This window comes from Vigna umbellata, chromosome 2 (assembly GCF_029865625.1).
Source record: "Vigna umbellata cultivar VRB3 chromosome 2, Vumbellata_1.0, whole genome shotgun sequence".
Classification (NCBI taxonomy): domain Eukaryota; kingdom Viridiplantae; phylum Streptophyta; class Magnoliopsida; order Fabales; family Fabaceae; genus Vigna; species Vigna umbellata.
The window spans coordinates 9,987,465-10,106,579 of record NC_142166.1 but is presented as its reverse complement, the minus strand read 5'-3'; the positions used below and the strand labels follow the sequence as shown (position 1 = coordinate 10,106,579).

Here is a 119,115-nt window from a genome sequence, read left to right as displayed (position 1 = left end):
ATTAAATCCTAACACCAATACTTTATTTAGGAAATACAGCTATTCATGCAAATGTTATATCTAATTGAAAATGCAATGTTTAATTTTGAATAAAATCTTTGAGGATAAAAGTAAACATATAATTTTGAAATTTCTATGATTTTAGCTTTTCTAGGATTGAATATGAAAAATAAATGGACAAAAATACCCTCTGTAATTTTTCAGAATGCAAAAAAAGACCCATTCCTATATTTATATTTTATTATTATTAGGAATATGAATGACATTGCTGTGAAAATAATATAAAATGACAATTTTCGTGTTAACTATTACTATTACGGGAAACTAAATAATTATATATATATATATATATATATATATATATATATATATATATATATATATATATATATATATATATATATATATATATAACAATATAATTAAATTTTCTAGTTAAATATTTAATTTGATAAAAAAAAATGCCTGCATGCAATTTTTCCAAAAATTATTTTAAATTTTACAACCTAAATATTTAAATCATTTAATTTTATATAAATTTGTAGTAATGTTAACAGTACTAAAGAACCTATTAATATTGTTTTTATTGATCTTCCCGCAGACAAAGGTTCATCGTCAACCCATTCATCAAGTGTTAGTTGGTTGGTTACCAACAAGTTAAAGAGAGTGTATTCAGAGAACTTGAGGTTGTGAATCAATGGCACACTCTCTGAGTTTTGCTCCTTTTTCTTCCTTCAAAGCCTCGTGCAGACCAGGTAACTAGCTCACTCTCTCTGTGCGTTCTCACGCGTCTTTTGGAAGACTTCAATAACTGAATGTGGTTTTTCCTACTTTTGCTATCACTTTAAAAGCAGTTACTGGTAATTTGGTTGCCCCAAAGGCTTTTTGGATAAACGAAGCCTGCCACAATTCTAAAGTTCGGAACTTTCAATCTTTGAAGGTTAAGGTAAGGTTGATTTTTGTGTCCCATTTAAAATAACATGTTTCTTGGTATCCAGTTATTATGTCAAGACTCTATTGTGTTGAAAATTCATGTGTCGTGAGTTGAAATCTTCTCTAGTGCTGATTTAATGCAGGCTACGGATGATAATAAACAAACCAAAGCAAAGAGTATCGTTTGCCCAGACTGTGAAGGAAATGGTTAGTGAAAATGTGGATTGCTATTCGTAAGCACTTCGGTTTGGTGGTTTTTTCTTATTCTTTCTTTCTGTAGGTGGGTTGAGTTTTTTTTTTTTGAACATTAATCCTTCTTTATGCACAATGATAAGAGAACACAAAGAACATCACAATATAGAAATAATATCTTTAAATCTAAGTAGTATCATTAAGATTTGAAATTGAAAATATGAATTTTCCCAAGGTGATTGATAACTCTAGGGCATGTCAAATGACAAATGTTAGTTTGGTACAAGAAGATGAAAATGGACTTTGTAAAAATATAGATTGCTCAGTGCTTTCTTGTCTTGTTGAGAAATTTTAGACCTTTTCCTTGAAAATTGTCGTGCCAGTAGTGAAAAAAAACATGTTTTAAAACTCTGTTAACTTGATCACTTACTAACTTGAGTATATTTTGTACTGATATCACCTTAGGATATAGTGACAAAGTGATGTTTCATTCATTGAAAACTATGTGCATTTGTCTGTTAGTCATCCGTTAATTAGTATTAGTGTCTTATTCCCCGTTATATAAGTCAATAGGACGGGCTAGAGATGCATTCATGCACTTTGGCCCTCAGATGCCAATTAGTGTCTGTTTGGAATACCAATAATTCTTGAGGATGACTATGGCCTGTTGCTTTTTCACATTATTTCAAAAGCTATCGTACATTGCAAGTTTTTCTCCTTCCATTAGAAATCTCGGCATTTAATTCACTGAGCTATCTTTCTACTCAACTGCAAGGTGCAATATCATGCACTCAATGCAAAGGTACTGGAGTTAATTCTGTAGATCACTTCAATGGACAATTTAAAGCTGGTGGATTATGTTGGCTATGCAGGTAAGGGCACTAGATCTTACATTTCAGGTTCTGTTCCTTAATATTAGTGTGAGCATGTGCGTATTCCATGTTATGTGTTGTATGGCAAATCAACTTCACAATATATTACTTTTTCCACACCATGCTTTCAATTAAAGAACAGATAGGGTTAATATTTGAGCCAAAACAGCTCAAGACTGAAATCTGTAATACTAAATGGAAGTAGGATTGTTGTTATCATGCTTCTGGTCAAGTCATCACTGCAAAGTTGTTTCTCCTTTTCAGTCAGCAATAACAATAATTTTCAAGGTAAGATGATCACTACCAACAGTTGAAACGAATAATGACTGGGTAGTAGCCAATTGTTTCCCAGAATTTGGTGTTAATGATACTAGATTCCAATAATCATAATTAGATTTTAGAAAGAGTTGTATAAAAGATGTCTAGTTGTTTCAATTACCCAAGCACATGATCATATCATAGCAATCAGAACTCACCTCAAATTCCAGGAAACAAGTGCATGTACATTAGAGCTAACAGGTACGTTCTGCAACCATCTAACTTGTTATTGTCACTGTTGTTTTCATCAAGTTTAAATTGGCCCTTAGTATTAGTGAACCAGCATAAAGAAACTCTTTTTAAGTTCAGGTATTGTGTGATTTCCAGATTGATCAGACTGCTCTACTATCAATACCATATCATCTTTTCGCCTAGCCCTTAGTTTGGACGAAACATCTTAAGGAAGAATTGGGACTCAAATTTTCGCTCTAATTTAAAACTCCATCTTCCATAGAGAACCATGTCAATACCACTATGTCCTTTGGTTGTGTAGTAAGTAGGGGATTATCAGGACAAAAATATCCTAATATTTTAATACTAATTAGGAAAAATATTCTTAGAATCTTCACATTCATTCCAATAGATTTTATTTCATTTTTTAAGAGAATGTGATTGTTACAAAGGTATTGTTTCACTTGCTAGATGCCATGGTGGTCATTGTCTGTAAGAACAATGTCATCAACATATACTATTAGATAAATACACCTAGCATTCGGGAGACGGTAAAATACTAAATAATCCGCCTTAATGCAAGTCTTACCAAATTGTTGGACAAAAGTGCTAAATTCTCCAAATTAGGCTCCAAGAGACTGCTTGCTCCATATAAATTTCTTTCTACAAATCCTCATTAAGAATAAACCCAAACTTCTCATAACCTCGGTCAATCTATCAAACCATGCTCTTAGGGATTGTTTCGGCCCATATCAAGTCTTTCTTAACTTGTAAACATTTCCAGCAGCAACATGTCCTTCATAGCCTAGGGGGAGTCCATGTATATATCTTCATCAAGGTCTCGATGTAGGAATGCATTCTTCGCATCGAACTACGGCAGATCCCAATCATGATTTTATCGTGACAATATTACTATGACTTTGTTCATCATAAATGTCTCCAAGTAAACCACACCATAGGTTTGAGTGAATCCTTAGGCCATTAATCTTGCCTTATAACTTTCAATGGTCCGATCAGTCCAATATTTCACTATATATACCCACTGGATTTTTCCAGCTGGTAGGGTGACAAGTTCTCAGGTCCTGTTCATGTTTAACACCTTTTAATTTCCACAATCATGGCTTGTTTCTATTTCCTACCATTTGCTTATATACAAAGGAAGGTGTGATTATAGAGTTTATGTTTGTGAGAAAGGTTTTGTGTTTAGGGTAGATTTTTTCAAAGGACGGGAAATTTGGTAGAGGGTAAAGAGGTTGTTGGATCTGTTGGCTGCATGTTTAGGTTCTCTTTCTAAGGGCAATGCTCAAATTTAGAAAGAATAATATATTTCTTCAACATTTCAATAATGAGGCCATTGGTCCTATTAATACATGAGCCTACTGTTTATTTTAGAAAATATGGAGAGCCAATTCTCTGGAAACGAATCACTGTAATTATGGTACTGTATTCAAATACATAATCTGTTAGGTTCCTAGGTTTGAAACCTAACTAAGAACACTAACAATAGGTAAAAACAGTAATGAAAGAATGGCTTTTTCTATTATTCACAGTAAAAGAACTCTCTTTACAAAGAATGGTTGGGAGCATAACCTCCCTGGTTAGGAGCGTAACCTCCCTCTAAAGGCTAAAAATTCTGTCTTTACAACAACTTCGCTCAATAATGCCCCTGTACAGAACCCATTCCCTATTTATAAAGTTCCTCTTCCCCTTCCCACTAACTAACTAACTGTCAAATAACTCTTCCCTCCTAATTGCCCTCTCATTTTCTCTTCCTTCTATCCTAAACCCATTATCACCTATCACCCTATATCCTATCATTACACCCGTCTGCAGAATAACCTTGTCCTCAAGGTTGGAACCGGAAAGCTTGATCTCATGGCTCCTCTTCATCAACCTGTTACCATATGAAGGGAACCCACTAGATGCTGCCCTCCAATTCAGGTCTGGAAGCTTGGTGGTGGCAAATCCTCCTCCAATGACTTCCACTTTTCCTGGATTCTTTTAGTCCAATTTTGTGAAGTCCTCAAAATCTCAACTCTGACTTCATCGGCTCTTGTAACACTTTTGGCAGCTGCTCCATCTACTTGCAAACTCTCATGTAAAATTTCCACCCTCCCCATCTGTGTTACTGCTGTCCAATTCTCATAGAGACTGCTTCTTCTGTTCCCTTCAACTATCCTTAGTAGAGTTGTTGCCAGATTTTTCCAAGAAAGGTTCTTGGATTTTTGTTGCCAGGTCTTGCACCCCTGGACTACATTTTGTTTGTTGTTTGGGTGTGCTTTTGTTGATCCTTTGGTGTTTTGAACTGCAGAAGCATTTGCTGCCCCTATTGTTTGATCTTGGGTGTCAATCCCTTCATAAGTGATCAACTCTTCTCTTTTCACCCACGAAAAAACTGGTGTCTCCTCACCCTTCCTAGCTCCATTATTGTCAATGGCATCCTCTTTTTTTTGCTCCCAATTGCTTGAATGTTCTCCTCCTCCTGAGTGTTTCTTTCCTTTCTTGATATCTTGCAGCAAGTCCTCTCTTGCCCGGTAAACAGACTCAACTGGGTTTCTCTTTGACACCACTGTTTTAACCCCCTAGGCCTCAACAATTCTTCCCCTTTCTTTACTGTTTTGGCATTCCCACCCCAACCTACCACTCTATCTCCACTAAAAACAACAACTTTTGCAACTTTACTTGGAGAAACAAGAGTCACAACCTTCCCATCATGATCTTCACATGATGTATTTTCCCTACCAACATTTGTCACGTTATCCACCCTTGCAACAGAAACTTCTACAACTTTCTTAGAGGCAGCTTTTGTAACTCCTGTAGTTTGGGCTAACTTCTCAAAAAGAGAGCCTCCTATCTCTTCCTCCGAACCCCCATATCAATGCCTCTTTCAGCCCTTTCCAAGAAAGGTTCTTGGTTTTATTTTTCCAGGCCCTAAACCAATAGATGGTGCCTCCCTCCATGTAGCTGTAAGCCAACCTGAGCCTCTCCTTTTCTGTGACATTCTAGATGTCAAAGAACTTCTCTGCCTTAGAGATCCACCCCAACGGGTCCAGCCCCTCAAACCTGGGCAATTCTACCCATTTTCTCCAATTATGTTCACCCCTGTCTTCCTCCAACTCTTCTTCTGAACCCTCTTTTCGTCCTTCCATGACAGATTTCTCACTTCTTTCTAAGCCCTTTATGTGAATCTTAATTTCTTGCAGCATTTCTCTCGTTTCTTGCATATTTCTTCTCCATTCTTGCATATTGCTTCTTGATAATAGCATATTTCACCATGATTTCAGTGTCGAATTGAGAGAAAATATCAACTCTTTCTTAGCTTTTTGCCTTGTAAATCCTAGTTTTCATTTAGTTTCTTAAGTGGTTGCATCTTAAACTTTAATGATTCAATTTCATCACTAATCCCCATTTTTTAGTATGTTTTGGTCATTTACATCCAAGCTTGTATGCCAAACTGAAGAACTGAAGAACTGAAGAACCGAAGAACCATATAAGCAAGAATGAAGGTAAAAGAGGAAGTTTTGAGAGAAAAGATAAATGCTGAAGCTGGGGTGCGGCTGGCGTGCAGCTGAGCGCCACCTGACCAGACTTGCTGTAGCTGAGCGGTACAACTTTGTGCAGCTGAGTGCCAGCTCTCTGGAATGCTGTCGCTGGGGTGCAGCTGGCGTGCAGCTGAGCGCCAGCTCTCTGGAATGCTGCCGCTGGGGTGCAGCTGGGGTGCAGCTGAGCGGTGGCAATGATGATGTGGCAAATTTGGTCTATTTAGGGTTGAAACTCGAAGGGATTTGGATCTTTTGCTGCCCAAACACGATTTCTCTCATTTGGAGCTCTTGGAGGCGAGCTAGGAGCTGTGGGAACAGTCCTTCTTCACCCTTGGGTCTTCTTCCTTCTTCCATTTCCACTATTGTTGTAAGCTTGAGCTTTCCTTTCATGGAGGGCTAGTTTCATTATTATTGGGGGATTGATGTAACCACTGAAATCTTATGTAAACTACTATGTTTTGAATGAATATATGCCTCTTTCATTGATTGTTAGTGTTTAATTCCTTTTCTTAATGCTTGTTGTGAAGTTGTTACCCATTACATGATTTTAGGGTTTGCTTGATATTGGGAAATGTTGAGTAAATCTGGACTTGGATTAAACACCTAAAGGAAATAGTATCTAGGGATAGAATTAGGACCTTTGGTTGTCTTAGATCTCAATTCTTAATGCGGAAATAATTGTTAGGTCTTCCAAGGGATTGGAGCCTAATAAGGAAGTCTAGGCTCTCTCTACCAAGGGATTGGGTTTGAGTAATTTAGTAGATTGGCATTGGCATATTAATGAAGAGGAAGTGAGTTTCTATACATAAGAATGAAGTAGGTGAAATCATACCCCCAACAATACCATTCCATATCATTTCTAATCTTTCCATTTCCAAGTGTTTGAGTATCTAAGATCACTTTCATCAATTATGTTTCATGTTTACTTTACTTGCACAAAAACACAAATTATGAAGCATTCTTTAGTCTAAGTTAGTTGGAAATTATACGATTGTTTGGTGACACGAGTCTCTTGGGAAACGATATCCGGTCTTACCGGTTTTATTACTTGAAACGACTTGGTACACTTGCCAAAGTCTCAACACTTCTCCATTCTGCCATACTCATTTTTAGTTCCCTGGTCCTCCTCTCCAAGGTATTGTCTCTTCCTTCCATCACCCTTCTCTCCCAAACATCCAACACTCCTCTCCTAAGGATATCCGGCAGTTTCTTGATAACGTCTTGATCCCTTCTTGATCCGGCACCCCTCTCCTTAGGATAATCGACAGTTCTCCTGTTAATACGGCAACGCTCTGGATGATTCGGCCACTTCTCGAAACGACAGGTCGGACCAATTTGTTAGGTTCCTGGGTTTGAAACCTAACTAAGAACACTAACAGTAGGTAAAAATAGTAATGAAAGAATGGTTTTTTCTATTATTCACAGTAAAAGGAACCTCTTTACAAAGAATGGTTGGGAGCATAACCTTCCTGGTTAGGAGCATAACCTCCCTCTACAGGCTAAAAATCCTGTCTTTACAACAGATTCACTCAATAATGCCCCCTGTACAGAACCCACTCCCTATTTATAAAGTTTCTCTTCCCCTTCCCACTAATTAACTAACTAACTGTCAAATAACTCTTCCCTCCTAACTGCCCTCTCATTTTCTCTTCCTTCTATCCTAAACCCATTATCACCTATCACCCTATATCCTATCATAATCCTAGTTTTAATAACAAGATACACCCATAAATAAAATTATAGAAAGGATAAAAGAAAAAATTTCTAAAATACATAATGAGCAGCACGATTTGACATCATATAATAGAAACAAGTGACATGAGATGGATAAGATGGTTTTCTAAACTTTCTAAAAACTTTTGGTTCTTTTGGTTGGTCCAAGATTAGTTTCTAATAAGGGACATTAAGGTTTCATGTGCCCAGGCTTACCACACTTATAACATATGATGTTTGAGGGCTGATCAACTCTTTTTTCTTATCCTGTTCGGTTGCTGACCTTTGTTTTTGTTCTTGTTTCTCAACAACTTCGAAAACTTTTTGACAAGCAAACCTAGATTTTTACTATCTAAATGTGCATCCAGTTTCTTGGAGTCATCTTTCAAGGCAATTCTTTTCTTCTTGTTGCCTTCTTCCTCTTCATCATTGAGTCTTCTTAACTCAAGTTCATGTTCTCTCAACTTTCCAAAGAGTGTTGTCATGTGCATGAATTTCAAGTCCCTTGATTCAAAAATTTCAAAAATGTTTGACTGCCAAGACCTGTTCAAACTTTTCAAGATTTTTATATTTAATTCTTGATAATAAAATTTCTTACCTAGAGCAACCAAATAATTGACCACATGATTGAATGTTATATGGACTTCATAGATGCTCTCACCCTACTGCATTGTGAACATTTCATACTCTCCGACCAACATGTTCTTCCTTGCTCATTTCCCATTTTCAATACCTTAATGGGTAACCTCCAAAATTTCCCACATTTATTTGGTCGTCTTTCACACAGAAATTCTGTAGAACTAATCCAAGGTGAGGGTAGAGGCTATGACGTTTCCTTCTTTTCACATCATATTGAGCCTTTTTTGTTTCATCAGCTAGCTATCCAGATGGAAAAATCTTTCTCTTCGTGCACATCATTAGTTACATGCATAGGAATACATGGTTCATTTATTATAATATCTCATATGCCTCTATAAATAAATTCCAAAGAGATTTGCATTCTCACTTTTCAAAAGAGATCATTTTCACCACAAAATGAGGGGAGGTATGTTTATTGCAGCCCTTTAACAAAGGTTTGTTTGGCAAAGCCATTCAGAAAAAAAATGAAAAAAGGATATATGTTGAGTAACTTTCAAAAACCAAATCTAAGGCTAAATGTTGGAAATGAATGAGAGAGTATGCTAAACCAAAACCAGGGGCTGAATTGATTTTGAATTTTTTTGAAAAGATTTACCCTTTTTAAATATTGTCATGAATGCTTAGTTTGTTTCATTAAGCCACCTTATTTTTGGATGTGGAAAAGTTGGTGACCAGAATGCAAGGATTTTCACGTGGTTCTCTCCAGTGGTTGAACTGTAATTGTTTATAGGCTAAGCATGACTTGTTACCATTATTTATATTATTTGTGTGATTTTGAACTCCATTCCTTGACTTCAAATATCAGTAGGATTTGGGAGTTGGATTATACTCATTTGATTGAAGTCTCATTGGTTTGGCTGCAATCTAATTCGTATCCAATGAATGTTTCTAGCAGGGGAAAAAGAGACATATTGTGTGGAAGCTGTAATGGAGCTGGCTTTCTTGGTGGATTCATGAGCACGTTTGATGATTAGAAAGTTGCCCAGATTGAATATTACAAGAAATTTTTATAGTGATGGCCAAAGAAATGAGTGGAGACTACGAAGCAACATGGATGTTCTTCTGTTGGTATAGTTAAGTAATGTTATCCTTTAAATGAGGTTTAAGTCATCGCGGATATGGTCGTGGTTTTAGATTGTACCAAGTTTTATTAGTGTTAGCGTTAAAAATTATAAATACTATTTAAGATAATTAAGCTAATAAGAATGTTTTAATCTTAATACAGGGATACATATGTTGTAATTTTAAAATGTTATTTTAAAGTTCAGGTTACCGTTGTTGTAGTTGATTACTATGAAAGAGTAACTTGATTTCTCAGCAGTTGAATTATGTCAGAGTTTCCAAGTGATTTGGGTAACAGGCACACATCTTTGTTTTCTTAACATCATAAAAATACAATTTGTTAGTTTACAACAAAAGAATTACAATTTAGGACGAGTTTTTCTTCCTAACGAGCGCCCTGTGATAGATAGGCTTTACAATTGTGCCACAACTGCCTTTGAACCTGTCGTCATTACGTTGTACCTCTATTCCCTGCTGCACCTTTGCTTAGGAAGCTACCATGTAGATTTCGAAAAGCTTGTTTCCCAAATTTATTTCATGTGTTTTATAAAACATTTCTATAATGTATTTATATGTTTTATAAAGTGTGTTTTGAAAATCTTATTTCAGAAATATCGAAAAGAGAATATTTTCATAATAAATAATAATTCAGAAGTCACTACTACAAAGGGTATAATGGTTATTCTAAAAATTGTGCGGGTGGAGATAAAAAAGCATACACTTTTTGCTTTATGACTTCATGATGGACCCTCTAGCAATTTTTTCTATCGCAAAATACTTTTATCTGGACCATGGTTTCTTCTTGCATGCTTTTGGAGAGTGAAATAAGAAAAATTAACTCTATTAAAAAAGTATAAATTTTGGTCTACCTTGCTCTTTCATTACATGGGCACAAAAAATTGTCTTCCCATAAGCGTTCACAGAGCAGGCAACTTGACCATGGCTTCATAATCAATCTTAACTTATTCTTGAATAAGTCTCATTTTAGGAAGATCTAAATTAAGGAAGCTAAAACTTTAGGTCAAAGGTTAGAATGGATTGACCAAAATTGAAGGTCTAATATGCCTGAGTTGAAGATTAAGATGAACCAACTCAAATCAAAGATCCGATCTAAGTCAAAGGATAAGATAGATCTAAGATGAAGATGAGTCGTCTTTAATAGAAGATTAAAACCAATCATTTTAAGTTGATGGTTGAGATGAACTGACCAAAATGATCCAAGTCAAAGGACGAGATAGATCTAAGGTGAAGATGAGTCGTCTTTGATAGAAGGTTAAAACCAATCATTTCAAATTGATGGTTGAGATGGACTGACCAAAGCCAAAGGTTGAGATAGCCTGATTCGAGCCGTAAGGCGAGACGAATGAGCCCACAAAAAAGGTCGAGACAAGACAAAGGTCGAGATAGACAAACTTGAACGATAAAATAATAAAAAATATCTGATTAAAGATATTGATAAGTTGTTTATGAGTAACTAACTGAATCTAAAGGTAAGTTTGTTTTTATTTTATTGGATTTGTGCTAGTTTAAGATCCATGAGATGACTCATAAATATAAGGTAAAGGCCAAAAGCCAGGTAGGTTCAACCAAAACTCAAATACTCAATGATGATAAACAATTCACTAGACCAGGCCTAACTTGAGCGTCAAATATGTCAAAAGTTGAGACAAAAGTTCAAATTAAAGGTTGAGACAAGTTTGTTCGCTCTGATGGTAACACGAGTTGATCCAAGCCATAAGTTAACATAGGTCAAATGTTAAGACAAAACTCTTTGAATTGAAGGTCAACACGAGATTTGATGGATGTCTAATAATATTTAGAAAATATTTAGAAAGATTCATATTTTTTCTATGATTAAAAAGAAAATCCTGTTAACTCACACCTATTCCATGTAGGTTAATACCAAATCATCTGGAGTGGACCAAATTATTAACTCAATCGGTACAAATGTCTAAATAATTAAAATCTTAAGTGTCCAAAACCTAACTTGTTTACAGAGTAATATTGTGTTTTTTAACCATCCAGAAGAATAAACTAAATCTTGTATACATTGAAAGATATCACATTTTTTTTAATGAAGCTATAATCTTTTTTAGACCATTTTTTTTAGTAATTGGAAGTGATTAGAGTCTAAAAATTACTTGGTTTCAATCTTGAGTTATTGCTTTCCAAGAATAACCACTTTAGTTAATAGTGAATGTATTCCAAACCATACTTAATTTTAGATAAAAGTGACTACAATCTAAATAATTGGATGTTTCTCTTGCACTCTGATGGGATCCTGACCGTCTCCACCCTGAGGACATGGTGAATCTAGCACATTAGAGAGGAAATAAAGGTGGTGTTGTGGGCAAGGGATATACGATTTAGAGGGAACAAGAATTTAAGGAAAAGATAGATAAAGCAAGTGGAGCCTGAATTGACAGGAAAATCCCAGAAGGAAGTAGATTTAGGATTGAAATTCAACGTAGATACTGACCTATAAATTTATCTTTACATTTCTAAATTTTCTGATCAAGTTCAAGAGTTATCAATAAAAGTCAGCTGCTATCAATATCATGGAACCCTTTTTTTTTGTCTCAGGACCCATCAAAGCCCCCCATTTGACAAAAGCAAGTTAATCAACATCAGTCCTATTATTTCTTTGCATTGGAAATTAAATAATTCACATATAATGTTCTTGGCTTCCGCCATGCACTTTTAATAACCATAATTACACAGATAGCACATACAGCAGGGCACTTTAATATCACGATAGAATCAGTCGGAGAATCTCTCCCGATAACTTGAACGACTTTTCTGTTTCTTCCAGACAGTGGTTCTTTTCTTCCCTAGTCCAACCCTGTTAAAAAAAGGAATATCAAAAAGGTAAATTCAACACCCTAACTAAGAAAATTTGGAAGCTATCACTGTATCCTTTGTTAATTACGTATAAGACCGCAAAAGAAATAAAACTCTTGATGATTCCTTAGACAATTGGAAAGAAATGTATGCAAATAATTAAGAAAGTCAAAAGAAACTTACCTCAGCAACTTTATTCAATTTGTCCCTCACGCTCTGCAACAACTGGGGAAGGTCACCGTCCCATTTGTAGAACTTTAATGCCTTGTTGTCAAGCAACTGTTCAGCAACCTGTAAGATTCAGGAAGAATTTACTGATTATAGAAAGGATAAGTATTAGCATTTATCTCGTCAGGTGCTAATGAAAGCAAAATATTTAGAACATAATGAAGCTTAAAGGATGTCCAGTGTTGTAAGAACAATTTACATTTGGAGATAAACAAATTTCATCCGAAACAAAAGTAGGAACCCCCAGATCTGTAAGAAGCTTGTTGTCATTTCTTTTTCTTTTATGCTTAGTAATAAATTAAAGAAGGCACAATTTTAATCCTTGCTGTTGCATTGCTTTCAGGTTCAGGTGCATTGCGTATTTTACTTTTGAAAAGCTTATCAAAATGCTTCAGAAAGAGCTTTGGGCTGAGATGTCTATAGTTCTTTTAAGTGATAGGCTAATTATACGTGTATCACTCTTTAGTATTATTGATTAATTAACATCGACATACTAATAAAATAGAACATATGGTACATATGTGCAACACTCCGCAAATATCTGTGGAAATAGCCACATGCCAGATCATATATACCTACTACTGGTATCAGACATAAAACATTGCAGACGTAAAGGAAAGATGAGATATTCCCATTTCATTAAAAACTTCATTATGTTCTCACATTCTCAGAGGAGAAATATAGAGTGGTAAACAATCCATAGGGAGAGGACAAATGAGAATATGTCCCCCCCAGATATGAATGCGCCAGCCCATAATAGCAATCAACCAAAGATGTTCTAAAAAAATGTAACAACATAATTGAACCTCTTTAAGCATGTATGTAATTGTTTACCTTTCTCCCGATCATTCGACCACCAGCTGAATGAGCAAAGTAGATGTTGTAAAAGTGGCAAATGAATGCTTGAGGATCCTTCATGGATAATTCCTTAAGATATTGTGCATAAGTAAGTCCTGGAGAAGAAGGTTCGGGAATAGTATAACCTTTCTCCTTGAACCACTCCAAATCTTCTTTCAAACTTTCAGACCTTTCCAATCCAGTCTTTCTGAATTCAGCATCTACACAAGAAAGAGAAGTGCATAGGGCATTTAACAATTGGATTTAAACATATATATATATATACCGACACCAAAATGTCAGTTGTAGATATGGTAGATGTAACAGAATAGTACAACCTATATGGATAACAACAAGAAACACACTGAATTAGAAAAATCATGCTCACAAAAATTGGTTACAATCAATTTATCTTCAGCATCATCAAGTCAAACATGAACGAATCAGGTGATGGATACTCTCGAATGACCTTGTTGTAACCCTGTCTATCCCACTTGTACCCACATATATGATCTCGCCTTCATTCACAAAATACTATGGATGATCGTTTGCACACAATATTAGCAATAAAAAAATGGGAGACCTCATGAAGATCACAATATGAGCACATCAAAGCAAAAATTAAAAATCAAAGAAATGAAATAGCCAAAGACAGGAGCAGAGACTCAAACTCCTTAAGTAGCCTCTTGAATTAAACAACAAAAAGGGCTAAGATTCACCACAGCTCACTTGGTAACCAGTATGGCACTGGTTAAGGACTTGAAAGAAGAAACAAATTTCCTTTCAATTCCTTAAGAAGAGACACTAGTTAGCATTTGTCTATCAAATACAGCAATAACTATTAATTGCAACTCATGATTAGTTGGAGTTAAAACAAGCATCACATAAAACTCGTGCAACTCGTAGAACAGAAAACCACCACGCAAGACACACATCAGCCGCAAGAATGACCTCACCATCAACACCACAATCAACTGCACATCCAAAACAGACAAAAGAAAAAAAAAAACCCGAACCTCAAATATTACATTAAAAAGCACACGAAAAACAAAACCATTTAACTAAAATATCCAGGGAGAAAAGCGACACTCACAAGAAGGATGAGGAGCCTCTTGAACGATGTCTTCTAACGTGTCGTAAACGACCTTACTATCCACAAGAAACTTGAGGTAGCCTTCAACAGTTGGGTCCCACTTGGTAACGGCTTTCTCTTCGGGTTGTTTCACCTCCTTCTCCCCCTCCTTGGCCTGGTCCCTGGTGTGCAGCCTCATCGCCACGAACCTCATCTCCTCCACGAAGCCCTTAGACTCCCCCTTCTTCTTCGGCGTCTCAGCCGTCGCCGCCGACACAATAACCGCCTTTCTCGGCATGGTAGCCCGGACCCCTCGAACTCCCGCTGGTAACCCCGTTGGCAAGAAAAGGGAGCGTGATTGATGAGGCGGCGACACCAAACGGGGCTTAATATACAGCAATTGGGTCTGCGACACAGCTATTAGTGACGCCATTGGAGATAGTTGAGTGCACGAAAACGTTGATGTGAAGGCGCAGCAGAAGAACGGGCACGCTACTTGTGAGTGAGTGTGTGCGATACAGAGATTAAAATAAGAGGAATGGAGGATGCAGTAATCTTCAAGAAAAAGCGATGGATTCCGAATAATAATAAATATAATATAAAGAAAATAATAAAATAATGATGTTGATTGGTGCTTTCAAAGATCGAGCGAAGGACGATTGTCGGAGATGTCTGCAGATTTCTATGTATGTGCCTTCTTCTTAAGTTCGACCCGACCCATGTGTTCGACTCTCTACTTATCTCTTTTATTTTCTTTTAAAAACACAATTACTCTTTCCTTTTTCTTAATTATATTACTTTCAATTTCTCTCCTATCACTCATATATTAATATCTTCTTTTTTTTTTTATAAAGCAAAACAATTACCACACAATAGAAATTAACAAGATTTTAACTCTTTAAAATAAGAAAACTTAATCAACAGAAACCCTTTTTAATTATATTAAATTTAACGTCACTCAATAAATATATATATATATATATATATATATATATATATATATATATATATTTATTGGTGGTCCGTTTGAAATGGACTCTAGTTGTCCAAAGAATTCAGTGAGATTTTTCATATAAACACGCAAAAACACGTATTTGTTTTAATTTTATGCTTAAATTGCTTTTCTTATCTCAATGTTTATTTATATATTTAACTTTTTTCAATGTGGATAAACAGTTTAATTTTGTTTTCATTATGTATAAATATAGGTCAAATTGGTTTGTTCTTTTTTAAAATTGATGTAATTTAGTTCTTTGATTTTTAAAATATAAGATATTAAAAGAACGTGAAGGAAAATAGTCCACCTGGATGTCGTGAAGATGATGAACATCATATAAAAAACCAATATTGGAAGGCTAAAATAGAATCACAGAATGTTTTTCATGTGAAGACTTCACAAAGAAACAAAGTCTGTTCATCTCCTTATAAAATATACTAAGGCGAAGCTTAGAAAGGGTGAATTATCTTTGCAAAACTCTTTTAAAAGATTAATCTTTTATTAAAAGCTCTTTTGGAAACAAGTCTATTTGAGAACCTGAAAGCAATTAATTTCGAAATCAAGATGAATTATGATAGCAATAGAAAATATAATACAATAAGAACAATATATAAAAGATAGAAAAAAGAACGAGAAAGATTACACAATATTTATATTTGTTCATATGAGCATTTAATTTTAATTATTCAATTTTAGAACCAAAATCTATGTTATTCTTATATGTGTTTATTACCAGCACTCAACACATTTGGAACATATACAAGATAAGAAACACGGTCATATCAACTCTTAAAACGCAGTTAAAAAAGATACATCCAACTCTTGGATCAAAACAATAAAATTACAATATATTACTCTTATGCTTTATTCGTTTGAGTAAATAGTTTTCTAAACTGATACTAAGAGACAATTATATTCGGATCAAATTAAATAAATTTACAACATTTTGTTAATTTTATGAAATAAAAATCTTAAAATTACCTTTCTTTTTGCCTACCACATTTATATAGATGACAATATGAGACAAACCTACAATAAAAAATAGGAAAGGAGCTAAGTATTTTAGTTTGTTGAGATCGTAGCTCATGCAGATCAGTAATGGGTTAACTTGCATAGTCAAATTATTTAAACTTCCAAAATCTAACAGCTCTAACAGAATGCATATCTTCTAAGTAACTTATTCATTCACGTTATTTTTATAATTCATCAAAAAATTTATGTATATTACAAAAATGTATAGCGACCAAAGCATAAATTTAGCTTTTCACTTTACAAAAACAAGAATGCTAAAACATGTTTACCATCCCAGTTATATATTGACATCATAAACAACATTCAATCTTCTCCAGTACCTCAACATATCACAATGAAAATACACAATATAGTGGAGACCAAACCTGAAACTAATCTGTTACCCTATAAAAGGATAAATCAAATTTATCCCTGAAACCTCAAGACCAAAGAGTAAATATTGCTGCAAGACCTGTAGCTTTTGCTTCGTAGTAAACATTTCTATTTATCAGCTACGTCGTCTAAAATTTAAGGTCCAGTCAGGGACTTTTGTCGATTTGCCATTCCAAGACGACTTTTAAATTGCATCCATGCTTGAGTACAATAATTCAGAAATAGAACTAAAATCTCAGCATATACACAACAAAAAGTGTGAAGTTGTTTTCTTACAGCTTGAACTGAATTCTGTGAAACTACTTAGAACTTACATAATTTACAGCGCCCAAGCAGTTAATTTAAGGGAAGCAAATTTTTAAAAACATTTAAATCAATTTTTGAATTGCAAGCTCTTTGGCAGAAGTTGCTAGTCTGCGGAATACTTTGAGATTGTGCCCTACTTTATCCTGAAAAGAAAGCATAATAGAATTGGCCAATTAGGCTAAACCAGATTTCAACTAAATAAATACATGACAATCTAGCAGATAAGGTCATATTCAAGAGGTTGACTTTAAACCATCGGAACATTAAGAAGAACTATACCCATACCTCACCCAGCAACTCAAGTCGCTCAAGGGTTGGGACTAACTTTCCACATAACAAAGAAACGTCTTGTTGTGCATCATACTTGGAACCATATGTAATTGCTTTTGTCAAGGTTGAATCAAGCGCAGCAGAACTGCCAGAAGATTACAGAGAAAGATTAGCCTAGAGAATCAAAGATCATTTTAGGGCTTTGTATAATTTTCCCTAAGGTTCGGCCATATAGCATTAAACTTCACGAACCCAATATTTTATCTAATTTCAGTTAACATTAACATTCTTATCACCTTTCCAACTTAAAGCCTCACCTCTCTTGAAGATGGATAAGGATGATATTTAGTATATGTTCGGAGAGTGGGAGCAACAAAATGATTAGCTGATCCCTATTAGCAACAACTCGACACATTTCTACCATTGCAATGTACCTCCTGTAAAAAAAATTAAAAACCATACAAAGAATGTAATGGATAAAGGAGAAAGATATTAGAAAATACGACAACATGAAGATGAACTCAAATTAAAGACCTCAGTCAAATGATTAACCTTTTCTGTATGTTATCTGAAGAAGAAACAGTGTCCTGCCGGACACACATATTGATGATTTCATCCACTTCCTGCCTTGACAGTTCATTTATGTCTCGGATCTGCAGATGTGCGAATAAGGTGTTCTTTATACATCCATATTAAAATGGCAATAATGTAGACAAAATCAATTGTAAAAGATAAAGAGATAAGTTTCTTTGCATTTTCACCTTATTCAGCAATACGGATTTCTCCTCAGCTGCCCTTTCAAGAGCAGTTGTAACAGAAGAAAGAAGGGAATTGAGCAAGCTCAATGTAGGTTGTTGAAGTTCAACAGAAGTAGGGTAACTGGACGAGGCATCTGAAGGCTGAGACAGAAAATTACAAGAGAAAACAAATTTCTGTTTAGAGGGAAAAAAATGCACATACACTAGCTGAATGGGGAAAATAGCTCAAGGTCAATAAAAACTGCCTGTTGAATGTATAATATACCTGCAATCTCAGGGATTTCTTTATGACTAGAAAATATAAGTACGAGCTCAGGCTGTAGCACAAATTAAACATCCGTAGTTCTGCATTCCTCTGATTCTGATAATTCAAGAAGGCAATATCACCATAAGATTAGGACTAATAATACTATGTATACATAATGTCAAATACTCTTTACCATAACATAACATTAATTAAGAAAACTACAAACTCACCTCAGGCGATACTCTTGATTGAGCAAAACTAGGAATCTTTGAATCATGTGAGAAAAGAGCACGCATCATACCAAAAAGCCCTTGAACAAAACCATACCCGTCACTCTCTTCGTAAGGCCAAACCTAATAAAAATAAAAAATGTAAAGTAACAAAAAGAAACGACCACAGCTCCGTAAGTAGAATTCTGAAGCCTCTTGCAGCTAGAACTAGGATGGTGTTACCATTGTGCATGGAATAAAAAATCACGCTTTACCTTATATATAAAAGGTAAAGTTCTCAAAGAATTCAATTAAACAGTAACTTAATATTGTTTGACTTCACCTACACTAAGTCTGGCAAGCTACCATCACACTTGCAGTAAAAGGTTCATAAATATACAGAAATAATTGAACAATACCTTGCTAAGAATACCAACAACTAAATTGATCTGCTCCATTCTTAGCTCATCTGCTTCAGCAATGTCTAAACGGAGAACCTGATCAAAGAGTGATTGATGTCCTTTGACAAAATCAATTACCTCACGAACAATTTTATTCTTCACCTATATCATACATCAATGCAACAAAAATTGGATTTCCATTTAAATAAAATTCATTCACAATTGAAATAATCATAAAACTTCCCTGGCAGGGAATGTGGTAACATGATTGATTCCCGAATTGGGTAGCAAGGAAAATTCATAGAAACCATCATATTAAAAATATTGTAAATGGAGCACAAAAGCCAACCTCCAAAAAGTCAGATGTATCAACCAAGGAAGTTAGTGAAAACACTAATCTCATGACTGGAGTTATAATCATCCGTTGTCTATCAACATCCACAGTCACATCTCTTCTATGTCTTGTCTCAACCCACCTTAAACTTCCCTGCAGATTATTTACTGTTCAGTAACCCGAATTAAAGCAGATGAGGCATTAACAAGAAAAATTTCCCTAACCTGTAAATTGATTGCCTTGCCAGATGAAAGATGCTCCAATATGCCCATGGAAAACAGTACCTGTGCTCCAGACTTCCCATACTTGTGGCTGATTCTTAGTAGTAAAGCAAGTTCAGCCTCAAAAGTGCATGCCCTCTGTAAAGAGTCCAGTGAAAGACTGCCGCCATCCTTGAACCAGACATAAATGAATCAGTATTATTTTTTCCAACGTGATTCAAGAGCACAAGACCTTGTATTAATCCACACAAAAATACCATACTTCTAATGTGGGACTCATTAGCACACCATGCAAATGTTTCATGCTCTTAGTTCCGTTTCTTTAACTTTGTTCTTTAGTTCCTTTTCTTTAACTTTGTTCTTTAGTTCCTTTTCTTTAACTTTGTTCTTTAGTTCCTCTTCTTTAACAATAATCTTTTAGTTCTCGAGGATTTTTCATCCTCTTGCATTTGACTATCTCCTCTTTCTTATAGAAAAAATCTTGGTGGACATTTGTTTCACTCTTGATTTTGCATTTTCGGAAGTATTATACCAAAGAATGTTATTCCCAAAGACACCCTTGTCCGTAGTAATTTTATAAAAAGAATATTTTTGAAAATTTAAAATAAAAATAAAAGGTAAAAGAATGTCATGGGAATAAGCAGTTCTTGTAGATGATAACTTTCATTCCCATAAGAATGAAACACTCGCTCCCTTGTCAAGGGAGCACAAACTGCTTAAAACCTGCGTTTAATTCTTTTGAAAAATATATATTCAAAACTTCCTATAATTTGTTTCTCATCTGTTCATTTGCCGCTAGGATGAGGAAATGGCTTCAAAGCATTACTGACCTAAGACTAGAACCTACTAGCATTAAGACAATTATGCAACTTCATTGAAATCGCAGTAATTAGGTGCTGAGAATGATGCTTTCTGCTATTATTAATAGCAGATTTGGCCTAGTAAGAACAGAATTTAGTTTTAGGGACAACAAACTCAACACCAGCATATCAAAAAAGAATTTTCACCAGAGTCTTTCTGGTTCTTTGGAAACAGGGTAACATGCATTCCATTATTGATGAATTCAAAATTATCAAGGCCCTTTTGTTCTTTTGCAGGCCAAGGAAATCACATATGATTATTCAGGTGGATTGGAGGATGGATCGAATGTGATACGGATGGGGCATACTCAAATCAAGGGCATAGATCAGTTTGCTGTAAAATCTTAGGGAATTCAAAATCTGAAATTTCAGCCTTTGAAACAGTTTATGGAAATTCTACAAAAAGGATGGAGAACTCTTTGGATTGCGACTCATTACTTGCTTAATGTGAAACATTGGGCCTTGGAAGCTAACAAATGGCTTAACGTTTGAGTCCATGACGAGTGTACACTTCAAAATTTCCCATACTTTCAGGGAGAGAAATAGGTGTGGTGATGGTTTGGCAACTTACGGATTGAGATCTGTTTTAGTGTACCTACTTATTGTTTCTGACTTTTGTTGGGATAGGCGTGATTTAAAAAGAGATCTTCAAGATGAGAATAATTGTTCTTATCCTCAGATTCCTGGGAAATAGGGATGACATGAAACAAACAGTTCCATTGTTTATAAAAACAATTGCCAAACATGCCAGCATTCAACAGTGGCCCATGTTACATTAGATACATTTTAAATATGAAATTTCTCTAAAACCTAAATACAATATCAATGAGCAAAAATGACAGCATACATTGTAATAACAAGTTACCAAGCACACCAATGATAACTACAGGACACATACAATGAATTGCTACACCAAGTAGGATAAAGATAAAAAGATATCCTATTTATTATTGAAATTTCAAATCAGAAATTTTCCCTCAATACAAAATGGGTGAAACCACTTAAATAAAACAAAAGTATAACGATATTACAAAAACCAAAATAACCATTAAAAGAATTATGTGTTAGTTCCCTTGTGAAAAAAAAATAAACAGTCTACAACTGCAGAATCAAAAACTGCCAAGTTTCAAAATAGATGCAACAGATTATGGTGGAAAGAACAAGCACCTGATTGCAAACATTGCTTATGGCTGTAAAGCAAGACCTTAAAAATCCCCTGCTCTGAAGTTGGCTCAAAAAATAGCGCTCGTGATCTATACTAATCAGTGCATCAAGAACATAAAGTGATATTGTCTTTCCAGGCTCACTACCATGCGTAGCATCTTTTATGACCTACAATTTTAAATTAACTTAAGCTGTAAATAATTGACATAAGAATAATGAATAGAAACAGACTCTGAAAAAGTAATGCTAAACAGACCAATGATAGCACATGGAAGCAAGAAGCCTATAACACAATATCCTGTTGGGGAAACATATTTTAGCAGTCTAATGTGAGGATGGAATCTCAACTAAAACTAAAACTGACAGTTTCACTAAAGATAATAAAAACACATACCTCTCATTATGTTGAAATGCACCCTTGTTTTATTTTATTTTAAAAAAAATTATAGTTTTCAATAGACATTTTCAAAGAAAAAATGTATATATCAGAGTCAAAAGTAGATTCAATAAAAGTGTATTATATCTCGTTGAATACATTGTACAATTTCTTAAAAAGTGGACTTTAAGTTTAACTCAACCTCACAAAATCAGTTTAACAAGGTGAGACATCCTATAATTTGACCATATCTGTAGTCGATGTTAGATCTTCAACGTACTCCCTTACACCAAGAGCAGGACATTTCAAGCGTGATGTACGCAAAGCCATACACCAAGAGCAGGACATTTCAAGCGTGATGTACGCAAAGCCATGCAAGGCTACTACAATAGGAAATTACCAACATGGGCTATAGGCTATAACACATCCAATTTCATTTAAAAATTAATTGGATTAAGTGAAGTTGCCTAACAGATGTATAAGCCGCATTTTAAGAATAGAAGGTGATGTGGGACTTCCCAACATAATCTCCTACAAGCATAAGCCCGATCCTTTCTCTATCCCATGCTAAAATTGGACATGTGTCCTGAATAATAATGTATATAGAAAGAAAAGCTTAGTAAGAGTAGCAAATAACCAAATTCAAAATGCTCTGAGCTTCTTTCCTCAAAGTTGAAAAGTTTGCATGAGCCAGTTCTGCTTGTTCATTGTCAATCTGGAAAAAATAAAGTAAAAGTTGCAATGAAGTTTTTTAATCTGCCATCAAATTATAGTATTGCTTTTGTAAACAATTCAAGAAATTATACCTTTGGGAGATCAATATATTCATTGTCTTGTTCATTGAGTAGCAAGAATTGAAGAACTGTTGATGGAACATCAGGATCAACCACATTTTGACAATACTGGAAATAGCTAAGAAGGAAAGCATATTGACTGTACAAAACATGCAAGTGTAAGTTTGCAAATAAAAATCGTGTACAGCCACACCACCAGAATTCGTTACTGAACATGAAACATACCGTCTCCTAAGAGCTTCAGAAGATTCATTTCTAAGAATTGCCATAATAAGCTTAAACAATATAGTAAGACAAGCACCGTTGGATAATTGCTTCACCACAATGAGATCAAGGCAGGTAATATTATCAGAACTAAGACTACCAGGGAACAAAAATCTTTCGTCTCGCAGCTTAGCCATGCATGTCAATGCTACCTGAGAAATTTCACATTATATAAATATAAATCAGTCTGTCTGAAAAGATACAAATAACAACAGAATGACTCAAATTGTTGAAGAACACATCAACATTTCCAGATGATAAAATCACATATTGCAATATTTACCTGGGACAGTATGAATGCCATCTTTAATGAACAATCCTGAGAAGCAGAAGCACTAAGAGACGCGTCAAGGACCCTGCCAATACAATTTAGCAGTTACATAAATTGCACAAACAATGAGAAAATCAAGAATGACAAGTTAAAGCTTTTGCTTTTTCACTAATGAAGTGTAGCAACTCACTGGAAAAGAATTTCAGTTCGATCTTCGATCATTATTAATCTTCTAGAAGCAGACACCTTAACAAAATAGCACAATGTTAGAGAATGTACATAATAAGACAAAGACACTACCTAGGTTGGAAATGTGAATCAGGTTTCCCACTGTTTGAAAACAATGTATAGCTATAGATTAACTCATTAAAAATTCAATGGGGAAACATTTTCCTTCATTTCCTCGGCATTTTCTAATTTGTATTAGACAGGTCTCATGCTCCCCCTCCACTGCCTTACTTTGTCATTGTTCTTCACAGTCCTTCACAATGCACACCACCACACCTCCTACCCGCCCCATGAGGGAGAAAAGAAAAAACAAAGACAGAGGAAAGCGGATCGATGTTTTTTTATTGGTTTCACAATAGCTTTCATGTAGGGGGAGGAAAATTTGAAGTGGGTACAGAGTGGTAAAAATGCTAATTCACTTGGGCTCAATGTGATCCAGTTGAAGGTGAGTATGGCATGGATTGCTGTTGTTTAAAACAGTGGAAGTATTTGCAGGCAGGAGCAAGATGGGTTTTATGAAGGATGCAAAAGAAGAAAGAACTTTAGGCCACAGTTTGAGGATGTGGAAGAGGGAAAGAAGAGCACTGAGAAAGAAGGAAGCATGGGCAAATTGGGGCAAAAATGGAGAAATCGAAATAGAAAGATCTGCACCTCAACAATTTGAGACCAGGCTGTCAACATATGAAGTTGTGCAGCTTGTTCCTCAAGATTTTTATTGTATTTCCAACCCCATCTAAGCAACTGTTGAATTGTCTCACGAACATTATTTAGCTCAACTTCATTTCCAATGTTGCTTGCCTGGGAGTAAGCTGAATTGTATTTCTGCAACAAGAAAATAGATTAAATTTCATAAACAATATTAAAGAAAAACTACAATTCAAGGAATAAAGATCAAAGATAATATTTTCAATAACAAATTATTAATATTTAATAATTGGACAATAGACCAACCTGCCAAAGTTTGTCGTGGAAAGCGGCCAGGTCAATTAGCCGATCACCTCTCTCAGAATAATAGTACACACCATCCTTTCCAGAATTTCCAAGTATGTCTTCCGCCTAAAATAATGTTCACCCAAAGGCAGGCAAGAACGAGATGAAAATGTAAAATATCATCTCGATTTTTTCCATACATAAAATATAGATTTACTATGTTTTAAGGACTAGTATCTCACCGACAAGTCATATTTCATTCCACCCACAATCTCTGAGAGCTGAGAAGTGGAATCTGGACATCTAAACTGGATGATTTCAAGCAATTCAAATACCTGAATTTCAAAGAGAATTTAGAAGTAAAGCATAAGATGGGAGTTTAAAATGAAGAATAGTATAATTTACAAAGAATTTCTTATTACGTGGGAACTATCTCCAAGGTTTAAAATGTATAATGCACAATATGTGCACAGACTCTTAGTAGACTGCGTCAGAATTATCTACAAGGTTAGGACTAAATTAGAGCAACTGATAGGGGAATAAAAGTATATGTGAGGAAAAATAAAGGCGGGAAGGAGAGAGTGTCTGTTAAAAATTAGGAGGGAGTTTCTGTTAGAAGTTAGTTAAGAGGGAAAGGGGAGTATAAATAAGGAGTTGGTTGAAAAGGGGGGGATTATGAAATTAGTATTTTGTTGTTAACTGGAACATTAGTCCAGCGAAGGGAGATCGAGCTTCCTTAGGGGGTGATTACTATACAATTGTATTCTTGGTTCATTGAATAAGAGAAGTATATTCAGAGAAGTGCATTCTGTTCGGTGTGATTTATTTGCTTTCTTGACTTCTTGATTTAAGAAGTCCAACAATATTGGTCTGACCTGCCGGATCCAGATTGAAGGAGAGACAAGATGGAGAACAGGGTGAGTGCATTGGAGGGAAGATTCGATGCCATGGAAGCGGCGTTGGAGGAAATTCGAGCGGAGATGAGGGGAATGGCTCGAAACGTGAATCGCGACCGTGGGAGAAGAGCGAACCAAGGGAGGACTTCTGAAGGGAGTCATTCGGTTAATGGAGGTCGGGATACGGAGGAGGATGAATCAGATGAAGAATCTGAGGAAGAACGTGACGTTCAAAAGAGTTGGATGAAGAGAGTGGAATTACCCACTTTCGAAGGGATCGATCCGATGAGATGGATCGCTAGGGCGGAGAAATTCTTCGAATTACAAAATGTGACGGAAAGGGAGAAGATGAAGCTGGAGTACATTTGTATGGAAGGGGGAGCGAATTATTGGTTCCGCTTTTGGCGGAAGAAGGTGAAGAATCCTACCTGGGCGACATTGACGCAGGCGATGGTCAGGAGGTTTGGAGGTAGACACCGGGGAACGATCTTTGAAAAATTGGCGGCGGTGCGACAGAGAGGAGCGATGGAGGAATATGTACAGGAATTCGAGGTCCTCGTGGCTTAGGCGGCGAGCGTGACGCGCAACACAATTTCATTTCGACACGCTTGGTTGAAGAGCTAAGGTTAGAGAAAGAGAAGCGAACACCGTATCGGGTATGTTTGGGTGGTGGCCAGAGAAAGGAGACACAAGGATGTTGCATGGGGTTGTCCTTGACACTGGAGGGAGTGGAGATCAGAGAGAACTTTTATCTTTTTGAGTTGGGAGGAGTGGATGTAGTGTTGGGAGTTGAGTGGCTGGCGAAATTGGGGGAGATTAGGGTGGACTGGAAGAAGATGACGTTGAAGTATGGGCCGACGGAGGCTGAGGTAGTGATAAGGGAGGACAACACATTAATGAGGAAAATGATTACCCCTGAAGTGTTGCAGAAGGAAACCGAGATTGAGACACTGGCGGTGGTGTGGGGTTTGAGTAAATCTGAAATAGCAAAGGAAAATTTAATAGCAGAGGATTTAACGCCCATGCAGGAGGAGAATCTGGATAAGATTTTAGGGGAGTTTGAGAAGGTGTTTGAGGTGCCACAAGGACTTCCTCCTGTCAGAAGAATGGACCACCAGATAACCATTAAAGAAGGCACTGAACAAGTGAACGTGAGACCCTATAAGTATCCCCACTTAATGAAGGTTGAAATAGAGAGGCAGGTCCAGGAGATGTTGGGCTTGGGTATTATTAGGCCCAGTAACAGCCCATTTTCTAGTAAAGCTGCTGTTTTTAGTAAAGATAGAGTGGTAGGTTGTGGTGGGTATGTCAAAACAGTGAAGAAAGGAGAAGAATTGTTGAGGCCTGGGATTAAAGCAGTGTTGTCAGGAAGTGACCCAGTTGTGGTCTGGGTGTCCAGGGGTGCATCCACTAGGGCTGTTACAAGTCCATTTGTTGAAATTACTAAGGTTATAAAACATGCAGACCTAGATTTTAGCATTGGCCACAAAGGAATTTCCAGGTTGCTTGCAGAATCTTTATTAACTAGCCATCTTATATTACTCACAATGGTGAAAGGTAAAGATGGTAGGAAAGAAACTTCAGGACTGGAAGTAATGCAGACAGTTTCAGAAATAAACTATAATACTTGTGCTCCACAAGGTAAGAGGTCACAAGTCAGAAAGCAATATACAACAATCATATGGTCTAGGGGAATCTTGGAAAAGGAGCAGTTCTTATTAATGGAACAGAAGGAGTCAATAATTCTCTCATATAGACCACCACCCAAGCCTCTAGACCTGAATTGGAGGACAGTAGCTAGTGGCTTCTCTTCATATGATAACACGATGATGAAGAGGAATCATGAGATCAAGTTTCACGGTTCCAACAGTGGAATTACAGGTGGAAGGTCCATTATATAGACCTTTAAATGTATTACAGAGGAGAGACAGAAATCAACAAGGAGAGGGGGTATCTCAAGTTCTGATCCAGTGGCAAGAGGGAGGAGTGGAAGGAGCAACCTGGGAAGAAGAGATGTACATCAAGCAGCAGTTTCCGAATTTCAACCTTGAGGACAAGGTTGCTGAGATGAAGGGGGGTATTGATAGGGGAATAAAAGTATATGTGAGGAAAAATAAAGGCGGGAAGGAGAGAGTGTCTGTTAAAAATTAGGAGGGAGTTTCTGTTAGAAGTTAGTTAGAGGGAAAGGAGAGTATAAATAAGGAGTTAGTGGAAAACGGGGGGAATATGAAATTAGTATTTTGTTGTTAACTGGAACATTAGTCCAGTGGAGGGAGATAGGGCTTCCTTAGGGGGTGATTACTATACAATTGTATTCTTGGTTTATTGAATAAGAGAAGTATATTCAGAGAAGTGCATTCTGTTCGGTGTGATTTATTTGCTTTCTTGACTTCTTGATTTAAGAAGTCCAACAGCAACTTCCTAAATACTATGCACGAAAGTGAGATGTCTGGTCAATTTGATTTGGGACAACGAAGAGTGATCAAAAAGTGATTGGGGTCATTATAAAGATATGTCAATTAGAAACGGCAGCATGCATTCACACAAAAGTTTCTATCAGTTAACAATCTTTCCACCATTAGTTTTTCACCCTAGTAACTATCCAATTATAGATGTCTTCTTGTAAAACCTAAATATAAGTTATGCAACCACCCTTCCCTTCCACAACATTTTTCATGGCACTCAGCTATATGTTACTCTAATTGTCAATACTATCTCATTAATATTGTAAAAAATAAAAGACCTTTTCGTTATAGACCCATCGATAAATCAGAATTTACTTCTTTTACCAGACTCCTTCCGTAAATGTTCTCCTCTCTCTAAGTATTCATAATCATAAAATCATGTCTTTTTTAAATCAATAGTATCCTTCCTAATTTAGAATACTTTGAGCAAACCCTCAAAATCTTCCCAAAGCATGCCTTTCAAAAGTGGTTTTTATCCTACTTGTGATGCTTATGTACTGATGAATATTGATAATATCCCTGCACTAATTAACTTTCAAGACACAATTTTGCCCTTGATCATTTTACAATCACCACCCTCTACTTTCAATCCGCATCCACAATAACACTCACGTTGTTCTGTCATCCATCTTTCCCTGTGTACCAAAGTTTAGATCCTAAAGTGTCGAGGACATTAGTTTTCTCTCCAACTCATTTACAACTTTGTCCCCAATCCATTTTAAATACAAAGTACTCCCTTTTCAATCCTTAACCATGATAATAGTCATGCATTCTTTGATGTAACTTTTCCTCTAACCCAAAGTATAAATAGAGTCAAGCATATTAGTTTTTTCTCCAACCCAATTTAGTTTGGCAAAGACAAGTGATGTTAATCCCCCTCTGAATCATCATGTTCACCACCTCTAATGGCTTAACCATAAAAGAACCAGAATTCCATGTATCAAACTTACTCAAGAACATTTGATCTAGCTTATTTACCAAAACTATCTGATAGGTTTAGTGGCAAAGTGTGTGTTAGGAGAAATAAGGGTAACATGCAGTTATAACTGCCTGGGGGTTGGTGTAAACAGACTACTATATATAGTCTGTATGGGGGATTGTTTTTGAAAAGTTTTGTGAGTGTTAGTAAAGGAGAGACAGGTCCTCTCGAAAGACCTGGGCTAGTGATGCAGAGTGTGTTCGTGTTCTTGTTTCTTAGACAGACCAAGCTGTCTGGTTTTCCTAAGAGAACATCCATGAACCTGTCTTGGAGTTCTTACATTTCTAATAAAAGTCTGGATACCAAGCTCATTTAACACTACATTCAAGCATTGGCTTAATGGATCTAGCTTATTTAACAAGTGTTATTTCCATGTAACAACCTACCATGTTCATACATATTATTTGTCCCAAATGATCGATGATTGGGTTGTAGATGAATTTTACATTCGTTATCCAGAATATAATATGACCCTCCCTATTTTCTATATCATTAAATTCATCCATATCGCCATGATGACCCTTTAACTATCACTAGGCCAAGATGTTTCAATTATCCTTTGTTCTGTCCTGCTCATTCACCATTTAACTCTCATAATTCTTCTCTCAAGTTATGCCATAATTGACAACATGATTCCCTAAATCCACCGACAACAAGAAAAATAAGCATATGAGCCTATCGCCCATAACTCAAGAACCCAACAATAAAGTTCACAGATATGTTAGCCCATAATATCAAGGGAAATGTAATAAATAATAAAGAATCCAAGATATGCATGTGATGTGATATGTTAGCCCATAATATCAAGGGAACAATGAAGCATGTAAATATCAGTACCTTACTCTTGCTGACAGTTCCTAGAGCAGCATTTTGAGAAGTATCATGACGCAAAAATGGATACATGGTCTGGCCCCCACCAACGTCGTTGACACCATGTGAAAAAAGATAAGAGAGGATTGTCTGACATGCTTCTCTATGATTGGAGCTACTAACATCACCAGCGTGTAGTTCAACAGCTAAGAGTTTCAAGAGCCATGCTCTCTGGGAAAGCAATGAAACAAAACACCTATATCAAACCCAACAGTATAGGCGAACTGTATAGTTTGACATACTTCATTTCTATTCCTTCCCAGAAATTAATATCATTCAGGCAAAAATATTAAATAGACATCAGAAATGTCAATATGAAACAACACATGGATAACATGTTCAATGAAGATGCATCGGATTTCATTTTTATGTGCTTCTACAGTTGTGAAGATTTGAAAAAAAAAATTAAAACAATAACAATTGGAAAGATGTTTTCTTGTTATTGTCAAATCAAAGTATCGAACTAAAGGATTATATGCCACCATGCTGATTAGGAGTCAAGTGGTTTCAGGTTTTGATGGAATTAATCTTCGTAGACTCAGTATTAACTATTGAACACGGTGTGCTAAGTTGATTTTTTTTTTGTAAGTCAAACATGTCATTCAAAGTTGAGTAAATAAAAGTGTTATTTTCTTAAAAACATCTAATGTCATGCATTAATACATCTTGATTAAGCCTTAAAGATCAACATAAAGTAATATTGGGTTCACTTGTAATTACTGGAATCCATGAAAAATGAGAATAATTCAAAGTCTTAATTCAATAGATTGAAAGTGCTTATCAACGCATGATAATAACAAAGAATCCAAAAGGTGTGTCCAGCAGATATAGTTCTATTCACATGTATTTGTGCTGATCTAGTTTCGAAAAACTCACTTGTTATTCCCACCACACAACAGCCACTTTTGTTTGGAACACCTTGTTTCAAACATTTTACAAAAATTGGCAGCATCCTACAAGTTTTAAATGAATTCTAAATTTACAGATGACTTGAAGGAGAAAGTACAATGAAAAACCTGATGAAGTGAACTGTTACGAAGCGACTGATTATTATTCCTTTTAGGAAGCGGAGCTACCCCAATTGTATCAAGGTGCTGCATTTTAGCAAGGAATTTTGAGCAATAATCATAAAAAACTAGAAGGAAAAAAGGTAATCAAATAAATTAAACAGAATGTCAACCTTAACAAAGAATTGGTACTTTTTATTTGACAACAGATCCATTGTTGGTACACATGTTACTGGATCTACACACAATTCATAAAGGAGCTGCATCAATCAAAAAGTCAGAATCCTTTCAAAAAAAATCACAAATAACTGGGGAAGATGTAAAAATTCCAACTCTCTTCCGTATATTAGATGTAGTGTGCATTAGATAAACAACATCTGACCTGAAAACAAAACTCGTGAAGTAATGCATTAACATCAGGCTTCAAAAGCTCCTCCAGAATATCAAGAATAACCTTCAAGCAACTGCAAATAACATTAGAAGGTAAAAGTTACAATCTCCAGAATCAAATAATTAAGCACCATGAAATAATAGACAAAAACCTGTAATAAAATTTAGGCTGTAAAACTGTTCGTTCAATTGGAGTATCTAGATCAAATTTAAGTAGCAAATGAGTGATATTTGGAGCTGGCCGACTGATATTGTCAATTAGAAGCTGAAACATAGAAGGCAAATGCAAACAAAAACCATTTTAGGAAGATTATACACTAGGAAAGAGGAAACAAAACAAAAAGTTGATAGTAATGAGGGCCAACTTGCATAATAAGAATGCCTGGATCATCACTGCTATTTTCAAGATTTTGAAACTCTTCTGACCGTAACTCAAGGCACGCTGCATAATCTTCTATCAAGCTGTTTGAAGCATTGCATTTTAGCAATAGTTGAACAAGCCCAACCATACGGGAGCTGTCACTCAAAAAATCAAAATACAGATTAAGTAATGATATTCAGAACAGCAGAAGAACACAAAAAATTACAAATTCAAAATAAGAAAATGGAAAGGTATCTAAATGCCTTAAAATACTCATGATTTTGATGGAGGATTGCTGAACTTTTGGCTGAAAATCATATCTGACATACTCCAACAGGGCCACTATTTGATTATGATCATGGGAGAGTATAATGTCCAATGGCTGCATATAGATTATCAATAAAAGACATTAATAAGTAGCTACACAATTCTAAAAAATAAGATATATTTAAACTAAGGAGCTACATACATAACACACCAGTACAAAAGATATTGATTTACTTTTAAACACAGTAAACGGTTAGTATCACTTCAAAATAACAGCATCCAATAGGACCAATATCCCAACCAAACCCTGGAAATCGATTGACACCCTGAATGTTAATAATTCAATATACAAATACAAAATCATGTATAGATAGTGAACCAGATCACCTTGACAATGCCTCCACACACTAATCAGTAATTTCTTTAGAAACTCAAGCAAGAGAAGATGATGAAACATGCAACTTTAGATCTATCTATCAATACATACATACAACTCCCGAAAGAGTGTGTGTGTGGGAAGCATCTTGTTGAGAAGCTGTTTCTATAGCACGTATCTGAGTAAACCAGCTATCGCCAGTGTTATAATTGAGGTGTTACGAGTCCTACGGATGTTCCTTCCACTTTCTATCACAACTTTCTTACAACTAATAATCTCTGGCACCATGGATCTTTCAGTGTGTCTCATTTGTTCTTATCCATAGTAAAAACAGGAAAAAACTTGATCCTAGAGCTTTAAAATTGATGTGTACGCACACACCCGTGAAAACAATTTGATGTGTACTGTATAGAAAATTGAGTTACCTGGTATAGAGGAAGCCAATAATCAGAAAGAAGTAAATCCTTATCAAAGACAAGGATTATAATTTCAAGGGAAAGCTGCACTGCATTCTCTAAAAGCTTCCCATATAATTGACTGCTGCGTTCAGCAATAATAGAATTCACCCCTGGAAGAAGAATACTCATTATGTTCCGAAAGGCAGTTTTTCCACTCATGAAATCCTGAAACATATCAACTGGTAAAATTAAAGCTATGAAATTCCCAACAGCACAATAATTTTCATAATGCTACATTTGCTGAATATTTCATAATGAAAGCTATAAAACTCCCAACAGCCAGTAAATTTGCTCGGTTGATAGTTGCTCGTTAATCATAACTACACAAGTACTGATATATCAATCTCAAAGTTATGAGACTCGTTATAACATATCATACAGCTAACAAATCCAAAATCCAGGATGATAATCATCAGTGTTGAGATATTAATCAGTCAATTTTCAGTTTTAATTTTGTATTCCTTATTTCTTGCCCTTTTAGTAATCTTAGATAGCCAATATGTATGTTAAGTGTTGTATTAGATAGCTCTAACTGCTCTAAATTTGTTAGTATAACAGCACTGAGAAAAATGCCTTTCAGTTAGTTAGATAGTTGGTTAGATATCTCACACAATATAATGGGTATTTTCCATATCACTTATAACTCACTTCTTAACATGGTATCAGAGCCAGATTCGAACCTATCCTAGTTATGTTTGTTGGGCATATTGTTCCACCTGCTATCGAACCACCCATTGATGTTTAGTCTCACGTTCGAGATGAATATACCTCGACGTGAAGAAGTGTGTTGGAAGTCTCACATAGTATATAAGTGGGTGCAAATCTCACCTTACAAGCCGGTTTTGTGGGGTTGAGTTAGGCTTAAAGTCCACTTCTTAACAATAACATGAATTTAAAATAATTTCATCAATCTATTTTCTCTCATTTTTCCCATTTCTATTGGACAGATCATGCAATGCAATATACAATATTCTAATACATACATTGGAATAAAAAAACTAAAGCCATTGCCCATATGTTTAATACACCATATCAAGACAACGACGAGCACATACTTTGAGCAACTCTAGGACTGGGAGCTGCGTCTGAAGTGGTGATGATTCCTTAGTTGCTGTAAGTCGCGACTGATCAACTACACCCTCATAGTCCTCATCCTTGATGCCATACATGCTCAAAACCCTGTCAATTTGTGTTCATCGAATAACACTCTAAGTCTATAATCAACGGTATATACCATAGCTTGTTCATAGTTTTGCATTATAGAGATCAGTTTCAATCAAATTAAAGACAGAAAAGTTATGTTGGTGCCTCAATACAACTCAAATAACTGTGAATAACAAAAACCAATCTATCCAACAATCAATACAACCTATATCAAATAAACAACGGAGATATATTCTAATTATTTCTAGAAACACGAAAACAGAATCACTCACATGTGAAAATGTTTAAGGCAGGCACCAACCAACTGCCACTTTTCGCAAGGATCCGCATAGGCTCTTTGAGGAAATGGCCCAAAAACATGATCATAGATGAACCTAAAGATTCCAATAAATCTGAAAAACGAAAAGTTTTTACACATTAAGAGCCCAAGCAAGAAAACAACATGAATATAAAATTCACTCAGATTTGAAATATACAGTGTACAGTACCTTCGCCCTCTGTCGGACAAATCACTTTCTTCTGCAATAAGAGCATTTATCAAATTAAGGAAAGATATTGTTGAAGGATATTGTTCTCTTCTTGCTTCAATTTCATTCAATTCAAATCGCATGTCATAAACCTGTCATATATTACAAGTTCATTTGTTCATCAGAGAAAGAGAAAGTAAATGATTGTGATGACAAAAAACAGAAGAAATGTAAGGGGAAATGGAAGAAACATATGAATAAAATGATAGCGATAACAAGTCAGATAATTTAAAAGAAAAGGATGAGCCCTAGTATATCAATTAATTTTTTAATATATTTTGTGGTTAGTTTACAGAACTACAGTTCAAACAAAAAGGCAAAGCAAAACAGTAAAAGAACAAGAGTCCAAAAAAATTCTGGCTTTTCAATATACCAATAAACCTCAAGACCCACTAGGTCATTCCAGTTAATAAATATAAGAAAAACCATTCCTTGTTTTACAATACTTTTTAGAGGTACTTAGCATATAAACCCTTATCATTTTAAACTTTGACACTTCTTTGGAAAAGTTTATTTCCTATGAAACAAACTGTTCTCTTTCTCGAGCTCTTTTGATAGAAACTTGGTATCTTTGCCATAAAGAATTTAGAAGAACTCTCAAATGTGCAGCTAGGAAGAACGAACTATAGACCTGGGTACACTAGGGTTACCCTAGGAATAACAACATAGATTTTTTAAAGAGATATAACTTCATCGTTTCGTGTCCTTCAAATGATAGCCTTACCCATGAATAGGGAATCCACTCAGTGAAATCAACGGCTGGCTCATTTAGGGAAACTAACTACAAAGTGCCGAAAAAAGGGTTATGCAAAATACCTCTCATGCATAATAGTCTTTAGTCCAGACCTAATCACAAAAACAAGGTCAACATGCCACCTCTAGTATCAACGCATGTAGCCTACCTGCCTAGCTCTACCAGACCTCACGAGCCCATTTTGAAGGATTGTAACATCCCATTTGGCTCCGATTTGTGTTTCTTGATTCTTTTGCCAAACATGTCTTTGTTTTGTGTTATTTATCGATGCTTGAAACAAAAGACTATAAGAAGGAACTTGATCGTCTAAGAACAATGATGAAATCGATGAATAAGTCATCTAGATCATATACCTGGTACATGAAAGATAAGAGTAAATTCAATAAGGTTGGTCGTATGCCTTAGGGTACTCGGATTATTGATTCAAGGACAACTAATCACATGACCTCATTTCCTATACTCTTTGATTTGTACGTCAAAATGACTAGAGAAATCATTGCAGTTGCAAATGGACATAGTGTATCCATGTGCAAATATGGAAATATATCTATTAAATTAAAGGATTTGTCTATGTCCAAAAACTGCCAACAGCCTTATCTTTGTAGAAAAACCTGCAAAAGATTTGAAGTGTTCAATAACTTTTCCTCTTTCTTATGTCTATTTCAATCAAGACCTCGGCAGGAGGAAGATTAATGTATTTGCTAAGGAGCATAGTAGGTTATATAAGTTGGAGTCTACGGTCCAAAACAAAACAAAAGGTCATAAGTCAACCAGCAACATTAGAAACATGGACAAATTCCCTAATATGGCTTCATCATATAAGATTTGGACATCCCTCGTTCAACCTTATGAAATCCATGTTACCTACTTACCATAGAGTTTGTTGAGTCTTTCCAATGTAATATTTGCTAATTGCCAAAGCATCACCATGCATCCAACCCCATTTACCTTAATTACTATGATGCTTGAGGACCTGGCAGGAACATAATGGAACTACACCCACCAGTGCCCAAGGACCCCAATTTTCTCAGAAATGAAAAATTATCCATCACTCAATTTCCCTAATTATTATTACAGACGATCTGCCTTAATATTTCTATATCTAACACCAACAGAGTATCAAATATCTACAACTAACTTACTAACATAAGAACTAACAGATATCAACAGTCTTAAATATCTATAAGGATGCCAGCAAAAAAAATGTAACATCCAAATATCTTAAAATTGTAAGAATACAGAATAGAACAAGAACATTTTTATCCTAACTAACATTTCAAACAAACCCATAGTTTCTAGAACAGTTGGTTCTCGTAGTTTTGAAGGATAAAAATTCTAAGATGGTGATTAAAGATTACTTCTTCATCAATCAGATATACCAACCTGACTACCCATAGATTGTGGACTATTCTGGATATCAGGCCCAACAACTACTGGCAGATCATATTGCTCAAGGTAGGTCCAGATGCTGTCTTTCAGTATTGGAGAAACCTGAATAAAAGCGGTTATTGCATTCCTCAGAGCACCCTACATCAAAAAGTATTGTCTCGTTAGAAAATAAACCGTTCAAACATTTCCATTAGAAGTACAATCTTTAAACAAAATCAAGAACCTAAATATCTTTTTACTTTCTTGTAAGAACATCATGATACAGCTATTTACCTTAAGATAAGGAGGCACATTTTCGTAACTAAGAAGCTTAAATAGTGGTTCAATATCAGGAAACCAGGTCCTCCTTTCTGTTGGATTCCCGTTTTCTACAACCTGTATATACAACAAATGCATAGTAAATATTGTTGTTCCTCTCAATTGAATAAAAACTACAAAGGGAAAGTCACATGCAACAATGAAATGTTAGACACGCCACATAAAATAAGTTGAACCAAGGACCTTTTATTGAATATTTTTCCCTTCTTACTAGACTAGAGTTTACAGAGGAGCACACTTATATACTGTGCTAGAGTTAGTTAGACGTAACAAATTCAATAGAAAGATACATTTACAGCCGTCTATTAACTAACTTAACACTAACAGAATAACAAACTATCCATTATCATACATAATATTTGCACAAAACAAAATTTATTAACTTCTATTTTGGCTTAGGACAAGTTTGGGCGTCCAAGGGATTCAATATAAGCTGACACAAGAAAATAGATAAACTTGAACCTTCTTCAGAACATTTAAGTATGCCACAAGAGCTTTAGCATCCCCCTCCTGAATTTCAGGCCACATAGCTCCAGCAGTTTGAAGAGATTGTTTGAATTTCTCGTCATAAATTGTTAAGCATTCAAATAAAGTGCTCCATCCAATTGAGCGAAATGCTTTACCTTGCAGCAACTCATAAACCTTTGAAGCACCTTCTTGACTGCAAGCCTAGAAAGCAGTTTCCCAAAATTATGTCGTATAAAAATGGTTGAAAAGAAAACTTAAGACATCATAGAGAGTAAAAAACGTCATCCTCACCAAGGTGCTCAGCATATTCAAGAATGCCACAAGCGTGTGGAAATTTGTATGGTCCTCTCCAGCAAAATTTGCAAATGTCCACAATACATCATTGCCAGACAAGAGTTCTGGTTCTTTCTGATAACTTGACAACATTAAAGGTCATGTTTGAAAGGAAAAGCCTTAAAAATCAGCCAAGCACATTACTTTAATCTGATAAGCCTAAAACAATAATGCATCCAAACCCTATATAAACATACAACCACAGCTTGAACAGACTTTTTTCCTAAACAAATGTATAGTAGTGTCATCAGGGAAAAGGAACATCTACACTGCCATCAATAATTTGAATCACCAGATCTATTTCAAACTTGCACTGATTGCTTACAAGAAAAGAAAATTTTCATGTTTTGTTACTATTTGGTCAAACTGACCTGATAAATATCGCTCACAAAGTCCAAGATTGAATTAAATGGCAAAGGGCCATGAAGAGAACTTGAATTAGTGTCTTGTGCAAAATCATGAGATCCAACAACTCGGTATGTACTAAGCACACTCATAGATCGCTCCTTCGTTTCTTTTATCTGCAAAATGCATAATATTCAAAAAGATAAGTGCAGAACTAAATATTTTGAATAAAAAAGATACACCAGTGTGGATAAAAATATAATTTGAAATAATTATCCAAACAAAATATCTTCTGCCACATGTACTTACAATTGCCAAAATTTAAAACAAATTCAATGCTCAGAAAGAACCAGACATTTAAGAATAGAAGTGAATATTTAATAATAATTTTGTAGAAAATGATTAACATTGCAGTTGAAAAAGGAAATCAATTTAAATTATTGAACAAAAATCAAACAGTTAGTAGTAAATTAAACTATAATTGGAAAGAGAGAAAAAAATATGAAAGAGCTAAAAGCTGCCGGTGCTGTCCAGTAATATTCAGGTACATATACAGTTACCATCCTGATTTCCTAACCATCACATTCAAAACCTGAAAAGAATTGGAAAGTGATCTATGGGATGACCTTACATTGTTATCATTTCGAAACCATGTAAAAATATGAGGAATAATCCAAAGAAAAATGAGAAAAAGAAACACCTTTCAACTGTCAAATTCCACTTATTTTAAATGAAACAAAAATATAGCAAGTATATACACAAGTACAAAAAACAGGGCAAATATAAATAATGAAGTTAGAAATAACAAAAACCTACAATCATGACTTCTCAGACAATAATTCCATGATTCAACTGCTATATAAAAGAAGAGATCAGAGGTCTGAAAAGAGTAGTTAACATCGATCAAGTAGTTTGAGAACTAAAACCAAATCCTAGCAAAAATTGTGCACTCAATCAACCAAATAAGCTTGTTCCATATGTACGTGCAGAAAAATTAATTAACCTTGTCTCTTGCTAGAGGGTTAGACAAAAAGCAGGTAATCAGTTTGTGCAGATAAGCATTGTACATGTAGACCATATCTTCATCCTCCGTCTGTAAGATAACAAGCAGACTTTTCAATAGGATACCAATGAAGTATAGTCATGATCCATGAAAAGTTACAGTAAATACAGAATTCCAATTAAGTGATATTGCACAAATTCAAAAAGCTAGAATAACTTGTATACTCCTTGAGAATCTTAATATTTTGGTGTGTAGAGGACAATACAAAAAAAGAATTCAAGGAAACAATCTCGTACAGGACAAGTTTCCAAAGAGTGATCTACACCCTCACAAAGATCATAATATGAATAATTATAAATATAATCAATATCTTAATTGTATAAACTAACCTGTTTCCTTATATACTAATATTGGCACATAACTATTTGTTAGAATAAGTATTAAAATCTGGGGTAGGAAACAGTTGGGTTGGGAACTACTTCTTGTTGTACCTATGAGTTGTCCCTAGTAGACTAGTGTAGTCTTTTTATTTTCATCTTCCGATTATATCAGATTCCGACCAATATAAATAGTAGATCATAAGAGGGATCTTTCAAACCCTCCAAAAATATATCTCTCTTTAATCTTAAGTTGGTAAGAGAGTGGGTCGATCCCGCTCTGCTGGTCTCAATCTTCTCCTACATTTATTTTCACCTCAGTTCATTGTTTGTCGCCGACCACCTACTTAGTTTTCTTCGACAACCACCAGATTTGAACTGTCTCCTTGAGAAACAACCAACCCCACCAATCTCAAACCCTGATTTCGCTGCATGCACCGTCATGCACCACGTTTCTCTTCGCTACTACTTTGCGTGTGAAGCTCATGTGATGCCTTCCCCTTCATTGGGCGACATCGAACCACCTCGCCAGTGCTCTTTGGACCTCCTTCACGTTGGTTCCAATCCTTGGTTGTTCTTTCCCAATGTGGTTATTATCAAGGGTTCCCTAATTAAACCTAGGGTTTTCCCTTTATTGTTCTTGTTCATTGGTTTCGTTGTCTCTTTTGGTTTCCTCAAAAGTGCCTATTGGAGTTATTTATCATTCTTTGGAAATCCTTCTATTACTTATGAGAAACAAAAATGGAGAAAATTACCTCATTTGGTCTGCATTAGTTGAAATGTGGTTGTTTGGCCAAGGTTATCATGACCACCTAGAACAAGATAGAAGTAATGTGCTTTCTAAGAAAGCTAAATAGTTGAAGCAAATTGACTTTCAGCTATGTGCCTTGTGGCAATTTGTGGAACCAAAATTACTAGGTACCCACACTTAGATCCTTTCAAACTTGCAACTCCTTTTGGAAGAAAGCACAGAATATTTTTAAAAACGATATTTAGCACCTTTATGACTCTACGAATAGGCTTGCCTCTCTCAAACAATCAGATCATGACATGGTGTCCTTCAACAAGAAAGCTCAATTTGCAGTTCAACAATTGAAGATGTTCTTGGAGGTTGAGTCTTTGAGTGAGATCAAGAAAAAACTTCACAAATACTACATGATTGATCACGAATGGTCTTTACATCTTCCCATGTAGCGCCTTCAAGTCCTCCCAAATTCCATTGAATAAGTTGAGGGATGGATATCCCACAGCACCCTGGAATCCAAGACCTTGAAAAGAGTTATGCCAGAAGGTCTTGTTCAACTTGATGGGTACCTATGGCATGTTTAAGTTGAGAGACATGGAAGACAAGATGAATTTGGGTCGTCACTGGCAACTGGAGGCGAAAAGCCACGGGAACCACAAATCGCTGTCGAAGTAAATAAGGTCTCCAATGTTGAATTGCTAGCACCAAGGCCATTAGTTCCTTCTCATAAATAAACTTAGAAAAAGAAGAATCACTTAAAAGCCTTGCTAAAATAAGCAATAGGCCGACGATTTTGAGACAAAACAGCCCAATACCCCTACCTACAGCATCACATTCCACATGAAATGTTTGAGAGAAATCTGGTAAAGCAAGTATTGGAGTTGTTGTTAATGCTATCTTCAAGATGTTCATAGCTTCGGTGCTTTGAACAGACCATACAAACTGCCCTATTTTTGATAAATATGTCAAAGGCCTTGTAATCTTGCCATAATCTTTAATGAAAGATCTATAATACCCTGTAAGGCCTAAGAAACCCCTTAGGGCCTTATTAAACCGTGGATCAGGCATATCTTGAACAACCAAAACCTTCTCTGGGTCCATCTATACCCCCTGACTTGAGATAACATGACCCAAATACCTGATTTGCTTCTTCCCAAATTCACATTTTTTTTTCGTTAGTAAACAATTGTTGTCCTAAAATACTAAGAACCTGGTGGAGATGTTCTGTGTGCTCCTCCCAAGTCTTGTTGTAAACCAATATATCATCAAAGAAAACAAGCGCATTCTTCCTTAAAAACTCCTTCAGAACAGTATTCATGATGCTTTGGAATGTCACAGGGGCATTTGATAGCCCAAATGGCATCACCAAAACTCATAGTGCCCATGATGTGTCCTGAACGCCGTTTTAGGGATATCGTTCTCCTTTGTCTTTATTTGATGATACCCCACCCTCAAATCAATTTTAGAGAAGTAACTAGCACCATACAATTCATCTAACAACTCCTCTATCACTGGGATAGGAAATTTATCTGAAATTGTAGCCTTATTTAAAGCCCGATAATCAATGCAAAAATGTCAACTTCCATCTTTCTTCTTAACCAAAATCGCTAGACTGGAATAAGGACTTTTACTAGGTCTAATAATTCATGTTTGCAACATCTCAGCGACTTGTTTCTCAATTTCTGCCTTTAATAGGTGTGGGTATCTATAAGGTCTCACATTGATTGGATCTATTATGGCTTTAATTGGAATTTGATGGTTCAAATGCCTTCAAAAGTACCTAGAATTTCCTGCAACTCTGTTTTGCTTGGTTGTTAACTGGTTTTGTTCCCCACATCCCTTCTCCAATTCGGCATTACCCATCTCTCAAACTAATGGCACCACTTCAATCTCCTTTTCTTTTAATAAAACTATTGGAGTCACCACTCTCTTGGTTAAAGAAGGATCCCCTTTTTCAAACGAAGGAAGTTCCACTTTTTTTCACCTACCTCCACTGGTATTCTCTTTAGTCTTCCTCCCATTCGTCATCAATCTCCTCTTTTTCCCACTTTGTCCCCGTTTACAGAACCTCCACTTCCTTCAGACCCCTTTTTCAATATTCTTAAGTTTGCACATAACATCCTCTATCTATCACTTAGCCTTTGAAAGTTGGCTCCAGATTCTTCCTTCATTTCCTCAATTGCCCTCTATACTATGCTCACTCTACTCTCCATGACTCTGTTGGTGTTTTTGATCCGACAAGTCGAACCAAATTGTTAGGTTTCTTGAGAACAAGAAACCGGATATTCAGAATCAGTAAAGAAATAAGCACTCAAATCTTGCTACACAACGTAAGATAATACTTTAATTAAAGAAAACATAATATAGAAAACATTCAACAACTTCCAAGGGAAGTAAATCCCTTCTACACACGACAAGTCCTAATCCAAAAAAGAAAATACAACACACCCACTAGGAGGAACTATTTCCTCCTTAAAAGATAACCCTTACTAAACTTAATCACTACCTATAACCACCCCTAAACTGCCCATCCACCATTAACTGTCATGAAACTTCTGATTTTGAACCTTCTTCCTAAGGTACACCGTAAAGGTCTTATCATAAGATGAATATTTCAAGCCCTCCAAAATACATTTTTCTCTCTTTTTAATCTTAAGTCTGTTATTTTCAACAAATCCCTCAAATAACCCATAATATGAACACTGTTTTAAAAATATTTTGGAGCATCTCAAATGAACTCTAAGAATAGGTTTTCGAATTTCCTTGTGTTTTTCTCTTTGATATGTTTCATAAGTTAAATAGAATTAACAATCAAGTAAAAGAATAAGAATTAATGTTGTCTTTTGCAACATATCCTTGACAAAAGAATCAGTAACATTTTGCAGTTCTCATTATTTTCTGCTCCCTCCAACAAAAAATTAGTAGAAAGAAAAAAAATTATAATAACATTGAAATTTGAAAACTCAAAAAAGATATTACTAAGTGCTTGAGAAATATACCAATGTTATCGATATCGAATAACGGAAGATATCAAAATATCGGAGACTCAAAAATCCTTTATAAAATTATAACGGAAACCATAACAGGTTATGGCAGAAACATTGCCTTCAAAAGAAATATAATAGCACCACATGTAATTCTAATGCAAAAGTAATGATATTATAGTTAAAATTGGTATTTTTATTAAAAATAATATAGTAAAACTGGAAAAGAAGAAAAATTTTAAAAACAAAATTGAAAATAAAAAAAAAAAACAGGCTTGGCTGGCGGAGGATGATGGCAGCGGCGAGCGGTGGCGGCAGTGACCGGCGAGCAGTGTCTGCAGTGGTGGCAGTTGGGAGCAGTAAGTTAGGGCAACTGGAAAAGAATAAAAGAAAAAGTGTTTTAAAGTTGTGTATTAGAGTGGGTTTTGAATTTTTATTGGGCCTGGACCAATTTTTAACTGTTCTAAACACAGAAAACAAATAAGGTTTGTGCAATTAGGGTTTCCTATCATGTGTACCACTGCTGCCCCTCCCTTCTCCCACTTTGCTGTTACTTTTTTTCACGCAGATGTCATCTTTCTTCTCCAATCCGCTTCTTACACCATTGTCGTTTTGCCATTGTCGTTCCGCCACCGCCAGTCGCTATGCCAAAAGCGGCCGCCATGGACCACCACAGGAAATCCGTTTCACCACCGCCTTGTTGTAGCAGCAGGTCAAAAAACCGCTACCAGTTTCCACCATGGCCGAAATTTGATAACACTGTAATATACACTTGAGAAAAATTCTTTCCACTTACATAATCGAAGTGCTAGTCTTTTGGAAATTAAAGCAAATTTACTTTTACAGGTATTCCATTAACAGATATACAGAAAGATTGAGAAAAGGCTTTGCTCCATTCTTGTTTTCACTTTTCACGTATTGCTTTATTTTCCCTTTTTACCTCGTGAAGAACCCCTTGTCCTCTCAATGAATATATTTTTTATCAAAAAGTAAAAACAAAAATAAAAAATACCATAGAATTATACCTGGTAAGCAGCAGTACGAAGAACTTTATCAAGTAAAAACTGAAAAACATTATTTGAGAAAATGACTTCCAAGCATTGACTAAGATAACCCAGTTCGTTTGATGACCCACTTGAAATAGTCTCTCTTGTTACAGCACCATCTTGTATTAATATTAAATATACCGCCCAAGCAAGCCTTACGCCACCAACAAATCCCTCAACAATTGGATCATTTCCAGCAGCCATTACCTTAAACATTAAAAAACTTCAACATTATTCCAATTTCATACTAAATATTGTAAACAATTAGTACAGAGAAAAAAGCAATTATATTTTCTCTTACAAGCTCATGAAATTCGTGTTTGAAGGAAGTATTTGAAGAAAGGACAGATGCTTTATCAGGCACTGTACTCAAACCATCAGAAACAAACGCAATCACAAGGGCAAAGAGAAGACAAAAGGTAATCTGCAATACAAAGTGAAAATTATAAGAGTAACACATGAGGAAAAGTTTATGAGCAAAGTGAGCTAAGTCAGACAGAATAAATAACAAGTGCATCTTGATACTCATGCGGAAGCATGTATCTCTCAAAATATTCAAGTTTAACCTTTTCAAAAATCAAACTTATCATTTTCTCATAAAAATAATAAAATAAAAATGCGCAAAAAAAGAAACTATTCATTTTTTACATCACCAATCTAACTGCTGATTCTGAACAAAATACAAAATATTTGAATGGTAAATTAGACACAGCCAAGGACATTTTTTTCTTTTAAATGTAGATGGAAAAAAAGTATGTACCTAGTTAAGGAATCTGCTGGCTCAATTAGTATACTTTGAAATCAATGTTGTCAAAATCAAGATCTTACACAGGATAGGATGAAAGATCATAATTTTAAGGATCATAATAAGACTGAATTAGGAAAGTCATATACAGATATGCATGTGAAAAAGGTGATATAAATAACAAAAGATAAACTGAACTAAAGTAAAACCAAAAAATAATCCAGGGATTTATATGGATAAGTTTCCTTGTACTCATTAATATATATAACTACTGAATTTTCCAACCGTGACATACCCTGATATTATGAGATAAGACACTGCACATCAGGGATTCTTGATAACTACATATTACTTTCATAACCATGAATAAATAATATTAAAATACACAATCCAAGTATTTTAATATATATACTAGGAGAAATGAGGCACCTTGCACCCCCTCCGTATTTTGGATTGAAAAAGATTAATAAACGCGGTTGGTTCTGACAATGCAGTTAGGGTATTGGTTGCTTGACTAGTTTATTCACAGGAATAAAATAAAAATTTATAGAGAAGGGTTTGGGGGCAAAATAGTTCACAAAAATATCTACACTAAACCTCATATATCCCTATATACAAATATGAAGATATATATCATATAATATAATGTAATAAATACAAATAAGTCAAATTAGTGTATGTAATTCTAGGAAAGTAAGCTTGTATTTTACAAATGATGCCGGTATTTCATAACTAGCCTATAGGCAAGCGAAAAATGGATGAATTCAAGTTAGAACAACAATAAATCAAAGCATAAAAAGGAGTTTCTTATCACAAAGAATGAGAGGCAAAATCAGACAAATAACATGCCCATAATCCACAACAAAGATAAAGTGTGACAGCGGAAGACAACAAGAAGAACCCAGCAGTACTACTCATGTCAGAATAAGCAAAAGCTTCAAGAGTGTTAGGCAAAGACGAGAATAAGAATATCCGTGTTATATTATGATAGAGACAAAGCAAGCAAGAGTTAAAGCTGAGATGGAAAACAGGGTCAGGTTCAATGGGTTTTACTTAAAAAGCAGGTCCAGAGGAAGATCAAGTCCGCTAAGATTGTATGACCTTGGATCAGGAAGATCACATTAATAAGAATCTAAAGAAAAACAGTCCCACAACAAATTTTGAACATGATTAGGCAAGAAAATCATAGTATCATATGATTCTGTGATCTTTACAAAAATTTCAATAGCACTGGATTAGATTTTTTCAGTTACATATATCCACTCTTCCCTCTATCCTTTTCCCAACTCTGATTCAAATTTTTTTCAATTATGGTAAAAGCCGACAAATTTCTTCATTTTCAGATCATTAGTTTCACCAAATGATTTAGAGATGAAGATAACAATCATTGAATACATTTATCACCAAAGAAGATGAATGAAATTTATACCCTGAATAACAATTTCTTACCATGGGACATTGGTTGGATAGTTTTAATGCTTAAGAAATTATGATTTTGAAAACATAATTCTAATGCTCAAAAAACAAAAAATATATATATAATTGAGCTCGGCGAGTATAGAAATGCACCTGATGTTTGACAATGGTATTGCTCTCACTAACTTCAGAAGCATTATCTTTCAAAACAGAAAAAATATCTTTAATATCCTTTGGACCTGAAAATGGAGATCGTGGATGAACTTCCATTTGAAATATTAATCAAGTATTCAAGAAGTATAATCTGTCACAAAATACAATAAACCAAGTAGAGCCTCAGCAGACAAGAAATAACACTAAACATACTTGTCCGAACAACTAGAATCGAAAGGACAAGACAATGCCCAAGAATAAGTCTTTCTCTAGAGACCACTGCCTGCCTCTCCACAAGAGAACCTCTTGAATCAATAATAAAGCGCTCACACTGAAGACCACCCAAACCAGAAGGTTCTTCTCTATTGAGTTCCTACATTCAAAAAGCAAATTCTAATAAAAAACTATGTTTACATTCCAGGTTAATCCAAAAGTTACACGTTCACATAATATATTAGATACTCTAGTCAAGATTAAGAAAATAAACCACCACATTGGTTAACTTGCCAATCATATGCTTATAAGATTAGATAGTTTATTGATCATGTTTCTTCAAGAGACAATTAAGCATAGTAATCAACAACAGTGTACCTGACACATACTTGTGCATCAGAAAATGTCTTTAACTATGAAATATGAACTCATATATAATACAAGCAGGACCATTGAGGTTAATTAAAGTAGTTACAATATTAAAAAGCATGTTTAGGTTATTCACCAGCCAATATAGAGCCACAATAATCAATATAAACTGCCAGTTTTTAAACACAGAATTTTTAAAACCAAATCACTACTAATATATAAATATTAATTATTACAACCAATTACGTCAAATTTTAAGTAGTTGAATCGATGTAAGCCAATACTCAGGTAAAATCTGTTACAGTGAATATGAAGAACATCTAGTCAACTCTGACAATAGCTTGGCAATAAACAATACCCACTCTCTAAGAGCCTTTACCCTAAATTGGAATATAATCTTGAAGTTACAGAACAAAACATTAATTAATAACTCATTACAAATCAAACCTTGATAAGAGAAATTAACCGCTGCCTAAGTCCTGAAATGATAAGATCTTCTAGATACTTCTGAATGTCTACCAATATATCATCTTGCAGTCCCTGATCTAGCACCACAGCCTATAAGAAAACAATACAGAGGTATTAACCACAAACTAAATAATTAAATAATGGCCAAATGAACTTCAATGATTCCTTAAATAAAAAGAAATACCCTTAAGAGCAAATGGAGGGATGTTATCAAATCTCTTCTCTCTGTATACCAGAGTCCTGCCGCAAGCCGTAAAATTTCCAGTGGTTCCCTTCCCATTAATCCCCACTACAGATAAAACCAAAGCAAATAATCAAATATAAATGATGCACATGTATTGACAATATCATTCATGGAATCATGGTCTCTCAGTCCAACATAAAAACTGGAAAATTAAATGCATTAAATAACCACAACTAAAACTAACCCATCTGTAAACTAAACCACCTTCAACATTTCCACTCAGTCCTTAATTTTCATAAAATTATATGAAAATTATTTTCTTTACTAAAACTACAATTTAAAATCAAAAGGAAACGATAATGAAGCAGGTAACAATAAAATTAAAAAAATTATGTACCCAAATCATATGGCTATTCATTGTGTGTGCCACAAAGTCTGTTAATGTATATAAAGCAAATTAAAAGCTGAAGTTTACCTCTTGATTAGCTGATACAAGCAAACGAACACAATCTACTTCATTGAGATGGAGATCATCACTCAACTTGAGCGCCTAAGGGTCATATAAGCAGTTGTTAGGAAAAAGGAAGGGCAAATAAAACCGCAATAAGACCCCAAACAAGATGTGCACACATATCACCAAGATAAACAAAGTTATTACTCATTGGTGGCAAGAATCATATTAATAAAATCGTAAGACTTCATCAACAAATCCTGAAAATGAAATAATCGTAGGAAACTAGCAATTTAAAGAGAAAATAAAGTCAAAACTTTAAATAAATAAATATACAAAAAGTGACCTGAAAAAGAAAAAAGGACCACAACACATACCATACAACAAAGATAAAAAAAAAAAAAACCATACGTGTAATTATAAATACATCCAGTGAAGCTAGCCTAACGTACTATGGCAGGACAAGAAAAGGGTCCAGTCCCTTCTTCTGGTTAAGGTGCTGCCCCTTAGGTGAGGCCCACACCTTTCATTCAACGCGCTTGTGCAGTTGTGCCTCATAATAGAAGATGCACTGCCCCCATTGGTACCTTCCTAGTGGATTTGGCAAAGCCTAGCGAACAAAAGTCCTATGATTAAATTTAAAAGACAGTGGCTGCTAGGAGTCATTCAAGCTAAGTAAAACAAAGGAGTAAAACACCTCCGCCATCAGTTGAACTAATAGGCACTTTCTTAGTTTTGATTTGCTCTTCTATTCCGAGGTAAGTGTTTCAGCATTTTTTTTTTAATTTTTCCTTGACACCACTTCCTCCAAGTGTTATTGCCTTTTAAAAAGATTTGTCATGGCACATAATTTCCCATGATATCAACATAAAGAGTAAAATGACTTGGAACCTTCAAGCATAAGATCAGAAAAATTGTAGCATGATGCTGGTAGAAAAGATTAGACTTAAGAACAATGCTTCCCTTAATAATCTATAATTGACCTCATCAATATAGACATTCAAAATCCAATTTGACGTGCCAAAGAAGTAGGGATGTTTCGTTCAACGTATTTATTGAAATAAATGATTTTTTTACCAAAATCCAGCAAACTCCAGAATAAAAACGAGTATTTTGAAGGAAATAACTTCGAATCAAACATGTGCTTCAAGAGGGGATACTTAAGAACAATGAAAAGCTCAAATAGACAAAACCCAAGAAACTCAAAGCACTAAGGGATTTCAATCATTCAACTCCTATTTCATTTGTCATCATTTTTCTAATAATATGTAATTCGATTTCCATTATACAGGCACATAAGCCTGTAAAGATTAACAATCGTTCGATTCCCATTACCACTTATCATATTTTATACATATGTGAGCATGTGCATGTGTGGCTGCGCAAGCCAAGGGTCAAACATAATAGGTATAGATTACAAGTGGACAAAGGGATTTCACTTTGACCCCTAGCTCTAACGTCTTTTATTTGGTCTTCCCAATTTAAGTTTCACCACTAAAGTTACGAAATTGACTATCTTCCTGTTTCAGTCACCTCGCATTTTGGTCAAACCAAAACATTCCGTTCATAGAATAAACTAGATATACATTTTCTTTATAGGAAAACATAAGCAACGAAACTTATCCAATGCCCGGACTTTTACTGAATACAAACCATGTTAAATACTAGCAGCGTAGAAAAGGTGCAGAATGGGAACTTACAATGTGCACATCCTGGTCGTCAAGTGAAATAGGAGGAGAATCAGGCAGCCTGACGGACTTTGACTGAACTTGGCTTCGATCAGAGGGTTTTGGGGGCTAAAGAAAAGACACAACAAAATACAAGTACAACAAAAGAGTTTTCATTTTAGTTTGAAATTGAATAGAAGAAAACAAAAATGGAAGTTAATAGCGTACTGGATAGGAGAGAAGGGACTGGAAGGAGATGACGGAAGTGCGAAGAGCGTGCAAGAGTTCTACGCGTTGCGCCGCCGTCGGAGACGAAGCGCCAAGAAGCGCTGATTCGATGGTGCCTAGGAGCTGCTTCGGAGACACCATTTTTTCGCCAGTCGCCGGTGAAACCCTAAAGCTGGAAGAAGAACGCGGAAAGATAGGTGCGTTCCCTTAGGGCCACTATAGCGGGAAATGAAGCAGTGGGGTTTCAGTGAAGATTGAAGATCCGGGAATGCGCTCTTATGCCAGCTTTAAACCCTATAAACCCCTCCTCTTTGAAAATTTGAGAAAACTAAACTAAAATTCAAACCATCAAAGGAAGGAGACCATTTTTTTTTCTTAATTTGGTTAAAGAAAATAATGGAATGCATACACAACTAATATTTAAAATAGTTTTACTCATTTAATAAAAGATTGAGCGTGATTATGACTTTTAAGATAAATAAAATTTATAGATCTATCATATGTAATTAATAATTTATAAAAAAATACACAAAACATTTTATTTTTGAAATTCAAGATTAACATTATTAAAGAACATTTGGTATTTCATTCTTCATTTGAGATTGAAAGGACTACCGTAAGTCAAAAGTAGTATGAAAAAAGTGTTTAAAATCTCAATGTGTGAAGTGTATAACGAGGGGTAAGTCAAAGTATAGGCCTAACTAGTATTTTATTTTTTATATTTAGATTTATTATTTACTTTGATTTAATATCTTTGTTAAATCAAGTTTTAATATTTATTAAGTAGAGATTATTCAATTTATTATGTTAAATTATGGATAATGTCGTTTGGAATTGTTATTTGTCAAAAATTTATTTCATTCTTTATTTTGGAACTTTTCTAGTTTTCTTTTTTCTTTTTTTTCTTCCCTCATCTCTCCCCACCTCCCACTGAATATTTATTTTGCACAATTTCTAGATAATAAAATACTACGGTATCAAAGGATAACTTTATTTATGAAATTTCAAAAACAACATTCTTACCAAAGCATGGTAGAGTATGGTAGCAAATTTTAAAATCTCATTTTGATTTTCTTAACTACACTCTATGATAATCTAGAATCTTAATTTTATTTTTTTAACTATATTCGGTAAAGGAAAATGGTAGTAGAAGGTGGACAAGGGAGGAATGTGGAAGAAAAAAACATAAGGATTCAATGGTAAAAGATGAAGTGGATTTTTACAAGTGACACTTGTAAATGACATTAATGTTAATTTATCATAAAAGACCAAATTTACTTTAAGTGATATTTGAACTCAATTGAGTAAAAAATATATAGGGACCAAAGTGAATTATAGGCCTAAATTTAGAAACCAAATTACCAATTAAGCCTTAAAGTGTATGATTAATCATTATTGAAGTATTTGTTATTATTGTCAAAATTTGTCATGGATGTTTGCATTTATGTAGCTTGTATAGATGTTGTAATGTTAATCCTTGTGTTTTAATGTTAAACTTTTAAGAGTTGTGTTTGTGTCTTTGCACAATGTTGTTGAAGGGCATCATTGACCATTAGTGGATCGGATCCATGGTGCTCGCAATTGAAGGTGCACCACTTAGATAGGCCACTTGGATGGTTCTCTAAGAATTTGAGAATTTAATGAAAGTGGTCCTAAAAGGGGCTTAATGGTTTGAAGTTGTGTGACCAAATAGGTAGTAACACCTTCCTCAGCAACTTTGGCTTTAAGCTCAGCCTTAGTTTTTCTTTGTTTAGCCTCTTTTATTGTTCATTCCACTTTGTTCTTTCTCTAAAAGCTTCTACTCTCAACTCTTTTATAATTTTCGTGATGGAAGATCAATAAATTCAAATAGGTGTTGAAGAAGAAGTAATCTTCATGGACTTTCATAGGAATGCTTGTGACAATGGAGAAAACAAGGCAAGAAGAAGAATAACTTCCAAAAAACACTACAAAATGGATTAAAGGTAAGAAGATAAATAGACTATGCCACCTTAGGAACACCATTCAAGGAAGCTTTTCAACATAAGAACCAAAAAATTTTAGTACATGTTTGAAATAAAATCTACATAGCATAAGTTTATTATGTGACAGTAGTGGTAATGTTAGGTTTAAGAAAGACTAATGTGTAGTCAGGAACTCTTATGAGACTCCATTATCTTTTGTTAATGTACAAGTTAAAATGTACAATATTGAGATAAACGATTTATCGGCTTAAAAAGTCTTATGCCTTGAGACTATAAAGCAAGATCATTAGGTTTGACATAGAAAGTGTTATCACGCAAGCTTGAGGTTACTTTTAAAATTACAAAATCGCAACCTTATAAGGAGTTTGTGAGAAAGTCTTTAAATGACATCTTTTTGTGTGAAACATGTATAAAAGGAAAGCATGTTAAAGTCAAATCAACGAAGTTAATGCTCAAAAACCACTTAAGTTGATAGACTTATTCATTCCAATCGAACTAGATTTATTGATGGTAAATGATACGATCTAATCGTCTTAGATGAATTCTATGAATAAACTTAGATAAAATTATTGACCCATAATGATGAAACTTTCAAACTCTTTCATAAATTTTACAAACATGCTTAAAATGAAAAGGTCTAGCAATTGTTTCTATCAAAAGTAAGTTTAGCTTTGGGCAACCAAAAACAAGTCGAACGAGGTTGACTCCCAATGTGTAGGTTGACGGGATAGCCTACCATTTTTCAACTTTTCTTTTAAAGAACTTTCTTTTTTTGATAAGTGTTTTTTGATAAGTGTTTTTTTGATAAGTGTTGTTTATGTGTTTGGCCTTATTTATTTACTTATAGACATTGGTATTACTTTTTGGAAAGTCAGAAAGCAATCGACACCAATAAAATCAAATCAAACTTGATTATTATAATCAAACAAAGTCAAAATGAATAATACTCTACAAATCAAATTATATATAAAGAAATTAATGTAAAAAATGTTTGATATAAAATATTGACAACAACCAACTTTTATTCCCAAAGCATCATAAATAAAGTGAATACATAACAAATACAATAAAAGACCAATAAATATCACAAATTATTATCAATGTGAACTCGCTCTTTTCCATAAGTAAAAGAGATTTTCATTGGTAAATGGGATACACTTCTCACTAGACGAGAATAAAACTTGTTGGGCGATCAGAAGAGTTCTATCGCTGGCCAAGAAGGTCATGAAACACTTCCTTCAATTCGCTTGAAACTTACACTTTACAAAAATTTTAGGAAAATTATATCTCCAAAAGAATTTTGTTTTCATGAGTTAAACAAAAATCTACGTCAAAAAGACAAAAAAAATCTAATAAGCATGGGAAACAAGTTATTATCACACTTATCGATGCTAAACTCGAAGAAAATTTAGTTGAAACCTGAACAGACTTGATGTATTTTTCCTAAAGAGATCTTGTATACTTAGATACCGAAAAATAACTTTATGTCCTTATTTGTAAGCTAAAAACAACAATAGTAATACTTATAATTTATCTTCAAATAGGGTAACTCATTGTTGCTTAAATTTGAAGAAATAAAGGTAGAATTGGTTAGATGAACTAATTTAATGCGTATACATTAATTATCCCATTATAAAAGTTTTGGTAAAAACTTTTACAAAACCATCAAATAACCCTCATTTGTGTATGTTAGACACTTGCAAATAGTTTTCGATACTTCTTTTAATATATTTACATTCAATTCTCCCTTTATTTTAAAGCTAACCTATATAACTTCTATGACATTCAATAACATCTCTTTCTACATTGGTTTATAAATTGATAGTGAATTCCTATCAAACGGTAAGTGGAATATTGTTGTTGTAGTATGAATATATACAAACATAATTCACAGTTTGGACCCATTATTTAAAGTAAAAAAGAAAATTGGTATAAATTTTTCCCCACTTTGGATTTCTCATAAACTTATGAGTCAAAGAGTAATTCTATTTATGATATTGTTAATCCATGGGTGAAATTGAACCTAAATTACATGATAATATAAGTTATATATATATATATATATACAACAAATTAACAAACATAATGAAAAAATTATTAATTTTTATATTAATTATATTCAAAGTTTGTGCTTTCTTGTAATTAATGGTTAAGTCAAAATTAAACTTTACATATTATACTAATTTATATGTATATTAAACTTTACATATTATACTAATTTATATGTATATTTAGTTTTCAACTAGGCAAAGTCAGTATTTTTCTTAAAAGAGATATAAAAGAAAGTGAAAAACTTAGGTAAATTAATATTAGGGGTTAGTTTCACTCAAATCTTGCCTTAACCCATTTCACATGAGGTTTTTGGGATTATGGCTTTAAAAATGGCCATATCGAATGGGTAAAAAAAAAATAACGCATAATTTTAGAATGTGTAAAGACCAACTCATAGGTCATGGACCTAAATGACACTGTGTAACAGTGATACAAAAAGAGATATTCTTAGTTCGAAGAGAAATACCAATATAAAGGAACTCACACTAGGGAAAAATATTATTAAGAATTCAAGTGTTAATTTAAGTCGCACGTTGATTTAAAACAAGAAAGTTGAACATCATACAAAAATGAAGATTCATAAATTCATAAAGGTGATATTAATTCTTTATATGTGTGTTTGACTCATATCTGGGTAGTATTATATCTTCCCGTTAATTTGTCGTATATATATATATATATATATATATATATATATATATATATATATATATATATATATATATATATATATATATTTACGACGTGGTATATTATCTATATCAATCTCGTATTTGTGTAGGTATTGGTCCATGAGCTTTATAGATTTTAAAGACGATGAAAAATGATACTTTGAACACATATATATTTTATATTCATTTGACATTATTCTTTCTTATTCGTTAATTTCTTTTTTTTTGAAAAAATACAAAAATTCACTCTTGATTATTTTATCCTTGTATTATATGTCAAGTGAATGTAAAAATATCTCACCCTATCATTGTTCTAATATGATATTGTTTAACAATAAAACTATATTGAAAGGAAAATATAACTTTCTTGTCAAAAACATCTAGGAGTAAACAACAACGAAAGGAAACCCTTTCAAAAGCTTGGCCATCACTCTATAAAAGGACCTTTGTCCATGATTACTCTAGACCTTAATTAGGGAAAACAAGTTTTCATAAGGTGGTTCAAATTTCCCCTCTCAGTCGGCGTCACCTGAAATAGAAGTAATAAACGTGTCATATGGAGCTAAAGCTTTCAAATAATTACAAAGAAAACTTCATTAGAGTTAAACTTATCATCCTCACCAAAATTTCTGGGTGTTTTGCACTTGAAACATTCTGTTCTGCTGGCATAGTTATGGACTCCACAGCCAATTCTGATACACAAGAAATTAGAGGTCAATTTTTTTTTTCCGATTCTTTCATGTTAAATGAGTCATTTTATTTTGAACAATGACCACTATTTGTATTATTCTTTCTCAATTATTGTTACGGGCTTATGGTTCAAATACTCTCCTTTTTCAATGTTTTACCTACTAAAGTGAAAGAAAAAAGCATTCAATTCTTGAAATGTAGCTTTAGTGTGTAAACTTGCATGTTTTAAACTACACTGCTCAGTTTCTCATAGTTAGAACAAAATTACAGGATGATAATGTGAACTAACCTACTGCAAATCCAGTCACCAGTTTTCCACCCAGGAGGACAATCAGAAGCATATCCTCCACAGGGGTCAATGTTTCCCCCAAATCTGCAAGAATAACCATCTTTCAATGCACCACATCTGTAGCAGCTTGATCTACTGGCATAGTTGTGAGCTCCACAGTTCATAGAAGTGCAATACCAGTCCCCTGCCAAGGTTTCAGTCCAGTTGTATCTGTAAGTTGTTGGGTCAGGACCTCCAAATTTAGGGTATCCACAAGTTTGGCATGAATCTCTCTTCTTGAAATTTATGTGCTGGCAAGCACCACACATCCAATCTCCTCCAGACCAGCTCATGTTTCCTGTTAAATTAGTTTTAATGATTTCTTGTTTAAGTCAGAAAAGAGACACACCACAACTTCATGTGCTTGTGTTCAACTACGATCACGTGCTAACAAGAAACACTGATACATACTTTGTAACTTAAAATACTAAATAAGAAGTGAAACTCAACAATATATATTTACTAATAATATAACATATGTTAGAGAGGGTGTACTTGACAATTTAATATTCTTTTTTCTCCTACGTTGTATCATGCAAAGAAATTTGTGAAAGTATTGTTTGGATAGGGATCTGTGATGTTATTGATAGCATACTCTGTCATTGGAGTTCATAGTTGATGTTACGTATGTTGAAACATGCAAGTCTTATTTATATATAGAAGAAATTTGCATATGATCATATGATTGATGAATTATTTGTGGTATGAATTGTAAATGCACATACAAAAAGTTTACCTTGTTGGAGAGTAAACGATTATAGAAATATGACAGAAACAAATGTTTGTTATTTTCAGAGAAGCAGCTTGTGAAAGAGATGGTGAGTTCAATGCTTTGGTGAAGGGCTATATATACTAGCCTACGATAAGAAATTGTGGGTAGGGACATGATTTATCCCTTATCTACTAATCTTGATATCAAAGAACCATCCTTGTCAAAGCTTAATCTTTTGGATATAAAACTTTTTTTACATGTTAATTTATTTTTATAAAGAATTTAAATTTTTATCATAAAATATGTTGTTTCGGTAATTTTTTTAATATTGAAATTCTTGAATTTTATTTTAGTAATATTTTCAGTTATATACATGTTGTGTTTGTATTAATGTAGATCCTAATTGACATGATTATCTTTTTATTTACGTTATGTTCTTTTGCATTAAATGTTCTTTTGCATTAAATTCAAGTTTCATTAAGTTACACGAGCTTAGATAAGGTATAATAATTTTTCAATTATATATTATAACAATTATCATTTTATATTATTTATACTAATAAGAATATTTTGATAATCTTTAATTTCTAATAAATAAATATTTTTTTTACAATTATATATTATAACAATTATCATTTTATATTATTTATACTAATAAGAACATTTTGAAAATCTTTAATTTTTAGTAATTAAATCATTTTTTATTTGTCACATAATTTAAATCCTACATAATTTTCCAAACTTTACTTTCAAATATTTTTTTACTCATCTCTAAATTTCTTAAAGAAAACAATCAAGTCAGCTTCAAATGTATCCACTCTCTCACCAAATAATATTATATTAAGCATTCATAAAGAGAATGTAAGCGGGCTTATGATTGTACGTTAAATATAATATAATTTTTAATAAATCCAAAATATATTTTATTAGAAATACATTAACGTAGTAAGATAGAAATGTTATAGTAATTAAAATTTTGTCTTCAAATATTTGGTAAAATGAAAACTCAAAATTAAGTAAATTGAATAACTACAGCAAGAAACTAGAATGTATATATGTCCACACTTTCCTCTGTATATATGTTTTTCCAACAATACCCTTCTTTACATTATTCGAATGCATTATTGCAGAACATATCCATGGCTGTGAAGGCTTTATGAGGGGAAGCTGTTATGTGAGACTGCTTCGGAATCCAATTGCCTTCACCAAAATAATATTATTAACCAACCGATACACCAAAATTCATTATAGTCAATCAGAATATTTAAGCCACAACTAAAATGATTAATCTTAATTAGTTCAAATAAAATCGGGTTCTATAAAGGTAAAAGTACATTATTAGTAATATAAATAAGTGATTCTGGTAAGGTAGGGTCTTCTTCTTTATGAGAGTATTTATTGCAATTTTGACTAAAATAAATTTAATTTGAGTCACAAAGTGTCATTTACATGTATTATTTGAGAAAATTGATAAGATAACAATATATTCAATAATGGACTTCCTAGAAATAATTACTATTGGGCGTAGTTAAATAAATTACTCATACTTTTTTAAATATTCTTATTATTATATGAAATTGTCATGGGTAACGCAAAATATATTTACCTTATTCAAACTAATAAAAAATTATTGATTTTGGATTAAACATATTTTTAATTCTTAAATTAAAAAAAAGAAATCCGTTTATATATTAAATTTTAAAAATAATAAATATAGTCTTTCTAATATATATGTTTGAAAATTTGTAAGCTTGTTAAATGATATTATTTACCTAATTTTACATATTTAAATTTAAATATCAATTTAAAATATCGTTAAATATATATATAAAAAATTAATATTATTAAGTTAAATTTCTTTTTAAATTTGAAAATTAAAATATAAATAAATTTTAATTTTATAATTAAGTTTGAAGAGTACAAACATGTTTAATGTACTAGTACGATGAAAAAATGTTATAAAGAAAATGTCTCAGTGACATGCAGCTTTCGAATAAAGCTTCACTAGGTAGGCTTATGCACTGCACAGTGTGAGAAGAAGGGTGAAAAAATTATGGAGAATTGATTCGTGTTTGATGCACATCCATTATGAAGGTATTTTTTGGATGGCTGGATTACTTTATGCCAATAATAGAAATGCCATTCGAAGATTCACATCCAACACCTAAGATCAATCCTAATGTCTGTTGGTAATATAAACTGAGATTATAGGCCTCAGGACATGATTCTCCATCACGCACTGCCACATCTTCGCATGCTACCTTTCAAACAATACAACCATGCCTTACTTTTCTTTCCTCTTTTTTATTTCTAAAGCAACATTGCTATTAATATGTTTTAGAATAAGGATCGCGGCGACCAGACGCCGTTCTGAAAGGACAGATCACCCTGTTAATTTGTTTTTCATACTAAATATTAAAATAATTTCTAAACTAAACTTGTTTAGATTTTTTTTAGAGAATAAATTAGGAAGATTCACCACTTCTTCTAGTAACAAATGAGTTACCACTATAAAAGACTATATATCATCTTTCACATGAAATTTGAAGGATCACTGTCTGTGAGTTTTTTTTTTTTTACTTAACTTTCTCTTTACAATTTATGATGATTTTTAACTCTAACTTTCTTTTACACTATAATTTTTTTTTAAACGACGAAATAATATTTAAGTTTGTATCTTTTTATCTTAAATATTTTTCAAATTAGAAGAAAAATATTTTATATTTATATATTTTTTATCCTAAATGTTAAGAGATAGATTTTAGATTAGACATAAATAGTAGTATGATAATAGTCCGACAAAGTGTAACAATATGTTTAACAAATAATAAATATTTGTAGGATATTTTTAAATGACTCTCCTACTATTGTGAACTTTAAATTTAACTTAATCCTACAAAATCGACTTGTAAAATGTGGTTTGTGCTAATTTATATACAACAAATTTGTCTTATTTGTTGTCGATGTGGAATCTCCAACATTAAATGCATAAATATGGATTACACTATCAAATATGAGACTCATGTCATATAATATATATAATTAGTAATTTAATTTTTGTATTTAGGTCTATGATTCACTTTCATCCCTATATTTCTTTATCCACTCAATTGACTCTCAATATTTTTTAAATAAAGTCAAGTTGTTCATTAGTATTAAATTGGTGTTAATGATGTTTGAAAGGTGACATGTGTTTGAATTTGAAATGTGTCATGTCAAACTCTTTGAAAAGTATCACGTGTCAAAATCTAGAAATGTGTCACGTATCAAACTAGAGAAGTCCTAAAGCAAAATATAACCCAAATTTTGACACATAATACTATTCAAACGATGTTAATATCAATTTATAATCTTTCATTACACTAATCAACATTCATGATGCACAATCTTTTTAAAAACTATAAAATTAGTAATACTAGTAAAGGTATAAAAGGTAGAAAAAAACTATACACACAAAAATAACCATTACAAAACACAATCTCTTAATTATTATATATTGGTAATATATAAGGATTTTAATTTAATATATTGTAATCTTTCCTTTTTAGCATAATATATAATATAATAAATTTGGATTAATTCATTTAAGAAATTGTTTTTGAAAGTTATGTTTATTAATATCAATGATAGAATGTTTAACTGTTTAGAAGTATTAGATAAGTAGTGTTTTAAAAGTTTTGATGATAACTAATATAAATATCTAATACATATGTATCTTAATAATTAGAATACCTATATTTCTTGAGTTGAGTTGGGTTTAAATCATACTCAGTTGAATATGATATATGTTGTGTTTACTTGAATCAAATCCATGTTAAGTTGGGTTGAGTTAGATCCACATCAAATTGAGTTATGTTAGGCCACATCAGGTCAAGTCAAGTTGGGTCATGGTAAGTCAAGTCAAGTCAGCCTATGTTGAATTGTGTTGGGTTGGGTCCACATTAAGTTTGGTAGAATTGAGCTCGTGTCACGTATAATAGTTAGACTCATGTTGGGTCGAGCGGACTTAGGTTCACTTCAAACTAAGTCAAGATAGGCTCATGCTTAGTCAAGTCAAATTCGACCCACCTTGGGTTAAGTCGAATGGGGTTGATAATTAGATAAAGTAAAGTCGAGCAAAAATTGAGCTGAATTAAGTCTGGTCTATGTCGGCTTAAGTTGAGTTCGGTCCTTGTTAAGCCGAATTGAGTGCAACTCATATAAATCTATTTGATCATGTATCACATTGATTCAAGTTGTGACGAATCCATATTAGATCGAGTCATGTCAAACTCGTGTTGGATTAAGTAGAACGAAACCTACAACAAGTTGAGTCAAGTCAAACTCGCTTCAAACTAGGTTTGGACCAAGCTAGATCAAGTTGAGACAAGGTTAACCATAAATAAACTTATATCGATAATATGATATCAAACTCACGTAAAATTAAATTGGATTAAGTAAATTGAATCGACCGACAAATTAAATTATATCTTAAACTTTCAATTAAATTGAAATGATAAAAATCAATCAAATATTAATTTAAAGTATACATAAATCAATTTACGATTTTAAATATTTTAAAAACACATGTACTTTAAAAAAATTTAAAAAAAAACACTTATTTTATATTGAGGGTTTGAGAATTAAAGTTCTCCAAACCATGAGTTAATAAAAAAAGGACTACAAGTATATTAAAATACGCAACCACATTGGTTAAATTCACATCTCAACGTCAAATTCATAGTGGCATAAAATATCAATTCGTTCTTGCTTACGTTTTCCTAGCTAGGTTCGATAAGGAAGAATCCCAATCACCATTGTTCAAGAGACAAGATGAATATTCCACCAACAGTATATAAATAACTCGCTTCTTCATTTTTTATTTTCCAACTAAAGCAGAAACACTATATGTTCTCCATCAAACAATCTCATATCTACAATCTTTCTGAATATATAATAAATATTACTCCTAGACATAAATCTTTAAAGAAACATGTATCTCAACTAATATGTCAACTTAATTTATTTAAACATAGTTGATTTATATTTTTATTATAATAATTATCAACATCCAATTTAGTTCGAATAAATAAATTTAATTTAAAAAATATATAATATAAAATATAAAATATACAAAATATTTTATATTAATGGTAGAAAAAAAAGAGAAAGGACGAAATATTCTTTTAAATTTTTGAACTTTAATTTTAGCATAAAGAAAAGAATAAATTTGTTTTTAATCTCAGGAGCCATTAGCTTAAAATTTTATATATATATATATATATTCACCTCACTCTTAATACCATCTTCATGTTTTAAACGTATTAGTCCTAACAACTAAATAATTATTTTTTTTCAATCATTTTAAAAATACCAAAAAAAACTACAAAATTTTCAAAAATTAAAAACACCAACATTTTCAAACAGAAAATCCTTTTAAATAATTACGTAACCACGATTTCTCATTATGTAGAAATAAAGTCGATCCTTGTTGAATGCATAAAAAAAAATGTTTCTTATAGTGTTATTTTTGAGAAAAGTTAAACATTTCGAAAATCACGTCAATTTTGTAAAATTAATTAAAGGTAATGCTCTTAGATGGACGTAGTACGGTGTTAATATCTTTTCTACGCATAATCGATTCCTGAACACAAAATCTAGTTTTCATAGATCATGTCTTATTTTATGGTTTTTCATAGTTTTTCCAAAAATAAATTATGGTGGCGTCTTCAAAACCTTTTTTCTTAACCCATTTTTTTTTCCGGTTCATCGTCCTGTCGCAATCCCGTTGCTATAATAATTTTTATTTATTTAATATAAAGACATATACAAACCTTAATTATTAATGTAACCACGTGTTAATATACACTATTACAAAAACGAGTTTTGACATTCGATATTTTTGACCTTTCACATTGGCCCAAATTCTAATGTCGTAGTAGGAGACGTTAATTTAAGATCGGAAGAAAAAAGAAATGTTGATTAACGTTGTAAATTAGGGATATCCAACATCCACTACCGTTGAGTGTAATTTCTGGGTTTGTGAAAAAGGGTCAAATTTACGTTTGAATTTACCTTCCCTGACGTGAATTAATGTTGGTTAATGCATTAACAAATGTTTATCTTATGGTTTTTTTAATAAATCATTTGTTTTACTGTTTTGCCAACTCTAAAAAAGTAGAAAAACACCAGTTTGACATTTCATATACCGAAAACTCTTTTTCAACTTTGTATGAACTAATATCAAAAGTATAAACTAAAGCTATCTTAAGAAAAACTAAAAATTAAAGCTATCAAAACTTGAGGTATTAAAACTAAACTAATGTATTTCATAACTTCATCGCTCTAAAAGATACACTGCTCACTCCTATCATATCTTTTTCATTGTAGCTTATCTTATTAGTGATAGAATGTTGAAGCGCTGCAAAAATAATACAACTTATATTATGTTTGTATTCTAATGTTTAAAGTTGAATTCCATTTGTAGTATGTGAAAGATACGTCATTACCTTAGTCTAATCATCTCTAATTCTTGCTCGAATGATGATCTTGATCCAAGACATGACATAGTAGTCGCATGCCTATGAATCTGACTACTTGTTACACTAAACATGACAAAGAAAATAGTAAAATATGAAGGTCTAAAGTTCGCATAAGAAAATTAATAACTTCTAACCTTTGAATACAGTATTTAAATTTGTTCTGCTCTGAGCCTACCCACAATTCTAATTAAATTTGAAACATTTGAAACATAAGTTAATATATTAATATCATAATGAAGTGATATGGAATAATGTAACAAGGATTTTAAGTCAGGTTTCATATTTCTATGTAGGGAATAAAATCATACAATTGTGCAAAAATGACGTGGTACAATCACCATCAGTTGCCAATAGACCCAATCACGAATCACAAATAATGAGTTGATTAATTAGGTAAACCTTTATAAAATTATACAATGAGTAACATATACCTATAAATGTATGACATGATGTACATCTTTCTTTTGAACTCACCCATCCATGTTTGCAAATATGATTGCTTGAATTCAATTGTGTTTCAAGAAGGTTGAATGGTTTGAGGTTCAAAAAATTCATACATGGATGCCAGACCTTGGTCCATAATGACGGTGTCCATGACAAGAAAGTTAAGTATATCTATGAAAAAGTAACAATTTGAATATTTAAACAGGAAAGACAATGAAAAATCTTATATGAACCATGATTGTAGGATTGAAATATTTAACATCCTTTCTCCACCAATGACCTCTAGTGCATTATTTAGAGTAATATATAATGGCACATGACACTAAAGGTCAAATACTCTTAAATCTCATTCCAGCTCTACCGGTCCTTTATTCAACCTGTATAATTTTGTCATTACCTTTGGTAAAGGATCATCCTCTGCTTCTGTCATGTCATGATCTTCATGGATCATAGGTTCACGCATGGGTTGTTTCTCAGGATGAGAAAACTAAAATAAACATTTTAAAAGTTATGAATAATTTATTTTTAACTTTGATACAATCATCCTCTTCCATGTCATGGTCTTCATGGATCATAGGTTCACGTATGGGTTGTTTCTCAGACGAGAAAACTAAAATAAACATTTTAAAAGTTATGAATAATTTATTTTTAACTTTGACACAAAAATACTAAGAATAACAATATAATACTTATGGTGGGCCACAATATGGCATAATCAAAGCTTTAGACCAAACTATAAATGTACCTAAGGCCTCCCCTACAAATTGGATTTCAGAAGTTGGCATAGGCACTTGAGCATGGGGGCTCGGGCTACATCAATTGTCATACGTGTGTAGTAGAGTAATAGAGGAGCACCATGAATAGTTTGCCCTCTGGAAGTTGTCATCCTATGACCACTACGTGCGGGGGATCTTCATCTACCAATAACTCGTACTGACAAGTGTAGTTAATTTGATCTACGATAGAGCATGATCATTTTGTGCTCATATGACGTCCTGTTGAATCTTCAGTGGAGAGATTGTCGCTCTGCTGGGTAATGCCCTGAAGTCTTTCTTCAAATGCTCTTTGTATTTCTTGTTATTATTGGAGATGTTCCATGAAGCGCTGCTCCACAACAATCATGCGTTGGTTTCATTTGGAGCTTCAACTTCCTCAACACCTCCTAACTTAAGGATTTTGTACTTCTTTGTGTAAACCTAAAGTAGTCTTTCAATCCAGCAACTCCAAATTAGGGAAATCATTTATGGTGCAAACCAACATTGGACGCAAACGGAAAGTTTCTTAAGAGTATGAATCCAAGACCTTAACGCCCTCTTCCCACAATATTTTCAAATCATTAATTAACGGTTTCAGATACACATTAATGTCATTTCCAGGTTGTTTGGGACCTGATATCATCATAGACAACATCATATATTTTCTCTTCATGCATAACAAAGGAGATAAATTATAAATCAACAACAAAACTAGCCGTGAACTATGTTTTCCACTTAAGTTCCCATAAGGATTCATACTATCGGTAGCAAGTGGAAGTCTTAAGTTTATTGGCTTTGCACCAAATTTTGGAAATGTTTCATCTATCTTCTTCCATTGTGGGGAATAAGTTGGGTGTTGAAGAAGATTAACACACATTTCATCAACATGCTGTTTAAGGTTCTTCACATCTTCTTTAGTGGAAAACAATCGTTTCAACCTATATATTATAGGAAAGTACCGCATCATCTTAGCAAGTGGACCATCACTGTCTTCATCACCATTATTTCCATCAACATTCTTCTTAGACTGTGGTAAACCACATATTCGGCAAACCTTCAATAAACCATATTCATCTTTATACAATACACAATCATTGGGGGCATGCATGTATCTTATAGTATTTCAAGCCCATTGGACATAGATTTTTATTCACCTCTTAATTACAGATAGGTAACATGTTATTTTTTGGTAGCATCTTTTTAAAAACTCCAACAATTATGTGAAACTTTTATCGATCCATCCATTCCTTGCTTTTAAACTAAATAATTTCAAAGTTGTCGATAGGCATGTAAAGTTGAAGCATTTTGAATACAACTCTTCCTTTGAATCGTTCTTAAGATAATCATATAAATGTGCTCTTCCAAAATTTTATTCACCAACATCGCATACCATGTCCTCTAAATGATCAGTCATTCATTTGTCCACATAATTTGTTCCTCTTGACATTGTAGGCCTTTGTAGTACTTTTCCATGCTAAGTCCAAACTGTATAACTTCTCATTATACCATAAATAAATATATGATCACCCATGTTGCCCAAGTTTTGACATATTTGATTAAGACAACAAACACAAAGATAAAAATATGTTTCGTTCACAAAGTTTCTCTGTTCTTAAACATATTGTAAGAACTCGAAAACTCCTTTTTCATACTCTTGATTGATACGATGTTCATTCATCCACTTTCAATACGTATTATTTTTAGAAAGTGAATAAAAAATAATTTGACATATAAACGATAAGTGATTATATTTATTGATATTATTTAATATCATCTTAATATTATTTGTTTGGTTAAAATTCTCGGATGATCCTCGTATTTGTACTTAAATCTCAATTCAGTCATCAAGTTTTAAGTAAATTCAATTTGGTCCTTATTTTTTAAAATATGCAATTTGATTATTTCCGTTAATACAAAACTAACGATGTTAACTCAATGCCACATGTTAGTCTGTGTTCTTTTTTTTAAATTCTCTTCTATTTTTTTTAGAATTGCCATTTGTCAAATGAGAATCATGTCATGTGATAGAGACAATGTGACATGACAGAGACAATGTAATGTGACAATGACAGTAACACATCATGTGAAAAATCTGAATTTAGTCATTTTATTTGTATATGATCTCATTTTAACCCTAATATTTTTTAATTGGACCAATTTCATCCCTCTCCAAATTAAAACCAAATTTATCTTCTATATAGATCTATAATGATATAATAATTTAGAATAAATATATTTAAAATTTAAATAAAATTGATTGTAAAATATTAATTTAAATAAACTTAATCTAATTAAAAATATTTTTAACAGTATTAAATATATTTAAATTTATATTTTACATTGAACTTTATTTATACAGGTTGGGTTAACCTGTTTTGTCACCTCTAATAAATGTTATAATTATTATAATGTTATTTTTAATAAAACTTAAATTTTTATTAATATTTTTAATAAGGTTAAGTTTATTTAAATTAATATTTTACATTGAATTTTATTTAAATTTTGTTTTTAAATTTTAAATATATTTATTTTAGTTTGTTATACAATTTTTTTAAAATTTTATATTTGAATTTATAGTACTATTATTTTTAAACCAACTCTAAGTATAGAAATTATTAATATATAAATATTTGAAACAAAATTTAAATAAACTTCAATGTATAATATAAATTTAATATTATAAAAATTATTTAATAAAAATATCAATTTTTAATGAAGATATCATTATACATCTATATAAAAGTTAAGTTTGGTTTTAATTTGGAAAGGGATACAATTGCTCCAATTTAGAAAAAACATTAGAACTAAAATGAAATCAAATACAAATAAAATTATTAAATTAAGATTTTTCACATGAAAAGTGTCATTGTCTGTCACGTCACACTGTCTCTGTCACATGGTAAATTTTTTTTTAAATAAAAAAATAAAAAAATTTAAAAAATATTAAAAAATAGAAATCACAAACTGACACGTGACATTGAGTTGACATTGTCAGTTTACTAACGAAAATGACCAATTTATATCATTTTTTAAAAAATGAGGACCCAATTGAGACAACTTAAAACTTTGATAACCGAATTGAGATTTTTATACAAATGTGAGGACCATCCGAAAATTTTAACTTTTTTTCTTTACACATAAATCATAGGGTTCAAAAACCTTATAAATACACATAGTATTTCACCAAAATATACACAATTCACTCATACTCTTTGTTTTATTTAAAAGATTCAAATTTTCTTACTAACTTGAGTATTAGAAAGTCTTTTATATGTAAATCTTTTAGTCCGTGCATGTTTATTATGAATCATGATATCATCAAGATTTTGGCATCTATCCAAAAACATATTCTAAACTCCAAATAAGAACAATATATAAATAACTGTGAAACTTATATTATAAATTTGTTTTATTAAATTGAATTAAACTTAAAATTATTAAATTAATAATTAAAATACATAAATAAGTACAAATAAATTTGATCGTATTACAAACTAATTTTATAAAATTGAATTATATTTAAAATTGATTTTTTTACGTATTCAAATACATCAAATTAGATTTAGAATTTAATTCTTTAGCGTATTGGAATAAATTGGAACACTAAACTAACTGAAACGGTATTAAAATTAAGATATGGTTTATAAAAAAGATATACGTAATTATCTCACCAGATTCAGTGATGATGTTCCTTATTATATCATAAAACTGTCACAATTTCCAAAGGGCATCAGTTTCAATTTTATTATTACTTTTTGAGAATCAAAGTGCCGCGACGCTAATTAGAACACAGTATAGCCGTTGCTTTTGTATTTTCAATTTTCCAATTTCTTTAATTGGGGGCTAATAACGTCAGCCAATGCCAAAAGTTTACAACAAACCTAATTGATAATATTTTATGCAAGTAGATGGATACCACGCTTTAATAAGAACATTAGATAATGAGTTAGACATGCATATGATATAAAATGTGTTGGGTCTCTAAAATAATATCATAAATGATTATAAAGACTTGTAGAATTTAACTAGGGAACTTAATTGTGGAACTTTTTACACATTTAAAGACTAAAATAAATATTTTATACTTTTAGAAATTTAATTGGTCATTTACCCCGAAAAATATATAAAACATTTGACTATATATATAAGTGACAGAAAAGAAATAATATAACGAAAGTGTGGTACATATATAAATTCTTAGTGAGGAAAAAGGTATATGAACATTTAAAAGTCTTTATTAGGAGAAATAAGTGCAATTGGGTTCACATTTGGATAATGTTACCAAAATGGAATACATTTCATGGTTGAGAATGGGAGGGTTTGTTGAAGGAGTTCTTTCTTGCCGTTGCTAAAACTGTCTTGTCAGCTACTATGAAATATGCCGCTGCCGTCGCTAAAGAAAAAAATAACGGTTAAAATAATTTTCAGTTTGTAAAATATTGGGATTCGGTTGACAAATTAGAAGATTTGAAAGAAATCAGCAATGAATATTTTTTTGAAAAAAATTAATATATTATTTTTAGTAAGAAAAAACGGTGGTGGTTGTGATTATGATAAACGAAACCTGTGGAGATTATGAGAGCTTGAGCTGTGTGATTGAGATTGGCTTTTGCCCAAGGCAGCATCCTCACACTAGCCAACTGCATAATATCATCATAATTGTTGCATTCCAATTTAAGATGTGAATATATAAATAAAAGAATAAAAAATATTAAAATTTATAAAATAATTAATATTTAATTAAAGCTATATGTGAGTGAAAGGGAATAGTTACAGTTGGAATGGCGGTGGCAACACATGCAACAACTGCTGCCTTTGCTCCGGCTAACACACTCTCTGTTTAGATATTAATAGTAAAGTTTAAATTTGAATTAATAGTAAAGAAGAAGCAAAGACGTGAGAAGTACCATCAGAACATCGCTCGGCGAAGGTAGGTCTGACGAGAGGAGAATTTCCTTTGGCCATATCGAAAGAGTGAAAGAAGAAAGGAATTAGTAAGTTTTGGTGAGGAGAAAGGTTAAATGCTTATATAGGAATTAGTGAGAATTCAATCTTTGTGAGTTCATGGTTTCATAACAATCCAATGTCTTTAGACCATTGTTTTCACACCACTTCATTTTTATCACACATTCATTTTTACACCTCTTTCATTTTATGAGATACCAAAAACAAGCTTTTCTTTTCTCTCTCAAAAGTTACCTTCTTAGTTTTTTTTTTATCCTCTTTATATTATAAATTTTTTGTACATCACACTATGAATAACTCTTTAAGAATCTTAATTTATAATCTTATTTTATAATTTTTGTCAATTTTTTTTACACAAAATGGAAAGTAATGAAAAATTTGGAGGTGTAAAAAAAACAATGAAGTGCAGGAAGAAGCTCCATTCAGGTATAGCCATAATATGTTCGATACAGAGATGAAAGCCCACCTCATAAAAATGTATCTTGGCCCACCTCAAAATCCATGATCAAAATAAATTAACGGGGTAGGCACGTGTTCAATGAAATAATTGTGTCTATTTTCTAAAATTAATTTTTATTTAATTTAAAAAAAGGTATATTTCGTTTTTATATTTATTTGTCTAAGTTTTTATTTCAAAAATAGTTTTTTATTTTTATTTTAACAGGTAGATTTTATATGTATATTAAGTAAATGTGTATTTCAATTTTTTTTATTTTAAAAATACTTATTTTTAAGATTAAACCATTTGGCTGAATGTATCATGTACCTTTGATGATTTTTTTTTTTTTGTGAAAAATAGGTTTAAGCCATGGTTTTGGCTCACTGGGTGTCCTACCCTCTTAATTTAACATCCTAAAAACATTATCATCATCTATTTTTTTTTATTTGGAAAAAAATATATACTGCGGAAAGTTATTTTCTTTCTTGAAAACACATATAAATGTTAATACTCTTAAAATATCTTTTTGGGATCCTGACTCTCAAAAAAGAAAGACACCTTGTACTTTTTATAAATAAAAAGTATTTTTATTACAGTCATGAGAGTTATAATTAATTTTATTATAAAACAGAATATTTAAAACAAAAAAATTAACAATCACTTTTAAAAAACATACATGATCCTTCGTATTCTTTTCAACTATAAAAAACTTCCTCTAGTGAGATCTTCATCACTCTTCTTTCAACAAAAACATGATATTATTAAAAAAAACAAAACATAACACATTTTTACGTCAAATTTAATTAGTAGAACCTTACTGCCAAAAGGATTTTTGTGTGTCAGAGAGTCTGTCAATTCCTTAAATACTAAAATATATTTAAGAATTTTTTTTTTATAAAAATCTGACCACATATTTAGAGATTAAAAACCCTTTCTAGATCATAATTATAACCAATTATTATTTAGAATGAGTATTTTTACTTTTTTTTTTAAATATTTCTTAAATAGTCAACCAAATTTTAAATGACAGAGTTTTTCAAAAGATAATTATCTAAATTGGTTGGTAAAAGATGAGTGTTAATAGTTTCTTAATTAAATGTCATACAAATGAGTGTTTGAAAGATATACTCAGCTTTCATAGAGTATTTTATAAATATTTGACATTTGGTACATTTATACAAACTTTTCTTCATATTTAGTATGAAAGGGACTTTGCATGCAACCAAATAAATTTATGAAGGACTCATTTATGTGAAAAATTGAACCACGAACCTATTAAATAGTTCATTAATAAATAGTGCTTTAGGATCTTAAGAACAGACTTGAGTATTTACCACCTTTCACTTTCACTCTGTCTTCTTTGGATGATATATCATTTTATTATCCCATTTCACTTCTTTTTTATGAATTTTTATAACTTTTGGATTTTTTTTTTCAATATATTATTCTTCTTGTTTCATAATCAAATTATCTATCACATATTGAAAATATAATTTATATATTTTAAAACATTATTTATTATAATTTTCATCACATATAAATTAGTATCTATATCTTAATAAAATACTAATTCATTAATAAAATAATTTTTTTTCACAAATAATAAAAAGTTACATCTAAAAGGAAAAAAGTTTGAGTAAAAATTTAAAAATAAGTTTCAACAATTCTTGCAAACATTTAAACAGTAACTAAGACTATGAAAACTTATGTAATAAACAATAATGAAAACGATAATTTATACTTCATTTGATAGTTTTTGAAATAAGTTTCAACAATATTCACAAATATTTAGATGAGAAAAATTTGTGTAAGGATGAAAATGTTGATTTATACTAGGTCATCCCAAATTTGGACTGTGACTCACTAATTAATCCTTAATTATTGATATTATAATTGTAACTTCTAACTTTGAATAGATCCACTTATTAATACTTAATTTGTCTAAACTATTATTAGCACGAAGTATATAATTTCTTTCTAATACAGTATAAAAAAGTCTCTTCATAATTGTTTATTAAAGAAACTCTCGCATAAAAGATATTACAAATAAATGCTCTTTACTTCTAAATTATTTATTAGAAAAAAAAAGTACAACAAATCCGAAATTTTGTTTCGATTAAGTGCTTACAATAAAGTGTAAAAATCTTTACAAACTATGATGTATAGAAAATGCTCGACAGGGGCAAAGTAACATATATTTGAATAACTTTGTTTAATGAGTGAAAAGTTTGGACAAACGATGTTGAAAGAGAGTTTTAAATATTTTAATATATATATATATATTTCTTCGTTCTTTTAAGAGCTCATACTTTTGATACGTAAACACCAATTACATTTAAATTTGTTTCATGTCAATCTCTTTCCTGGTGACTTAAAGAACATGTTTAAAGTTGAAAAGACTTTTAGCCTGTCCTAATGTATTTACTGCTCACTGATGGAAAAATAGCCAAAAAAATATAACAACTTATCAAACAGTAATAACGCAGCGGAAATTTAATCCCCTTTTTGCGAGAATCTGTGAGGATCACCAAACAAATAGAACAAAAATAGAATCCAAAGCACAAAGAGACACCAACAATTTTTAGCGTGGAAAACCCCTCAATGCAAGGGTAAAAACCACGAGTCATCCGAACAAAAAAAAATTCACTATGATCAATAATAGAGTACAAAAGAGTCTCCAATAATAACACCAAATGATGTGTTCAATAAGCTAATTTAAATAAGCAGAAATGCTTACAAATGAGAACAAAAAAGATGAAAAATTCCACAAAACAGGGCTGTTGGTGCGGGACCGATTTCTCCCAATCTAGACCTCCGATTGACGATCCGAACGGTCCGAATGAAGAGCCATATGTCTGGAACCTACTGTCCAAAAATCAGCTCGATCGAACGGTGAACGAGTTCACAGAGAATAAAACACCAGTGCAGGTTTAGGGTTATGCGGGAATGACTTTCTCTCTTTCTTTTTCTCTTACTTGACTTTTGCCTCTCTTCAAATGACTCTAATGTGCTCTACTAATTTGACCCCCCAATAACCCAACAAATCTCCCCCCCACCACTATGTGGAGATATCCGCCAAACTGGCGATCTCACAACAAACTTCAAACTTTCCTCTTGGCAATGCCTTGGTCATCATATCAACACCATTATCATCTGTATGAACATTAGCTAATTCCAACAACCTAGCATCCAAAACATCACGTATCCAATGATACCTCACATCAATATGTTTGGACTTAGAATGAAAAGTTGGATTCTTACCAAGATGAATAACACTTTGATTGTCACAATACAACAAGTATTTCCCTTGCACAAAACCAAGCTCCTGCAAGAATTTCTTCACCCATAACAACTCCTTACATGCTTCAGTAAGTGCAATGAATTCTGCCTTAGTAGTAGACAACGCTACACACTTTTGCAACTTTGATTGCCAAGCCAAGGCTCCCCTGCAAAATGAATCAAATACCCTAAAGTAGACTTTCTGGAATCAATGTCTCCAGCCATATCTGAATCTGAGTAACCCACCAAAGTAGGCTTATCACCTCCAAAACAAAGCCTCAAACCACTAGTACCACGAAGATACCTCAAAATATATTTCACAGCATTCCAATGCTCTCTACCTGGATTTGATAAAAATCTACTGATTGTACCAACAACATGCGCAATATCAGGCCTTGTACATACCATTGCATACATCAAACTACCCACCACAGAAGCATAAGGAACTTTGCTCATATCCATCTTCTTAGCTTCATTTGAAGGACTTTGTTTAACACTCAACTTAAAATGAGTAGCAAGAGGAGTACTTACAACTTTAGCATTTTCCATTTGGAATCTTTGCAACACCTTCTGAATGTAGTGCTCCTGTGATAATCAAAGTTTCTTATCTTTTCTATCTAGAGTGATACTTATACCAAGAATCTTCTTAGCAGCTCCCATGTCTTTCATGGCAAATGACTCACCCAGTTGCTTCTTGAACCTGTCAATTTTGGATACATCTTTCCCAACAATAAGCATGTCATCAACATATAACAACAGTATAATGAAATCATTCTCAGAAAATTTCCTGACAAAAACACAATGGTCAGAAGTAGTCTTCTTGTAGCCTTGCTCACACATAACAGACTCAAACTTCTTATACCACTGCCTCGGAGCCTGCTTCAAACCATATAGGTTTTTTCGTAGCTTACACACATAGTCTTCCTTGCCTTCAACAAGAAAACCATCTGGTTGCTTCATGTAAATCTCTTCCTCCAAATCACCATGAAGGAAAGTTGTCTTCACATCCATCTACTGAACCTCCAAATCTAGAGTAACACTTAAACTTAACACAATTCTTATGGGTGTCATCCTCACCACAGGTGAGAAAATCTCATTGAAGTCAATACCCTTTCTTTGTCTGAAGCCTTTCACCACTAATCTGGCTTTATATCTGGTAGATGTAGAATTGCTCTCTTGCTTCACCCTGAAAATCCACCTGTTCTCTAAGGCTCTCTTACCCTCAGCTAACTTCACCAAGTCACAAGTGTGATTATCATGCAAAGATTTCATCTCATCCTACATTGCATCCAATCACTTTTGCTTTTCTTCACTTTCAATGGCCTCCTCATAACATTCAGGTTCTCTGTCATCAGTCAACATCACACACTCATTGGTAGAGTACTTCTTAGAAGGTTGTTTTGGCCTATCAGATCTTCTGGGTTGAGCTTCGGATAACTCAGGTACATCACCAAAACTCTCATCTAGTGACATATCATGTTCCTCTTCATCAACATTATCAATAGGAACATCCAAGTCATCTCTAATTTGCTGATTAGTATCACCATGTTGTTCATCATCATGAACATCAATATCCAAATCATTAATAGACAACCGAATTGGATCAAAATCAGCCACATTACCGTCTTCCTTAGGTGTAGACTTTTCCACCTTATCAATATCTTCAATGGTTTGATCTTCCATGAATTACACATCACGACTTCTAACAACTTTCTTTTCAACGGGATCATACAACTTGTAGCCAAATTCATCCTGACCAAAGCCAATGAAGATGCATTGCCTTGTCTTCACATCCAACTTGGATCTTTCATCCTTTGGAACATGAACAAATGCTTTACAACCGAAGACACGCAAATGATCATAAGTAACATTCTTGCCAAATCAAATCTTGTCTGGCACCTCAGAGTTCAAAGCGTCTGCAGGACTTAGATTAATAACATGCACTGCTGTAAACAATGCCTCACCCCAAAAATACTTAGGCAATTTTGCTTCAGAAAGCATACACCTAACTCTTTCAATCAATGTCCTGTTCATCCTCTCTGCTAAACCACTCAACTGAGGAGTTTTGGGAGGAGTCTTCTCATGTGCAATACCATACTATCTTCAATAAGCATCAAATGGTCCACAATATTCACCACCATTGTCAGTACAAATGCGCTTCAGCTTCTTGCCTGACTGTCTCTCAACCAAAACATGAAATTATTTAAACTTGTCCAACATCTCCTATACCAGAGGACACAATTAGGCAAATAAGACAGGAGTGGACAACTTATCTTTTGCAAAGATGAAGCTAGGAACACTTCTATTTGCTGTTGAACATTACTTAGGTTTAGTTTAATTTTATATTTTGATAGTTTTGGTATTGGATTGTTTTTTAGATTAATTAGAACTTTCTTTAGTTGAAACGCATATATATATATATATATATATATATATATATATATATATATATATATATATATATATATATATATATATATATATATATATATATATATATATATATATATATATATATTATAGTATACTGTTCTGGGACAATTTTCTGTTTTTCAGGTGTGGTTTTATTGTAAAAATAAATTAATTTAAAAAAAAATAGTAAACGTCTGTTAATGTCATGTCCGACGTCTATAGACGTCTGTCAGTACACAAACAGACGTCCAATGAGTTACAATGGACAAAACGTTCCAGGTCTATAGACGTCGGACACAAATACATCCAACGTCTATATAGACGTATGGTGTATACAGTCCGACGTCCCATTAACGTCACCTACAAAGACGTGGGTCGGGATCTGACGTTAAAAGGCCAAAATAACATACGTTAAAAAGTCCTTTCTGCACTAGTGAATGTTGCACCTTCTTTTAGTTATATTATAAACAAGAAAACACTACTCAAATATAAGCACAATAATGTGCAATCAAAATAATTGAGAAAAAAAAATTGTGTTTGCTTAGCATAATTTGTTTTAGAATGTTGTTGAGATGATTAATTTTCTTATGTGTATAACAATACATTAGATATTTAATATATTTACATGATTAAATATAAAATTTATTTTTATTTTCAGTTTTGTGTAAAAAAAATAATTTGTGATTACAACTTAATGCAAATATTAGTCATTGATTTTTATTAAATAATTTTAGAGAGTCTTAGTCAAATGACTTAGAATGTCTAATATTCCTACAACTTCATATAAATTAGAACAAACATGAACATAACAATAGCTTGCAATGACAAGTTCATATTTAGTTTTACCAAAGTTGAACAAATTGAGACAATCTAGTATTTTTAAACTAAGTATAGATATGGTGTTCAACCTCATAAGAAGTATAGAGACAAGAAAAGATGAATTATTAGTAATGTGAAGGGCCTTATACAAAGTCATTGTTGTAACTCATAAAAAATTGTTCTTTATATCACTCTGATTTTTCTTTTTTTTAGTTTCATTAATTACTCTTAAAAAAAACTATTATTTTAGATTATGTAAAAAACTGTTATTTTAAGACATACCAATCACTATGATTTTCCTTACAATATTTTCTAAATGATAAAAGTTATTTTCAAATACAAATGCTACCATGATTTTAAAATCATTCTCAAATACAAAGAGAATAAAGTTTTTATAATAAATAAATTTTTACTACATTAATAAGAATTCAATGTTTTATTGTTATCATACAATGAAAGAAATAAATATAATTGATTATATTTAACAATTTAATTAATTATATTATAAATATTAATAAAATATTTATGATAATTAATTATATTTTTAACGTGATAAATTACTTCGTAAATATTATATTTATATGTATAAGTGTGTTAAAAGGGATAATTCATTATATTTATGTAAATACAATAAAATATTTATATTTTATTAATATAATGTAAATAAATAATTAACATAAAAATATTACAATAATAAATACAAAAAATAAAATAAAATAAATTATTTACTTTTATGAAGTTAATTATTTTAATATTTAGTAAATAATTTTATATGTATTTTTAAATTTAATTACTTAAATTGTGAATTAAATTTATTATAATTTAATTCTTTTAAAGCAATATGTGAAAAAAAACTATACATAATATGCAATTAATTGATTAAATAAATTAAATTTTAATTTTAAAATAATTTTAACTATTATTTTAATTTAATAAAATAATTATTTTATAATTAATTTTCTTTCAATTTTAGTTCTATAATTATTATTAAATTATAGTAAAAGATATTTTGGTAATTTCTCATAACCCTAAATAAATTTAAATATATTAGATTAGATCAAATCAATTATAAACTATTGAATTATTTTGTTTCAGATTGTATTTTCTTTATCTGTGTGCAAGCAATTTCAATCTTTAGTTTTTTTTTCTCTTTCCAATACCAGCAAAAACATAAATAATTTTTTTCATGTATCTAATATCTAATTAATACTAGCTCATGGTTGAAGACAGGTTGCATTAAAAATTTTGCATAGCGCATGTTGTAATATCCTGAATATGAACTGTTATTTATATGGTGCGGTTTGTCGAGGCAGGAGGTATCAATGTCGGATGTGTTAAATTCCAACTACCAGCTAATGTTGTTAGTGTTTGGTCTCTTTCAACTCTGTTCTAAGAATCTCTTACATATTCCTATTCGGTAGTTTAATCACACTCGAATATCCCAAGGAAGGGAATTATGACTCAAGATGTATTAATTTTTAACTTCACATCACTCCTTAAATTATGATATGCATATATTATTTATTTATTTATTTATTATTTTCTTTTTTTTAATAAATTATATAGTTTATAAATTTATAATTCTTATTTTCTTTTTAAATATATATTAAAAGTATTAATATTGTATCTTATTTTAATAACATACCACTGCTTAAAAAAATATCACATTCTAATACTTAAAAAATAGATTACTCAAAAAAAAAAATATATATATATATATATAACATTAATATAATTATCCAAAATATAATTATAATATTAAAAATATATATTGCTCATATACAAGATAACGTTATACTAATAAAAAACATAAAAAGATTTTTTAAAGAAAAAATTTATATATTCAGATAAATTTAATTTTATACTATTGTAATATTCTCGTCTTGTACTCGATTAACTACTACATCATATTCATACTATTAAATAATCATTACAAATAAAAAAATACATAAATAAAAATAAACAGAAAAAAAAACGTTAATGCAAAAAAGATATGATAAGATATTGTCACACTTACATGTTTATAAGTATTAATTATTTTAAAACATTATCATTAAAATATAGCTAAGGATATATTAATAATTAGATATGTAATACAATTAATTTTTATAATTTTTACTTATATCAATTATATTTATTATAAATTTATTTATTTATTTCAATTCACTTTCTCAAAATAAGTTCATCTTTTTTATTATCTTTACTTGTTCTTCTTTTCTTCTTCCTCAACTATTCAAGAGAGAGAACTCTTTATTTTTTATTTCTTTTCTTCTTACCTCAGACTACACAAAGAGAGAGAAAACTCTTTAATTAGGTGTAAAAAGGTAAAAGCCTTTTTTAATAAGAGTGTATTCATTGTTTTAAAAAATTACTTATAAAATAATCTACAAGCGCTATTTTTAAAATAAAAAAAATCATAATGTATCTTATTTTATTTCCTAAAATAAATTACTAACTCATTTTGGCCCTATCGTATTCTTCCTTGTTTTCTCTTTATTATTATATGACATTATATACAAAATGTATACAAGTTTTATTGTTTTCAAGAGCTTGTTTAACAACCATGATTCAATCAACAATTGGAAAGTACTTTTACCCTTTTTCTTTTCATATATAAAAGTTAATATCAATCATTATTATCATCCGGTTACTCGAAATTTTATACCACCTATTTATAATAAATAGATTAAAGAATTAGATCAGATGAGTGAGCAATGATGCATTAAGAAATTCATTTAAACACATAAGTTTATTAAATTGACTAATTATTAAGTAATTGTTAGATAAATATGATTAGTTTAATGACTAAAAAGGAAGGGGGCAATCCAATCCAATGAAGAAAGAAAAGATGAAATGATATTGGTTGTGGTAGTTGGGTTGGGTTGGTATAATGAGTGTTTAACATAATTTAGGTTTTTTGGAAAAAATAGACATATTTGCATGATTAGAATGTTGTTGGTTATTTGGTGAAAGTTGAGAGTTTGATATGTTTGTATTCCATGAAGCAATGATTTATGAGAAAATAAGGAGGGTGAAACTGTCCTATGTATGTGTCTTTCTTCATCATATGCATCCTTCTTGTGTCTGTCCCTTTCCTTTTATATTTAACAATCTACCTACTCAACAACCTCGCGTGCGTCTCTGTCTGTAAAGACACCTCAAAATCACATTCTCAACTATACAATTTTCCCTCTATTTAGATATATTTTAAATATTTTTAAAAAATAAACCGTGAGAAAATTGATTTTTAGTACTTTTTGAGAATTTGAGGAATAATTTTTGAATTCGAAAGGGAATAAAGAGAGGCTACGCTTCCCAATATTTAGTTAAGAGTATAGACAGGTGGTGATCTTGTATGACTTAAAAATTTATCCATGAAAGTGACCTGACAGCATCATTTCTTGCTCAGTATTCGGAACATAAAAGATAAACTTTTCACCTTCTTTGCACACATTTCAATTTCAAAATTATGGTTGACATTAATGCTTCTATAACGGACGTACATAAGACAAGACTTTCTCATACACCTGAAAACTTTTATATTAATGTTCAAACACCACCCGCAATTACAACATAATTCTAAATCATATTAATGTTTCTAAATTAATTTCATTTAAGTTCAAAATATACCTTAAATAAATAAAATGAGAGATAAGTTGACCATTTTTTTAACACATGCATCGAGCATTTTACAGCTCATCGTGTTTAAAGAGCTGTATGAAAGTTATGATAAAAGCTGATGCTATTCCATTAATGCTGTACCATCCTCTGTGAGCATAAAAAACCAAGATGCTATTTATGCTATTTTCCTTTTATTTTAATACGACAAAAGTTACACATTTGAGTACACAGGATAAGGTCTAAATTAGATAATCCCTTTATGGAGTGAGTCAAAACAACATCAAAGTTTTGTTCTTTTTTTGTGATTAATGTAAAATAATAAAACATTTTTTTTGTTTTTATTAAAAACGTGTTAGATAACAATAATTGTTTCATTCATAATAATAAAGGAACATCATTTAATCAATATAAACTTTATCCAATGTGAAAACATTACTATCTAACATGTTTAGTAAAAATAATAAAAATCACTTATTATTTTTATATTAATTACAATATCTTTACTAATGATAAAATCTCACCTTTCTTAACACATTATTTTACTTTTTCTTTCAAATTTTTTATATAAAAAAAAAAAATCCTATGTACATTTGTGATTGATGGTTGATGTTAGAACCGATCTTTTTGGTAGTCAATATGCTGTCAACATGAATGTAAGTACAATAGTAGTCCATCTTAACGTCAACCTTTGTATAAAGGGTTAATTGTATAAACGATTCCACCATTCTAATATTTTGCAGCAAAGAAGAAAAATAGAAACAGTTCTTCTTGGAAAGTGGAACACGGAACTCCTCTTTTTAATACGCAGTCACAAAAAGACAAGAGTTTCCAAATGCCAAATGTGACTGCTCACAGTTATGCTGACTCAAATTGAAGGCAGAATTAAAACTTTGGGTGTGATTCATATAGGTATTTGATGGCTTCGATGAAAGCATATTCCTCCTACATTTTCATCCATTTACTTTCCTTTCTTTTTCATATAATATAAAACCCATTGCTATCATCACTGCATTCATGATGGTCCACACAACCTACACCTGTACACTCGTTTTTCTTTCTTTCTCTTTCCTCATCATGACTCTAACCAATGCACTTTCCACATCTCAAAGTATTTTAACCTTGAGAAATCCGTAGACATTAATTTGTTGACCTTCGTTTCGGAAAAGGTTGCTTTATGGTACACTCTGTCACATTCTAAATGGATAATATGACATAACTTAGTCATAATAAACCTCAAATCGCTTCTAAAATCTTAATTTCTGGATAAATATCATAGTTTACGTTTTACAATTTATCAAAAGGAAAGAGAAAAGGGCCCCAGAAAAAACATTTTGTTTTTGTTTCTTTCCCTGTTCGGTGAAAAGGACATGTGAATGCGCATATATGAAAAGAGCCATATGACAAAAAGTATACAATCTCGTAAAGTAATGTTAAAATAACTTTTTTTTTCTCTGCAATTTTCTCATCAATGAAAAGCGTAATTAGTAGGATCACATGAGTTCATATAAGCTCTCATGAGGATCACATTGGGATAATTATTGTATCCCTTTAATTTACACCCACAGATTCTCTCAACTATAATAATATTTATTGGTGGAGATGTCACAACATAAGTGTAACTAACGGGGAAAAAACATAGAAACAAAAACTGCTAAATTCAATGCATGGTAGCTTAATTGGTCATAAATTGACTTGTGGTAATTGTGTCCTTGGTAGTGAGAAAAAACATGTAAGAAGGCTTAATCTGTGTTATGATAATTAATGACATTTGGGCAGAGCTGTTTTTCCTTAACTATTTACATTTGAGAGTCAGAAGTAGTCAAAACGATGGTGAGTGATCTGAAAGGGTTGATCCTTGTCTTTGTTGCTTAGTTTCTGTAACAAAACTCTACGCCTAATGTTGTTGAAATCAGCGTGGAAATCAGGTGGTTTAACTGATCTAATCAGAGCCCAGTTGACTCCCTTGAAGAACTCGTGCCGCTTGATCTCAACCGAGCCCATGCAGCACCCGATTCTCTTCTTTGGGTTCTTCACCAAGAGCTTGCTGATGAGGTCTTGAACCTTCGCCGTCTCTTCATACTCCCTGCTGCTACTCACTGCAATTCTAGGGAAAGTGAAGGGCTGCTTCAGAATGTTGGTCAGTGTTTTCTCGTTGTTCTCACCTTTGAAGGGTGTTTTCCCATACAACATTTCATACAAGAAAACCCCATAAGTCCACCAATCCACTGCACTACCATGTCCTTGCCCAGAAATCACTTCGGGTGCCAAGTACTCATGCGTTCCCACAAATGACTTGGACCTTGCATCGATGGGCTCTGCCACCATCTCTGTGTCGACCTCACACACCTCCACATTTTCCCTTATAACTGTTGTCACCTTCTTCTTTCTCTTGCTTGAGCCAGAGAAACATGATTGCATGGGTGCAGCACACGATGATGTTCTTGTCTTCGCACTGCCTTCTGATCTGGTTTTGCTTCTCAACAGCTTTGGAACCACCTCGCATCTCAGACACAGATCAAAATCCGATAGCATAATGTGACCGTCCTCCCTCACCAGCACGTTCTCCGGCTTCAAGTCCCTGTACACTATGCCCTTCATGTGCAGATACTCCAGTGCCACCAGTGTCTCCGCTGCATAAAACCTGCATTTCTTTTTCATCTTAGTTAACCAATTCAGAAAACATTTTTTATATTTTTCAAAACCTTTTTTGCTTATTTTAATGTTGTATTTTATAAAACTAAATACCAAAGTGAGTTTTGTAATGAAAAAAAGGACATTTAATTAGAACGTTGTTAGCGAAAACCAAGGAAACATGTAATATTACTGTCATACTTAGTTGACGAGATGGTAAAGCGTTTTTCGGGGAGGCGTTGGCGAGCGGAGAACAGGTCTCCACCGGGGCAAAAGTCCATGACGAAGCAAGAGTAATGAGAGGCATCAAACGCAGCGTATAGAGTAGGCAAGAAGGGGTGGTCCATCATGGCCAGAATCTCCTTCTCCATCTCCGCTCGGTGAAGCTTCTTCCGTATGGCAAGCGCCTCTCTATCCACCACCTTCATGGCGTAGAGGCACTGCGGCAACCCCATCACCGGGTTCCGTATCTGGCAGAGGTACACGTTCCCGATGTCGCCGCTGCCGAGCCGCCGCAGCAGACGGAAGTGGTCGAGGCCGATGGCGCCGGTGTGGAGGCGGAGGCGGCGAATGGCCTCGCATGCAGCCCTTGAGGTGGTCTCGGCGGTGGAAAGGGAAAGGGAGGTGCGGTTGGCGCGGCGGAAGCTAAAGGTGCTGAGCCAGCTGCGAGAGGAGTCCGGTGCGGTTAGCGAGGAACAGTTGCTGTCGTTGTCGGAGGATTCGTCTCGGTTGGTGGAGGCCATGGAAGACATGGTGGTAGGAACATGTAAGTGCCTTTTGGTGGGGCTTGTGATGAGAAGGAGCTTCACATTACCGTTTTATATATGTATACAGCACCACTCACACTTGCTTTCGCAGTATCACCAACTGTCACCAATTTTTCTTTTCTAGAATCAACTAAAAAACAAATAAAAAATAAAATACAGAATATTTGGTTTTATTATAGTTACAAGAGTTAAAACAAAATTAAAAAATAAGTTTTTTTTTATACGATCCAGTCCTATTTTTTATGAATTTGAATATTCGAAAGACACAACTAAAATCAATTAGAAAAAAAAAACTCAGAATAGTTAATAGTTCTGCCATTTAATCAAAAGAAAATTTTTTGTTTTTCAACAAAATATATGCAAAAAAAATCTTAAAACCGATAAATCGAAAGTACTGAAATAAACGTTAAAATATATTTTGATAATAATTTTAACTTCATTTTTAAATTATTCTTTTACTCTATGAATAATACTAATTTATTCAATTGTGACGACTTTTATTGTTAATACAAATTTTATATCCATCGTTATATTTTTCATTTTTGTATAATGACATATTTTTATTAAAATATTTAATAAGTAAACAAAAACATTGAATTAAAATTTTATTTAAAAAATAGTTTTAAGTATATATCGAATTGAATTTGTGAGGGCCTGAAAAAAAAAATTATAAGGCCATTGGACCTAGATGGAGGCAACCAGGCCCAGACTAAGGGAATCTGACCTTAGCAGGGGTCTTTCCCAAAAGCCAAAGCCCCATTTCTATTTTTCCTTTCTTACTCTAAAAAGAAACTCTTGCCCTAAAGGTTTTCTCTGCCTTCTCTCTAGATACTCTGAACCTGGAACCATAGAAAGTTGATTCTGGTGCTGCCTAAGTGTCTGTGGAGTAGGGGGTTTCGTTTCCAGAGAACAATTTCTTGTTCCGACCGGTAAGTTTCCTTTTCCCCTTCTCTTTCACTGTTCTAGAACCTAGGACATGCGAATTTGCTAGGTTCACGTACCTTGTACGTTTTCCTTCCATTCTCTGTCTATTTGAGCTCTAAGAGCTATGTTTTATCACCAATATGGTGATTTGTAGGTTCTGTCAAGTTCCGCTCTGTGTGGAGGGTACTGTTAGGGAACTCCAGTAGGATATACTGCTCATCTTCAAGGTAAGGGGAGCTAGTTATTTTAGTTGAAATTAATTTATGAGATATATGCATGTTAAGTCCTGAATTGGTGTGTTGATTTAAACTGTTATGTACTGTTGAGTTATATTTTGTGGTGAGCATATTGATTTGTATCTGCTGGATGTGTGGAAGTTGTGTAACCATAATGTTCTGAACATGATTTGACTTGGATATATTGGTTAGTTGTACTATTTTGTTGAAGGGGTTTGGAGTATGTAATGGGGTTATGTGATTAGTAAGTAGGTGTAGAGGTACTGTTTAAGGTTACTATGAGGGGATGAGTGATAAATATATATATATAATTGGGTATTTGATGTCTAGAACAATGTAGGACAGTTCTAATAAATTAGACAAATCATAACTTGTTAAAAACCTTTCTTTGTTGGTAGGATAGAGGGGGCTTAAAAACCTGAGTTGGCACATCCCTGATCATAGAGCAGCCCTGGCCTGGTCCAATACGTTGTGACTAGTCATATGTGCTAGCGCCGAAGGTGAGTCTGATGCGTTCAGACATCTGAACCCTCTCCGGTGACCAATTTGGGGGAAAGTAAGATGAAAATTAGACAAGTAGTTTACCAAATAAGAACTCTGGGAAATAGTTAGAATGGACAGTGAGTGGATACACGTATTGTTTCAGGTTGGTTACGGTGAAGTGAGGGGAGTTAGATTTATTTCTTAGTTTCAGGTTGAAATAAATTGTGTCTGATGCAAGTCTGGGAAGAAGGGGATGAAAAAAATGGGGTTTCTGGAAATCTGGTGTTTCTGCATAATTCTGCAAAATTCTGCAGAATTCTGCAGAACGCGTGTTCGTCCAATTGCTAGACCAATTTAGCGTTCGGCCAAAATGTCATGAGCGTTCGGTCTTGTGCCCTGCGAGCGAGAGTTAGCGTTCGTCCTTGGGTATGTGTCAGGAATCAGTTAGCGTTCGTCCATTGGAATGTGTTAGTGATAATTTAGCGTTCGTCCTTGAGCCAGTGTTAGTGATCAGTTAGCGTTCGTCCTAGTGATGTTAGCGTTCGGTCTTGATCATGTGTTAAGTGATAATAGCGTTCGGTCTTATACTCTCAGGTAGCAAGTGTTAGCGTTCGTCCTAGTGATAGTAGCGTTTTGTATTGGTACATTAGTGACGATTAGCGTTCGTTCTCGATGAGGTTCGTCCCCAGGTACTTTTCATAGGTAGCGTTCGGTCATGATGAGGCTGGATATTTGAGCGTTCGTCCAAACAGTACGCGATCCATTATGATGTTCGGTTTTAGCGTTCGGCCAATTTTGTTCAGTTTAATATGGCGTTCGGTTTTAGCGTTCGGCCAATTGTGTTCAATCTAATGGTGTTCGGTTTGAGCGTTCGTCCTAGCATGGTTGATCTCACAGAGTTCGTGCAAGTAGTGTTCGGTTCCAGGTTCCTTACTCTTGGGTTGAGTTAAATGTGTAACATGTTTGGAATGTATACTGTAACACTACAAGAAAAAGGCCATTTACATACCAATTATTACATACGGATCTAAATCTGTATATAATAAAACTATTACATACGGATATTATGTACGGATGTTAAAAAATAATAAAAAATTAAAAATTTAACCCTAAGTGAAAACCTAATAGCCTGAGAATTAATTGAAAAGTTCTCGAGCCATTCCCAGCTTTCCCTCTCATCTCTTTTGCTCTGAGCTTTCTCTCTCATCTCTTTCGCTCTGAGCTTTCCCTCTCTTCTCTTTCCCTTTCGATCACAAACCATCGTCACGTGTTTTTCGTTAATGAGGTTTCGAGAAAGGGAATGGGATCGCGGTGCCGTTGAGGGCCCTCGTGCTCCGGTCTAACCGAGGGTTTGGATCGACGGCCGTTGCATAGTGCTACTACAAGGATGACGAGAAGAGGAGTGTGCGACACACGGCATGCTTGACACACAGGGTTGCAAGCCGAAGCGTGGAGTGTAATGGGTGATGATAGGGAAGCCTGGAGCTGGGAGGAACCTCTTAGCGTAGAGGCTCTCGAAGGTTCTAGAAGTTCCTCACATTTCCATGGCTATGCTCTTCAGCCAGAACCTCAACCCTTGCTCCTACCTCTATCACCAACGAGCAAATGCCTTAGATCATGGAAAACTTGTCCCAGAGGAAAATACTCTTTTATGACCATCACGCTTCGTTCTTTTTGCACTCACGGTCACGCTAACAAAGTTCCTTCATCTAGTAAGTAATCCCTTTCTTCTTTGATTCATAAATCCCTAAAATTGCAAAACTCGAAAACCCTAATTTGTTTCTTCTTTCTTCCTATTGCACGTAACGATATGTGGTGTAGTTCGGAAGACGTTGTTCCATTGTTACCAGATATCGATTGAGGCGAGGGTGTTGCATTTTGAAAACATTCGAAGTGGTAGTAAGGTATGTTTCGGTGATATTTGTTTTCTCACGAGGTTTTTGTTATGTTGTTTTGTTCATCATTCTCTCTGACCTGGTTTGGACATGTTCTTAGGTCTTAATGGATTAATTAGTGGGCATTCAGGAGCCTAACTTTGTGCAATTGACCAAGTCGATGGATTCATCCTTATTTGCAAACACGATATGCAGGTAAGGAGTTTTATGTGGAGTTAACATGTTCAGTGGCTAGCCTTATTTGTGGTATTTATTGGCACTTCAGGTTTTTACTGTTATATTGGTAACTATTTCCTAATGAGTTGACCATTGTTGTTACAAGTAAAAGTATACCATGCTTGGAAGTGAAACCCACCTGTTGTTAGCATTCCATGAGAAAGAAAGTAGAGATTTGTGTTTTTCATGAATGAGAAATTAATGAAGAAACAAAAGAAAACTTTATCCTAGAAGCTAATTTGGCAAAGTAACCTTTCATTACTAGTATTCATACTCTTTTTTGTACCCTGCTGTATTTTACTAATAAGACAAGAAATTTACCATAGTGATTCATAAGTTAATTTGTATCTATGAGATTTTGAATCCTAATTTTGGAGATTTTAATGATTTGATGATCTCAATTCCTGCTAATGGACATGACAATTGGTTTGCTTATGTGATTTCATAATCGACCAAGGTGCAGGGTATGCTTAGATATGCATAAACAAGTTCAATTTTCTTCAATGTGACATATGATTACAGGCTATATACAGGGAGAATATCAAATAAAAGTAACTAAAAGTGCCCTGGCCTTGTTGCTAACCAGCAGGTACAATGAATTGGGAAAAATACATGTCCATGGCCAAATCTGCATGTATTGGTTAGGGATCACTTGTAACACAAATCTTCATGAACTAGTTGAAAATTAAAGTACCAAAGCTTATCAACTTTAAGCTGACTGTTAACTTTTCTTCCAGGATATTACTTCTAGCTCTTTTGATTGCAAAATTGGCTTTCTTATGGAAATCTCATCTATTAGAGAATTACCTGATATGGTAAGAATTATGAATAACTCATGTAAATAATGATATTTGAATATGAGAATAACTTTTCTTTTGTTGTTTATCTGTCTTTATGGGCCATTGTTAGCCTAATTATTTTGACACATGTTCTTTTGTTTCTTTTGGAGGTTGATAAAAAGATGATTGTAAAAAAGAGGAAAAATTATGCTATTTTTACGAACTAGAAAAATAATGAATTAAACCTACAATATTAAAATAAAAATAATGAAGTTGTATTTTATTAATTTTTTTCTTGTTCATCCTTTTTGCTAATGCTACTAAAAGTTTAATGAATAGACAAAGAAAATTAAGATAATGGGAGTGAATATAAGGTACCACCGTCTCCATTCCAACTTCAATAGGATTCTGGGCCAAAATTTGAAAAAAATCATGTATTATTATTTATAAAAGTAATAAAAGTATTTCATGATGGAATAGTTGCATTTCTCTTTCTTTTTAGATAAAATGTTTGATTATACATTTTAATTCTTTTCTCCTTTAACAATGTGTTATTAATATGTTAAAAGTTATAGATTTCATTTGCAATTAAATGACTTTATTACTTTTTTTTCCAATATTGGTTTGACTGTAATTATTGTTTTTTAATTAAAGACTACTCGCTGTTAACTTTTCAATTGGAATAAAGTTTCATTCAAAGTTGCCACTTTCACAGATACTTGTTTTCTCAGCAGGAACGAACCCAAGGGTGTTTGTGGTGTATTGCCATGTTCTTGCAACCATTGTAATTGCTCTAATAACTTATTTGTCACAGTATTCATCATGACCTCTCACTCCCATTTCTACTACCCTTCAATCTCAGCTCATGTCTTCACTTTCTTTTTCCTTTCACAGCAGAAATTCTTGCTCCTATTACTTTGATATTTTAATTTGATATTTTTGTAGGAATTTATTTAATTTAATATTTTTATGGGAATTAAAGTTGGCAACGCTATTGTCAAGCAGTTGGTGAGTACTTTTTTGTGAGTTTCCACTCAATATATATTTGTAGATAGCTATGCTTACAAATGTTACTACTGTGAACTGTAGGATGATCTCAGTTGCCAATGTTGTTCCATTATGGTGTGTTTCAATATTTCTTTTGTTGTTTCATCTGTACCTAATTTCATTATTAGAGATGTGCTAGTCCAACTATATGTGCTTCGATATATCTGGAGATTCTCTTGGTATCAGGGGTAGGTATCCAATTGAACATGGTTTTTGGTTTGTGAAATTTTATCGATTTGCATTTTCACTCTTTGGACCTAAATGAGTTTGATCTTGTTCTGTAGGTGAAACCTGATGACATATGTTCCCAAGTTGGTTTATGTTCCGCCAAAAGGATTCAATCTAAGAGGTCAGAAATGTCTATGGATCTTTTATATAGATGTCTCTACTTTCTGCTTCCCTTGCAAGTCTACTATAGTTATGTCATTTCTTATCCCCTCCCTTTGTTTTCAGATTCCATCAAGCTTGAAGAAGGTCTTCCACCCAATAATTTTTTGTGCAACATTTGTAGAGCTAGCAACAATTGTTTCATAGTTTCTTTATGAGTAGAGCTTGATTATATTTTAGGTGTAAATTATAGTTTAGTTAATATTCAATTCTATATTGTACAAGGGCTGGTTTGTTTTGAATTCTATTTATAAAGTCTTTCAATAAAATTTTTATGTTTTAATTATTTGTTTTAAGCATAATTATATATTATAAATTCTTTACATTTGTTAAAAGTTGAAACTAATAGCAATAACCTTATATAATATTATATTTGTAAGTTTTTTTTGTTTATTTTAAAGCTTTCTGTTTTTTATAAATATTTTTTTTTCTCTATTTTATGTTACATACGGATTTATCCGTATGTAAAAGAAAATTATTTTTTTGATATATTATATACGGATATTATATACGGATATATCCGTATATAAGTTACATACGGATATATCCGTATATAAATTACATACGGTTTTGTCCGTATATAAGTTACATACGGATATATCCGTATATAATTTATATACGGATAAATCCGTATATAATTTAGCTACGATAGTTTTATATACGGATTTTTATCCGTATGTAAGCCGTATGTAATCAAGTGTTATATACGGATTTTGGGTGTTATATACGGATTTTGATGGTATGTAATTTAATTTTTTCTTGTAGTGTAATTTGATTTATGTGACAGTATGTGAATGCATGAGATATGTTTAAATTATTGTGATAATATGCTCGTGAATGTAAATGTAGAATTTGAGTATGAGTTGGACATCTCGGGGAGAGATGGATGAAAGTGATATGTGGGGTGTTGTTGATGTTCTGTATAACTGTATGGAGCTTTGAACTGGTATGTCTATCCCTACACTCGAAGCATTGTTCATACTCAGATAGAGGAGAACAGTGTAAGTGGTGAGAGTAGAGGGAGGTCCTCGTCTATAGTCTTAGAGTTTAGACATAGACAGATTGGGGGATTTACCTTGCATAGTGTTGGGGAGTGCCAACTGAACTACACAAGTGCAAAGACGACCAATAGTTCGACAGTTATACTAATCCGGATTGAGTCACGTGAGTGTTGGAGTCATGGTTTAAAGTGTTATGTATTAACTGTTTTATATGTACTAAGCATGATGATTATTAAGTGATTGAACAGTATGATTATTGCTTGTTTATCTAGCTCACCCTTGCTTCTGTGTTGGGTAGTTCTTGTGTATGTTTTCTTTGCGATGATCATCCTCTTGGATGGGAGCAGATGTTGGTGAGGAGATACCTTTAATTTGGAGCAAGAGCTAGAGGAGAATGATGCTGCTGCACAGTCTACTTAGGATTTAGATATTTAGACCTTTGGATATTAAATACTCTAAATTGTTTAAGTTTAACTATGTATTATGTTTTAGATGACTGTAATTTCGTGTTCAAATTGCAAGTCATATTCTAACTGTTCTCTTTATTGGAGATGTTGACTCCTAAATTATATGATGTGGTTGTTATATTTTAGGGTGTCACTGAATTAATTTGATATTATTTTTATAGAATTTAAATTGTTTGAACTTTTGTTTGAGTTGAAAAATATAATTTTAATATAATAAAAAAATTGGAACTTAAAATATAAGAAAATTTATTGGTGATAAAAATTAGAAAGCTTAGATTCTCTCTCTATATATATATATATATTAAAGTTAATATTATAAATATAAATTCATTTTTTTTAATATATTAAAAATTGTTGTTATATTTTCAAATTAATGAATAACGTAAAATGGAAAATTTAAAAGATTACTAAAAACATGGATAACCCAAATATCATTAACATATATGACAACAAAACTGACAAATGGAAATTAAACTGCAAGTAGTATTTCCAAATGTTATCATCAATAAAATCTCATCACAATTCAGTAAGTTTATAATTTATTGAATTTAAAAAAATGTAAGTTACAATCGTTTTCAAAATATATGTTAACACTTGTTTGAATAACTTAAAAAGAAAATAATTTAAATAATTAATTAAATATATTTTAGAAAAAGAAAGAAAGAAAAGCAAGTCAAATTTTGGATAGTGAAAAGTGAATTTAGTCAATTTTGTAACACGGAGTCACAGAACAAAGGCAAAGTTGTGGTCTTTCTATAAACTAAATTAGCTGATTAAATAAAAGGAAAGAGTATAGAAGTTGAGAAATTATGTTTGAATGAGTACAAGTATGTAGAAAGAAAATGGTGATGATGGACTTAAAAGAAATTCTGCAACTCATCATTAGTAAACACCAAAGATCTTTATTTGAGGAGCTATAAGACAGAATTAAAGGGATTCAAGATCATAAAACTAATGTCAAAAGCTCAACAGTGAAAAAATATTCCTTAAAAAATCAATATCGGTGGCGGAAAAAAGCTTAGGATCGAATCGATTTCCAAAGTTTTATGTAAGCCATGGAAAAATATTATGTATGCTTCTTCGTTCGTATCAATTTGATACGAGTTGTATAAAAAGTTATTTAAGTTTAATTTAATTTTATATATCAAGATGATTTTTATTAAATTTAATTTAATTTTATAAAATTAGTTTATAAAATAAAATTTATATTTACATATTAGAAATCTCGCGTAAACTAAAAATAAAACGGATTAATTTGTATACTTGAAAATATGAATTATGAGAAAATTTGGTGAGTTCTTCTCACGTTCTTGTGCCCATGCTACAAAATGAGGCAACCAAAAAGAAAAAAGCAAAGCAACGACAGAGCTTTCGTTGTTGTTTTGAGACATTGGTTCAGTCGTCTGGCCAAATGCTGACGAGTCCACTACGGTTTGTTCTTTCAAAAGTCACAGCCTGAAGGAATGCAAAATGAAAATATCTCTCGCTTCTGTTATATAGAAATTACTTTTAAAAATATTTTAAATTTGTACCACAAATCCACAAATAAAATAAAATGCAGAATAACCGATAAATGGATGTGCTTAACCCATTGAATAATAATAAAAATGGTGAAAAAAAAGGTTACATCTTTCTTTAATATAATCATTGCACACCCTCCATGTCTCATCTTTCTTATTGACCAAAATATATATATTTTTTATTTAAAACATACAAGAATTCGTATTTTGATATGCAGTATTTTGTGTTTCCTTAGTAGGATGTGTATGTTATTGCATGTGATGCTTATTTTTATTATTTAAATTTGTTTAAAGAATAAATTTAACTAAATGATGGAAAAAATAAATAAAATACATTAATTTATAGGGTAAATTCATTTTATCTTTGACGTGAGATCTTTAATAAAATATAATGTATATGATATATTTTGATTTATGATAAATAAGTAATAATTAGACATTCCATCTATTTTGCGAGAGAGAAAAGGTGTATTCGAAGTTGGCGAAGACCGGTTTTACTTAAAGAAGAAAAAGATTGTTTGGGGGCAAAGTACAACTAAAGGACAGAAGATGATTTGTAGTAGACGTGGAAGAGACAGACAGACCCTCGTCATCTGCCGGGAAAGTTGGAATTTTTAATGAAAAAGAAGGAAGAAATTGCGGGGATCCAAATCCGAGTTTCTCGTTGTTTGGTCTAACATATTGTGATATATATTATTCATGGACTAAGAGTCACGTAATAAATAATGATTGAATAAATCAATATAAATAATTTGTTGCGTTTTGAGGATTTCCAAGGTTGTTTTGTTGCCCCAGGAATTCATAGAGAGCATCAATCTCTGTGGAAAAATGGGGACGACGAAGAGCAGCTCCAATTCTACCTCAAAATCTGATCATAATAATAATAATGTCAATGGCGACAAAGACAAACACAACATCACCAGAATGGTGTTGAATGTCTACGACCTCACCCCTCTCAACAATTATTTGTATTGGTTTGGCTTTGGAATCTTTCATTCTGGCATTGAAGGTTTCTTTCAACATTCTATTTCTTTTCTCCATTCTCTAAATCCTAATGTTATTTCTTTTTCTTCTCCATTTTCCATTCCATAACCTTAATCGTTTCTCTTCTCCATTTTCCTCACCCTCTCGAAGGATGTTTATTGTTATTTTTCTTCTTCTTCCTTTTTATATTATCATAAGATGCTTCATGATTCAATGCAATTTACGTAGCAAACAAGCTTTTTAATTTCTGCCAACTTGCTACCACATATAATGTCCAAAAGGGTTTTGAAGATGAATATCTGCAGAGAAAGATACAGATGAGAATCAAAGGAAGAAATTGATATACTTTTTTTTCCTTGGAATAGAATAATAGCCACATTGTGTTATGATTCTTTATATAGAACCTGTGACTGGTTGTATTCATCTTTTCTCTAAATCTCATTCAAGGAATGGTAACAAATACATATGATTTTGTGTGTATCAATGTTGTAGTTATCCCATTTGAGAAATATGTCTACATGAATGAAATGGAAAAGAATTTATGGGATAATATATGTCTTTGCTTGTCTTGTATAAAATTCCAAAACAATTTGTTCTAATGAACTAATAGAACAGGCTCAGGAACATTTTAGCTTTCCAATATTGTTCCAAGATTCCTAAGAAAAGCATCCTCTTTCCCTGTACCAGAAAAAGAACCATGGAATTAACCAAAGCCTTCGCCTTTCATTTAACTAACAACTTCATATAATAGAACTAGAAAAGTACCTAAGCAACTCAAAATGCACAAACTCTATACCAGAGAATTTGATCAATGAAAACCCTCGAAGTGTATTTATGGTCAAGTGAAGATATTAGTGACAGCTACAAAAGTACTTTTGAAACAAATCAGTTTCTCTGATGTAATGCTCTCAGGGATATTACACATCAATATCTTTGAACATGCAGCTTATAAATTAGGATTCAGAAACCATGTTTACATATATATGTTGTGGGTTTAAGAGTTGTTTTATTATGATTCCATGTTTCTTGTAATGTGTTATTGCATGGTTTCTTGCTTTTGTTGCAATATGTATATTGTACTGTTAATTGGAGGAAGCTTGTGTATGTATCTGTGTTTGAATAGTACACGGTAAAGAGTATGGATTTGGAGCTCATGACTTTCCAGCAAGTGGAGTATTTGAAGTAGAGCCAAAGAAGTGCCCTGGATTTATATACAGATGTTCTGTCAATTTAGGCCAAATAAACATGCATCCTTCTGAGTTTCGAACATTCATTGAGAGTATAGCTAATGAGTATCATGGAGATACTTACCATCTTATATCTAAGAACTGCAATCATTTTACGGATGATGTTTCAAATAGATTGAATGGAAAACGAATCCCAGGTTGGGTCAATCGTCTTGCTAGGCTAGGTATGAACACAACACCTTTGCTTTTGCCACCTTATAATTTTTGTCTTTCTTACTTTATTTATCAGAAAAGGGTCTTACATGATGAATAACATCTTTGACAGTATGATATTTAACCAAGTCTGATAATATAGGATAAGATTATTCTTATTATATTTGTCTTTGAATTCTTATGAACTAAACGTGTGTAGTCTCAAACTATAAAGAAATCAATCACTAATAAAAAAAGACTTTTTATGTTAATTATTTTAAACCTTATATGTCTGTTTTATATCATATCTAAAGATTCAGAGGTAAAAACCAAAATTTATGTGTGACGTTTATACATCAAACATTTTAACAATTTAATTACAATTTAGTGTTGTGATAGGCTATTTTTTCTGTTAGTGATTTTTCAATATCATGGTTTGAAGATGTTTTGTACTTTTCATGGCACATTCTCTATATATTCTTGTAGACTACACAGAAGAGTTTGTTATGGAAACACAATGAAATATATTCTAAGTGCAGCCTTTTCGTGAAAATTTAGGTTCACTTTGCAGTTGCCTACTTCCTGAGTGTGTTGAAGTAACTACTGTTAAACAACTACCGGAATACCATGACTGTTCAGGTTTATATATATGTTTCGTGTTCTTGCTTTTGCACTTTCTGCGTCCAATGTAAACATGTGCACTGATTCTCTGTGTGACTATTTGCAGAAGATGAAATCACTGATTCTCTTTCGTCTGCATCACCATGTGCATCTCAAGCAACATCAGTAATGGACGATGACCAAGAAAAACACCTTTTGTCACCTTTTGCCAGCAAAGCAGAAAATGTTTCGTTTGTTAAAGAGACACCATTAAAACGAACGTCACACGATGGAGGTGAGAAACAGTTGGATAATGCATGCTGTGTTGGATTGAGTATTTGAACCGTATCTGTTTGTAGGGATGATTGGAGCCTAAAAATTGCTCATTTTTCAAAGGCTTACTGCATTCCTCATTCGTTTAGTGCCTTCAGATTTGTGTCAGGGTTGATTCAAGAAACAGTGGCTGATTGGTTTTCATGTATCATCATCAATGATTGTGTATGGGGCCTAGTTGTTCATGCATCAGGGTTTGTATTTGTGGAGCGATTTGGAGCTCTTTGCCATGTAAATTTCATCCAAGTTTGGAAATGAGTCATGGAAGATTCTTTACACGTAGCAATGGTTCTCTATGAGGCTTAGCTTATCATCTGCGCCAGCATTTTTTTTTTGGAGGATTTGTTGGGGGTCTTAGCTATGTAAATTTTAAGCCCATTTTTAGGAGTTACGAAATATTTTTACATGTTTAATGATTGTGTATGGAGCATAGTTGTTCTAATGCAAGGGTTTTAATTTTGGAGGAGATTGTTGGATCTCTTATCTACTTTTGAACACTGAGTTATATATAAATATTCTTCAAGACTTTATAAACCATTATGTGTTTGTGGGATTTATGTAGAAAGACATCTGTTACCCTAGAAAAGATGTAATAGTCTCGAAATGTGTTTGGTGAGGATGGATGGTGAATAACAAATTATCTATAGGAAGTCAAGAAAAGGAAATCAAGATTTTGAAGAGGGTCTTCAAGTTTACATGGGAAACCTAAACAAATCAAGATTTTGAAAAAGTAGTATATAAAACGACATTTGAAATAAAATTTTTGGAACGCATAAAATTCAGAATATATTTTCTGGAATAGATTTACAAAACAAACTTTCCAGAACACATATCACCTTGATATTTATAACCTAATTTTAATCTGAATTTAAACTATGTTTGAAACATAAGGTTCAGTTTACAGAACTGGTTTCAAAATCAGTTTTGAATTTTAAAAAAATTGTAAAGTCAGCTGCCAGCGAAATCCAATTTTGTTCACAAACCAGTTTAAAAACTGATATATATGAAATTAGTTGGTCAAAAGACAAACTGAACTTTTAAAAAGAATGAAAGTTTCAAAATCTAATCCACATATTTTGTTTGATTTTATACAAAACCAAAACCAAGTACACCTCCAGTAATAAGTCCCACTTGGAAGCTCATTCAAGGAAGATTATGTAACAAAACGAAAACCCTACTGCCATTGTAGATCCTCTTCAGCACAATATATTAGCAGCATTCCATCCCCATACTTGCCAGCAAGTTTTTGTTTCAATGACAGTACCTTGTTCCAAAGATGCCTTCAGGCCAAGTGTTATACAAAATGGGTTGAGAATATATTATGCATGTCATCAGAGCAGGAATCTAATCAAATCTGGCATAACAAAATTACAATTGACCAAAGAGGAAAAGAATTACTTTTCACATTTTGCTTCCTTTGCTGGCTACCTACGCTGTTTTCCCTTCAAGGCCCAATTTTGATGTTAGCCAAGCACAAACCTCATCCATCTCTTCTGGAATTGTGTAGTGTCCAAGCCTTTTTAATATGTAGAACCAAAAGAAAAGTTTAGAAAAAACTAAAATTTAGCATGGGATAAAGAAGATTTTATAAAAAAAAGTAGGACGAAATCTATCACAGGGATTTTCGTTTATTACCCATTATAAGCTTTAAAAGTTACATCCCCAAATCCAGTTGAACTTAAGCACCCCGATGACTTCTCACCAAATTTATAGGGAACAACATCATCACCTGAGAAAATAAATACAAATGTTATTCACTCCACAATTCAAAGTTGAATTACCAAGCAATAGCCTTAATGTTGGCGAAAACGAGCTTAATTTCGAACACAACCAGAGCACATTATAAAATGATTGTATGGATTTTACCCTACAAAATACATAGAAAATTTTATTCAACCTAGATTAACAGTCTTAAACATTAACCAATGGTAATTATTAACGGAACATATAAATAATAAGGGGTGTCTGCCTGAATATACATTAAATAAAGAAATGTTTTTGCAGCATTTTGCAAAAGCATGAATTTTGAAATCAAAGAAAATAGCAAATCACCTACTTAGGTGACCCACTTCTCGATCAACTTATGTTGTGATTAAAACAACTCTTCATGAAACTTATTTAGTCCAAATTCTATTCCATGAAAAATCTAAGCAAAACCCAACAGAACTTGCATAATTTTTATCACAACGCTGGTGCTATATGTACATCCAGGTGATTTGCTATTTCATATAGTTTAACACGATATCTAGTGCCCCCTTGGCACAATGGACCCACAGTTTCTGGTGGAGGGTTTTGTTTTTTGCACCCTTCTGTGCTCCAACGACCTCTATTCACTCCAACGACCACAAGGCCAAGATCACCCAACACCAATCTACAGAACCATCCAACACGCTGGCCAAAAGCAGTGACTTAAAACCGGAGATTTTAGAAGAAATAGGGAAGTTAATGCTAAGTCAGTAGACATACCAATGGATCCAAACATAAAACTTGTACCTCACCAAATTAGTTTATTTAGACCCAAGGAGACACAAACAATTATTTGGTAAGCTAAATTATCTCACATCACTCGTCCAGACATTGTCTTTGCAGTGAGTGTAGTTAGTCATTTTTTTAACTTTCCTTCTCAAGAGGCTTGGGATGCAATAGTATGGATTCTAGCATATATTAAGAATACTCTTGGCAAAGACCTTATTTATGAAGACAAGGGGAGTACTCGAATTGTTGTGTACTCTATTGCTAGTTGGGTATTCCCACCCACCCAGTGATGGCCACTCCGCTTCAGGATATTGTGTTCTTGTTGTGAGTAATTTAATATCTTGGAAAGTAATAAACAAAATGTCATCAAATACAAAAGCTGAATTCAAGGTAATGGCTTCAGACACCTGCAAGCTCACATGGCTAAAACAAATTCTCAAATAACTTAGATTTGAAGAAAATTCTGAAAAGCATATTATATATGACAATCAAGCAGCATTATGTATTGCTTAAAATCATGAATTTTATGAAAAACCAAAGAATATTGAGGTAGATTGTCATTTCACATGACAAAAGTTGGAATTTGGGGATACCACCATTAAATTTGTCAACTCTAGTGAACAGTTGGTAGACATATTCTCTAAGTCTCTAAGACCAAAGATCAATCACATCTCTAGAAAGATGAGCACATAAGACTTATATGCTCCGACTTTATAATTATAGATATCAAGATTATATCTTTGTAATTAGAAACATCAAGATCATGTGTGTGTGTGTGTTATTGTTATTATTATTACGGAATTTTAATCTAGTATCATATATTTATTATTATATAAAACTTTCTTTATTTAATGTATTGATTTCATTCTTTTAATATAAATAAATTATTCGTGTTGTCACAGAAAAACACGATTTCAAACTTAATGCTTCACTTTTTTCTTATAGTTTAACAATTTCCATTATGTTAGACTTTTAATCGAGCCTCTAGTTGTAATTTAACACTTTTCTTTCCACTTAATGGAGATCCATATAGACTATATAAGTGCAAATCTCACCTTGTAAACAAGTTTTATGAAATTAAGATAAGCTTAAAGTTCACTTTCTATAATGGCATTGCATCAATTCGAACCAGGGTTGTTGGGTCTATCACGCGACACACTTTCAGATCACCCATAAATATTTAATCTCAGACTTAAAATGACTCATCCTCACTACGAGGAGGTGTGTTGAAGATTCTATGTCGACTAAAGATATAGCCAAATTATAACATAGGTGCAAACCGCATCCTGTATTCTGCTTTTGTAGTGTTTAGTCAAAATTAAAATCTACTTTATAAGACCACTTATTTCACAAAAAAAGTATATTTTATTTTTGATAGATTTACCTTTTCCATGACACAGCAAAACAGGAAAGGATTGAGCACGCCTTCTAGCTTCATCTATCCCTTGTAACCTGTTGCTCAAGGTCCTATGCGAAGAATAGAAATATAGCAATTTCATTAAGTAATATAGAAAGCAGAAGGAAGGGGGGTTGAATCGAAGTAACATGAGAAGTTGAAATATTGTCAGAAGACCAGACTTTGAGCATGGAAGCCAGCCACTTAAACCAACAGCTGCACTTAGGTTGGCAGGATAAGCAGTCCCATTCCCATATTTCCCAGCAGTAAAGCAGGACACGGAGTACAGGGCAGTAGCAGCTCCCATGCTGAACCCTCCCACACCAAGCTTAACTGTCATAGATATATCAGACTACAAATTATTATAACTCAATAATTCGTTTCCTGTGATTGAAAAGAATTATACAACCAAGAAACGTAATAACAGTAAAAGTTATGCATAATTAATTCAAAATTCCCTTCATTTAACAGCATCTGAAATTGAGGATTTACACCATTGACGTTGGCAGCTCTAGGAACATTTTACAAATTTAACCAGATAGACCAAAATTATCGCATAATAACAAACAAATTTTACCAACTCTCAATGATAAACCATGAATGGTTATGAATAAAAAGGGTAAGAGAATTATCAGCTTCTCTGTTTCCTTTTTGAAGGTATCCTTGACCTCAAATCTGAGGAATTTACTAAGCTCATATCAGAGACAGGCAATATTGGCTCTTTGAGCCATTCATATTTCTTCCAAATAGATAGCTAATTGGGATATGTGGCTAACAACCACGTACATGCATAATTAAATGATAAGTAGAACACGTGGTAGATCTCAAAATAAGTTATGTGGATCAAATTTGCATATTCTTTTCCTGCACATTCAAAAACTGATGTTTGCTGACATGGGATCTCAAAGTCATGCAGCTTTACAATATCAATATAGTGTTGGTATAAGGTTCACAAGTTTACCTTTAGTAAATGGTTTTCAAATTTTCAATAGAAAGCAGGCAAAAAATCAATCACTTCACCAAATAAGCTAACCAAATATGAATTTATTGTACTAAAGTATGCAAAATGTTCTTAAGCTTTTATTTACTGTAATACACTTGTGTCTATATCTTTATTCTTTTATACCTTTTGGTGTGCAAGTTTATGCAAGATATCTTTGACAAATCAAAGATCAGTCCAAGATAACTTATTTTCTTCTTAAGTAATTAAAAGATATTCATAAGAAAAAATGTGCAAGAGTTCAATTGTTAAGTTCTAACTTTTATGATAATCTAGCATGAAAATAAGCTTTGTGTCAAGCGAACATGGCATCACCATACTCAAAAACTAAAGGAAGCTGTATGGAACATAAACTAGACAAAAATGTTGAAAGAGAAACCCACTGTCTGCAGGCTCTGTAGACAACAAATTTGCAACATGCGCAGCTGAAGCATCCAATCCTTCAAGATCATCGGGAGCATCTTCTGAAATCTCTCCAACATCAAACCCTAAGAGATATGAAAGTTATAGATAAGAAACTTATCAAGACCAATTTAAGGTTATTACAAGATCTAAAACCCAAAGTGCTCTCTGTCCTCAAATGCACTTCTACGCTCCATGTGACAACTTCAATGTTGAAGCACATAAGCCTGCTTATAATACATTAACTATAGATGTTGATTGTCCCTCTAAGGGCCTAAAAACAATAAAACTTACAAGCAGTAGATGGAAAGCCACCAAAAATAGATATTGGCCGGGTAGGAGCAGTTGGACATATCCATTTAATCTGCATCATACATTTAAACAATGCTCTTTTAAATTACTACCAAGATGATCATGCATATCCCAAGAATATAAAACAACGCATAAGCAAAATGCGTTCCCCTATTAACAGTTAAAAGTTCTGTGTGCTTACATTTGTAATAGGAAGGGTCTCTAGAAGCTGGGACCAACTGCATAAGCAAAGCAGAAAATGAGTTTTGTTCTCCAAGTCAAAACTCGTTATTAAAATTAAAACAATGCTAAAACATCAAATTAAGTCGACACTATAATGGTTCACCCTGTTCTTTCCCTTTTTCAATAACATGTGCCACTCTTATGAATCCCCTTTCTATGATAGGGCACAGAATTTAGAAAATGAGAATCAAAAGATAAGAGCTCCTAGTGTTGAATCACCATTTGACTCCTAAGAACCAAGATAACACTCCAAAGAAAGGTCTCAATTTTATATATCAAAAGGTTGCTTTACATGAGGAGAAGCATGGCTATTTACAGGAGAAGTCACCCTCAAATGCATATGCTATAAATGAAATGAAAACCAAACTCCTAATCTAGACGGTTTTATCTAGTATTGGTCCTTAGATGAAGAGGGAAATTTGAATGTTAAAATTCAAATTCCAACCATAATTCCCACCTCTATGGTGTTTACCAGAATCTCCTGAGTATCAATAGTAACAGTTCTCAGTGAAATGACATACAACAAATTGAATTAAATAAAAGGGGTTACAAATTGAAAAAAAAAAAGAAAAAACCCTGAACCAGTAAAAGCAGTTAACAAATTAAACAGACAAGATTCATGAGTACTAAAAGTATGACTGTTATTGTGTTTGTCAGCTATCATAAAGCTACTTTTTTGGGTGTATATACCTAACCTAAGAGTTGAGTGTTATAGGATATAATTTTTCCCTGTAATGTACTCTTCCTTTTTCATATATATAAAATATACATCAGCTGAACATGCATCTCTCTGATTTGATATCACATCCAAACTCAAGTTGATACCACATTCAACAGGTTCTCTCTGTTCCAACCTTTGTTCCTTTGTTGATTTCAACTTCTAACTCCAACCCAAATGAAAACCAGTCTAACATTACTCCACCACCTCTCCTTACATACCAAGGCAGGACACAGCTCCACCCACCCTTCCTGAAGTCTCATTATTTAGATCCTTCTCCAACAACTTCCCATGCCATGGATCCTTCTCCATCAACTCTTTCAAATGGCTCCACTTCAAATTGGCCTATTGCTCTTAGGAAAGATATTTTGTCTACATGCAATCCATGTCCTACTTATAATTTTGGGAGTTATCATCATCGACCTCCATCATGTTCTTCTACTATCATACTTCTTTTGGGAAGTGTGTTTCTGTCTACCACCACAATTCCTAAAACTATTAATGAGGCACTTAATCATCATTGATAGCAACAAGTCATAATTGATGAAATGCATGTTCTTTCAAGCAGTGGCATGTGGGAATTTGTTTCTCTTCCCTCCGAAAAGAAGACAGTTGGTTGCATATAGGTCTATTAAAGTTGGTCCTACTAGGGAAGTTGATAGTCGTAAAGCTCAATCGGTTGCTGAAGAATGTGAATTTATGGACTTGACAATTGTGATACTTTTCCTATAATGGCCAAGATCAACACAGTCAGGTTTTTCCTTACAATGACTATAATTCACCATAGGTTACTTCACCAACTTAACATTAAAAATGTTTTCTATCATGATGATCCTGAGGAGAAAATTTACATAGCTCAAGGGGAGTTTGGTCTAGTGTGTAAATCACGTCTCTCTCTCTATGGTATAAGCAATCACTCCAAGCTTGGTTTGGTAAATGCAGTCATATTATGTAAGTTTTTGGAAAGAAACAAAGTGAGGCAGATCATACAGTTTTCTATCGTGGTACTTCTCTTGGGAAGTATTAAAGTGGCTCAGTTAAAGGAACGAGTTATTCTTTCATGAAGAAAACATGCTCTTGACATTCTAGAGGTGACAGGGTCAGCAAATTACAAGCCTATTGATCCAAATCAAAAGTTGATAGTGGACCAAGGTGAAACTTTTTCACATCTGAAAAGATATAGGCTGGTGAGAAAACTCATTTCTCTCAATATTACAAGACATGATATTTCTTATGTAGTCGAAGTTGTCAGTCAATTCATGCAAAATCCTCATTTTGATCATAAGAATGTTCTAACTCACATTCTCAGATATATCAAAAAAGCTCTTGGACAAGGATTGTTGTATGAGTACAAAGAAATACTCAAATTATAGGGTATTGTGATGAAGAATGGGTTGATTGTCCCATTGACAAAAGATCCACCACAAAATATTGTATATTCATTGTAGGTAATATTGTCTCTTGAAAGATCAAGAATGAAAAATATTGTTGCCCAATCAATGCAAAAGGTGCATACTTATTTGGTCACTTGTGAACTGGTGTGGATTAAAAAAGTCCTTCAAGAGTTGAAATTTTGTGAAGTTAACTAGATGAAGCTGTATTGTGATAATTAGGCAACCTTCATACTGCTTTCAATATTGTGCTTCATGAAAGGACCAAAGACTGATTGTCATTTTATCAGGGAGAAACTGTTATCCTAGGAACTACGCACTATATTTATCAGCTCTAACGACCAACATGCAGGCAATGTCACTAAATCCTTAAGAGAACCTAGAATTCAATTTATCCGCACCAAGCTTGGTGCATATAATTTAATGTTTCAACTTGAGGATGTGTACAAAATATGATTGTTATGGAATTTAACGTATTCTTTCAATTCACAAGTATCCTTGGCAACAATAAACGGTCACAATCATAAACAATGACTGAAAAATAAAAAGAGCATAGAAACATATCTCCAAACCACAAATTAATTTCCATGTATATGTGTGTGCGCGAATAAATTTGGAATAGAGCAATAGGAAATGTCATGTCACCTGGAGCCATTATCCCCGAGGCCATGCAACCAAACTATAGTTGCTTGGTGTTTACCTTTAGGCCTGACAACATAGGTTCTTCCAAACTCAAATGCTCTTCCAGCAGATCTGCCACCTAAAATAGATCCACAATAAAGAATGAGTAATCACCAAAAGAAAACAAGATGGGATATCAATTGTGATCCTTAAATCCACCAATGTTAAACCCATTAATCCATCTTCAGAACTGCGAGATACTGCCCGATAGAATTCAATAAATTACACCTTGAAGTAGCAGGCATACTACAAAGAAGATACTTACCAACAGAACCGAGTGATGGTGCAGCAAAGCTCATTTTAGCCTCTATAAAAAACACCTAATGATCAGTCCTAGGGCTGCAATTTGACATCGATACAAAAAATCTAAGTTAAGTGGACAAGACCAGTAATGGTAACAAGTCCAGAGTAAATGAAGATCCAGCCCCACATAAACATAAAAGATATAACTATCAGAATATTTAAGAATTCAATAATTAAGTATCTTAATTTGAAGCAGAAGTTGTATTTCAAGTCTTCACAAACCTCAGAAATACACACAAAGGTACTGTTAGAAATCCCATGCCAACTAGAAATGTAGTAAAATTATAGTATATAAGTGGGTACATATTGCAAGCCAATTTTATCTGGTAGAATTAAACCTAAATCCACTTTCAAAGAGGTATACACCAATATGGCAACCTATCAAGTTGAGCCAAATATTAAACTGGTTTAAATTATCCAGATTTCTCAAATGTTGAAATTACAACAGTAGAAGAACATGAGAACATCAAATTTAAAAGACAACAACGTGTTTGCAAACATCAGAGCTTATAGGAGGTTTGCTCTGTTTTAATCATTGAAAAGGAAGGAACCAGATAAGATTTCATTTCCAAAACCAGTAAAATGAAACTCTGAGTAACACAAGAAAAACAGGTATTACAATGTCTGGGAAAACTGAAGTAGAGAAGGGAATCAGAGCTTTTGATGGGTTGACTTTCTCTGTTCACTAGGACTGCAAAACATTAAACCAAACAAACAACAAAAGAACACTATTATTCAATACAAAAAACACACAAGATAAAAAACAAAATGGTTCCCAATCTGGTGCTTAAAATGTGTTCAAAGAAGTCCGAAAAGTTTAAGAGATTTTAAAATAATATTATACAAAAAGAAACCATACTAATGCAAGTATATACCAATTTGTGCTCTGACCTCAATGTTAGAACTAGGTCAAATTTAAACAAGGATCCAAAACACCCCAGTGAACCTATACAAATCCCCAAAAAAGAACAAAATAAAATTTGACAGTAAATCTCATCAAAGATTATATCAAGGAGAATCATGGCTAGAAATAAAATTAATAAATCCACATTCCACTGCATACAAAGCACCAGCCACAATTCCGAAGCAGAACACACAAAACAAAAAAAAAAAGAAACTCAAGCTACACAATTAATTTTAAAGTAAAAAAAGAAAATGCACAAACCTCTGTTGAGAAGTGATTGTACTGCAAAAACATAAAAAAAGAATGCTAAGACGAACAACTGTAGTTATAGAAAAACCAACCTCTGTTGTTGATGTCGCGTAACTCCTGATACCAAAAAAATGACAGCTTTGTGTTGATTTGGTTGTCTCCTTGTTTTTAACTTTCTTATTTTCCCCTTCTTCCATATAAATGATAAATTATTATAAACAATAAAAAAATAAAAAATAAAACACACACCACTTACTGTGAATTTTTCAAATGTATTATGAATTTAGTTAAATTTTGTTATGTACACGTAAGTTGACTAATCGGTGCACAGCGACCGTTGGATGTAAATCAGTGATGGATATGTGAATGCCACGTATTGTTGACTAGGATAGGCAACAACTATAGTGGAGTGTGTCAGAAGACGCTGCACGATTCAATTGGTACGAGATCGGAAATCCCGTGTGGTCCAGATCTACCCTTTTTGCTTTGACAGCAAGATATGCAAGAAAAATATTTAGAACAAAATCAAGATTATTTAATCTTATTTATGTGATTTGTCAGTACCATAAAAATATTATTTCAATATTAAAAAGAGTACGGGTAATAATAATTAATTTCTTTAAGTTTTTAAGATACTTTTGATCGAAAATATTTTTTTCTTAAAAATATTATGCTTTTTTTTTCAATGCAAGGTATAAACCGAGTATATATTTATGTTTGTCTAGGTTTGTAATTTATTTTTAGGTTTAATGTCTCGGTAGGTCCCTATTTTCGGCGTGAATCTCAAATAGGTCCCTTTTCTTTTCGGCGTCTCAATTGGGTCCCCATTTTTGTAAAATTGTAACAATTAGGGGTCTGCCGTCAAATTGGACAAACGGCCGTTTAATTGTTTCTTACGTGGCATGAACAGTGTTTTTAGTAATGACACGTGGCATGATTCCCATCTGACACGTAAGAAACAATTAAACGGCCGTTTGTCCAATTTGACGGCAGACCCCTAATTGTTACAATTTTACAAAAATGGGGACCCAATTGAGACGCCGAAAAGAAAAGGAACCTATTTGAGATTCACGCCGAAAATAAGGACCTACCGAGACATTAAACCTTATTTTTAAAACTATTGATGATAGTGTTCATAAAAGTGTCAATAAATATTTCAAACTATAAAGAACAAAAAACAAATAAATGTAATTTACTACCTTATTTAATCGTAATATAAATTTATATACTGATCCACACAAAAGTATACAATATTGCTTCTTTTAACTGCAAAATGAATTTATATTATTGACACAAAATTGAGTAATAAATTACAACAAGAGTGTTATTGATGTGAAAACATCTTATAAAAAAAGTATAAATAATAAAAAGAGTAGTTCAAGAAAATAGAAACATATAAATAAGATGTTTAGGAATTTTATGTAAGGAAACATGATAAGACTATTAAATTCAATAATTATTGACTTTGCACTATAAAGATCACAAAATTCAAAACCGATAATATGAAAAAAGAAAACAATTATAATATATATGGTTTTCTTCATTCTTACTTTTGAGGTAGATTACTCGAAACAGCGTACTAATCCTAATCTTTAATTTGTTGTTAAAAAACCATATTAACTACTTAAATTTTTATTTTTACGTAATTGAGATATTATTGTTGAGGTGTACTTATAAAACTAACACTTGTTAGAATGACATCTTCTAAACTAAATAGATGAAAAATATAAGTGAAATTATCAATATTTCAAGTTTATATGAAAAATGAATCAAATTATCAATATGTCAAGTTTATACTAAAAATATGAGTCAAATTATCAATATGATTTTAATAAGTTGAGACATCCTTATTATTGTTTATATGAAATATATAGAAATAAGTAATATCTTCATAATCTCCTATATAAAATACGAAAGACATTATAAAACTAATAGAAAATGACATTATTTGTCTCAGTTATAAAACATTTCTTTATAAAATTCATTTGGAATGAGTTTGTAATATATTCATTATTGTTATATATATATATATATATATATATATATATATATTTCAACATATAATTGACAATAAAGAACAATTATATTTTTTACAATAATTTTTATGAATGTGATTATTATTTTTAATAATAATTTCTATGAATGTGATTATTTTTTTTTTGGAGAGATCAAACTTTTTCATTCCAAAAATAAAACTAACATGAGTGTTGTTTTTTAGACTAGTGAATGTACATCGAATTGAAAATAATTATTTCACTTAAGAGTTTTACCTAACGAATTTAGTTAAAGTCGAATTCTCATTATATACATAACGATCACATGAGAAAAAACCAAAAATATTGTTAACACGTAAATTTGCGTTAAAAATTTAGATGGTATCATAAAAAAATATTAAATTAAATATAAACTAGGAAAATTAGAACTACATTTAACACTGAAAAGAATAAGTTTCAGATTAAATAAAATTGACAAAAAAAATAATTCTATATATATATATATATATATATATACTTAATAGCAAATTATCCATGAAATCTAACTCTTATTTATATTAATCAAAATGTTGAAAATGATGTCTATTTAAATGTGACTAGCAATACACCATTTATTTTTCTTAGTTTAATACCTATTTTGGTCCCTCTTTTCGTAGGGTCTGTTCAAAGTGGTCCTCCTTTTTTTCAAAAGTTCACTAACATCCTACTTCTCGCAAAAACGATGCACATTAGTCCTTTTTGGTTACGGCGTTAAAAAGACTAACGGCACAGCTGTCCAGCTGGCACAAAACTGATGAGTTGTACAGTTTTGGTTGAGGTGGCACTGTGAATTGCTGATTCATCCTGAAAGCAAAGGGATTCATAGTTGTTTTTCCCAAATTAAAAAGCAAAGTTAGGGTTGTTGGTGATTCGTGCTACATTTGTTCTCAAATCTAAAAGTAAAGGTTAGGATTGTTGGAAATTCGTGCTACTGTTGTTCTGAAGGATTTATGAAGGTGGACTAGTGATTGTCCGAGACCTTGACCTTTATTCCTATTGTGAGTCTTGCTTGCTGCCATTCCAAATCAAGTGTCATGTGGGATATGTCCCTTCTGGCCAAAGAGTTGTGGGTTTAAGCAAGCTCTCTCGTGTGGCTGATGTATTTGCCAAACGACTGTAGGAGCCTCAGCATCTAGCAGATGAGGTTTGTTCTGCATTGTATCAGGGAATAAAGCCAGCAGGTGTTGCTCTTGTACTTCAGTATACACATATCCACTTTCCTGACATAGAATCAATCTTTCTTGAATCGAGTCACCAAGCATGGTTGAAGACCCTTGTTTTGTCAGGTTCTGGAATTTTTTATGACAGAAAGGCAGATGTGTGGTCTGATTTGAGAACAATCTCCGCTCTTCGACGAACCACGAACTTGATTTCACTAATAATCAAAATCTGCACTCTTGGAAAGCTGATTGTTGAACCCTAAATCGCCCCGAAATCGCGAGTTGATTTTACCCCGAAATCGCGAGCTGATGGTTGAACCCTAATTTTAAATCATTTTAAATTATTTTATTTTAACACATAATGAAGTCACAGTGCCACCTCAACCAAAACAGTACAACTCATCAGTTTTGTGCCAGCTGGACAGCTGTGCCGTTAGTCTTTTTAACGCCGTAACCAAAAAGGACTAACGTGTATCGTTTTTGCGAGAACTAGGATGTTAGTGAACTTTTGAAAAAAAGGAGGATCACTTTGAACAGACCCTACGAAAAGAGGGACCAAAATAGGTATTAAACCATTTTTCTTTTACTTCAAGTCTAAAAGTGAAATTACATATTACTTGATGGGGTCCACACTCATAATGTGTCTATGACAATGGTAAATAGGTTTTTGCAAGCAGAGTTATAATCCAAGAGTCCATTAAAAAGGTACAACTCCACTAATAACTCACATAATCCTTGTTAACTACTAATGCTGTGATATATGATAATTTAATTATCTTTTGTTAATAATTTATATTTTATAATTTGTGTTACTCACATATTTTGTATGGAAGAGATGTTAGAATTATAGGATAGAGTCAAAAAAAGGATATTTGAACTTTTATCCATTTTTAAAAATGAGAAACAACAACTTTTTCAAATTTCTTGAACTATGATACGAGTGAAAAATATATTTATAAACAAGAATAAGTCTAAAATAATTTTAAACAAATGTATGACTTGAATAATTTTAATCAATTAAAAATGTTAAAATATGTGATTAAAGTCAAATGTTTAATTTTATATTTTAATTAATTTTAATAGATTAATTCAACACTTCAATGGATTAAAAAAAATATTAGATTTTTTAACAAAACTAGAAACATTTTAACATATTAAATCATATTTTAATTTATTAAAAAAAACTTTGAATCATAAATAGTTCTCTAAATCCTTAACAATCTTATGATAAAATAAAAGCAATGAAGGTAAGCAATTCTTTAATTTTCAATTGAATGAAAAACACAGGATCTTGAATTTTCATGATACTTACTATTCTTTCATACACAGTAGAAAATAACTTACCTATATCCATTATACAATTTCTTCCTGTCAATGTTCTTCCTTCTCTTACTTCTCTCTAATGCTTTCTCGATGATATAGAAATTCTGAAGAATGTCTTTCTCTGTCAAAGTCACAGTTTCCTTTCTTTTCCTGAGAACGTTACTTCTCTCTTTTTCTTTTCAGAAACTTAACGTCAACTGAAGTAAAACCTTTTTCCCTCTTTTATAATATTTAATCAACTTTAATAAAATATCAAAATGTCCTTTATTGAAGTGAGAAGAGAGGGATTAATTTTAATAACTCTAAAATAATCCCTATAACTTTAATACCTTATATTCTAATAATCATCACATTATAATTTTTACATCAAAGTTATACTTTAAATTACATGAACCAATCTTAAATATTAATATAATTTAACATTCTCCCACTTGGTTCATGTGATGACTTGAAGATCTAAAACTAAACTTTAAGTGTGCATCATTCATTAGAATTATCAAGTCATCATCCTTATATGAATTGAAATGATCGGATCATGGCGGGCAAAAGTCATGAACAACAACATTCCTTCCATGTATCACATAATTAAACCAACTCAACATAACTTTAATCAATCTTTTAACTTTCATGTCTCTAAAAGAGATATAACATGTTACCACAATCAATAATACATGTATATAACTTAATGTGGATAGTAATAGAATAAAGAGAAACATAACTTTAATTGAATTCACAAGTGTCATGACAGTACAAACATATAACTATACATATCCATATAGATATATAACATCATCATGTTAATATTGACTTATCCATAATGCCCATACTTTCAACATGGCCAATAAAAGTTTTGGGCGATAGTCCTTTAGTTAACATATCTGCTATCATCAAATCCGTACCAATATGCTCAATTAACACTCTACGTTTCTTCACTTCTTCTTTGACCGACAAGTATTTCAAATCCATGTGTTTAGCACCCTTTGAGTACTTGTCATTTTTAGAGAAGAAGACGGTTGCAGAATTATCACAATAAATCCTTATCGGCCTAGCAATACTGTCAATAATGCCAAGCCTCGATACAAAGTTCCGCAACCACAAAGCATGAACCGTGGCCTCAAAGCATGCCATGAATTCAGCCTCCATGGTGGAAGTAGCAATGACTGATTGTTTTGCACTTTTCCAAGAAATTGCTCCTCCAACTAATAGATAAACATACCCAAATATGGATTTTCTTGAATCCACACATCCAGCATAGTTTGAATCCGAGTAGTCAACCATCTCAAGATGATCTAACCTTCTGTAGGTGAGCATGTATTCTTTGGTACCTTGTAAGTGCCTAAGAACTTTCTTTGCAGCTTTCCAGTGATCCATTCCGGGATTACTTTGATATCGGCCTAACATTCCAACAACAAAACTGATATCTGGCCGAGTACAAGTTTGAGCATACATCAAACTCCCAACCACTGACGCATAAGGAATAGACTTCATGGCTTTTCGTTCCAAATCATTCTTGGGACATTGCATTTGACTAAACTTATCCCCTTTTTGAATTGGAACTACTCCAGGAGAGCATTTTTTCATTCTGAATCTCTCTAACACTTTGTTAATATAGCCTTTTTGAGACAAACTTAACAATCCTTGTGATCTATCACGAAATATTTCTATTCCTATCACATAAGATGCCTCATTCATATCTTTCATTTCAAAATTGCCAGAGAGAAACTTCTTTACATCACGTAACATACCAACATCATTAGCAGTAAGAAGAATGTTGTCAACATATAGAACCAATATAACAAACTTACTCCCACTGATCTTTATATATATACACCGGTCAACGGTGTTCTCTACAAAACCATATGAAGTTATGGTATCATTAAATTTTAGATACCATTGTCGGGAAGCTTGTTTCAGTCCATATATATTTATTTCTTCAATTTACACACTAAATTTTCTTTTCCTGTTATTGTGAAACCTTCTGGTTGGTCCATATAAACTTCCTCTTCTAAGTCACCATTCAGAAAAGCGGTCTTTACATCCATTTGGTGAAGCTCTAAATCATAATAAGCCACCAAAACCAAAACAATTCTCAAAGAGTCCTTCTTAGAAACAAGAGAGAAGGTCTCTTTGTAGTCAATGTCTTCCTTTTGAGTGAAACCTTTGGCGACTAATATAGCTTTATACCTTTCAATATTGCCTTTTGAGCCATGTTTAGTCTTAAAGACCCATTTACAACCGACTATTTTTAAACCCTTAGGCAATTCAACTAGATCCCATACTTTATTGTCATCCATTGATTTTAATTCTTCTTTCATAGCATTCAACCAATTCTCTGAATTATTACTTTCCATGGCTTGTCTGAAAGAGACTGGATCCTCATCAATGCTTAAGTCACATTCATGTTCAATAGAGTAAACCACATAATCATTCGAAATAACAGGTCTTTTCTCCCTTACAAACCTTCTTAATGCAGCTTCTTGTGGTTCCTCTATCAATTGTTCATTTATGACTTGCTCATTTGTAACTTGCTCATTTGTAACTTGCTCATTGTCAATTGGCTCAACATTTATATGTTCATTTTGTGGGATTGGAACATTAACTTGTTGTCTCTGCTTGTTGTGTGACTGTGATACAACAAGAGGGATAACAACTTCAGAAGAGACATTAGATGTAGAAACACTATCAGTATGCTCTTGAATATCCACTATTAGTGATTCCTCACTCCCACTAAATTGACCATTTTCAATGAATCGAGCAATTTTAGCCTCAACTATTCTTGTACTATGATTAAGGCAATAAAATCTATATCCCTTTGATTTTTCAGGATAACCGATGAAGTAACCACTAATGGTTCTTGCATCAAGCTTCTTTTCATGTGGATTGTATAACCTTACTTCTGTTGGACAACCCCAAACATGAAGATATCTCAAACTGGGTTTCCTTCCAGTCCATAGTTCATAAGGAGTTTTAGAAACTGCTTTGCTAGGAACCCTGTTAACCAGATATACAGCAGTATTTAATGAATACATCCACAAAGATAAATGAATATTACTATGACTTAACATACTCCTAATCATATCAATAAGAGTACGATTCCGCCTTTCTGCTACACCATTTTGTTGTGGTGTACCGGGCATTGTATATTGTGCACATATACCCCGACTTTCAAGAAACTTTGCAAATGAACCACAAATATCAGTGTGTATTAACTCAAGAAGTTGACTACTTCTTGTGGCGGGATATTTTGATATGTGTTTTGTTTGTTTACCCTTAATACAATCAATACATACATCCCAGTCATCAAAATCCAATTGAGGTAAAATTTCATTTTTCACTAACCTCAACATCCTTTCTTTGGATATGTGACCCAATCTTTTATGCCATAAGAAAGCAGAACATTCTTTTCCTGCACCACAATTTCTATCAACAACATGTTCAACATTAAACAGGGATTTAGAAAAATTAACATCAAGATTTAAACGATATAAACCATCCAATAATGTACCAGAACCATAATAGTACAAAAGTTTATACAAATGAAAAATACCATTTTCAATCTTAAAGTTAAAACCCAAATAATCCAACTTTGTAACAGAAATTAAATTCCTAGCACAACCAGGAACATAGAGACACTTTTCAAGATTCAGACAATAACCAGTGTCTAGAATCAATCTGTAAGTCCCAATTCCTTCTATCCGTGCCTTCATTCTGTTCCCCATATATAAATACTTTTCAGTTCCTTTTATGGGTTGGATTGAAAGGAATCCCTGCATAATATTAGAAACATGAGTAGTAGCTCCAGAATCCAACCACCAAGTATTATTAGGCACTTCAATTATATTTGCTTCAAAACTTACAGAAACATACAAAGTACCTTTCTTTTCGAACCAAGATTTTCTTTTCGGACAATCTTTCTTGAAGTGACCTACTTTCTTGCAAAAGAAACATTTCTAGTCCTTCTAGATATTGCCCTTATTAACTTTCATTTGAGCTCTGTCCTTCTTGTTCTTCTTTCTTGATTTGGCTTTATTGAAGCTAACACCTTCATGAGTTGTGAGATGGATAGAATGATCTTTCATTTTCTTCAATCTCCCTTCCTCTTGTACCAACATGGCTTTGATTTCTTGAAAGTTCCATTTATCCTTAAGAGTGTTATAGTTCACTTGGAACTAACCAAATTCAGGAGGAAGAGAGTTCATGATAAACTGTACCAGAAAAGACTCATTCACCTCCATTCCCATTGACTTTAATCTTGCTGCTATATTAACCATTCCAGTTACATGGTCATGTATGGGATGTGACCAGTCAAACTTTTTGGTAGTCAGCTCACTCATAAGAGTTCCTACAATAGACTTGTCAGTTATGTCTGATTGTGAGTACTCCTTGATTAGTTTCATGAATTCCTTTGCATTTTCTGTTTTAGGCATAGAAGGTTTTACATTCTCTGCCATAGACATGCGCATCAAGTTTAGTGACAGTCTGTTAGACCTATGTCAAGCCTCATAAAGAGACTTCTCATCACTTGTACTAGTCTCTGTAATGGCTGCGGGCATTTCATCCATCATAATTGCTATGTCCAAGTCTAACACACCCAGTTGGAACTGGATTTGTTCTGACCAATCAGCATAATTGAGCCCATTAAACTTTACCACATTGTTGCTCAAACTTGATAAATTCATGTAAGCTAGAAATAATACACAAGCTCATACATTAATGCTTTGATAAAATTAATGGATTCAAACAAATTATTACACTAGTCATACATTCAAGTTCACCTTTGGGTGACACTTAAACTGATAGGTAATCATTTAAGTTCACCTTTGGGTGATTCTTAAACTGACAAATTCCATATATACTTTAATAAACAATCAATCATACTTAAGTCTATATGTATGCTATCTTTGGATATACAAACATATTTACTAAGTACATGAAATGTCTCACTTTAATGTCATCAATTCTAAACAATGGTTCACCTTTGGGTAATCCATAACATCCTTATATCAATGACTAATAACTATATATATATATATATATATATATATATATATTCATAATTTAACATCCTTTATATTATGAATAATTTTCACAATAACATGAGCAATTTAAAAGAACAGCGGAATTGCTAAAACTTTTAATTTTGATTAGAATTATAACTCATCCGAAATTAAACTTAAATTTCCTTCATCCAAGATTAATAAACAATTACATATAATTCATAAAACAAAAAATTATATCATACATGTCAGTAGATACACTCTTCAAGTTAAAAGCATTTGAAACCTTCAAACTTTTAATTCACATTTAATTTCCATTCAATGCACAACAATGTTAAAAATTTAACATAAGCCCAATAGTAAAAGTGCTTTACTGTGAGAACATGTGCACAACCATAAAATTGCTTTATGGCAAAATAAAAAAAAACTTGCGGCTGGAAATGTGCAACATTAAAGTTGCTTTAATGCAACAATGAATAAAAAATAATTTTCCAGGGTGAATGAAATTCACGTGAATTGAAACAATCATGCAAGTAAATGCAACAATCAAAAGTTAAAAAACTTGCGGCAATGAAATTCACGTTACAGTGAATTGAATAAAACCCTACGAATCAAATTCACGTTACTTGCGACAATGAATTGAATTCTCTTTCATCAAGATTTTGACTTTTGGCATTAAAATTGTTGTGTACGAATCAAATAAAACCCTACGGCTGGATCAAATTCACATTACAGTAAATTTAATTTTCTTTCATGCCAATAAAATAATTAAACATCTGAAAAATTAAAATCCCTAAATTTTTACAGTTCAAAAATTAGGGTTTCAAAAAATTGAGAAAATTACCATTCATGGAGAATCATAAAATTCACAACTTGGCTCTGATACCATTTGTAAGCATTCTTTAATTTTCAATTGAATGAAAAACACACAGGATCTTGAATTTTCATGATACTCACTATTCTCTCATACACAGTAGAAAAGAACTTACCTGGATCCATTATACAATTTCTTCCTGTCAATGTTCTCCCTTCTCGTACTTCTTTTTAATGCTTTCTTGATGATATAGAAATTCTAAAGAATGTCTTTCTCTGTCAAAGTCATAGTTTCCTTTCTTTTCTTGAGAGCTTTACTTCTCCTTTTCTTTCAGAAACTTAATGTCAACTGCAGTAAAACATTTTTCCCTCTTTTATGATATTTAATCAACTTTAATAAAATATCAAAATGCCCTTTGTTGAAGTGAGAAAAGAGGAATTAATTTTAATTACTCTAAAATAATCCCTATAACTTTAATACCTTATATTCTAATAATCATCCTATTAGAATCTTTACATCAAAGTTATACTTTAAATTACATGAAACAATTTTAAATATTAATATAATTTAACAATGAAAACTTACAATAAAAAATATGAAAAAGAAAACATAAGAACATTAGATCAATGTGCAAAGCTCTCTTCAACTAATCTTAACTTGGAATCTTCATCTTTCCCATCTTTATTACAATTTGTTTCATTTATTCCAAATGTTTAATTCTGCTCATTGGACATTTCAAACATGGTTAGAATAATTACACATTAATTGCATGAAGTTCATAGTAAAGAGAAACTTATTTATATTGCTTATTTCATCGGATATTGATAACTCTTTTTACAAAAGCTTTGACCCAAGAAAGCATTTTAACTTTAGACAATTTTTTAGTCAAATCTAATCCGTATTAGGTAAGTTTTGATCAAATCCATGGGAAAGTCTAAGAGTTGACTTACACATTAAAGTTGCAATACTGTCTGTTTCATAGATCAAAATTTCAATGAAAAACAGGGTGAATTTAGTCACTGACGTGAATAAATGAAACCAGCAAATATTTCAGAAAATTTTATTCCTATTTTCTGTACATGTTTGAAGATCCACCAAATAGAAAGAAATGATCAAGTGATATAATTTACTAACAAGTTTAGGAACTATATTTCAAATTCACACGGATAATCAAACAAGTTATAAACAGCAATGCTATTCTTCCTTAAAACTCTCATAAAAACTATTTACAGTAACAGAGAAATATAAACTATAAGATACATGATTGATAAAGACAAAAAACCAACACTGCAATTAAATGTCATGAAAAAATTTAGTAGAAACATTACTGAAATCATAAAAACATCATCCTTTTTTTTCCAAATTGAGTAGCTAAGGTATCTATCTTCCAGACAAAACAGTGGTAGCATGGGAGTAGGTAGATGAACACTCCACGTCGCTTTCTGTTCTTCGATTTGATATAAGGTCCAACCTTTGCAAGCTACTGCTATCTGTTGCACTGTCATCCACACACAGAAAATCAACAAGAACCATTCTGGTATCAGGTGGAAGTTCTACCCTCACACGCCCTTCAAGCATATCAACAACTTGGGCCATGCTAGGCCTTGATCTTGGCTTCTGTTGCACACACCACAAAGCAACATAAACCAGTGTCTTTACCTGCCTCTCATCAACACTCCCACCTTCCAACAACCTAGGATCAACAATTTCCATGACTTTACCTTCCCTCACTTTCTCATTCACAATCTTAGGAAAGTACTGGCATTTTCTTTTGGACTTGGCCTTTACATCATCCACGAAGCAAACGTTTTTTCTGCCTCCGACAATCTCCAGAAGAACCATCCCATAACTATATATGTCTGTCTTATCCGAAATACCTTGCTCTAAGAGCCACTCAGGTGCCAAGTACCCTCTTGTTCCTCTAATGGCAGACACAACCTTTTGGCTTTCATCCTTTCCAAAAAGCTTTGCCAAACCAAAATCTGAAACAAGTGCTCTATAATTCTCGTCCAACAGTATATTTTCTGGCTTTACGTCAAGGTGCAAGATCTTTGACCTGCAATCATGGTGAAGATAAGCAAGTCCCTTGGCAACATCAATGGCAACTTTGTACCTTAAATTCCACGGCAAGCACCCACCAAGGCGCCTCTGAGATAACCTTTTGGGAAAAATCCAACAATCCAAAGACCCATTTGAGACATATTCATAAACAAGGTACCTAGGTGCTGTCGGAGCATTACAGTAGCCCAACAGCCTCACCAGGTTCACATGGTGCACACTAGCTATGGCTGCAACCTCTGATCTGAACTCCTTCTCCCCTCTTTCCTCTCCATCGATTCGTTTGACGGCAACCGAAGTGCCATCATTGAGAATACCTTTGAAAACTGAAGCAGAAGCACCTCTTCCAATCAGTGCCTGAAACCCATCTGTGGCTTCCTCAAGCTCCTTGTATCTGAACTTAATGGGAACGCCGGCAACTTTCTTCAAGAAACTGTACTCCATGCGAAGTTCTCGGCCTTCGGATTTCAACTGTGACTCCAATAGCCTCCTCCTGCGGTTGAACCTTTTGCTGAGGAGAACATAAGCAAAGACTGCAAGAATAACAACAACACCGGCACCAAATATAAGGAAGAAGCCCTTTGAGAGCTTCAACGTGACACGAGCAACAATTATGAGAATAACCAGTGCAATCACTGATACAGCAGAGATTATATTCTGTCTCCTTTCATCCATCATAGCTTCACTGAAGAAGCATAACATAACAGCCTCAATGTTTTTCCACCTTTGGAAATCTGAGAACCCAGTTGTTGATTCGATCAGCAGTTTTGCTTGTGAGTGCAGTAAAAAGATATGATTTTTTTTCTTCTTTGAAATGGTTACGAAAGAGAAGGCAAAGGGTGACCATTTCCATCTTCAAAATAGCCAAAAATTAAAATATTGGATAGTTTATAATGTATTCAAATAGATTAGAATCAATCAAGATATTGAAGTTCATTGCTGTCTCACTTGCTTTAAGGGCAAATAATCTCCAATAGTTTACGTCAAAAAATAATTTTTTTTGTTTGGTAGTTCGACATTATAATAATCTCCAATAATTTACATAGCTCAACGTTGTTAATTCTTTTCATGAATTGAAAATTCTAAATTTATGTAATGTATTTGGTTTGATTTATAAATATGCAATACTCAGAAAAACCGACAAGATTTGGAGTTAATTCCGCTTACGGTTGAATTCCAAACTGCTCTTGATTTGAAAGGAAGTTCGGCCCGTTTTGCACACTTAAGAAATATTTATACATACTTTAAATTTATGCCACCCCTGTGTTTTGTTCTATTTGAAATTTTTTATCGTCAATTTTTTTATGTTAATTAGAAAAAAATGTATTTTAGTTCCCCTTAATTAAATAATATAAAATTTACTTTTTAAATGTCAATTAGTCACACATTATATATATATATATATATATATATATATATATATATATATATATATATATATCACTATAAAAAGTTTTGTAATTATTGATGACCTGATAAAAATAAA

The 119,115-nt window shown here is 32.8% G+C and overlaps 9 protein-coding genes, 1 long non-coding RNA gene and 1 pseudogene across 39 annotated transcripts; 3 read left to right on the top strand and 8 right to left on the bottom strand.

Annotated features, from left to right (window-relative positions):
• Positions 1-585: 585 nt before the first annotated feature.
• LOC124848766 (protein BUNDLE SHEATH DEFECTIVE 2, chloroplastic-like) lies at positions 586-9,724 on the top strand. 3 transcript variants are annotated; one of them, XM_088106058.1, is made up of 5 exons: positions 586-755; positions 852-946; positions 1,077-1,140; positions 1,901-1,997; positions 9,273-9,724. In XM_088106058.1, exons 1-5 carry the CDS (start codon positions 698-700, stop codon positions 9,352-9,354), a joined length of 396 nt encoding a protein of 131 aa, XP_087962184.1. In that variant the 5' UTR covers positions 586-697; the 3' UTR covers positions 9,355-9,724. The 3 variants fall into 3 exon arrangements, with proteins under 3 accessions (XP_087962184.1, XP_087962186.1, XP_087962185.1); XM_088106060.1 differs by having other exon boundaries at positions 587-755; positions 855-946; XM_088106059.1 differs by having other exon boundaries at positions 587-755; positions 9,276-9,724.
• Positions 9,725-12,059: 2,335 nt separating this feature from the next.
• On the bottom strand, positions 12,060-15,153 carry LOC148203366 (heme oxygenase 1, chloroplastic-like). Its single transcript, XM_088106057.1, has 4 exons — positions 14,442-15,153; positions 13,346-13,569; positions 12,467-12,574; positions 12,060-12,284 (listed from the first exon to the last, which is right to left on the bottom strand). Exons 1-4 carry the CDS (start codon positions 14,851-14,853, stop codon positions 12,192-12,194), a joined length of 837 nt encoding a protein of 278 aa, XP_087962183.1. The 5' UTR covers positions 14,854-15,153; the 3' UTR covers positions 12,060-12,191.
• A 1,428-nt stretch (positions 15,154-16,581) lies between these two features.
• Positions 16,582-50,203, bottom strand: LOC148203365 (nuclear pore complex protein NUP205-like). Its single transcript, XM_088106056.1, has 45 exons — positions 49,871-50,203; positions 49,676-49,771; positions 48,000-48,074; positions 47,525-47,629; positions 47,320-47,430; positions 46,504-46,663; positions 46,291-46,376; positions 44,278-44,400; positions 43,956-44,183; positions 38,825-38,914; positions 37,848-37,997; positions 37,435-37,551; positions 37,138-37,344; positions 36,631-36,732; positions 36,352-36,495; positions 34,176-34,306; positions 33,960-34,079; positions 33,579-33,702; positions 32,491-32,688; positions 31,686-31,804; positions 31,427-31,577; positions 31,214-31,326; positions 31,054-31,135; positions 30,845-30,931; positions 30,681-30,758; positions 29,632-29,835; positions 24,697-24,789; positions 24,476-24,580; positions 24,176-24,346; positions 23,487-23,542; positions 23,309-23,381; positions 22,987-23,177; positions 22,774-22,900; positions 22,605-22,682; positions 21,595-21,759; positions 19,571-19,738; positions 19,362-19,499; positions 19,031-19,174; positions 18,633-18,755; positions 18,421-18,516; positions 18,159-18,296; positions 17,950-18,050; positions 17,715-17,834; positions 17,413-17,542; positions 16,582-17,270 (listed from the first exon to the last, which is right to left on the bottom strand). The coding sequence occupies exons 1-45, from the start codon at positions 50,009-50,011 to the stop codon at positions 17,190-17,192; spliced, it is 5,640 nt and encodes a 1,879-aa protein (XP_087962182.1). The 5' UTR covers positions 50,012-50,203; the 3' UTR covers positions 16,582-17,189.
• A 4,699-nt stretch (positions 50,204-54,902) lies between these two features.
• LOC148203364 (RNA-binding protein csdA-like) lies at positions 54,903-56,404 on the bottom strand. The gene is made up of 4 exons (XM_088107949.1): positions 56,312-56,404; positions 55,537-55,873; positions 55,179-55,249; positions 54,903-55,086 (listed from the first exon to the last, which is right to left on the bottom strand). The coding sequence occupies exons 2-4, from the start codon at positions 55,866-55,868 to the stop codon at positions 55,073-55,075; spliced, it is 417 nt and encodes a 138-aa protein (XP_087964075.1). The 5' UTR covers positions 55,869-55,873; positions 56,312-56,404; the 3' UTR covers positions 54,903-55,072.
• An 11,816-nt stretch (positions 56,405-68,220) lies between these two features.
• On the bottom strand, positions 68,221-69,125 carry LOC148203363 (early nodulin-93-like). Its single transcript, XM_088107939.1, has 4 exons — positions 68,915-69,125; positions 68,782-68,843; positions 68,572-68,647; positions 68,221-68,400 (listed from the first exon to the last, which is right to left on the bottom strand). Exons 1-4 carry the CDS (start codon positions 68,970-68,972, stop codon positions 68,306-68,308), a joined length of 291 nt encoding a protein of 96 aa, XP_087964065.1. The 5' UTR covers positions 68,973-69,125; the 3' UTR covers positions 68,221-68,305.
• Positions 69,126-81,073: 11,948 nt separating this feature from the next.
• Positions 81,074-83,020, bottom strand: LOC124819788 (protein kinase PINOID 2-like). The gene is made up of 2 exons (XM_047291364.2): positions 82,375-83,020; positions 81,074-82,183 (listed from the first exon to the last, which is right to left on the bottom strand). The coding sequence occupies exons 1-2, from the start codon at positions 82,923-82,925 to the stop codon at positions 81,352-81,354; spliced, it is 1,383 nt and encodes a 460-aa protein (XP_047147320.2). The 5' UTR covers positions 82,926-83,020; the 3' UTR covers positions 81,074-81,351.
• A 2,696-nt stretch (positions 83,021-85,716) lies between these two features.
• LOC124820763 (uncharacterized) lies at positions 85,717-89,190 on the top strand. 22 transcript variants are annotated; one of them, XR_015784093.1, is made up of 9 exons: positions 85,718-86,295; positions 86,405-86,487; positions 86,579-86,673; positions 87,432-87,509; positions 88,205-88,257; positions 88,419-88,481; positions 88,563-88,708; positions 88,805-88,869; positions 88,974-89,190. It is a non-coding gene; the product is annotated as an uncharacterized LOC124820763 (long non-coding RNA). The 22 variants fall into 22 exon arrangements; XR_015784106.1 differs by adding an exon at positions 87,217-87,334 and having other exon boundaries at positions 85,717-86,295; positions 87,432-88,481; XR_015784108.1 differs by adding an exon at positions 87,158-87,283 and having other exon boundaries at positions 85,717-86,295; positions 87,432-88,481.
• A 3,503-nt stretch (positions 89,191-92,693) lies between these two features.
• Positions 92,694-95,823, top strand: LOC124843745 (deSI-like protein At4g17486). Its single transcript, XM_047320558.2, has 4 exons — positions 92,694-92,904; positions 94,003-94,290; positions 94,817-94,897; positions 94,986-95,823. The coding sequence occupies exons 1-4, from the start codon at positions 92,724-92,726 to the stop codon at positions 95,198-95,200; spliced, it is 765 nt and encodes a 254-aa protein (XP_047176514.1). The 5' UTR covers positions 92,694-92,723; the 3' UTR covers positions 95,201-95,823.
• Positions 95,824-96,244: 421 nt separating this feature from the next.
• LOC124843744 (acyl-protein thioesterase 1) lies at positions 96,245-105,476 on the bottom strand. 7 transcript variants are annotated; one of them, XM_047320557.2, is made up of 11 exons: positions 105,337-105,476; positions 104,054-104,127; positions 103,753-103,867; positions 100,958-100,994; positions 100,759-100,828; positions 100,446-100,550; positions 99,245-99,395; positions 99,051-99,133; positions 96,827-96,920; positions 96,590-96,707; positions 96,245-96,455 (listed from the first exon to the last, which is right to left on the bottom strand). In XM_047320557.2, the coding sequence occupies exons 2-10, from the start codon at positions 104,085-104,087 to the stop codon at positions 96,620-96,622; spliced, it is 777 nt and encodes a 258-aa protein (XP_047176513.1). In that variant the 5' UTR covers positions 104,088-104,127; positions 105,337-105,476; the 3' UTR covers positions 96,245-96,455; positions 96,590-96,619. The 7 variants fall into 7 exon arrangements, with proteins under 7 accessions (XP_047176513.1, XP_047176511.1, XP_047176509.1 ...); XM_047320555.2 differs by having other exon boundaries at positions 96,245-96,471; positions 105,337-105,475; XM_047320553.2 differs by adding an exon at positions 104,711-104,782 and having other exon boundaries at positions 96,245-96,707; positions 105,337-105,423.
• Positions 105,477-110,552: 5,076 nt separating this feature from the next.
• On the bottom strand, positions 110,553-111,341 carry LOC148203362 (secreted RxLR effector protein 161 pseudogene; annotated as a pseudogene).
• A 5,440-nt stretch (positions 111,342-116,781) lies between these two features.
• Positions 116,782-118,467, bottom strand: LOC124843747 (Protein kinase superfamily protein). Its single transcript, XM_047320560.2, has one exon. The coding sequence runs from the start codon at positions 118,329-118,331 to the stop codon at positions 116,952-116,954; it is 1,380 nt and encodes a 459-aa protein (XP_047176516.2). The 5' UTR covers positions 118,332-118,467; the 3' UTR covers positions 116,782-116,951.
• Between the last annotated feature and the right edge of the window lie 648 nt (positions 118,468-119,115).

Coding starts and splice junctions, on each gene's coding strand:
- LOC124843745 (XM_047320558.2), top strand. CDS start 92,724: ATGGGGACGACGAAGAGCAGCTCCAATTCTACCTCAAAATCTGATCAT. Junction 92,905..94,002: donor CTTTCATTCTGGCATTGAAG/GTTTCTTTCAAC, acceptor GTGTTTGAATAG/TACACGGTAAAGAGTATGGA. Junction 94,291..94,816: donor CAATCGTCTTGCTAGGCTAG/GTATGAACACAA, acceptor GTGAAAATTTAG/GTTCACTTTGCAGTTGCCTA.
- LOC124819788 (XM_047291364.2), bottom strand. CDS start 82,925: ATGTCTTCCATGGCCTCCACCAACCGAGACGAATCCTCCGACAACGAC. Junction 82,184..82,374: donor TTTACCATCTCGTCAACTAA/GTATGACAGTAA, acceptor AAAGAAATGCAG/GTTTTATGCAGCGGAGACAC.
- LOC124843747 (XM_047320560.2), bottom strand. CDS start 118,331: ATGTTATGCTTCTTCAGTGAAGCTATGATGGATGAAAGGAGACAGAAT.
- LOC124848766 (XM_088106058.1), top strand. CDS start 698: ATGGCACACTCTCTGAGTTTTGCTCCTTTTTCTTCCTTCAAAGCCTCG. Junction 1,141..1,900: donor CCCAGACTGTGAAGGAAATG/GTTAGTGAAAAT, acceptor CTCAACTGCAAG/GTGCAATATCATGCACTCAA. Junction 1,998..9,272: donor GGATTATGTTGGCTATGCAG/GTAAGGGCACTA, acceptor GAATGTTTCTAG/CAGGGGAAAAAGAGACATAT.
- LOC148203364 (XM_088107949.1), bottom strand. CDS start 55,868: ATGAGCTGGTCTGGAGGAGATTGGATGTGTGGTGCTTGCCAGCACATA. Junction 55,250..55,536: donor GGTGACTGGATTTGCAGTAG/GTTAGTTCACAT, acceptor CTTGTGTATCAG/AATTGGCTGTGGAGTCCATA.
- LOC148203366 (XM_088106057.1), bottom strand. CDS start 14,853: ATGGCGTCACTAATAGCTGTGTCGCAGACCCAATTGCTGTATATTAAG. Junction 13,570..14,441: donor AGAGGCTCCTCATCCTTCTT/GTGAGTGTCGCT, acceptor TTTCTTGTGTAG/ATGCTGAATTCAGAAAGACT. Junction 12,285..12,466: donor AATTGAATAAAGTTGCTGAG/GTAAGTTTCTTT, acceptor TTTTTTTAACAG/GGTTGGACTAGGGAAGAAAA.
- LOC148203363 (XM_088107939.1), bottom strand. CDS start 68,972: ATGGCCAAAGGAAATTCTCCTCTCGTCAGACCTACCTTCGCCGAGCGA. Junction 68,844..68,914: donor CGCCGAGCGATGTTCTGATG/GTACTTCTCACG, acceptor ATATCTAAACAG/AGAGTGTGTTAGCCGGAGCA. Junction 68,401..68,571: donor AGCTCTCATAATCTCCACAG/GTTTCGTTTATC, acceptor TTTTTTCTTTAG/CGACGGCAGCGGCATATTTC.
- LOC148203365 (XM_088106056.1), bottom strand. CDS start 50,011: ATGGTGTCTCCGAAGCAGCTCCTAGGCACCATCGAATCAGCGCTTCTT. Junction 32,689..33,578: donor CAGTCCTAGAGTTGCTCAAA/GTATGTGCTCGT, acceptor GATATGTTTCAG/GATTTCATGAGTGGAAAAAC. Junction 23,382..23,486: donor CGAACTGAAATTCTTTTCCA/GTGAGTTGCTAC, acceptor TTGTATTGGCAG/GGTCCTTGACGCGTCTCTTA.
- LOC124843744 (XM_047320557.2), bottom strand. CDS start 104,087: ATGAGCTTTGCTGCACCATCACTCGGTTCTGTTG. Junction 99,396..100,445: donor GTCTACAGAGCCTGCAGACA/GTGGGTTTCTCT, acceptor TATCTATGACAG/TTAAGCTTGGTGTGGGAGGG. Junction 96,708..96,826: donor ACTTTTAAAGCTTATAATGG/GTAATAAACGAA, acceptor CATATTAAAAAG/GCTTGGACACTACACAATTC.